Source organism: Pyrgilauda ruficollis, unplaced genomic scaffold, assembly GCF_017590135.1.
Source record: "Pyrgilauda ruficollis isolate IOZ18807 unplaced genomic scaffold, ASM1759013v1 scaffold183, whole genome shotgun sequence".
Classification (NCBI taxonomy): Eukaryota; Metazoa; Chordata; class Aves; order Passeriformes; family Passeridae; genus Pyrgilauda; species Pyrgilauda ruficollis.
The window spans coordinates 32,909-174,621 of record NW_024517318.1 but is presented as its reverse complement, the minus strand read 5'-3'; the positions used below and the strand labels follow the sequence as shown (position 1 = coordinate 174,621).

Sequence of the window (141,713 nt, the reverse complement as noted above, 5' to 3'; positions counted from 1 at the left end):
AAAATCAGGAGGTGATACAGAGCAGCTGGGAAGCACTGGGAAGGAAGTTGACTTTTTCCCAGCCAGCACCAGTACAGCTCAATCTTGCCCAAAACTGTAGCTCCGGGACTGACAAATTAATTCTGAAGTCCAAAAGGAAGTTCTTTGGCAGGTATTTATAACAGCTTTCTGTGATTTGTGATGGGAACAGCAATCAAAACTCAGGCCAGATCCAAACTGGATAAGTGAAACACAAGTTTCCGGTCAATTCTCTGCCTTTGTGTCATTCACTGACTGGGTAATATTCTCAAAGTTTGTATTTCTTCTCTCTTGTTATGAGTTGGGGTTTCTTTTATACATTCTTGTGTTGCATGAACTCTTAGATGTCTTAAACAGGAAAGAGAATTCCTACTGCACACTTGTCCTCTCTGGCAGAGTTGGGATGTAGCTCAGAACAAGGCAAGAACAAATCAGGATTCTCTGCCACACAGTATTTTAGTCTTAATATTGGACAGAGTAAAAAAAAAAAACCAGCTTTTTATGGTTCTAAAGGAAGCTTTCAAACAGATGTTGTACAGCTGTCCAGCCCTTTTCCTGGGATGGAGCACAGCTCATAACTCCTCCCATCATTAGAGGCAGTATTTTGGTTGACTAAAAGGTGCAAATGGCTCCAGAGGCCCTGGAGTGGAACCACAAGTCTAACACACAGTGTAATTTCATCCAGTTTCACCTGATCAGATATCAACAGCCTGTTGCACAGAGCTGTATTTTCCATCTAGTCATGTTTGAAGTCTTCATTTGAAAGGACAAGGAAGTCACTTGGGCTATTCCCTTCCTGGTAGTTAATTATTGTCAGTTATACTCTGTGTCTCACTGCTAATTTAGAAAAGAGATTTTTTCCAAATGGGAACAGTCATGAATCAACCTACCTTGTTTTTTCTATGCCTTTCTGGGAGGTGCTGAAATGTAAATGGCTTAAAAACCATCATTTGTCTTACCTGGATTTTCTGTGCACACTCTCATCCTAAGAGAAAGTATGACAAGATTTACAACATACAGTGCAGAAGACTCAATGGTTCCCAGTCTCTTTGGAATTTATTTCCACCATAACTCTTGCAACAAGCAGGGACAAAGAGGGAGGATGACTGTGGGTTTGGGCAGCAGAATGCCATGAGGAGTGGGCTGCTGGCTGCTGGCTGTCCAGCTCCAGGGGCTAAATGCCTGCTGCTTTCAGAGACGCCAGGTGTGATCAGGATCCTGCTGGGCTAACAGAGCACACAAACCAGGACTGGCACAGTTGGCCTGTGCACTGTCCATGACAGAATTACCCTGGGAATTGCTGCCTGGAGTGTGCCCAAAGAGACTGGAACATGTCCAAAGAAGGACAATGAAGCTGGTGAAGAGCACAAGTCCCATGAGAAGGAGGGAGTAGCCTTTTCTAGTCTGGAGAAAAGGAAGCTCAGGGCAACCTTGGTGCTCTCTGAACACTCATGAAAGGAGGTTGTAGCCAGGTGGGGATCAGTCTCTTCTCCCAGGTAGGAAGTGTCAGGACAAGAGGAAGTGGCCTCAATTTGCAGCAGGGGTGATTTAGATTACATAATAGGAATTTTTTTTTTTTTATGGAACAGGTTGTCAAGTACTAGAAGAGGAACAGGCTGCCAAAGGAGGTGGTGGAGTCAGCATCCCTGGAATGCTCAAAAAACATGTGGATGTGGCACCTGAGGACATGGTTACTGACAAACACGCTGGGTTGATGGTTGGACTTGATGATGTTAGAGGTCCTTTCCATGAATCTAGGAAACAGGCTGATTTTAGGCTAGCTCAGCTCCTCTCTGAGTTGACATGCTCATGGTTGTAATCTGCAGGTTTAACAGCCTTTTTTTTCTGACAAGTGTCTGAAATTGGGAAGGAACATCAAGTTGAATCCAACCAATTAACCCCTTCTGTCTGGTTATTAGATACTGTTTCCATTTATGAATCTACATTTATAGAATACACAAACTCATTTAAACACCAAGTCCAGTAGTTATTGCATGCATTCGAGTTTTTCCCGCAAAAGAGACACCCCAACAAACCCACCCTGTTCACCTCCTGGAGCTCTGGCAGCCTTGGGGCCGTGACCATTCCCTAGGGAGCCTGTTCAGTGCCCCAGCACCCTCAAGGGGAGGAACCTTTTCCTGATATCCACCCTAACCCTCCCCTGACACAGCTCCAGCCGTTCCCTCAGGTCCTATCCCTGGTCACTAGAGAGAAGAAATCAGTGCCAACTTCAGTAAAATAAATGGAGTTAAGATATTGGTGGGGTAACTGCCAGTGCAAGATCTTTCTGAGTGGGTGTTAAGTGCAAAATTTCCACCTAAATAAGAAATAAGAGAACAATCACCCCCAAACCAACCACTGCTCCACCTAGGTCAGTTTTTTGTTTTCATTAGCAATTCCAATTTTTTTCTGCAGCATATACAAGAAAATGTCTAAAGTTCACTGATGCAGAGTGGAGTGTCTTCCGTGTCACCACTAATGAATTATTATTTTCAGCCCTAAAAGTCTTGGGTAAGGCCTCCCACACCTTTGTAACTTTTAGATTATAATTAAGGAGTAATATCTTGTAGGCAACCACATCACAAATGTCATTATGTAACTTAGCTGAAATAATGATCCTTGTTTTACATTATTGAGAAATCAGGATCCAATCCAGATTAACAAGGCTAAAAACCTTTAAAGGCTGCTGGGCCAACATCCACATCAGCCTTTAAATTCATGGATCTACATTAGGACCTTCTAGATGCCATCCAGGTCCCCAGGATTAATATTTCACATTGGCTGTCTCTCTTTTTCCAGAGTTATCTTGCCATAATAAATTGTGTGATTAAGGTGTAATATGGGGTTATCTGTGATTTCTTTTCTTTATTATTCAACATGTTGACTCACTGGCTTTCATGCAGCCAGCTCCAGAAACTTCCATTCACAATAGAAACACCTTATTTACCTGTCTGAATGGATAATTTCTTCAGACACACAACCAGCAAACTTCTGCAAAATTCTCTCTTGCTGTCAGCTCAGTAACAACTTCATGAGTTTGGTGTTTGGGGGTTTATTTCTGAAGAAATGAAAATGCTTCTGAAGTCCAACAGGTTTAATGCAAAATTGAGCTAGTTAGTGCCAGCATTACAAATCTGGAATTCTGGCTGCTTTTCACAAAATTGTCCTCAATTTTCTGCATTTTCAGATCCTTATTTCTTATACTTGTACAATTCTGTTATCATTATTATACAGAGAGAAAGAAAACAGAGCTGGCTGAGGGATAAAAAGAAAAGTTAATGGAAGAGAAAGGACATGCAGTTCATTTCTGCATTTTGGATTGCAGTCAGATTCCTAAAATTATCCTTACAATACAATATAATTAAATACAGACATATCAAAATACATATCAACATATTAAATATTGATATATAAATATCAAAATACAGCCTCATATTTCTTTACAGTTTCAAGTGTATCCAGCATTTTCCCTCTAATCCTTACACCTAATCAAAAAAGGTTTCTTCCTTTCTTGCATAAATGTAACTCTAGGCTTGTTGTCATATTATTGCAAAAGTTCTACGTTGTTGTCTCCTTATCACAAAAGTTTCATACGCTCTTGGTGTGGTTTCATGGGCAGTTCTTCAGAGCACTGACTCAAGTTCCTCATAAAGTACTTATCTGACTCCAGTTCCCAGGCAATCAGCCAACCCACTCTTTTATAACACTCTTCTTCTCATTGCTTACAGCTGTGACCTGTTAAAGTCAGGCCTGTTCCTAATCTGTCATAATTGGCCCAGCTGCAACTCTTTAGGGGTGAGATTACTTTCTGCACTATCTTTATTTTCTTATATTCTATCCCCCCCACATAGGCTCAGTCCTGTGTTTTGTCCTTAGAAAATTGGAAATAATACTGAAATTATTTCGAGCAGTATGTTTAGTGTGGATGGCAGGATCTGGATTTTTCCTTGCTATGTCTGACTGATGGAAAAATAGGTGGGTTTTAGGATACTAATAAAAATATTAAATGTTACCAGTTGCAGTAATGTCACTTTGCAACAATAGTTGATGGCTGAATATAAAATGAAATAATTATGTGCAAGACATCTTTAAATGTATATGCAGAAGTCACACACATCTATGAAAGACATGACTTTAGAACGGGGAAATGAGTATATGAATACATGAAATGAAGCTCTGTAAATGTAATCTGGATTTTCTTTTATTCTGAAAATCAGAGAGATGGTCAAATAAATATTTATGATTTGTGAAAACATCTTACAGAGTTAGTAGGTCTATTTCCTTTACTTAAGCTTGTAAAGCTTAATTTATCCTGATGACAGTGAAGGATCTAGCAGAACAGGTCTGTCCTCATTATCTGGCAGCACAAGCAGTGGCTACATCAGTCTCATCTCATGAAGATGGATTCAAATCTCCAAGCTATTTTTCAATTCTTTTTGATGAAATGTGAAAGAGAAGTGCAGCAGAAAAATGGTGCAGCCAGCCATTATCATGCACCTTAATGCAAAATTAATGCTTATTAATTTTTGAGACATATATCTAGAGGTGTACCTTTTGTGCTGGGCATTTTGCCATCATTTGGCTTTAAGTGAGTAGATAAAACTTTGATTTGAATTAATTTCTAAATAGCCCCTAAGTTATATGTATGGTATTTATTTGCTTAGTGAACAGAGGCCAGTTCTATCATAAAGGCAGATTTCTGCTGACCAGCAACAAACAGTATAACAGACATTCCTTCTTTAATAAATGTATAAAATGTGGTGTGGCAAATATTAGGGTTGAATGCAATTCCTAATCTCTCTGTTTCGAGCTCTGGAATGTGATGGGTCTGGTTTTAGATAACAATAGAAATATCAAGTAATATGAATAAGAAAGTCAATTTAAATTCCTAAATATGTGTTTGTCTTCTGAATCTGAGGAAGTGAAGTTCTGCCTCTGACTGACACTTCTTGCTGCTGTAGAGGCAGAGCAGAGCCAGAGGGTTATTAGAGGATGTAAAATCAGGCACTTCATAGCTGCTACATCTCCTTCACTCAGCACCTCTGAAAGTCCTTGTGCTCTTTCTCATGTGAGGGAGGGAATGAGAGCTGCAAGCCCTAGGGATGTACAATTTGTCTCGAGGTCTTGGAGAAGTGTCCAAGGCCCCAAGGCTAAGTCCCTTTGTCTGTTTATAAATGAGCAGGTGCAGAGTCAGTGAGATCTCCGTGGACATCCACAGCACAAGCAGGCTGTGAGTTTCTCCAGAGAGCAGCTCATGTGCTGTGGGCAGTGAAAGTAGATTAGCCCATCCTATTGTTAGCCAGGAGAACTTCAGATTTCTGATCAGCAGAGAGAGGGAGAAGGATGGTTAAGCCATAGCCCTATTTTGGAAAGATCTTCCATTCCCTTTCCTACACCTGAGACCTTCCCCACCAGCGCATGCAGGATTCCCATTTCAGTAGCTTTCCCCTGTCACTCTCCTGTCCACATCAACCTCAGCCACACCTCTGCTCTTCTCCCTTCTCTTTCTGGTTAGCTGCAGTCCTCATAATCCTCAGCTCTTCTTTTTCCTGTACCCTGTCCAGTAAAAGTACACCGGTATGAATTTCATTATTTAAAAGCTACTTCAAGTTTTGCATAATTGAAGGCATCTGGACCTGACAGCATTTATGACCCTCTCAAACAATACTGACAGAGGCAGCCTGTGGCTTCCTTTATCTGGTTCCTACTTATCACCTCAGTGTTACCCATGTGCAATTTAGATTTGATAACACAACGTAGCCCTTTGGACTATTCAAATCATAGGAAAAAAAGCCTTACCAAAAGCACCTTAAAATGTCTTCCTGCACATATTCAGTGTGGGCATTTTGCACAGAATGTGTCCAGACAGCTTCAGTCTTTTTCAGTGTCACTGTGTTGGTACTGCCCTTAATGTGTAGTGTTAACTATGCAGCAAATGAGAAAATTGTGAATGTCTTAGATTTGAGGATCATTATTAAAACTCTAGAGAATGAGAAACATTGAGAAATGCTTTGTTTCATTTTTCAACCCAGAAAAAACCCTAATTTAAATGACACCATTTTTAGCTTTACTCTATAATCCATTATTATGCAAGCAAACTTCAAGAGAATGAAGGATTTAAAACACTTGGAATTTTTGTCATACACTGAAAATATAAATGATGGTGCTCTGTAGTATAGCTTTATAGGCAGGATGATTTTGTGCTTGAAAAGAACAAGAAGCTTTTAGGACCTAAGTCCTGTAAGATCTTCTGGACGATGATGCAGCTGCTAGCTAGAAGATCAATCACTTGACTTGTATTAGATTGACAGCTATGAATGCTTTTAAAAGCAGAGTCTGGTGGGCTTAGATTGGTATCCTTAAAAGTGAATCATCACACATCAATGTAAGCTTAGGATAATTGCACGAGTCAGAATTTACAGGGAACTAAGAGAAAAATGTTTCATACTGGGTAAGTGGGTTTATTTGAAAAATAAGAAAAAACCAAAGTTAAATACTGAAGAGTAGAAATACCAATATCAGAGTTACTACTTCTTTCATATTAGAGCAAAAGGTTCACCACCACGGTGAGATCAGACTCAGCAATCCAGATTCCTTGCTCTGGAGGGTTGTTTTGCTATTAATTTTTGTTTGTTTGTTTTCAGGGGGCTCCATGTGTTTTCTTGCTTGTCTGGAATGTAACAAAAGCTTTTTGAAAAGCTGACTGGTGACCTGCACTGGGCAGATCTCCAAAGCAGAAGCATCTTCCAAAGCTTACTGAAATAAAAAAATTAAAAAAAAAAAAAAAGAAAAAAAAAAAAAAAAAAAAAAAAAAAAAAAAAAAAAAAAAAAAAAAAAAAAAAAAGACCACCCAGCCCTCATGTTCATTTGATCCAATGGAAATATAGAGCTGTTCTTCCTTTATTTGGAGACCATCCCCTATAATTCACTGACTCAGGCTGACCAGTCCTTTAAGTGCTCGGTCCAAATAACCTTAATTCTCTTCCCACATAATCTGAATAGTGGTCTCCCTTCATCCATCCAGGGCAGGCCTCCAGAAAGAAAGTAAATTTCCTTTTCACTGACATCAGTTCAGGCACCAAGAGATGTCCAGCCAGCCACCAGGATAACTGAGAGAGCTGTCTGACAGATTATTGACATAACAAATATTTTAGTCATCACTTATCTTGAATGATTTCTACCTGAATGTCAAATTTCAGACATATCTTGTGCAAAGCTTCTTTCTGAACTAACTTGCATTGGGCTGATGGCATTGACTGATGCCATTACCAAATGAGCCAAATGAGCACCAGGCCAGTTGAATTATTCAGCCTGGCATCCAAAGGCATACACATGGATAAAACAGGCTGCTAGCTGCCCAGTGCTCTGCCTGGCATCATTGTTTCCCGAGGTACCTGTCTCTGAGAAGTGCTTCTCAGAAAGCACGAGCTCAGCTGAGGGGATTAGGTGAGAATGACAATCAGTTTTCTCCCACTTGAGCCCATTGGGAGAAATCATGGAGGCTGGGCCTTTGGAAACACTTTGTTTGCCATGGTTACTCCCTACACTAAAGCTTATAGATTTTCTGAGATATCTGCTTTACCCCTTAAAAATATTCCCTGGCTGCCCACACAGCAGATTGTGCTTTGAGGTATCCAATGAGCGCCAGAGAAGTCGAGGAAATTTCTATTTCCCATCTATCCATCTCCTGCAGAAACAAAGGTTTTAGCAGGAAAAGCACTCAGCATTTGAAGTATTAATTCAGATTCTCTCCTGTGTGAGCCTGAAGCATTTTGCAGCCTGTGGATTCTGCTGGACTCATGTTCAGGGCTCTCAGGTTCAGTCCTTAATTTGGGAGAAGCTGGATGTTTGTGACTTTTCCTCTGTTTGCACAGCAGAGGTGACACAGGGATATCAGCACAGAACTTCTCAGTCAAAAGATCTCTAGTCAGAAGGATCAGGTGTTACTTCAAAGCAGTGGCTCATGGCACCTTGCAATGGCCTTTCACAGACAAAGTTGAACCTGGGGAGTTAATTTGGCAGGTGGATGTTTATTTCCGTAACACTAGTCAGAGATCTTTGAAATCCTAGCTCTCTTCCCCTTTCCCTGCTCCTACTTGTAGAAGGCTGTGTGTATTTTAACTAGATGTAGTATTGATCTGGTAAGACACAGAATAGAACCCTAACAAAACAACCAAGTGGAGAGAAGAAAAAGGAAAAAAAGAAGTGTCCTGAAATTGCTTATAAGTGCTTGTCATATTTCTAATGCTTTACAGAGATCAGGCTTCAATAACCCAAAGAACAATTTTGTCCTTTGTTCTCTTGCATTTTTTTTCAATGTGCAGGAAAGGATGCGTGTATTTGGCATAAATCAGTTACCCAGATGTCATTTTTAGCTAAAGCCAGGCCAAGGTGAGAAGAAGCCAAAGCATTTCTAAAAAGCAAACAAGGCAGTTTGCAAACACTTCTTAAAACACAGGAACAAACAGCCAGACACACCAAGTTCATCTTGCCCAACTTCAGTGTCTAAGGAGACACTAAAGCTCACTCTGTGATAACTGGGAACAGCCTGCAAGGTGTGTACAGAGGAGATCCAGCAAGGGCACTCTCAGCTGGCTTTGCCCAGGAATGACAAAGGCTTTAAGGATACAGCTCACTTAATTTAGAAATCAACAACAGACTGAGATAAATTCTGCTCTAGAAATGCTAATTTCTTTTTGCTGACCACAACAGAAACTTGGGGAATAGTTCAGGTAAGTACTGGGTTTAGATTAGATACTTGCAAGAAATTATTCAGGTTAAAGAGTGCTGAGGCCCTGGCACAGGTTGCGCATAGAAGCCGTGGCTGCCTCATCCCTGGAAGTGTCCAAGACCAGGCTGGATGGGGCTCTGAGCATTCCCCACTCCATCTGCTCCACATCTTCAGTAAAACAGGGCATATCTATCCTAAAGACAGGTGAGTCCTGTCCTCCATGGTCTCTGATTCCCCATCTGACAACATATTTGTATACACAGATTTTCAGGACATCAGACTTCTTGCACATCCTTGTTCCCAGAAGGGATGGGACAACCTGTGTAGCTAAGGAGATAGATTATTTTAATCTATAGGTGTAAATACAGAGTCTGAAGTTTGTGCTGTCCAAGAGTCTCAGCTATTATTTGCCCAAAAACTCCAAGCCTTCCCCCTATGAAATCACTTAGGATGCCAGCTCTTCGCCTCCTACTCTTCCCCTGCAGAGGAGGGAGGGGTAAATTGGAATCTGCATCCATATAAGGGCATGGGAAAACCAATCTGGAGTCTGGTTTTAGATGTTACAAAAGTCCCAAACAGGGTAGTCACCTCAGACAAGAAAGTTGCTAATTTTCCTCTGTGCTTAGAAATCTCTGGGAGCAGTTTCCCTGAAGAAGCAAGATCAGCTTCCTGCTATCAGCAGAGGGAACCTTGACCACTGTATGAAACAACCACATCACAACCCAGATAGGCAAGATAGTGCATTTTCAGTCAATTCCTTTCCTTCAGGAGGTCCTTTTCTTTTTGTGTTGCACAGCTTGAAGAAACAGAATGAAGCTAAACCCTGCATCCTAAATAGGGGTGGACTTCAGAGGCATCAAAACTTTGCTGAAACTAGAAAGGGGGATCACAAATCTAGGGGTACTGTGCTGACCTGTGGGTGCTCTATAGTTATGAAAGCATTGTCCTTGCATTACCAGAGAAAGGGACTGTGCTTTTACCTGTTGCTATCTGACACATATAGCTCAACCATAAATAACTAGCTGATGCACCCATTGAACTTCTGTTTTCAGGTCGGAGTTTCTTTCTGTGCCCCCAAGAAAAGCAACATCAGCATCATTTCCCAGACTCATGGAAAAAGTTAAGCAACTGCACCCCATAGTTTTTCCCTGTATCTTTATTTCTTCATTTCACTAGGTGTGTGGCCCTCCTTCAAGTGTAAGTCTGAATTGCAGTAGAAAGCACAGGAGTGACACCACTGAAGCCGTAACATGAGCCTGGATATGTTCAGTATATTTTCCCCCTTGTGATGGCCCTCATGGATGAGCTCACAGTGAATTTGTTTCATCCTGAGCTCTGACTTTTAAGGATTCATGGAAACTGGCATATGCAGTCATTTCAAATTGGCTGGTGGGCTTAAAGCTCACTTCATTAGTCTCTAGCTATATAAAACTGCACTTTTTTTCATTATTTTGCACTAGCTGCTGTCTTGCTTTTTTGGGACTATGCCAGGCAACTCTAGTTCTTGCTTTCCTTTGTGTTATGTGGCTGAATCAAGGGAGTTAGCACAACATAGGGCACTGCTTCAGTCACTGAAGGGAAAAACTTGGTTTCTTCAGCAGCCTGTGTTCTCTGCAGCTTTTAGGAGGAGCATTTAAATACAGGGTTTGCCAAAGCCTTTCTGGTCTCACTTCACAGGATAATTTCATGCACCATTTGTCTACAAGGTTGGCTGGGGGGCAATTTTATTAAAAAGTTCAAGCTAAAGCAGTGGAGAAAGGGAAAGAAGGCAGAAAGCCAGGGACTGCCCTTATCCTGACATGTGGAAAAATCTAAAAGAAATTTGGTGAGGTTGGAGTGGAAGGAACTGTCCAGGGAGGTGGTGGAGTCACTGTCTCAGGACGGGTTTAAAGACTGGACATGGCACTTACTGCCATGGTCTGGTTGATAGGGTAGTGATCAGTCACAGGTTGGACTGGATGGTCTCAGAGGCCTTTTCCAACACAAATGATCCTGTGATCCTGTAACTGCTAAACCAGGGCTGACCCAAACAGCTGGAATTACACCAGGAACCATAAGTAGTACTCAAGACCCTAACTGAAAAGTGATGATTTATTAGTTAACCTCATTGGTTAGTACAGAAAAAAAAGATGGTGTAGAAAGCAGGTGGAGGAGGCACCTGCTCGTGGAGACTTAGAAGCAACTGTAGATCAAAATTTCCTTCAACAGACCCAAGGTGGGACCCTAATTCACCTGGGCTGGAGAGCATTTAGCAAGGTACCACAGGTGGGTATTATTTGGTGTAAAGCATGCTAGACTGAAAGCCATGAGCTGGTCAAAACTGTGTGAGGTAAAGCAGGACGGGACTGCGACTTTCATAGAATTGTGATAAATAGGTGTGATTCGTGCTGATAAAATTGAAACAGTAATCAATATGGATATAGTAATCAATATTTAGAGATAACAAAATGGTTAAAAAGGTAAAAAGCTAGGAAAGCGGAGGGGAAGGGTCCACCCCCCCCATTATCTTTTGCAGATGTTCGAGGCAGGAAAAGGAGTCAGATAAAGCTTGCTAAAATTAACTGAAAGAGGGAAAACTTGGGTGGAACTCAGAAATATGTTAATTTATAAGATTTATTATATTGGCTTATATAATTTTGGTTTGGCATATATGATATTAGCTTGGTGCGCATGTGTAACCCAAAAGGTGAAATAAAGGACACCTGAGGAAGAGGAGCGGCCTTCATCTAGACGACCCCCAAAGAGTGGTGCGACCCCCTAAAAGATAGTAGTGCATGCCTGGTGAAGATGAAGATGAAGGTAGAGACACCAGAGTGATGAATTGAAAATAGGAGGGGATGCTGATAATAGACAGTATAAAGGGGGGAATTTTGGGCTTGGCAAGCTTGTACGTGAGGTGGCAGGGGTCCCAAGGCCCTCGCACTCCGTACCCCACGGTAATTTTGCTTATACGTCATTACCCGAACCAAACTATATTTTATTATAACCAAATTATACTGCCAATTTATTAAATGTATTCAATTTTATATATTTTAAACTATATCATTTAAATTTCATTAAAATTATTATTACATTTAATTTTGTTTGGCCTTTTATTTGTGATTGGATAATTGGGCAAACATAACAGAATGATTGACGGTGACTGCCAGAAAATACACTAATCTGCATCCTGAGAATCTAGAGGAGGCTGTGCAGTTCGAAACTATCTTTATAGTTTTTATAAAGATAGAAATAGTTTCTATATATAGAAATATAGTTTCCTTATAGGACGGCCCCAGATATTAGAAGCAAACTCCAGAAAATGGAAGGACTGGAGTGCTGTGACTCAGGAAAGTTGTTAGGTGAAGCATATTAAAACAGGGATAGGTCGGGAAAAGGAAATGTGACAGTCTGGAAAGGAAAAGTAGAGTCACGAAAACCTACTTGGAACTCTAGAGGGTGCTAAGGGACCGCCCAACAGGGCAGGAGAAAGGTGAAGGAGAGGCCGAACAAGGGGAAGGGGAGGCGGGGGGCTCCCATCGTTTCCCGGACAACGATTAGAGGAAAACCAGAGCGCACTTGGTAAGGAAAAGGGGCCTTGGGAGCGGGAATGGCCGCAGACTGGGAAGCTGGGCCCTGCCGTATAGGCTGCTACACAAGAAGATGAAGATTGAAGGGAAACGGGGGATTCTACCCCAGCTGAACCCCTGAGGCTGGGGAAAGAAGTGGGATTTTTGGCAAGCACATGGCCAGCTTATTCTATATTGAATACACTGAATGCAAACTTAGTAAGGATGAGGTAAATATAAATTGGTAAATTATAAATTGCAAATTGCTAATAGTTAAGTGTAAATTGATACATGTGGTAAATATAACTGGTGCTACTGAGAAAAGTGAAACTTGGCCATTTTTACAGTCCATGAAATTTAAATTAGGAAAGAACTGCACTACTCATCAGTTTCTATATATGCTTTAATGCCCAGTCCCCTTGTTGGGGAGAGACTTATGGGGAAAATTGGATGCTCAGATAAGCTGAGGGGGCCTGGGGGTCCTGATGCAGAAGTTGGGAACCTGGAGGAGACCTGTGGGCTATTTCTCCAAACAGCTGGACAACATGAGCAGAGGATGCCTGGGATGCTTGCAAGCAATTGCTGCAACTGTTCTCCTGATCCAAGGGGCTAGGAAGCTCGGGTTGGGCAGCACATCACTGCTTTTGTCCCTCACATGGTGACATCCATATTAGAGCAAAAGGTGGAGCATTGGCTGTCCCAGCAGGATGCTCAGATACCAAGTTGTGCTCTTGGAACAGGATGACGTGGAGTTGAAGATGACAGCAGTCATGAATCCAGCAGTTTTCCTTGATCTAAAGGCAATGGGTGAGGGAGCCCTGACACAGGGTTGTCTCCAAACCATGGAACAGGTATATTCCAGCAGAACCCATGTGCAGGATGAACCAATAGGGAGTCCTGATTTAGAATTATTTACAGATGGCAGGAGTTTCATGAAAGTTGGGAAATGGATGGCAAGATAGGCATAGTGGTGACTGCCACTGAGGTATTAGAAGCTCAGTCTTTACCAATTAATACATCAGACAAAAAGCAGAGATAATAGCACTAAAATAAGCATTGAACTTGGCAGTGGGCAAAAGAGTGAATATCTGGATTGATCCTAGATATGCATTTGTTGTGATTCATGCCCATATAGAAGGGAAGAGGACTGCTGTTGGGTCAAGGGTCACCTATTCAACACAGAGAAGAAATTTTACAACTTCTGAAAGTTAAAAAACCAAAGGAGGTGGCAGTGATGCATTGTAAAGCACTTCAGTCTGGACAAACTAATGTTAGAGTGGGAAACCGACTGGCAGACAAAGCAGCTTGAGGTGCAGCTGAAAAAGGCATCCCAAACTTCTTTTTGTGTTAGTGCCACAAAAATAAATTGACATAATTGAAGGCTAATTCTGACATGAAGATCAATATTTAGAAAATATATTAAAAGCCACTAAGTTCCAAGAGCAATGGTGGGTAACAAACAGCCAACAGGTTATAGTTCCACTTCTTGTAAGGAGGAAAGTAATAGGAAAAGAACACAACAAATCCCTCAGGGGAATTGAGTCCCTGACATCTACTCTCCAAAACTCTGTACTTAGTGTGGAAATGACTGAAATAGAAAAATCTGTAAGAGTGCAATGTCCAATTTGTTAAAAAAACAATCCCATAGCAAGAAAAGGCCACCTCTTTTAAAGACAAGCTTCACAAGCCTTAAGGGGAGAATGTTGCCAGATAAAGAATTGTTTGCACCTGGTGGATCAAGACAATGATCATTCCTGAAAAACTACTGGCCTATGGAACTGCACCATGCCCATTCTGTAGGAAGAAGAACTGGAGAGGAGCCAGCCCAGTTGTGCCAACTTTTATCAGTTCACCAGGCAGTCAGGTTTGACTTTGGGATCACCAGCCACCAGGGACCACCAAAAAGACCTCCAGGACAGAAAAACACATCTGCAGAGAGAAGGGAAAATATGTTAATGATTTTGGGGAAATTATTATCAAATGTATGCTTATTCCAGGAAAATCAATGAATGTGTGTAAAATAAAGCCTTTAAATAGGAGCTTTTTCTGTACTCAGCATGCACAATATTCCAGAGGATATCCTCACATGCATTCAGCCAAATAAAGAATGACTGCTTCTTAATGCTACATTGGTGTTAAAGAGTTTGCATTTTTACCTATTTTTGGTGACACTGGAAGCAGAGTGTTAATAGCAATGCGATAGAAATTGAAAAAGATTAATCAATAAGTTTCAGTAAGAATTAATTATGATATCCTTTTGGAGGGGTCACTGTTTCATGTCACATGTAGCTTTTTCTTTAGGGAATTTTTTGTCACTTTTCCTGCTATTTCTGCATTCAGATCATCCTGGAATTTGAGATTATTGTATGACTGAATTTCAGATAAAATCAAATTATGATCTATTGTATTATCATACTGATAATAAAAAGCCCTGGAAACACTGGTGATTTGTACTTCTTTTTCACATTGAATCCCACCAGTTTCAAAAGCCATGCATACAAGAAAAGCTGTATTACAGTTCTGCTGTGACTTTTCTTCTAAGACTTCTATAATACACCAAAGAATTTAGGAGAAGGAGACCAAAAGACTGTTGCTCAATTCCTATAGAAATACAATGTCAGTAGGTCATGTTTCTTTCTTTTTTTGTTATTTGGACATCAGAAACCTCCTTCCAGCACACATGGATGGATGGATGGATGGATGGATGGATGGATGGATGGATAAACTACTGCTAAGGCATGTTTATACTGCACCACTACTTTTATAATTAGAGAATGGCAAATGGGTTTTAGCCTGCCTTGGGAGAAAACATGTTCATGAATCCATTGGTTCTGCTCTGCAACTCTAAAATGCACTACCAGGGCTAATGATTCACCAGTTTAATGTGAAAGGGCTGTGATTGCAACAAGGGGCAACAAGTCTCACTAGCTGCTATCCTGCCTTCAACAAACATTTATGCACCAGTCCCAGGTGGTTCCCAAACACAAACAGTTACACATTACTGCAGAGCATTTTTTCCTGTCCCAGGTATTCAAAAGAGAAAGATTAGGAGAACCCAATTACATGACTGTAATAACACTGTGCATAGCCATGAGCACTAACAGAAATTTTAAGCAATTCTACAAGACAGAGAAAATTAATGGGTCATTGAATGAAGCCTGTGAATATAACCAGCTGTAGGACTAACAGTATACAGGACAGGAGAATCAACCTGTAATCCCTCTGCTGCAAGGGGTTGAGGGGGATTTATCTGGCCTTGCAGGAAGTTTGGGAGTGGGACCTGTGAGTGAACAGACTCTCAGCTGCAGGAGTGACATAGCAGGACATGAACAGGTAAGAGGGATGATGGCAGAGCCTTAAAATGGGAGGTACAAGAGTTGCTGCATATGAATATATATATATATATATATATATATATATATATATATATGCATATGCATACATATATGTTGCATATATATACACACATATATGTTTACATATACATATAACAGTGTGTGTGTGTGTGTGTAAATATATATACACACACATACACATATATATTAAAAATGCCGGATATAGTTATTATATGGCAAATTCTTTCACTTCCAAGTCAGTAGATTGGATGGTCAGAGGTAGGACAATGTGAGTGCAGGAGCAGAAAAGGTACTGGAGGATGGAGAGGAATCTGAACTCCATTTAAACAGGTTAGTAACATGACTTTCAACCCACTCCCCTCAGGGTAGGGGCGGGGACAGAAATAATCGGGAATTAACAAACTCAGAGACCCTTTCTGCTCATAGAAGGGAAGGGTCAGGCCCGCAGAGATCTCATGATGCCCTTCACTGAACTAGTTAAACATCTAAAGTAAGAACCTGTAGCCACTGCTCTTCTCCTGATCTGACTGGAAGGTTTTAGAAATCCCTTCAAAAGAGGAAGAGAACTGGGCCAATAGAACAACAAAAAGAGAGGCAGAAAAAATCAGGAATTGCCAGTGATAAAAAGGAAAAGAGGGAAAGCAAAAACCTGAAGGGCAGAAAGAAGCAGAGTAGGAGGAAGAGATTGGATTCAATACACAGCACAGAAGCTGCTCCGTCTCCTGGCCACTGGACTGGTGAGGATGAACTAAAGTAGGTAGGACAAGAAGACTCCAAGCAGCTTGAAACACCAAGAGGCCACAGAACCACCTTACAGGGATGCATAACTCAGACGTGATCTGCTTTGTTGTAGGAAGTTTCTTATGGGTAAGTCATCTTTGACTTTCCTCTTCATGGAGTCTCTGCTTGGCTATGGAGTTACCTTGGAAAGATGAAAAGACATTAGGAATAAAAATTTCCTAGATGTTAGAAAGAGCTGGACATTTAAAAGGCATACACAGAGAAGACAATATTTACTGCTATTCCAGGGATGGTAACTCAGACATCAAGGTACCCAAGGAAAAGGAATGAAAGGATAGGAGTGCTGTAGGGACAGAGTAGTTTTCAAGCCAGGGTAGGTATAATAGGAAGAAGGATTTTTAAATGTTCTTAATATTTGAGCGTGGAGAAGGATCTACAGCTGGAGAATGACGTGGCTTGTAGTGGAGAAAGGGAAGGTTGTGGTGACGATGAAGTTCAGAACAGTACTAAATAAGATTTTAAGGACTAGAGGAAGTTAACATATAAAACAATGCTGTTGGTAAGAGTAACTTCAAATCTACAGCAAAATATACAATAGAAGCAATGGAAGATAGGTAACAGTATGTCCTGACCATAGGACATCCAGACTCATAATATGAAAGATATACAAGATGTATTTGACAAAGATTTAATTCACTCTAGCTGTGTCTCTGCTGCTTTTCTCCTTCTAGCTCCCCCATGTGAGAGGTGAGGAAGGCTGCCTTAACACTGAACTGTTAAGTATTTCTCAATCTTGCTCTTCTTTAAAGAAAACAATGAACAACAAAGGCAATACTGGACATGGATGTTATGACCTGATGGTTGACATTTTCCAGAAAATCTTATTTAGTTGTATTAAAAATTCATGTGAAATCACCATTACTTTCAATATTAACTCGATCAATTACTATTTTTATTGATCAAGGTACTGATTGTGTGGTACTGCTCCTGCTGCCTATTTGCATTACTGCAATAGTTAAGAGCTTTCTGCTGTAATTTCAACTGACAGGGATTATAATTTAGAATCAAGCTTTCCTTGAAAAAATTGTTTGAAATATACCACTTTGGTGAATATTACTGTCAGTGATACCATTTTTAAGAATAACCAAAATGATATCTTGACAAAAAAGAAAAAAACAAACATGAATGCAGAATTCTAAGGTTTGCAAAGGGAATTGGGCAAGGATAAATATCAGGAAAATAATCAAGATATAAAGCCAACAGAAGGGAAATTCACCTGACAGGGATATTGCTGAGGTTGGACAACTGTGTCCTTCACAAAGCACAATGAGTATTTCATCATTGTGGCATCTGGAATCTGGACAGTAAGTGAGGAGCATGAAGGGAGAGGGAGGAGGATACCATAGGGATCTTTGCCTTTGTTTGGTGTTCTGTGGATAACTATTTCTCGTACCCTCTTCTCTTCAGCTGTTCAGGTACAGAATGGGACCGTCTGTGGTATATCTGGTAAGATAACATGTTTAGTCTAAATATCTGCACCTCTAGACAATTCCAGTAGAAAAGGGTGGGATTAAATGTGACATTCTCAAGAGTGATGCCACCCCCTCCTTTTCCCTGGGATTCTCTAAAGCTCTACAAGAGCAAGGCAACCCCTTAGACATCTTATTGTCTAACAAAAGTTGACCCACCAGTCTCCTTTTTTATTCCACATATTTAGTTGTATGAACACTGTTAATAAAGCATTCATGGTACAATATGCCTCTTAAAAGACTGATTTTTAAAGTAAGTTCTGTCTGATTTCTTAGTTATGCCCCCCAGGATGAGATTAAGAAGGATGGTAGTTGTTGAACATCTGGAAGGCTGAATTGATAAGGGTATGCCAGAAGATTGCAAGATCCAATTTTTCCTCTCTGCTTGTCACTCATGACGAGATGTCTGGAATTCCTAGTTTTGGTCCCTAGTACAAAACAGATGTTGGCAAACTGAAGCCAGGTAAAGCAAATAAAAAGAAACAGGTTTCTTCAGCCTGGAGGAAGCTAAGGAGATAAAGTAATTGCAGTTTTCCACTACCCAGGGGGGATCTTGAGAGAAGATAAAGGCAGAGACTTTTCAGAGGTGCTCAGTAGAAGGACATAAGGTGGCTGACCAAACTGCAGACAGGAAAATTCTGATTAGACAGGAGAAAAAGTGCTTCCCCTGACAGTGGTGCAGCTCTTGAACAGGTGCCTGGAGGGAATGATGGATCTTTATCCCTGGATACTGTCCAAACTCAGCTGGACAAAGCCCCAGGTGACCTTGTTTAGCTTTGAGGTTAGCCATGCTGTAAGCAATCAAAGACATTAAGAGGCATCCTGTAAACAAAATCTTTCTGTCCTAATTCTGTGTGCCTTCCCATTGCAGGCTGGTGCTGGTGGTCGGGGGGCTCCTGCTCCTGTGTGGCCTGGTCTCTGTCTGTATGAGGTGCTGCTTCCAGTGCCATCAGACAGGGGACGAGGCAAGCCCCCAGCCCTACGAGGTCACCGTCATTGCGTTTGACCATGACAGCACCCTCCAGAGCACCATCACTTGTGAGTTGGCCTTGCCCCATCCTGTGGACTTCAACACCCTGTGAAGTGAGGGGCTGCACTGTAAAGCCCAGCTGGTGACACCCCGAGGCTGACAGAGGGAAGTTCATGGCAGGATGGAGGGAAAGTGACCTCTGTGTGTCCTACAAACTAAGGTGCTCAGCTGTGAGACATGTTTGGGTGGAATAAGGATTCAGTGGCATTTCAGGAGAGAGGAATTGTGGGATGCTGCTAGCGGGATTTTGCACACACACTCTTTTAGGGAAGTCTGAAGGAGCAGGAAAAGGAAAACCTTCTGGCTGTGCGAAGAGAAGAGCCTATGCCCTGTGGATATCCTTGCCCTCCTCTAACCACACGATGCTTTCAGGATGAGGCAAACAGCTTTGGTCTCCTTTCTTCCAGCTCTCCACTCAGTGTTTGGGCCTGCTGCCAGGAGGATATTAGCCGTGGCACACTCCCACAACGCTGCCCAAGGAACCCCTCCCCTCTCTGCATCAGACACCCCTCCAGTGTACGAAGAAGCTCTGCACATGAGCAGGTTCACCGTGGCCAAGGCGGGGCAGAAGGTGCCAGACCTGGATCCAGTGCCAGAGGAAAAGCCACAGGCACCCACCGAGGGCAAGGACGCCCAGCCAGACCTCCCAGGACACTGATGAATGTCTGGTTCTACTGATAGCAAAAAATACAGGATAGTTGCATGCAGAGACTAATTCAGGTGGGCATGGCTTTAAGAATTTCAGATTAACTTCCTTAGTCAATTGAGAAATCGGGGCGGGGCAGGGGAAGCAACTAAAATTCCAAATATTTTCAGATCTAGCAGAGTCTAATGGCTCTTTTTGACACCTCCTTCAAATAATTTGCATTCTCCAAGCCCATTCATTACATACACAACACTAGAATCACACTTTGCACAAATAAGCAGGCGGCAGGATCAAGGTGCTGAGCCATTTTGTAGGCTAGTGATCTGCAGGGTGCCTGCAGATGCAGTCTCATTCCTCTTGCCTTTAGCCTAAGTTTCCTCAGGATGGCAAGAGGTCTTCAAAGCAGGGGGAAAAAATAAAATAAAAAAAGAAAAACAAACAAACAAAAAAAGACATTTGCAAAGGTCTATTACAACCCAATATTAACACCAAACTTCTGGAAATTGCCAATCATTTATAGTAAATTTTAAAAAAAATGAAACAATCTGCATGTAGATGAAAGACAGCATACATATAGACAGTGTGTACACAGTGTACCCTTAATGCCCTGCAGGATACATAGAATGAACAGAGTCTGATTCTGAATGGGGTATATAACAATTCTGAAATGGTAGTCACAAGCTCTTATATTTGAATTAAAAAAATGTTATATATGTACCAACAGATCAAACAAGAGGAGGAGCAAGAACACTATCTCTGAAATAAAGCTCAATCATATATATTATCAATGCATTCATATAGTATCATTTATTAATTCCTAATGTTGCTGTCAAAACCAGATCAATTGAAGTAACACCATTTAAAACATGCAAGACATTTCTCAGATTGAATAATTTGTGAGTCTGTCCTGGTCAATACAAATATGCTGAACCATCCAGAAATATTAATGAAACTGGATGAACACAGGTATGGCCCATCTGTAAAACCTTGGACTAAGCTGTCAGGAGAAGGCGAGTGTTGAACCACATCAGTGTTGTCTCTACCCTGGATTCAACACCTGAAACCATTAAAGCAGCACAACATTAAATATCACATGATGATTCATTCAGCCATGAATAAATTGCATGTATATGTTCATGTTGATATGAAGGCACAGGTCACAGCTTTTTGAAATGTCTGCATGGCTCTTCCTGCTGAAGTACCCAAATTCCAGCTTTAGTTAATATGCTGTGAAATACAGAAAATACAGTTATTTTGTAGATAAGAAGGACAAGGACAATGTTGGACAAGGTCCAACTACTAGGACTAGGTCCCAAACATGTTTAGGAGCCTAACTGCTGTTGAGATCACAGCTACAGAAAATTTTAGAGAAGGTTGATAAAATAGCTTCAGGGATAGAATAAAGCTAAATTGAACAACCAAAACATCTTTGATGATGTCCCAGATGTTGACCAGCCACAGGAATTTTGTATTTAAAGGAATTTAATGAGGGTCTTGATTTTGAGGTCACAAACTTCTTCCTAAATTGTCTAGTCATTTTTAACTGTATCATTAGCAAGTGATAAAGTGGAATGGAATAAGTAAAGAAGAGACAGGTAAGTTTATGTCCCTTCTGCTATTTATACCTTTCTTCAGTCTTAGAATTGTAGAATGGTTTGAATTGCAGGGGACCTTAAAAATCATCGGGTTCCAACCTCCCTGCCATGGACAGGGACACTTTTGGCTAGACCAGGTTGCTCAGAGCCCTGTCCAGCCTGGCCTTGAAATAATAATAATTATAACTGCTTGTGGAACACCTGTTAAGAGTGATCTCTTTTATCAGCTGCTCTCTGAAGTGCTGTTCAGGCCTGGCTCCACCAAGCTGCAGAGCATTTGCTGGAAGGGTCTTTTACTCCACAGTAAAAGCCTGAAGCAAACAGAGACATTTGAGTCTGCTGAACATAAGTCAAGTACTGTCAAGCCCAGAAACTCCCTGGAAATCTTCACAGTGCTTTCCAGGGGGAACATCCAGCTCATCCTGCCTGCAGTCCTGGAGCTGTCATTTAACATGTGATGGTTACTCTGCTCTACAGGGCAGCAATTCTGCCTAGAAAGCCCAGTAGTCCCAGTGCAGGAGCAGTCATTAAAGCATCTTTCAGTTCCTGAAAGCCCTTCCTGCAGTCAGGCTCAACTCTGTCTTAGAAAGGGGCTCAGGATTGGACAGACAGCCTCTTTTCCTTCCTGGACCGAACTCCTTTGTCCTTGTGAAACAGTAAATATCCTAAAGCACAAGTCCAACTGCAAGGTGAAGCCTTTCCACATGATGTTCCCCGAGCAGCCCCAGTGCTGAGCTGCACCAGTTCCTTGGCTGCAGGACAAACTCATCCAGCTCATTGTGCCACAGGAGCCTGCAGCCACATGCTTGACACTGGGGATTCAGCCTGGACTGCAGCCAGAGCAGCATCTTTTGGGTGGTCTCCCATCCCTTCTCTTCTAATGCTAACACCATCAGATCTCTAGGCACATGCATACATTACTTCCACTAATCAGGATTATTCCACTAATCAAAAAATTAAATAATAAAAACAAACCAGCATATGGCTGGTGGTCCATTGCATTCCTTTTACAAAACAGCATTATTTGCAAAATGGTATTTGTAATTTGCAATCCCGTTAACTGGTCACTTTTCACAACCATTAAGTTTATGTATTGGCCACCAATGATTACAATATTCAACAAGTTGTTTTTGTGTCAGGGGTCACCCTCCCAAACCCCCAACTTTTTCCAGTTCCTCAGGACACAACCCAAAAGGGAACCCTTTGGGATCCCTTCTCATGGGAGCTATGAAAATAGCCCCACTCTCATATTTACCATCTTAGGAAAAAACCTTTTAACACCTTTAAAACCTTTTACAAGCTTTCTATAACTTCTTACAGTCTTTTACAACTTTTTACAACCTTTCCTAAAACCCAAGCCAGTTTGAAAAATCTCTGAGCCTCACAATGCAAACTTTCTATTAGGGCAACTTATGGGCAGGAAAAATACCTTCAAATAAAGTACCTTAAGCAATGGTAATATTCTTTTTTCCAGAAAGGGCAGAGTGATCTACTCATCAGAGTAGGAAATAGGAAGATCTCCCCGGAAATATCTTGGTGTGCACTGGAGTGCTGATGATTCCTCTGGTCCACTGAGTTGGCACCTCTTTGTCCCATCTGGGGTACCAGAAACTGGCACCAAAAGTTGGGACATAAACTATTTAACCAGTTTGTTAGGGTAGAAAGTCAACATAACTTTATTCAGTGTTAGGGTACATGGGGATAGCTCCACAGAACATGCCAGTTATCAAACCTTTAACTATTTATACATTTAAGCAAACAAAGAAATTAGTGTTCATTGACTTACAAGTTACATAGTTCTCTTCATTAAATAGTATTCTACCACCTATTGTTATTTATTTATTGTTTCTAATGCAAATTAATCCACATTTTTAGTATTTTTATCATTTATTTCTTTTTCCCAGATAAAGAGAATCTCAATAATTGTCTTGTTAGTTTCTCCTTCATCTCCAGTTTCTGTATATGTCATTGGTTATAAATTCTGCATTCTTTGTGTCCAGGTCTCAACAACAAATTTCTCTCTCTGGTCGAAGAGCACTGAAGCACGTCAGTCCCTAAATTTGTAGTTTGTTTTTCTAACACATGGGCATCACCCATAGCTTGCCTGTCATCTGTTACCCAATTCATGGATTAAATCTCCTTAAAGCAATTACCCTCTCCACACCGCTCCACGGGCTCCTTTTAAAAGAAACATTAACTTGTTTGGTAACAGTGCCGCCCTTAGGTTCCCCTAAAACAGAGTACTTGAGAAAAACCGGTTTTCAGAAACATCCCACTGGCTCCACTGTTGCTGTGACTTCTTTGTTTTCACAGGAACAATGATGCCCCTCTCCAACAGGCCACTCCCAATCACTGACTAGAACAAATGGATCTCAAACTCTGCTTTGCAAATCTGGGCTGTTGTCCTTTGCTGCTGCTTTTGATCATGCAGCAATTGTGATTGTGTTCCTTAATCTCCTCAGAGCATCATTTGCATGCCTTTAAGCAACTTTAGCTGAAGCTGGGCCATAAAAGAAGTATGGTAAGAAAGAGCAGCTTTTTTTTTGTAAAAAAAAAAAAAAATTAAGAAATTGTAGAAAATAGAGCAGCAGTACAGCAGCCCAGCATGGACAATAGAGAGTGCTTTCCTAGAGGAAAGGAAAACATTTACACAGTTAGACATTGTTTACTGGGAGTGACTAACCCTGTGCCCTCATCCAAGACCAATGTGCCCATACTGGCTCTGAAGGTGCTACAGATCCAGTGCCAAGAAAAACTGATGACCAGTCACGAGGGATATAGCAGAGACACCAGGAAAGGACTGTGCCATGGGTGGCAGTGAGCAGATCAGAAGCATGAGTGCCTTCAGGTATGCCATCTGTGGTTTAATCACCATTCAGACCACAAAGCACAAATTTTCTGACAAAAGAGACTTTAATATGCAGAGTCCACAATTAGGATTAAAAAATTAAATAAATAAAAAATCAAGTCTGTAGAGGCATAAATTACCCAGTGGGAGGTAATAATGAAAGAAATATGCTAGGGACTCCAGAGTTATAAGCAGGAGGACTGTATAGTACAGCACAGACTGCAAAACCTACCCCCAGGTTCTGTGCGAATATTTTTGTCTTCTGCTCCTATGGCTGCTTGGGAAATCCCTTGTAGAATGTACCCACATGACCTGCAGACACAGCAGTACAGTACGTGCTCAGAGCTGTTCTGACACTCTAGATTAAGAAGAAATATATTGTTTTGACAGTCCTTGAAGGAGCACTTTGTGCTGGCAGTCCAGGGTAGGAAAATTAGCCAACACCATTTCCAGTTCCTCCCTCTGGCAAACAAATCCAGAACATAGGGTTTGTCACGTGCCCATGGGCTGACATTTTAACAACCCTAAGTCAAATGTTTACGTGTTTGTCACTGCTTCTGCTCGTGTCATCTTCCTGCCTGTTTTGCCAGTGATGTTATTGTTATTATTGAAGCTGAAGGAGAGAGCTGGGAATTCAGTGCCTGACAAAGTGGGGAAGCAGGAGGAGTGAGTCTTGGGGCTGCACATCCAGGGTTGCACCATCAGGGCAGGGAGAGACTTCAGTCAGGGTAGTTGCTGAGAAGTCACCTAGCAATGTGCTCATAGGGTCATGTCTTTGCATCAGAACAGAGAAAAAACCTGGCACTTCTCTCTGATTTGTCATGAGAAATTAAAACCAGGTGTTACCTTAGCTGTCTTGGGAGCAGTCCTGGGAATAAAAACAGCAATTCACAGAATAAGAGGAGTTTGAGATCAGTCTGTTTAAATTGCCAGAATATGTTGGTGGCTTAAGTAAAACAGGCTAGAAAACTTCCTCTCTTTTGTGCTTGAGGAAAAGGCATCACTACAGACCTTCAGTACACCTCAGCACTGCCATGCTGCAGGCAGTTAGGAAGCAAGGAGGCCAAACACAGGCTTTATATAAAAGTTTAATGCCATGAAACCAGAATTTTCCTTGGGTCTAAACCCTGGGGTTCCTTCAATCTAAGCTATTTGCTATGGGACTGCAAAAAATAGTTCCTTCCTTCTGACTCACCCCTCTGAGCTCCTCTGACCTGGCAACCATGGGAGAATGTTTACATGTCCTAGGACAGACAGAAGCATGTTGATGCTGCTTCCTGTACAAACCTGATGCACACAAACTAGTAAAGGCTGGCACACACTGGCTGGTGACATTCCCACTGTGGGCTGCTTGATCCTTAGGAGATTTGGGCATGCACCTGCTGGAACTGACCATTAGCAGGAGGTCACACTACCCCATACTAATAAAAGTATTTGGTATAAAAAAAAGTACCAGTAATAAAAGTTTAGAAAGTAAAGGACCTGCCAGAGTTTTTTGCAGACACACTTCAGCTATCCAAAAGTAGGTGTCATGATTCATGATTCAGGTGAGAAAAATCACATCCCAACACACCTTTTCCTACCCCTGCTCATCCTCAGTCAAGATATGGGGTTGAATTAGGAAATCTGTGTCTTTTACCTCTGCCTTTGGTGTGGACATGGAGAATCACCTTATGCATCTGGCTGTTCCACTCACATTCTGCTACAGCTAAAACACCTCCACAGATAAAAGATCAGCCTTGGCAAAATTCTGCTTCCTCTAGGTAAAGTATGCAAAGAAAAAGTAATTTAACACAATCCAACTCATTGTCCCTAGGGTAGCAGCAATTGATTTTTATCCTGATTTGAGCGTGCTGAGCCATTCATTAATAGCTGCTCTTCTGCTGATCAGTGAATAATTGTGAGTTGATCTATTCCTAGGGGAAAACCCCCCAGATATTGTATGTGCCAGCTGAGTAACTGGGCCAAAATTGGCTCGCTGTTTTGGGTTGTTTGCAGACCTTTAGGTGTCTGCTGTTTGCAACATGCATCTGGCGTGACACATTATACGGCACGCTTTCTGCCACCGAGATGCTACTAACAAGGCAACAGCCCAGATCCAGCAGTCACGGGGACAGTCCGAGAACAAACAATTATTTTTGTGTGCGCATGTTACCTCTCGCAGCCACAGAGACCGCAGGTCACATTCATTTGGACCAGCGGGGGCATTCAGGCCTCACCCGGGGAGCCCCGAGCCATGTCCCTCCAGGGTGGGTGCGGTGCCCCAGTACGGCTGGGCTGGGGCCGTGTTTATAACCCTGAGTCACGCTGCGGAGGGCTGGCGGCGCTCTGCTGCCTTTCAGATTTAAAAAAAAAAAAAAAAAATTGCTTTTAAATATTTATTTGTTTGTTTGTTTATGTTCTGCCGGGCAATAAATCGGTGCACGAACAGGACGCGCCCTTCCTTGCCCCCTGACCTCTCCCCATCCCGAGCACCGCGGCGCCTCCCCGTGACTCCAGAGCGGGGCTCGGGGGTCAGCTCCCCGTGGCACCCTTCCGCGGGCTCGGGGCGGCGCCTGGCCGAGACGTCACGGCGGCGCTGTGCCGGGGCGGCTCCCCGTGAGGCGGGAGCGGCCGCAGCTCGGCGGGCGGAGCTGTTTGCGCAGCGCCGGCCGGCTCGGAGGCAGCCGCAGCAGCAGCAGCCGCAGCCGCGAGCGGCGGGACAGCCCGGCGCCATGAAGTTCCAGTACAAGGAAGACCACCCGTTCGAGTACAGGAAAAAAGAAGGGGAGAAGATCCGGAAGAAATACCCCGATAGAGTCCCCGTGAGTGCGCGCTGCCTGGGCGGCTATGTGCTGCGAGCCCGGGCTCGGCCGCCTTTGTTTTCCGTGCCGGCCGTCGGCTTCTCGCCTTATTTTGAAGGCGAAAGAAATCAGTTTAATATAGATGATCGTGATCTCGCTGCTCTGATTCAAATCCCTGGCTGCTTTCCTGCTTAGTGCGAAGCTGGGTCTATTTATGGTGCGCGAAGGGCTGCATTGTGGGTGGGGGGTGGAATACACCTTTTTCCCTGAGATCCGCAGTATCTCCACAGCGGGAACGCTGCTGATCTTTTTCTGGCATGCATGGGGGTGATTGGGGAAGGAGCTCACCGTTGTTTCTGTGAAAATGGAGATCAGTGAGTGGGTTAACCGGGTACTCTTCATACTAAACATGGTCTGCATCCGGGTCATCTCATACGTCCTTGTTATTTTTATGTTACTTCAGTTTGTTTTGTCTTTTCGATATAGCCTTTCTCTTTTCCTTTGCATGAGCAAAAAATGATACTTCTCAATCCTTTTGCTCTCCTGTTTAATCATCCTGTGGAGAAAATGTCACTTGGAATGCAAGGTCATCTAGCTAAATTTTGCTTCCTCATTCTTAGGCCCCTTTTGGAGTGCCTGTGGGAAACTTTTGACTTCATAATTCCGAATAATTATTGGGACAAAAAAAAAAAAAAAACCAAAAAGACAAATCTAATTAAGTATAGAATTTTTTTCCCTTTTAAATAAACATTTTGCAAGTATTCTTTTTTTCCATCCCCACTAGAGAGGTCTGCCCTAGATTTACTGCACAGGTGTACTGCTTTCAGAAAAAGTGGGACCCCCCCCTATAAAACTAATGACAAAGGGGGAACAGTTACACCCCATGTTTCCCTGCAGGCTAGCAGCATGTTTTGCAAGTCTCAAATAGACTTGAAAAAGTTTTTGGAAGTCAGTATTTGGGTGCCTGTTTTCTCTGTGTTTGGGAGGCCTGGCATAGCATAGGTTGAACATGCAGCAGGGCAGCTTGAAGTGTGTGAGGTTGGGTATTTATGATGAGGGCTCTGTAGGTCGGTGGAGAGAGAAGGTGTAAATTGAGGATTAACGTGGCAGATTGCACAGCAGGCCATGACAAATGTGTCAGGAAGAACCCTGTGGGGAGCCCAGGACAAGGCCCAGTCTGGCAGGACGCAAAGGAGGTCAAGATAGAGGGGCATCAGCAGAATTTTGTGAAGAAAACCAGGACCAGAATTACAGGGCGTGCTGAAGTTAAGGATTATTGGAATGATGTACCGCAATGCCCAGACTTGATGCAGCACTCCGTTCTTCACTTCACTTCTGTGTCTGCCCTTCCTGACAGCAGGATCCTTGGAGATGTCATCCTTTTGGCTGCCTACACTGCAGTGCCATGATACATTTCAGCATTTTGATGAGATTTCACTGCCCTGCATTATCACAGTCACCATTCAGCAACAGCTCAAATGTAGATAGGCTGTATTCTGCCCTTAGGATTTTCCTTGTATTTTTTATTTAGGTATGTGAAGAGTTTAGTGCTTCAGAAGAGATAACCTGCCTTATCCAGCAAACTGACTACAGTTGCCAGTCAGCTTAGCAGAGCACCTCAATTCTTTCTGTGCATCTTTGCAGGAGGGAGATGTTTCTTAACATCTCTTCAATCAGTGGTGATCTGATTTAAGCCTTTCCTAGGAGCTTATAAGCCCTAACACTCACCTCATTCTCATAGGCATGATTTCTTTTCCTTTGCTATCTAATGATCAATCTACAAGGCCTCTCCTTCTTCCTCCCCCGCCAGTTAGGGTAGTCACAGCAAGCAGTTTGACTTGTCAGTAGGTTTTTTTAATTGGAGGCAAGAACTAAAGGTTTCTCCCCATTGCCGTTAATTGTGTTAGATACTGCTTTGTTTGGCTGTGCTGGTAAAAAATGTGAGAAGTGCTGTTGCTGTTCAGTGAGATTGGGGTACTGTCCTTTCCTCACAGCATTTACCAGCTGCATCTTGTACAGAAATGTACTTCCTACCTCAAACTGCCTGAAGGAGCTTGAGTGCCTTGTGCTAACGTAGGTACTTGGAAATCTTGAAGTAGCTGAGGCAACCATGTTTCTATTTTAAAATCAAACCTGGAAATTTCAGGGGGTTTGGCTGTGCTGGCCACATTCAAATGGAGCACAGAGAAAAAGTGTCCTAGTTCAGACCTCTCTGGTGTGAGATATTTTGCAGACACTCACTTGGCTCTAGAAGGATTCAGGTTAGCACAGCACCATGTCCAGGATAAATACACAAGCTCATGATAACATTTTGTTCTGGTGTGGTGTCTTACTGGTGGGGCAACACTGTTTTGCATCCAAAGAATGCTTAGTCCACAGCAGTTCAATCTTTTCTCTTACACAACAGCTGTATTTGCTGATTTGGGTTGCCAGAGAGCAATAGGAGCATGGAATCCTTAGAAATTAGTCCCACAGTGTTTCAGGTGGAGTATTTACAATTATGGGGCCTAAGGAAATTTAAAAGTTTAGGAAGTTCAGAAAATCCAGAGATTTAGTTTGGGTGGTCAGAATGGCTTCTGCAGAACAGCAAGCCGCATAGATTGAAACATGATGTATCTTTTACCAGTTCAAAAATACATAAAACAAAAAAAAAATGCAGCTTTTTTCCTGCACAAATACAGTAGTTCCAAAGGTTTCAATGGAAAAGGAGATCAGGTCACTTTGGAATAATTCCTGTTTTTGAGGTAACTATTTTGCCTAACTCTGCTAACAAAAATTATCTTTTTTAGCAAAAGACCTCTTGGTCTGTTTGATCTTAAAGCTGCTGAGCTTTGTATTTTTCTGTGTTAGAATATAAGCAAATTACTATTTTTGTCAAGAGATCTCAATGGATCCGGTTGCCCAGATGGTAGGCTGGTTTTAATTATTGTATGTTTACTTGACTAAGGAAATGTCCATAGTTATCTGAACTATGGATAATAAACTTAAAGAATATGAATTTTAGAGTAGATAATAACTCCTGAAGAACTGGAGATTAAAAAAAAAAATTCCCCAGTGAGCTGTAGTTTCTCTTTAATTCTTTGCTTCCTTCTAGAGCACTTGGTGTTGGTGAAAGTAGAAATTAGGATGTGGGACTACTGGGAGTAGGGCTGATTTTGTGCAGGGCAGTTTGGAACTGTAACCTGGAAACCGTTTTACTTGCTTGTCTTCTCACAAAATTAACCTGAACTGGGAACATCAAGGTGTCCTATTTTTTATTTTTTTTTTTTCTCAGCCATTATGGTTTATTTTTATGTCTGTTCTGGACTCTTTTTTTTTTCACTCCCCATGCTTACTGCTGCAGGACTGGGCTCCCTGCACAGCTATTGGGAGTGATTTTAGGTTGTCTTCTGTTCTTCAAGTCATCTCACTTGTGTATTCTTTAATGTTGTGTATTTGTTACAGATTATATACCTAAAGGCCTGGTAGCACCACCAAAGGGTAATATCCTTATCCACTGATGCTTTTTGGATCATTTTGGTTTATGATACTCATCATCTGTTTCTTGCTTTCTCTCTCTCTTTACAGGTAATCGTGGAAAAAGCACCCAAAGCCAGAGTACCTGACTTGGACAAAAGAAAGTATCTCGTGCCTTCCGACCTCACAGGTAACAATGTCTACCTCCTTTCTTCCTGATTTTCAGTGAGAGGATCTCAGAAGTGCTTTTTACTCTGTGATCAGCACAAAGAAAATACCCAGACAGGCTCAACATCTTGTTTATCTGCTGTCCTTGTTATATTTATACCTTATAGCCTGGATTACAAAGACAGAATAGTCTGAGATCTTTTGAGGTATCTCACTGGCTTAGCTAGTGTGTCACAGCTGAGTTCTAACCATGACAACAGTGACTAACTAAATTGTGTATTATGGACACTGTCGTGGCCAGTCAATGATGACTTAGCTGCAGAGTTGCCAGAGGCTGTACTCTTGTTTCAGGAAGAGACAAGTTCTTGCAATAGTCCCATCCTTTTTCCACCCCTGTGGCTGTAGTCATAGTTACAAAGTTCTTTTTCTGAATGGTCATGGTGGTCTTGAGTGTGCTTTTACATCTGTTTTTATTTAAGAACATGAATGAGTTAAAGGAACAGCATTTCTTCTTCTTCTTGCAGTATTTAATGGACTGTGAAAAACTTTCTTGTGCAATGTAGTTCAAGTAAATAATAAGGATTTTTTTTTGTCAGGAATTATATAACTATTTACACCAAGGCTAAATTCTCTAAGGTGTTTTTGATCTGTAGGATTTAAAGGTTAAGCTAGTTAAAGATCTTCCCATCAATTCCCCTCAGTAGAGCATTTCATACCATAGTAGGTGGAGTGTGGATTTAGAGGGGACATGGCATGGGATGTGTATATGACAAACTGCCAGCTCTGACTGGATTGGCTACTCATGTGGTAACAGTCATGAAGTTACTGCTTTCTTCTCCTGCTTTTTTTCCTTGTTCATTTCCCCCTACTTTTTATATACAGTATGTGACTTCCACCACCAAAAGAAAACAGCCAGGGTTAGGGTTGATACCCTAATAAATACAGAAATAAACAGCAACAAGAACAAAAAAAAACCCTCCAACATTCTTTCTGCATCTTAAGGCACTCTTTGTTCCTCTTCAGTTGGTCAATTCTACTTCTTAATCCGAAAGCGGATCCACCTGAGGCCAGAAGATGCTTTGTTCTTCTTCGTCAATAACACCATCCCTCCCACCAGTGCTACCATGGGCCAGCTGTATGAGGTAAGCCTGGCCCTTTTCTCTTACCTTTCACTGACAAGAGCAATGTCCAGAAGTGTGAGTGGTTTCAGCTTGGTCACAGACGCCTGAACATGGGCACCCTCTTGCCTGAGCTGTATCCCATCACCTGGTATGGGGAGTTCCATCCCCCAGTCAGGAGCCTGGGGAGCCTTATCAATTCAACTGGTTGTTTGCTAGTTGAAAGGGTTGTGGCAAATACTTGCCCCAGCAATGATATATTGCTCCTACTACTTTAACAAAGTGTTGAAATAAACCACTTCCTTTTCAGAGATTGGGGCTGGGGAGGGTGGTGAACATAGGTTTTGTTGTGTATACAAAAGAAATTTCCTTTTAGCCAGTAAAAGTAAGTAAAAAGCTAATAAAAGGGCCAGTGTCACTGGGCATCCATCTGTCTATAAATACTTTCTTAGGGAACACTTATTCTTTGTCTAGAATTACTTTTTCATCACTTGTACTGTGTAAGTGAGGATTACGTAGGATGCTGTGAGCATTGCTGCCCACTATTTCTACTCAGCAGTGTTATTTGAACAACCTTAAAGACATATTGGATGCCCATATTTCTCAGTTCCATAGCCATTATATCATGGGTGATTTGCGGCCTGAATTGATTTCTCCTTTATTCCTCCTTCTGCTGGGTGTTTTAATAAAAGAGCTCTGGCATGGTGCTGTGAGCCTTGTTTGGCCTGTCACTTTTTGGCAGTAACTGGACACTTCATCAGTCTGTATACTAAAGAAGATAATAAAAGAAGACACAGGCAGGATGCTTTCCAAATCTGAACACGTTGAAGGAAAGTGTCTGATGTCCAGAGCTGAGGTCAGATCTCTGTTGCTGGCACTCCACGGAATTGTTGTGTCATTGTAATCACTTAACATATCAGCTCTACTGCTCGTATGTAAAACAGGACTTAGAAATACAGCCACTTGTCAAAGTGTTGTGAAAAAAATACCATCTAGAGGTGATTTTTGACTTGTTAAATCCTTCCAAGTCTCTCTCTCAATCTTAAGACCATACCACTGCTGAGATACTAGTGAACAGTCAGAGCTGTTTCTGTTGCATGCTTGCAACACAGCCTGGCTGTGGCTCTTCAAGTAAATTCCCTGTGTACAGAAGTGTGTCCTGCCTGTGTGTAGAAGCAGCACTGTGGCCAGAGTTGTCTTTGGTCTTGGGAAGCGAAGCCTTCGATGTAAACAGAGAGGAGCAGTGAAAAAGAAGTTACCTGCTGGTGTTACAGTGATCTCTGGGTTGAGCTTTCTCACATGCAGTGAGTTTCCAGCTTTGGCTCCTCACTTTGTCCCTTTGTCCCCTGGCAGGATAACCATGAGGAGGATTATTTTCTCTACGTGGCCTACAGCGATGAGAGCGTCTATGGCAAGTGAGCAGCAGCCCCCCAGGCATGCAGGCTGGATGGACTGATGGAATGGATTGGCGGGGATGAGGGTTGCTGGAGAGGCAGGAGGAGGATGCATGAGAAGAGAAAAAGAGAACTGGAAGTGAACCACATGCACAATGTCACCAGCTTCCACACATTAATTATCACCATTATTTTTAAATTGAGGGGAGTCAGGGTAGGGGGACAGGGTGAGCTTGAAGATTAAGGAGAGGTTCCACACTGGGGGGGGTTGGGGAAACTCCACTGTTCACAATTCTTCTCTTGCCACAGATGGAAGTAGTTAGTGCTGGAGGCTGCTAGACAAGCCAGTACAAAGAAGCTCCGGGAGAGTGACTGGGCAGGATGGCCATTTTCATGTAATCCTTTCATTGGATGAAGAAGGCATGCCATGTATTGTACACTGACCTTGTCCTGTCTTGTCCATGGCTCCCATTCAGTGAGCTGTGAAATACTTCACTCTGCCCACACAAGGCTGTCCTGTGCTGACAGTCCTCACTCCAGCTACTACCTGTGAATTGTTCTGAAGGTATTGTGTTTCCCATAATTTCCATCAGTATTAGAAGGGCTGGTAGCTCTGTCCATCAGCATTAGAAGGGCTTACTCTGAGGGCTGGGAACTCCTCAGCTGTAAGACATGAAGGTTGGGGAAAGGAAGGAAGAATTCGGCAATTTTTTTTCCTTTGTTGCTTTAATTGCAACTGCTGGACAGAAAAATTACCCTTTTGTTCTTTTCAGTGTAGTCAACTGATAAACTTGTAAGCGCAGGGCTAGAAAGGACCTCAAGAGCCCACACCAGCTCTGAGACAGGACTGAGTATCCCAAACATGTCCACCATGGCTGCTCATCAAACTTGTTCTCTACTGAACTTCACTGAGGAAGATCCTGGAGGCTGCTGAGATTGTCTGTTCAGTTCCTAGCTAGCCTACAAGTGAGATTGCTTTTCCTGATACCTAACTTTAGTCATCCTAGCTGTGCATTAAGGCAACTAACTACTAGTGGTCTTGTTTTTGGTGAACACAGAAAATTATCTATCACTGTTGTCCTTGTACCAGTCTTCTGCAGATTTGAGGATGGCAGAGTTCCTGTGGGTTTAGCCTTCCCTTCCATGTCTCATCCCTGTACAGCCCTTGCACCACATGCACAAGCGTAGGAAATCAGTCACTGCCGCATGTGTTTTGCTGGCTTTTTGTGATTGGGTAACAGTACCTCTCTATGCCACAAGAGAGGTTCTTTTAGACTTGAAGGGAAAAGGGAATAGATTATCTGTAGATTTTTTTCTTACTTTTTTTTGAGCCAGTTTTGTTCTTAGAAGGGTGTCAGATGCTGTGCAAGCCTTATGTTGTCATGCCAAAGCAGTGTCTTCTCAGTGGCACGAACAGCACATTTTCCCATTACTGCCATAACTATGATGGAATAGGTCTTGGAGAGTGAGCTGACTTTCAGGAAAATTCTGGGGTCTTATGTAAAAATCAGGCCTGAATTACTGTAAACATTCCTACATTTAAAAGAGGGACCAAGAGGGAGGAAAAGAGAAGAGGGATGGAGAATACAGGTAAATTCCAAATCAAGTTGAAGGAGTTTGCTCAATTTACTTATAAAGTTAGATCACCATTCCCTGTGCTGCTCAGGAATGAGAAATCAAGATGAGTGCTCTTCTGAGTGTGGGGAACAGGAAATCAGGTCTCAGCTTTCTCTTACTGTTGTTACATGGAGGTGCATGAAGTAGGAGTGCTGATGGGAGTGTCAAGTGGGAGTTACTGGCAGAACTGTGTGAAGGTCAGGGAGGTGGGGTGGGGTGGGGTGGGAGAGTTACTGCCTTTGTGGGTGGGAAGTACTGGAAGAATGGGAAAGAAGGGAAGAACCACAAAGGATGCAGACAGAGTAGTCAGAATGGGCAGACAGAAAATGAGGGCACAGATGATGTAGTGGTTGGCATAAAATCCCCAGTATTACATCCCGAACTTCAGGTTTGCTGTTCCATCCTGTGTTCATCTGGAATAAATGTGTTTGGATGCGTTGTACCTACTGCCAACTTTGGATAACTTCAGTTTCTGCCTGCACTGCTCAGTCCTCTCTTTTAGACTCACTCTCCTTCAACTACCAGGCTTTCTTCAAATCCTTTGGGTGCAAATCTGCATCAATCTCTTGTTTTAGGAAGCTCTGAATATTCTGAAGCAGAGGACAGACCCAGGTGGCTTTCTAGAATAAAAGAGAAGACACAGGCAGATGGTGTGCATCTCTCTGCTGCTGTCCCACTTGTTCATGCCAAGCTCGTGGTTAAGCACACTCAGGGGAGAAAGAGTTGGCACCTGGGGTGCTTGGTTTTGTGTTCAGTCCTCCCCTCCCGCTGCTGGGTTTAAATGACACGTGGGACTAATCACAACTGTTTGTTACGTGTAGAGTTTGCGATTTAGTTTAGTTCTTTTACAGTTCTTTCAACTGAATTGTGGCATTTCTGTTTTTATGCTAGTATTGTACAAGGTAATGATGCTAATTTTTTTGTGCTGATTAGCTGCAGGTTCTTGTAAAATAAAGTTAAGACTAGAGCTTAATCAACTTATCAATAAAGATTTGAAAATCACAGATTGGTCCAAAATGGGTGACTAGCATTTCTTCCCACTATGGGCTTGTAAATAAAGGGACAGCTTTGCCAAAACATTTGCTGCTACTTTTTCCCACAATCCCAGGTTTACTCTCTCCTGTCTACCAGGACAAGTCCCATCGCTCCTATTTTTGGTGGTACTGTCACATACACACCTAGCTGTGTCTTGCTATGCCACTAGTGGCATCTTTAATTAGGCTTGGATGATGTAAGAAAGTCTTAAGATGCATAACGAATACACTGATGCATTTTCTGCCATTTTAAGGCCTTGAACAGTAATGGGGTGTTGGGCATCACCAGCCCTGCCTGTCCCTGCCAGGCACCTGGGGCCACTTGTCCCGATGCCCATGGCCCAGGACTGTTCACATCTGTCCTGGCACTTTCCCTGTCAGCCCCTCAGGACTGTGGTGCTGCTGCAGCAGGGCTGGCCTGCAGCTGTCCTCAGCCCTGCACAGCCATGAGCCCACTGAGGCCCTGCCCTCAGCCCTGCGTTTGCCAGGCCCTGGCAGGCTGGCAGGATTCCTGCTTTGTCACCTATGGATGGGGCTGGTCACCACCTGTGGCTATGCCCCACTGCCTCGGGTGGGTGCAGTAGGACAAGTCCCATGTGCTGTGCCAGCCAAGTCCCACACAGAGCCACGCATCCGTCCTGTGTCACCACAGCCCAGCCTGAGGTGGAACTTGCCATGGGAAGAAGTGAGAGAGGCCCAGGGTGCCTGCCATGCCACAAGGTCCTTTAAAGGTAGGAGAGCAAAGATAAGGAAATCTGGGATTCCTTGAAAAAGAAGCCTGCAGTAGTGACAAATGAGACTGCTTTTCCTTGTGGATATTTGTGCACTGAGGGGGAAGGAGTCCTGCTGGGAGCCGGCAAAACCAGCGGGTACCATTTGTTCAGCACCATGACTCCAAGCCAGGCTCTAGCAGTGTGTGAAGAGGAAAGGGATGCATGCTGTCACCTGGAGAAGCAGTGACAGACATGCCACTTCTTGCCCCCCCCTCCCTCCATGTCACCTGTGGTTTGTGTGGGTCCCTCTGGCTGAGGGGGCAGGAATGGGCCATGGCAATGCTTCAGTGGGACCAATGGCTCCAACCCTGTGCACTGAGTGAGGGAGTTGCTTGGAGTGATAAAGTCAAGATTACAACACTGAAATCCACAGGCATAAAACTTGCTATGCTTAATAGGACTTTCTCTTCCCGCTGCATACAGAGGGGAGCCACTGTGAGAGCTTCTGTTGCTGCTGCTGAGGGGGAGAGTAATTCATCCTGCATTGGAGCCTGCCCATAGCAGCCATTTCTGAGCTCATATCTACCACTGTGACTGAAACAAGCTGTCCCTGTGTGGCAGAAGGGTGCTGTGACTACAGCCAGATGGGCACAGATGCAGCATACACTATTAGCTGAAATAATTTGAATTTCAGTTTCAAATGCACTAAATATTTTTCTGTGTGGACTGTGGTATCGTCTGCTGGCTCAGGTAGAAAAGTGGTATAAAGTAAATCTAAGTAGTCATCTCCCACTCCTCCTCTCATCCCCCCTCTCACCCCTTTCCTAGGAAAATGGTGCCACAGAGATGTTTGTACCTGCCATGCTGCTTTGCATGTTTGTATCAGTTCCACTGCTGAGAGGCACTAACACAAAATGTGCAGGCCAGTACATTGCTGAATGTAATTTACCTGGTCCAAATGTTGAATATTAGCTTGTGCTCCAAGGCTGTTTTATTTATAACCTTTGTTTTGTGGGTTATAGAAATGGTATTAAAGCAAGGCCCAGGGGAAATGATGAGCTCAGCTGGTTTAGAGAGGTTAAATAATTAATACTCTCCCTTGGTCACTATCGCTGCACCTGGAATCCTTTCTCCAGTCATCCTGATGCTTTCCTTTGAAGAAAATATTTTCCTGGAGCAGAGACTACCCAAGTTAAGAGACCACTTATTTTGGGGCCTTACAACATCACTGTGAAGGACATATCTGGACTAATATAAAAAGTCCCAAGTCATGCTAAACACTGATGTTTTCACTTCCATAAAACAGTCATGTCTGAGATGAAAGAAACACTGATTAAAACAGAAATAAGACTGCCGAAGGGAGAAAGTCCAGCTCATTATTGTCACTCAGATGAATGCTTCCCCAGGGTGAGGCACAGAGAGTGACTGGAGAGCTCATTGCTGGCATGGCACTTGCAGGACTGACCCAAGCAGAGCACAGCTGACCATGAACAACAGCTGCCCCAGCTCTTGTTGCCAGTCTTTAGGAGGTGTTTGTGTTCCTGGAAGCTTGCAGGCATCCCAAAGCACAGCCCAGGCCTGGATATAGATGTGTTACAGGAATTAGTTAATATTCTATTGAAAAAGCTGGATCTTGCAGCACCTTTCCCTAAAGGAAGGGTCTGATTCTCCCTGATTTTGCACTCTGGCCAATGCTATCTGCATGTTGTACTGTTTTTTGGGAATTAAAAGATTGTTAATGAATGCTAAAAACAGTGCTACATGGAAGCAGGGGGAGAACATAAAGGTCCTAACTTTCAAGGGAGGACATTGCTAGAACTGCAATAAGGTTGAATATACTGAATTATCAGCTGAAGGAAAAACTGATCTGATTCATTTCCTGACCACTCTTTATTCCCTCCATATCTGGGAGGAGTCTTTGTCAGAGCTCAGGACCCTGTTTTGGCTTTTTATCATAACCCTCTCTTTATCACTTGAGCTGCCTCCTGCAGTGTCCACACACCATCCAGAAACCTAGAGAGCTTTCAGGAGGTAGCAGTGTTTGTGCCTCACCATCCTTGAGCCAACTGATATAACCTTTTCAGGCTGATAAAACCTTGGGTTTGCTAGCTTGCTACTTAACCCTAACCCTAACCCCTTTACCATTTTCCATGTAGCAGCAGACCTTGAGTTCAGTGAATGTAAATCCCTACATTAATAAATCCCTACTGTTTGCAGAGGATTTAACTCTCTGCTGTTTACTAGGGCAAAAACATTCCCACTCACTGTTGCCAGCACATGTGGCAAGTGTCACAGCTGCCACCAAATCTGCAGACTGTTTCCTTGCTGCTGAAAATCTGGCTTTGCTCTCCCAAATAGGATCCTTTCTGCTAGTGCTCGGCAGATTATGGATGCTGCTGCCAAGGGACTGATGGAGCACAGGGGGTGACAAGAGGATGGCAACTGCCTGCAAAACTTGAGAGTGTTTCCTAATGTGTCAGGGAAACCAGGAGTTCATGGTGTATACACTTGTACAAAGAGAGTTCTCCATAGTGTAAACCCTTTAACTTTTCTTTGCCTCCTGTGTCCTCTGGTATCCTGCTATTACTCCACTTGCACCTGCCCTTTTCCCAGCAAGATTAGCAGGAACAGAAAGCTTTCCCCACCCTCTGGTGACCCTCCAGCCACCTTCTCTCTCAGAGATGACAGAAGGCTGAGATGTTCTCTCACGCAGCAGCCATCCTCTATCTCCGTGACCTGGGGTTCAAAGACATTTTGCAGCAATTGAGCAGGGCTGAAAATGCCTCACATCCCACATCATTCCCACAGTGAATACACACCTGTGAACACACCGCCTTGCCCACACACCCAGAAGTGTGGCTACTTCCTGTACCTTATTTCCTGTACACCACACCATGCTCATCCCAAACACACCTGGAACACAAACACATCCACATTTTCTGCCGCACCTCCCACCACAGAGTGGAAATGAACAGTGAAATACAGGGTGGAAAAAATGCATGGAGTAATACACAGTCATTAAGGTGCTTGGATGGAGTATGTAGGTAGTCAGAATGCAGGTGTTTTAGTTGGAGGCAATTAGCCCATCTGAATATTTCCACAATGTTGTAGAAGTTTTTCAAAACACTGCTAATCAAGTATCTAGGCATGAGGATGACTATTCTCTGAAATAAACGTAATAAAAGCAAAGACACAGCTCATGTCCTTTATCCAACTAATTCACATATGGAAACACAAAAAAGAATGGTGTCCATAACTACTGTAGATTATTTAACAGAGGGATCAATGTATCTTTTAAAGGTATGAAGTAATTTTTTTAATCTCTAAAACTCTAAGCCCAGGCAAGCAAAAATAAGTAAGTAGAAGTCCATATTAATCTCGCTTTTGTAGACCTGAATTCTTCATACCTGTTGATGCCTAAATGGACCAAAACCCTTAATTGTGCAAATCTCTATCAGGTAAAGTAGTGAGCCAGAGAAAGTTTACAGGAGGAGAGCCAGGAATCTGGTCTTCTAATCTGGGCATTCCCTGGCTCTGTAGTCTTTTTATGTAGTTCAGGTAATTACAGAAAAACTTGTAAGTGCAAAAGGAGGGAAAAAAGAATCTGTAGCCCTCAGAAAAGTCTACAGCTACTAAATTGCCTTTCATCTATGGAGTGCAAGGATGCCAAGAAAGCACTGCGTTACAGGAAACCCTGAAAGAAGGAAGTCCACTACACACAGCCATATTTCAGAGGTGAAGAACTATGAAATCCCCCTCCTTCCCTTTCAACTGAAGGTTGAAAATTGGAGTCTGAAAAAGCAGGACCCTTCTGACTAGGAGTGGATTGTGTTGGGATAAAAAGAGGGAGGCAAAGCTGGTGTATTTTCAGTTTGTGGAGTGCAGATGGAGGTAGTAGCATGGAGGAACAAGGTGTGGGAGGGGAGTGAGGACAGATGAGTGAGGAGACTGCAGGATATAGATTAACCTGGCAGAATTGCATGAGAAGCCCAGCACTGAAGTAACATATTGATTTTCAAGGCAGGAATGAAAAGGACTTAAACTAATGCCAAAGGTACTACAGAAAAAGCTCCTCTGCATTAGGTGGGTGGTTGCTCCTACAGACATTCAGGCTGCAGGTACAGGACATCCTAAATGCTTTTGCCTGTTGTCACATAGAAAACTCGTGGCAGGGCAAGGGAGCGAACAGCTCACACAGGGAAGACCCTTCTTTTTCTTTAGAGATGTTCTGAGCCCAAGAGCAAAATGAGCATATGATTGAAGAACTGGTATCATTATGCAGATATGCTGGCAGTCTAATAAAGTATTTAGGAAAGAAAAAGTAGAAACAATGGGTAAAACAAGCCATTTAGAATGGGAGCCAATAAAAGGCAGGCGTAAAGCTGCAATTCACTATGCAAAAATTTATAGAATAATGATGGAGAAGGTGGTAATGCAAATTAGAATCTGAAATAAGTATTGCTCCACTTTCCAGTGGTTGTTCAGATGTAACACTGAAATATTTCAGATCTCACTCACTCAGTGCATCTTTTCCAAGGAGAATACAACAGAACATGAGCAGTGACAGGTCTGATCATATTTCATTAGTTTGCATGCTATTACTTCATGCTTATATACAAAGTTCCATATGCCAGTCTCAGTTCTTTCAGAAGTGATCTATTCAGATTCTCAGTGGCCCCATGGCGTAGCTCTTACTGTCTCCAGCCTGCTGCTGGGGAAATGGAGGTGCAGACTTGTGGACGGGCTTGCCTCAAGGCCATACAATGAAAAAGAGTCAGAAAAAAAAAGCCTTATCTCCCTGATCTCTAGAACTTCTAATAACAAGCTTCTGCTCTTTACACAGCATAATTTGAAATGCGGATTCTGTACATTCATAGATCTTTCGTTAATGAAAGAACCCCCTCATTAGCTCTAGGAACACAGTGTTGTAACATTTTGATGTCCGCCATCTGTGGACTGGAAAAGCTCTGATTTCTTTGCCAGAAGCAGCAACTATAAGGTAGTTCCTCCTCTTGACGTACTGCCAAGGAAACGCTGCTGAATTGTCTTTGAGCAACAGCTCTCTGCAAAGCTCATTGATACATTTATCTGTGACTTCTTTCTCTGGAACAAAATAGAAATCACAGTGCAGGCCTGGAAGAAAAAAAAAGTCTCATTTTTTTCTTGTCATTTAAATTTTGTTGCATTTTTGGCAACTTAAAAGGATTTGGTATCTGGTCTTCTATTTTACTGTGAACATGTTTCATAAACTTTGCAAATTTTGACTGTTCCAGAAAGCAGAATGAAGTGGGTATTTGGGCCAATTTCTGAGCTCTTGAAAAATCACAAAGTTTCTGAGGCAGGTCATATTTCAGTATCTTCTTTTGTTGTAATAATCTCATATTTTTCCAGAAAGCAGGAAACACACACAAGTAGGACATCCCCATGTAGAAGGAGCTGTAATTTGACATGGTGCACTCACACTTGACTCAGCTGTTGTAGGCCAGTTGCTCACATAGCTTGGACATTTTCTCTGCTTTCTGCAGTTGGTGTTGGGTTGTCCAAACTACAAAATTACAAAAATCTCCTTTGCAAAGAATTCTAGGTCAGAGCCTGCTCCCCAGGGAGGATCTAAACATGCCACCTGGTCTAGCAGCATATGCTTGAACAAGATAATGAAGAAACAATTCTAAAAGGAAAGTAAGCTGTGCTGGGCAATTAAGATTGAGGTAGCAACAAGAAAAGAACACCACTCAGTGACTTAAAATCGAAGCTTTGCTTGCTGAAGGGGATGATTTAGTGGGCGGCTGGCAATTTCTAGCTGTGGAACACAAACACACACACACACAAATAACCCAACTGAAAACTCCATTTGTGTCTGCGAGGGGTATCAGGGACAACAAGTCTGTATTGAGCAGGGTTTCTGTAGCAAGGCTGCCAGGCTGCTATGTGCAGGAGCCACCTCACAGCTGCTTCCAGGTAACTTTGATATGGATGTGAACAGCCCAGGATGCTTCAGAAACCTCAGCCTGTCAAAGCCAGTCAGAAAATACCCAACAGAGAGTGTGACACCCCTGCTCAAACAGATTTAAGAAAGAGCAACACCCAGAGCAGGTACACACCCGAGAGACTGTGGTTTGTGGAAAACCCATATCAGAGCAGAAGAAAATGAGCCAAATGCATGGATTGGCAGAGAGAAACCACTGCATTCCAGCCTCAGCCTCCTGCACTGCCCACCACATTGAAGGGACTGGGAGAGATTGAGTGTAATGCATGGGAAAAACAAGGTAAGTTGGGACCAAGAAGGTCTCAACCTTCTTGGGAGTGGTGTTGGACTGAAATTGAGTTAGAAGGAAGAGGAAAAAAGAGGTGTTTACCTAAATATTTGTTTAATTGTTTAGTTTTACTTTTTTTTCTCAAAGGCCAAGTCAGTAATCAAAAATTTACTCTAGTTGGTGATAAATTAAATTAAATTCTCCAAGTCAAGACTATTTTGGCCATGACACATGCCCTTACTCCACCTGGTAAAAACTGCTCAAGAGCAAACTGTTGGCACAGCTTGTTCATGTACCAGTTCCAACTCAAGATTAGCCTTTTGTGTGATGGCGTTCCTGTCCTCAGCAACAATTGTTTTACTGCTTAATGTAGGTGGCCAGAAAGTCACCAATTTCATCATTTTCAGGCAAGGCTGCTTTAGATTTCTCCACATGTTAATTAATGGTCATTTCTGGTGTCACTAATATGTTACATGATGTAAGGTTGTTACCAGTTCCTCTGTGTTTCTTTCTGGTCTGTACCTGAATTATTTGGAACAGCAAGGGTGTAGTTCAGAGCCTTAGCTGAGCTTTCCCCCCACAGCTGTTTGTGCTTTCCTTGTTTTCCCCAGGACTTACCAGATTCACATCTCATTTTGTCTGAGTGGTAGTTCTGGGCAAGTTGCATCACATGTCAAGCCTAACTTCCATTGCCAAAGGATCTCAAAGCAATCTACAGAGATTGATACTAAAATGATCGTCCTGGTTATGGAAAGGCAGCTGTTCTTCAAGCTGCAGAAAACAATCACAGATCAGCTACCTACAGGGTAGAAAAACCATTAAAACCTCAGGGCTCTGAAGCAGGAGAGGGGAAATACTGTCTGCTGAAACTGGATCAATACTTGGAGAAATACTGAAGATAATTCACTCCTGAGCATAGTTTGAAAATAATATTCTGTTTCCACATGGCATGGTTTTGATTGGAAAAATGAAAGATGTAAGCCATGCATAATGTGGGAGTTTTGAAAGCTGGAAAAATCAAAGACTAACTTACATAAGGAAATAGCATAGAAAGAATATATAGGGTGGCTACAATTTGGTGATTGTGTGTTTTCTGTGGAGTTTTGTACTGCCTCTTAAAAAGTACAGAAAAAGGTATGGGTTGAACTAGTCTAACCCAGTGTGAGACAGATAAATCCCAGTTATTCTCATTTTCCACTTTCACCAACTATCATAAGCTTTTTCTATTAAGAACTCATGCCTTAGTCAAAGGACTCAAAGAACCACTGCTTACGTAAGATATTTATTTTTCTGCCTGGTGGGGTGTAGGAGATCACCTAGGGGTGTAGGATGTAGTGAATCTCCAAAGTGTGGAGCACAGATTAAAAAGTCATCAGATGGGACAGATTCAATAATGTTAGTGCAGGACCCAAGACCACAACATTAAGTAGGATTCACTGCTATGAAATTTAGACAAAAGCTTGTCAATCCTGTCAATTCTGTGAAAGTATTTACAGTGTAAAGGAGAATAACCATATCCTTCCACTGGATAACAATGACAAAGTAACTAATACACTTCTCTGGAGCAAGAAATACCAAGAGCCTTTAAAGGTTAGGAAAGAGCATCAAAGGAGCCTTAAGAATTTACACTAAAAGAAAAATATTAGCTGCTTGTTTCTGCTTTCACTGGCAGTACAGAACAGCTTCAGTTTGGTTTTTATCAGAGCATGCTCTGAATCTAAAATTTGAGGCAAGATTCTGCTCTAGGCTACATTCCTGGCACTGAGATTGGCAGAGTTGCACAGTAACATTTTGCCTACTCTATAAGCAACAGCTTAAAATCTCTCTCCTTCCCTGGCATCAAAACAAGTAATTTGATAAGATCAGTTTTCCTTCAAGCAATTTTTTTTTCCTGACAAATGTAACACTAATCAAACACATTTCATCAAAATACTTGGGAATTTGAAAGAAAAAAACAAACAACAAACAGAACAACAAAATTCATTAGCAGGTCTGACTCACCTACATGCTTTATTTGATGTCAACTGGTAAGACTCCAGTCCAGAAGTAATGAAAGAAAAATTTAAAAGGAATTTAAATTAATTGAAAATATTAAAATGCATGTCTGCAGAAACATTACATATAATTGGAAGTTTATTTCAAACATATTACTTGCTGCTAGTTAATTACTGTTGAAAAGCATATTTTAAAGGTTCAAAGTGCTAAGAACTGCCAGATCTGGCAGCATCTGCTCCTGTAGGAAGTTGGTAAGACAGGGGTTTTTTTACACACATGATATTTTTTCTGCTTTCCAAACTAACAGCATGAAATAGGACCTATTCTTAGAAGTTCTCAGCTGAAAATCAGCTGAAAGTTCCACCCCAAACCACAATAGTGGAATTAATGGATATTTCACCCCTCTAATACCCAAAATGCTGGCAATACAAAAGAAGTCAGATCACAGTGAAAAATTCCCTTATTCCTCTGTAATTAATATTACTAAACAAAATAGACTAGAGATACAAATTCTTTAAAAATGCTGATTATCTAAACTTGGTTTTTCTCCATTTTTGTTTTATCTGACACTGTGTACATAGCAGAACTGCTTTCAAATTGTATAAAATGCCATAAGAAAAAGCTTAGTCATTTAACACCCTGAAAGCAGCACAGAACAGAAAGCTAACAGGGTTTTCACCAAGACAAAAAGCAAGGCAGATATATTTAATGTTCTCCCTCGGTTTTTCTGATGAGCAGCTCAGCAGTGTACAGCGCCTTTAAAAGAAAGCTGCATTATAGTATTTTTTTTCCTTAAAATGTGTACACACTGGTTTCATTCCATAGCCCACATAATTTCCCACACCTCCAGTGCTGTCAGTATAGTTTATAAATCTAATATTGATTATGTAAAAGTCACAAACTTGCAGAAGTAACACAATCCTATTTCTTTCATGCCTCAGACTCTATAGGGACCGGGACAAAAATTCAATGTGCAGAGAAAAGACTTGTATGTTCATGAGGAGCTATCATACATATTAAACAGGACAGTGCTCCTCAGAGGCTGAAACAATACCCCAGGTGAGAGGAATTTAAAAGCCAAGGATCCTGCCTGGTTTACTTTACATTTTGCTAGGAAGAAATACAGAAAACAACAGAATTTATTGAAGTATTTGGAGCACCTCTCCTGTTTTTCTCACATGCTCTGTTGGGTTTTGTAATTCAAAGTGAATAGCTCTTATAGAAAACTAAAGAACATAGAGAAGTAACTTTTCAAATTGCTTCTGAACAGGTAACAATTTTAAAATAACTAATGTATTATGAGAATTAAACATTCTTTAATAATTCTTTTGAAGAATGCAGGAAAATAATAAGCTACTATTGCACAACTTTAATTAACCTTACTCTTTTTTTAATACTAAAGGAGTACTAAAAATGAGATTTTCAGAAATATTCTTTAGGCAACAACTGTTTTGTCATCTCAAACCTTCTGGGTGTTACACTACCATCTCAATTTTCTTGGTAAAAAACAGCTTTATTTCTGTAACAAACATACTTCCAGCTAATTCTAGTGATTTATTTTGTTACTGCTTAGGGCAATGAACCTAACAACATAATCATCGGTATTTTAAGAAATACTGCCATAACAGACCACCAGACTGTCCCTAAAAAGTCATCACAGTCATCCTGTCTTGTAGTCTAGATGCTGTTGCACAGCACAGGACATTTTGTGATTATGGCCTACTTGTCTCAAAAATTGAAACTATTTTTATCTGTCTGCTGTGTCCCATGGGAAGAAGTGCTGGATGAGTCTGACAGGACTTCTTCAGGAAGAGATCTGTTCTGGAGGAAACTCTGAGCAGAGGGCAAACAGACACCTCAGGGGTGGTGCAGGGCACTTGAACCATGGCCAAGGTGGGCCTTTGGACAAAGGGACTGGAAGATGAAGGGCTGCACTCATTTGGCTATAGAAAAAAGTAAATTTGTCAGTCTTTAATCCCTTGGGGTAGAAAACTGTTCAGTGGCTGTGGCTGTACTTCTGCTGCAGTGTTATTGGAAAGTATTTTACCCCCTGCTCTCCTGACTCTGTTCCTGCCACCAGCTTCATTTTGCCTTTTTATAAATCAACTAATGCACTAAGCAATAATACTGGGGAGGAAAACAGAAAAAGTGATTACTGAAGAAATTGTTAGAAGCAATTCACATTTATTTTCAGCTTAGCAGGGTAGTGGGTTCACTCCTTGGCAGCTATTTACACAGCAACGTAACACTAGGAGTCGTGCTCCAGTTTTCTCCGGGTACAAACATAAACCACAGAAGAATTTAGGTTAGAAAGGTCCTGTGGACATCATCTGATCACTTGCAAAAATAGGCCAGCTTCAAACTTCAGGCTAGCTTTCAGCTTTGGTGCATGTCACCAGTGTCACAAAAGAGGGAAATAAACTCAGACCTTGTGTGAGCTCACAGATTAGAAGCTCACCTCTCCTTAGGACTTCAAAACAGCAGTGACAGTGCTCAAGTACCTCTGAAAATGACTGAGAGACTCAGAGAAATCTCTCCTCCCCCTTCTCTACCACTTTGAAGACTGTCTGTCACTAAGGGAGGGCTATGAATGTGAACATCACCAGAGTGATCCTGAACGGAGCCAGGAGCTCAGACCTCCTGTGGCAGCTGCATTCATTCCTTGCAGTGGGGCAGGGGGCACAGGTGCAAGGAGCACAGCTCTTCTCAAAGAAACCTCACAGGAATCAGGCCTTGGCACAGCTCTCCAAAGAATACTTCCTCAAACAAGGTCCACGGAGGTCACTGAGCAGATTTCTCTCAGACCCTTGCTTATCTCTCTGTAAGCCTATAGGTCACTTTCCCTTAACCCTTACTATTGGACAATTTCTAAAACCCCTGTACCCTATATAAACCCCTACTTCTGCCCAGTTCAGCAGAAGAGCTGTCATTGAGAACCTTAGTAGAAGACCCCAATAAAGAATTTCTTTGGAACCTCACACAGCCTTCTCTCTCTCCCTGTGTCTTGCCCGGCACCTAGCAAGCTAAAGAGCTGAAATCACAAATGAGCTGATAATCACTAAGAGCTGATATCACTTGAGCTTGCTAAGGTTGCCTGCGGCTAGCAGCTGCTTGGGAGCTCGGACAGGCTGTGCTGAACAGGACTGCGCTATCTGGACCATTGCAGCCCACCGGGCATACCCTGGCTGGAAGCAGCCATTATAGCAGAGTCAACCACAGCTATGTGTTGGAAGAACAAGAGCAAACTAACAGAATGTAGCAATTTCAATAAAGACGTGAATCACAATACAAATGTGATTCTCACTGGCAGAATTTATGATATGTTCACCATTGCAATGCTGGCTAGCACCAGGAAGAAATATGTATCAGGCTATATATATCAGTATATATATATATATATAATATATATATATATATATATATATATACACTGTCCCCATGCTGGTCTGGTTAACTTAGAAAGACATTCATGCTCTTTTGATCAACTCATGAAAATAAATTTACACAGCCAGCTGATATAATCAGCTGATCCACCCAACTGATAAAAATGTTAATCAAAAAAATTCAGTCATTGCAGACTTCATCAGTACCTTGCACTTTCCTGTGAGAGTCCCTCCCTTAAGACTCACCCCATTATAGGGGCTTATTGATTAGTCACAACTTAGCTTTCTATCTGAAGGGAAGTCCAAATACCATGAGTGTTTTGATACAGCACTAACAGAAGTTCTTAGATCACTCTGTCGGAGCTGCAAATCTGCAACTTTAACCTACCTTGAACTGCCAATCCTGCCCAATCTCAAACAGCAGGACAGAAAGGACAACTTTTAGCATACAAATGCATATCTCTAATTCAGACATGAAATCTGCTAGACAGCTTATTTACTAATGCATGTATCTTTTCCATTATTAACAGACTTTATTCTTGATGTCCGTGTTCCCCTCTGTTCTTTGTCTTCGCTGTTCTTGGCAGTTCTGTGTTTCACATTCAGAGAGAAGTGCTCCTTTTTATCCCTGTCACATGCTTTTAAGTGTTGCTTTTTTAAACTTTGCTTTACTTGGAATTTAGAAGTCCTATCTGCCACAAAGCCTGGATGTGGATCTGGATTTCCCTAAGGGTCAATTGAGCTTTCCTCACAACACTTTGGAATCATTTCTAATGACAGAACATATTATTAGCAGAAAAGTAATATACATAAGGAATGATGTCATACATCAGCTTTTTGGAATACAAAATAGTTTAAGCAATGACAATAGCTCACAAAGAGGTCAATCTTTCATGTTAAACTGCTGCTCTGATGTATGCTCCATAAATCATTGAAGGAAACTTGCTTTGACAGGGGAGTGAAGTCATCTAGCATTCTTCACATCACATAAATAAGCAATTTAGGTTTGACCAAGATGAAAAAGGTGAGGAATTTAATTTCCTCATTTAGCAAACAGGCAATTCTAGTGGGATAATTTATAGATTACATTTCTCTTTTACTGCAAGCACTGTCAATGAAAGCAATGCAGGTGTGTTTGATCCACATCAACATCCTTAATTATATACATTTATTTATTTATATTAACAACACAGCAAAACACAAGAGTGTGAGAATTGGGACAAGAAAATTGAAGGGAGCCTCCGCTGAGACTATCCTGGCCTCGGCAGTCCACCGGGCGCAGCCCGGCTGGAACCTACCGGGATAGGGGGTTACCTTAACTCCACAGTATGAAGCTGAAATGTAACAGTAGAACAGGTGGTGCCTGTGTCCTATTCTCCATATGTGACTCTGCGGGCTGGCAAAGCAACCATTCTGACTGAAACGGGGCAACTACAAGATGAGAAATAATTACTGTGGTGACCCACACAGGAAACTTGAATTCTTCCACTCCAGAACAAAGCTCTACCGTTTCAGACTTGCAGTGACAACCATGGCAACCTGTTCCTGCCATGGCTGCACCAAACTCTGAGCTATTTCTAATGTCATGTTCATGGAGCAAGAGAATATATTGAAAAAGTTCAATCTGTGGAATCCATTACTAAAATCATATGCTTGTACTGCCAGCCCTTTTCCACAGCAACAATTTCATTGACCTGTCCAACAGTATCAGTCTTTCCACTCAGCCTTTGATTTGTGTAGAAAAAAAAGTTGCTCACATTTGCTTAAGGCTAGGTCAGGACTTCAGACAGAAAACAGAAACTATAGTATCTTCAGAACAGGGGACTTCACAAATCATTAATTTTGCTAATTCTGAGAATTATTAAAATCTGAAAATGTAATTATCTTAAAATTTGTGTGATTACTTTTACTTTACAGGCTACCAGGAACATATATGCTTAATTTTCAAACATAAATATTTTCTACTCCTTTCCTTAATTTCCTTTCCCTCCTTTTTCTTCTTATAGTCCATTTATTTTTAAGAACACAAAGAAGAACTGGTCAGGGACATAAAGGCAGGCAGTAATCATGAGATGCTGGAGCTCCTGAAAAGAAGGGGAAAATACAAAACCAAAATCACAATCAAGCCTGGACTTTAAAAGAACAGACTTTGGTCTGCTCAGGAGTCTGTGTTCACAGGAGAAATCCCGTGGCAGAGAGCCCTGTAGAGAAAAGAGGCTCAGGATGGGACTGGTTTTCAAGGATGAGCTCCACTGAACTCAATAATGGTTTGTCCCAAAAAAGTATGATACAAAACAAAGGTGGCAGCAAATGTCTTCAAGACAGGGAAATACAAGACAGTCAGGCTGACATGAGGAACTGACATTTTAAAATAAATCTTTACAATAAACCTTTGGCTACTGAAAGGAACTCCTTGGGCTTGGACAGGTTGCTCTGTCTTGTGCTGTGTGGCCCAATAAGGTCTAAAGGAGATTTTTCACAGCCTCCACATCCAAAGATCTCCTCCTCCTCCCTCACTCCACTTTGAGTGGTGTGTGGTTTAAGGGGTTGGCAGGTCCATACCAGCTTCAGGGACAGTCCTGTAGGAGTGAGCTGTAGGATGCTGTTGACCCATTTTCATAGGATAATTCTGTGGCTTTTGATATTTCAAACTCATCGAGACAAGAGTAGTGATTCAGGGGGCAAAACAAGCTAGTACAGCTCCTCCTAGAATCAATTGTGCACACAGCAGAAATCATGCAAGGCATGAACACTGACTGAACACAGAACTTTAGCCCTGTTTTACAAGTTTTTGGCTCGTTGTAGGCAGATTTTTGACATAAACATCAGACTTCTCCCACTTGCCAGAAAGCTGGATCTAAATTCTGCCCCTACATCCCTGATTTCTTCACTGCTGCAGCTGACTGCATATTCTATTGCAAAACATTTAAATATAGAATGCAGGATTTAATTCAGTAAGATCAATAAAATCAATAATTCAGTGTAAGCGATTAAGTAATGACACTTATTAAATGTAACTCATCAAACTAAATGCTCTTCTCCAGCTTGGAGCTGGAGTACATTTGTTCCAAACATACACATTCAAAAAAAAAAAAAAAAAACCAAAAAAAACCAAAAAAACCCAAAAAACTTTGATCACAGACAATTCAACTTGTATCTAGCTCATCTTTTTTCTCACAAATGGTAAACCACAGTAAATCTACCCTTTGAAAAGATAACACTAGCTCACAGGAAATGCTTTTTCTGAAAACATTCATTTAAACCAGGCAGGAAATGTCAGCTTGTCTTGAAGGCAGGCTGAGATCAAGAGCTGAGAGCCACAGCTCAGCTGTGGACATGCTATTGGTGTAAAGAAAAAAGTAACAACTGACCACGACCAGGCTGAGGCATAAATACCTAATAGCTCTCATTCTTGTTGCAATGGTTCAGGCAGAAAGTAAAGATTTCTCCAGTGGCAACAGCTCTGCTATAGCCTTTCCACATCAAAAGAGTCCCTTCTTACCCACCCAAACATCGTCCTTCACCTCCATGTACTGAATTTTGAAGAACTAATCATAGGAAGCTGATCAAATAAAAAAATATTTCTGCAAGGCCATATGGGAGTTGAGCACATCCACCTCATTACAGTCACCCAATCAAGGTCCATTTAAATACATAAGATTATAATAAGCTACAGAGACAGAAACCTGGTGCACATAACAGAAGGAGCATTTTACCCATAATATCAGAGGATGGATGTGAAATTCTGCACTGTTTTATTTCTGAAAATGCTCAGAAATGAAATGTTTTATTTCATGAAAAGGTGAGCAAAATGAAATGAAAAATCAAGACAGGCAATTTGTCTTTCATGCCTTCATTATTTATCTTGGGTTAAACATCAGCATGAAGAACAATTCCTCTCAGTGATCCTCATGGATCCCTTCCAACTCAGGGCATTCTATGACTCCATGATTCTATGAAGTAAAATGCCCCTTGCAGAAGCGGGGGCTGTTTAAAAACAAGGCAAGAGGAAAACACTAGCTCACCTCCTGCTTTTATCATAGATAGAAAGACCTGTTAAACCTCCCAAAAATATGAGAGTAACATGAAACTTAGGTGAAAAAAGTAGCCTCTTTAAGTGTCTTGGAGAGTTGGGGGGATGTTTGTGGATTATTGCTATTTCTTGATGGTGCAGCACCTGCTACAAATAGACCCACAAGCTGCAGGAGGTAGCACATAAACCAGTGCACTCTCACATTCTCATGACCACCAAAGCCCTCACCAAAAATGCAATTCTGTGAATGCAGAAGAGTACTGCAGTACTTCTCTTCCATGTGGCTGAACGAGAGTCCTTTGCAACATGCCCACTGTAGCACAAAGAAGATTTTGCAGTTCAATGACTTTCAAAGTTCATATTGCTCATGTGTGGTTTAAAAAAGTTCCAAGCATGGTGAAGCCAAATCATATCAGGAAAATTTAATATCTGTGCCTCCTGTCTGTTGTCACTTTTTGGACCACTTTTTTCACTCTCTGCCTGCTCTGGATAGGATTTCCTCATCCTTAGGAGATCCATTGGATCTAATTCAGTCTCTCACTGAAAAGGTGGTCAGATGCCTGAAGAAGACATGTAGAAGAGATAAGGCTTTGAATGAAAGATAAGCTACATTTAAGAAGAACAGAGAAACAATCCATCAGAAACAAATTATGCAGATGGCCCTGTCATCTTTGAGAAAATTAAATATAATAATAAAAAGGCAACATTTTTGATGGGAACAAAACATTATAATTAAACAACTAAAACCAAGTCTATCACTAAAAACTGAAAAGCCATGATTCTCCACAAAACACCTGAAAAATTTCCACCAAGTACTCAGTGGGTCCACTAAGGAGAAACTGATGCACGAGTCTACATTGATCCTAAAATGGAGACTGCTATGTGGAAAAGATTTAAAGTATAGGCTACTTTAAAAAGCAGGGAGGGCAGTTAAACTAGGGTAACTCCACATGTACAATTACATTATGCCAGTATAAAATTTATTATCATCTAGATTCAGTTACTTCCAAACCAACAAATTAACCAGGGGAAGACAAATCAGAGTAAGAATGCTTACATTCTTAGAATGAATAAGGACACATTACTGAAGGGAAATTAAATCACATCTTGTCATACAGTAAGAAAATGTCTTTCTGTGGGCAAATTCATAAGCAGGGTCTTGGCACAGATTTGTTGCAGGGGAAACCAAAGTAGATCTTTTGCTGGAGGCTGTGAGGTGCTCAGCATCTGAATTCCCATGGACTTCCTTGATCCGAGCTTTCACAACAGAAATAAAATATGAGCATTTGTAAATCAGAGCATTGCTTTCTGTGCTCTGAGAAGAGTGCTGCATTTGTTATCTTTAGCTCTCTGTTTAACAAGGCACCCTGTGCATTATTTGTCAGGTCTGCAGGAGCACTGGGGATGCTTTCACAGCTCTGGGATTGTATTATCTGCCACATACCCACATTTCACAGGCAAGACCTTTCTGAATACCTACTTTTCAGTGGGAGGTTTGAACCAATCAAATGCTTTTTAAAATAAATTGTTTATTCACCAAAGATAACTGTGAATTTGACCTAATTTACGAGGTAGCTTTGAAACTGTTTCCAAGTGAGGGAGAGAGAAAAGGATGTTATTATTCTACCATTTGGAAAAGAAGGTATCTCAATTCTCCAGGTCAGATTTACACCAACTGGTTTATGAAGATCCAGGTGGCAATTAGCAAACACCATGGGAAAAGTCAGAAAGCTGACTGCTTCCTCTTGAATGGACTTTGCAATGTCCCAGTGTATAGTGGTGACACATGGACTGTATGAACTCACATTTATTTATGGAAGCAAACATCATTTCCTACAAAGCCTAAGTGACATAGAAAGAACAACTATTTAATTCATGTCATTTGGCATTAAAAATAGAAAACTTCTTACCATTGTCTTTGGAAGAAGACCAACAAGTTTTCATGGAAACCAGAATGGAAAGAGTCATGCTAAGTAGGGAGATGCTGAGTGAACACTGAATCCACTCTTCACACAGAATGGTAAAATTATTCCTTTAATGTGTATTTAGTCTTTTTTCACAAGGACCTTTAGTGCTCACAGTTTCAAAATAGTAAGAGAAAAAAAAAAAAAAACCCTAAGATACTATCAACTTTAAAAACAGAAGTGAGAAAATCTGTTTCACAGACTGATTCTGCTTCTTTTTAAATGAAAGTAAAATAGCCACAACTTCCAGTGCAAAAATTTTTATGATGTCTGCATGTCCATTAAAATCAATGATAAAAAAATTTCATATAAGCTTTGAAGTACTCCCCTGACCTGCAGAGAAAGCACACTCTCCACTGAAGATGTACGACATTTGTGTAACAGCTTCTGCATCCACAGACATGAAGGGTTTTGTTTGGTTTTGTTGTTGTTGGGCAAGGAGGCGTGGGGATTGGTTTTTTGTGTGTTTGAATACAGTGCACAGGCTCCCAAGGGAAGCTAAAGCATAAAGCACTGGAGAAATCCCAGAGAATTATTGAATACCACCCCAGTATGTTTCCCAGGACCTCTCCTCTTTCAAATACCCAACTGATGCATTTTCCTGGGACAGAAAAGATGGGGAAAAATTTTCAGACACCTCATGGTAGGTTGACTCTGGCTGAATGGCAGGTACCCATCCAGCCACTCTGTAATTTCCTCTTCTTAACTGGACAGGGGAGAGAAAATAGAACAAAAGTCTCCCAGGTCAAGATCAGGACAGCAAGAGATCATTCACCAATTACTGTTATGGGCAAAACAGACTCAACTTGAGAAAAAATAGTTTTGTGCTAATCAAATTAGGAAGTATAATGAGAAATAAAACCAAGTCTTGCAGCACCTTCCTCCACCCTTCCCTTCTTCCCAGGCTCAGTTTCACTCCCAATTTCTCTACCTTTTCTCATCCAGCAGGGAGAATGGGGGTTGTGGTGAGTTCATCTCACATTGTCTCTGCTGCTCCTTCCTCCGCAGGGGGAGGACTCCTCACACGCTTTCCCTGCTCCAGTGTGGCATCCCTCCAAAGGAAAGTAGGTCCTTCAAGAATTTCTCCAACATAAGTTCTTCGCAAGGGTTGTTTTTCATGAAGTGCTCCAGCATGAGTCATATGAGGTGCAGTCCTTCTCCAATGAGGGCTCCCCTCTCCACAGATTCTGCCAGGACAGACTCTGCTCCAGCACAGGCTTCCCTTGGAGTCACAGCCTCCTCCAGACATCCCCCTGCTCTGGGGTGGGCTCCTTCAGGGGCTGCACGTGGATCTCTGCACCCACCCCTGCCCTCCAGGGGCTGCAGGGGCTCAGCCACCTCTCTGTGGGCTGCACCACAGAATCTCAGGGAAATCTCAGCTCTGGAACAGCTCCTACCCCTCCTTCTGCCCTGCCCTGGGTGTTTGCATAGCTGTTCCTCTCACATTCACACTCCTCTCTTTCACCTGCTGCTGTGCAGTATCTTTTACACTTTCTTAAATATGTAATCACAGAGGTGCTGCCAGTGTTGCTGAAGGGCTCAGCCTTGACCAGCAGCAGGTCCCATCGTGGAGCTGAGGGAAGTTTCTGGCATCTTCTCACAGAAGTCACCTCTGCAGTCCACCCCATCACCAAAACCTTGCCACACAAACCTAACACTGCTTTAAGTTAAGTTTCTCATTACATTTTCTACAGCTTCCTAACACACTTTACTTCCAAATGGCGGGCAGAATGATACCAACAAGTTGATTTAACAATGATGATAACAGTTTCTTGTGTCTGGCCTGAAGATTATATAGATGTTTGAAGAACAAAGGGATCCCTTCCAATATATGCACCTTGTTCTGATCTTGCAAAATATTTAGAAAGGGAAAACTCTGAGACTTCTTTCTCCTTACCAAAATATGAAAGGACCCTTCAGAGGACTGTGTATTCCCTCACCAGGCTATGCACATCAACACCAGCAACATCAGCATAGAGTTCAGGCACCACTGGCTCAGGTAGCTGCAGCACTGTGTGCCCATTGCTGGTCTTCATAGCTGTTTTCAGGGAGCACAAGAGCTGTGCTGGGGAAGGCCGGTGAGCTGCACTCCACTGCCAGCAGGATTTCATGATGCAGTACCTGTAAATTATTAAATTATGAAATTATGCCTTCATACAATGAAATGTACCTTAGATCTTCCCTTTGGATACTTTGTTCACTTCAGAGTATATCCTATAACTTAGAGGAGAAAAATCATTCCCCAGCAGTGCTGCACCTTGCAAGGAAGCAGTGGAGCAGCAAAATGCAAGGGCACTTAAGCAAACAGAAACAAGTGTCATTTTCAACAGGACAGAAAGGTTTTGGCCACAGAGGTTTCATGCAGCAGAACTCAGTAAGGAGATGTGGCAGACACAAACCTCCTCAGCTGGCAGATTACTCTCAGTATAGTCTAGACTTAGAAATCTTGTGTAAAATCTCATTTTGCATGTCTCATTTCCATTTAGCTTTGCCAACCTCATGTTCAATTGTCCATAAAACAAGTGGCTTACATGGCTTGCTGACAGCTCAAGGGCTGCTTCATAATATTCTGTTTCTGCAGGTATGATAAGATGTCAGAAGGTGGCACCTCAGGATATGGTGGAGCACCTGGAAGAGCAAAAGGAGCAATGGTAGAAAACTCTATGGCAGTGGTTGCAGAGAGCAGCTTCTGTGCAAGACTGCCTTCCTTCCCTACCAAAATCTGGTTTTTTTCCTACCACAATTTACAATAACAGAAGGTCTAAAAGGAATTGATGAGACTTTGCAAATTGGAAAAAACCAGAGTGCTCATTTAAATGGCCCAACTTTACATTCTAAAATTTGAGATTTTGGATCTTGTTAATTTGCTGCTTCCTTATGTTTTTTTGGTTTTGGTTTTTTTTTTATTAGCATTAAATCTTCTTACCTAATGTAATCATTTCATACAGTAGAATTCCAAAAGACCATCTGCAAGAAAAGAAAACAAAGTGATGCTGTTTGCTGGCTTAAATACATAAAAACAACTAGGCATGGCCTGCAGACAGGAGAAAGAATGAGCTGTAAAAGTGGAGTGTTATGCTGAAACTACATCTGCCTTCCTGTGAATTTCAGGGCATGAAATTATAGATAAAGGAGTGAAAGAGACAGGTGAACTTCTAGTCCCAAAATGAAGCCATACATGTCTGCCTTGATGGTAGGGGGTTTACTCAGGAGCCTCTCTGGTGCCTGCCACTTGACGGGCACTTTCCGTATGACTGAGCTGGCACCATGTGTGTGAGTTTCATAGGCCAGGCCCAAACCACAGAGCTTAGCAGTGAAGTTGTGATGGAGAAGGACATTCTTGGCAGCAATGTCACCATGGAACAAGTTCTTTTCTTCGAGATAAACCTGGGAAATTCAAAAAGAAAGAAGACCGGATGATTTTTAAAAGCAAATTTAACTGATAAAAATTTTCACTGAGTTTATGCTTACCTTCAACATTGTGGAGTTACATGTGCCCACCGACATAACGGAAGCATATTTTAACAAAGCCTTTATTCTCAGTGCTTAGGCCAAGAAGACTTAAGCCACCACACAAACTTGTGTTACAGTCAAGCAAGAAGGAAAAAATGCAGCCAACCTGAGCAGACTTACCAGAGCTGCTGCAACCTGCTGTCCAACCTCATATACCTGCCTCTCAGTGAGGTCATAGGGGATACCATCCATTGCCATTACATCCTAGACACAAAGTAAGAGACCTTGGTTCAAGCAAATGCCACAGCATTTGCCACAGTAGGATTGTGGGGAATGTTTCCTTCTAATCTATCTAATCTTATGCTCCTCCTTCTCACAATTGCTCATAAATTGACTGAAATGTAGGAGGATGTGGATGGGTGATGTTGAGGGTGTGTTGAGTAAGACAAGTATATTACAGACATCTGGTGGGCAAATTGACATGTGGGGAAAAATTAATGTTAGAAATTGTCAGAATGACAGTGAAGAATGACAATCCACACAGGTGAATAAAAGATATATTATAAATTAGAATGATGGGTAGAAAAGCACATTCCTAACACTTGAATTGGGCACTTGGTATGAGACTAACAGTCCATCTCTCCTACCACCCTGCCTGTAACAGTAAGAGAGAGAGAGATGAGAGAGAGAATAAGGTAAGCACACAATGTTCTTCCTGTGCCATTTTACAGCCCACAGATACATTCTACTTAAAAACTTCTTTAGATGGTTATGGTTTCAACATGTTCAGTAACCTTTGAAAGATTGCCTTCCATAACTGACCTCATATGAACTGTCACTATCCACAGCAGTCAGTGGCAAGACATTCCATTAGTCAAATCCTCAGATCATGAAGAATCAGCTCCATTTGTATGTTTTGAATGTGACATGTACTAGCCTTATTTCCTACCACCTGGACCTTCTGATGAACAGGACAGGAATCAATCCTCTATTTAGAGTTTCAGATGTAGGAGAGTGATGGAATTACATGGTAACAGCAGAGTTTTGTTTCCATGCCTTTTGTAACAATGAGTCATAGAATCAGAATATGCTGAAGTGGAAGTGACCCAAAAGGACCATTGAGTCCAACTCCTGGCCCTGCATAGGACATTCCAACAACCCCACTCTGTCCCTGACAGTGTTGTCCAAACAATCATGGAGCTCAGACAGTCTTGCAGCTGTGACCATACCCTGGAGCACATGTTCAGTGCCCCATCACCCTCTGGGGGAAGAATATCTTCCTGCTATCCAATATAAACCTCCCCTGATATTTAGGCTCTTTTTTTAGCTTGAGTCCATTTTCAATGGACTGCATATTTTCATACTATCAGACCTCATCAGCAATGGGCAGACACGAAGCCATTGTTCACATATATGAAACTTCTTCCTGTGCATTATTTCATTTTTAACTATGCTGAATTTCATCTGTTCTTTTTATTGACAAGTCTCTCAAGCTTGGAAGATCCTTCTGCAATTCCTTTGGGTCTGCCCTTGGCTTTACTGGCTGGAATCATCACCAAATATCCTCACGTCACTGTCATCCCATTTTTAGGTTATTAATACATAGAATGAACAGCACCATGCCCTAGATAGCTGACCTCCCTTCAGTGCAAGTACCAGCCTTTCATTCTTATATTCTACTTCCTGTATTTTACCAACTAGTTATCATCCCATGACCTTCCCCTGTGTTGTAACTGCTCTGCTTTCTTAAAAGCATTTGGAGTGAGACATGATTGAAAACTTTAGAAATTCAGGTGGCTGTATGAATTCATTCTAATTCCAGTGCCTGCAATGCCCTTCAATGGTCTGCCAAGTAGGACCTGTGTAGAACTTCTTTGGAGCATGGAAATAGTTTTGATTTATACAGAGGGATGCATGGAGAGATAAAAAAATAATTTATGACTTAGGGATAGATATGTACCTAAGGAACTCAAGAAGCTATTCTGTCATCACTTCTTTTGACTCACCTTCCGACATGTCCACAGAAATGTCAGCAGGTCACCAAGAGACACATCTTCCATGATCATATAAAGTGGGAGCTGGTCTACACAACATCCAACCAATTCAACCAGGTTCTCATGATGGCCAAGATTTTGATGAAATTTAATCCTTCCCAAGAAATCCTCTACTTTCTCGGGACTAGCTGGATCTAAGAGAACAAAAGAAAACAAATTAAAAAAACCCAAACCAACAACAAATGAAAGCAGCAAACAGCAGGCTGACAGCTAAAACCAACATGATCATCAGTCTTTAATACTACCAAGACATTCCTACAGGAACATCTCAGATTTACTGTACTGAACATAGCTTGTTCTTGCCCAGTATTGATGGCAACGCTCTGCCCAGCACCATGTCTGGGATACAGACTGTACCAAAATGGATCCTGACCAGGGACCACACCTTGCAAGGCTTTCAATACCACAGTCTTAGTCTTCCCAGAGCTCCCAGTTTCCAACTGTGCTCTGTAGATGCTCCCATAGCTCCCAAGTTTTATCAGCTGCAAGGTGTCTGGTAAGAGTTTCTCTCGCGGTATCTCTAATTCTTTCAGAGTCAAGGATGCAGAATTTAGCAGGCTCTCCACAGATCTCTCACTCAGCTGGATGTAGCGGTTCTCTGTTGCACAGGGTTCCTGCTGATTCTTTCTTGTCACTGACAAAAGCAAATACATATGAGGCATAAAAGCAGACAGATGAACTCTTGTAATAGATGGCAATGCTCATCCTTCCATGCTCTTTAATTTTTGCTCCACAGTGTTTCAGAAATCAGGGCAAAGTAAGGAACTGTTATTGTATCCTACTTATCCTGGCCCCTGAAGAGGACAAAGAATTTATCTCCCACTCTATTTGATGAAAAGACAGAACCAGTCTAGAAATTTCTCCCACATTAAACTACATAACCTTAATAGATAAGACACATTTGGACTTCATTCCCACGTGCTCAAGCAATGAACATTTTCTTTTATTACCAGTTCTCAATTATTTCTCTTAATATAGGCTCAAGATCTGTTTCCCTCGACATATGCAAAATTAGTTCAGAACTGTATTTTCATTTCCACAGCCACACGCATACCAACAAGCCTTTCCCTACCCCCTCACCAGTTCTACTTCACCCTGTTCTACTACCTACTACTCCCTCACCCTGTTCTACTTCATGTTGTCTCCAAAGGAAGAGGGTGACAGCAGCTTGAAATTAAATTTCTTAAATGGCAGTATACAAAATGGATTAACTAGGTGTAATCTACATCAAAATTACTACCATTCATAATTACCCCAGTAAAACTCTCCTTGCAGCAGCCTTTAGGTGCTGTTACATAAATACACTTCACAACTCTTGTGATGTTACCACAGCATGTTAAACAGCCTACATGGCATGATGCTTTAGATTTTCTCAGATCCATCTAGACTACAGCTTTCACTACTGCTCCTGCAATGTAGGAATGTGCCCCCTGTTGATGGAGTGACAAAACTATCCATTGTCCCTTAAAAAGGAAAGAAGCCCAGAAGTTTCTCTCCTTGATTAGGTGAGAAGGCATCTCATAGGCCTAGGGGACTTCACCTCAAACTTAAGGATAGCTAACTGGACAGAAGCCAAAAAGTCCCACCTGAGCAATTTACTAGAAAAAGAAGTGAACAAAGAAACTAATCACTTTTGTGAGGTGTTTTACCAGGAGCAAGAACCTCCTGCACCTGGCTTGGTTTTTCTCTATTTGTTATTTTGCCTTTTATTAAACCTTTTTGTTTCCAACACTGCAACAGAAGCCATCCTGCTGACTTTTTGCCTCCAAAGGTAGCTGAGCTATCTTGGGTGTGTAATAGACCTCCAAGAGCTTATGAGACCTGGCTCAAGGAGGCTACTATAACACTGCAAAATGAAGTAAATCAGTGTTCACAATTTTTCTAATGTTTACTGGATTGATGAATACCACTCAGGATCCTCATAAATGGTTTTGCCTAACAGCTCAAGTGATGGGGAAATGGAATTGGCTTCTGGCTGTGAAACCAATACTCTTTCCTCTGGTTGAAAAGCATTTTTTTACCTTGGGATCCGGTTGGTGCTGATTGCTCCTGCTTTGCTCGCAGGCTGCGGCAGTGGAGCCAAAGGATCACAGTGAGCACAGTGACAAAAACTCCCACCAGGAGAACTGGGACAATGATCACTTCTGTTTGATATTCACGCACAACTGCCAGAAGAGAAAGAAAATGGAAAACCAGGGAGTAAGCAGCACACTTGGTTCTGTATAACCATGTAGCAACAATCCATTTCAGTAACTTTCAACCCCAGAAGTGTGTGGTCCATCCTCTGGAATAGCTGAACACTGTTAGTGCTGCCACCTTATTTTTCAAAGGTGCTGAGTACCTAAACTGCATGAAATCACTAAGACTCCCACACCTAAGGTCACTTATTTAGATGCTTTAATACGCAGGCCAGGAATTGTAGCCATTTGAAGTCACATCCACTAGTGAAACAGAAGCAGCACTGGAAGCAGGACAACAGGGAGATGGGACGGGCTGGATATTGCTATGTCATCACATGCAATTACAGCTCCAGCTCCTTCCAGTAAAATTACACAGAGCATTTTAAAGGAAACTAGGTGTGGTCACCTTTGGAATTTGACTGGAAGACATTGCAATTAGCAAGGCTTGTGAAGGTAACTATCTTTCTCATGTCCCCAGATTTGGAGGTGGTCAAGACCATTTTTTCCATTCCAAAAGATGGCAAAAAGTCATGAAATCAAAATCCCACAAAACTGGTCCTTTGGGAAGCAGCAGGGAATCTTTAATGACTGCTGTACACCTCATTTGAAGTAGGAATTCTCTAAAATGGCTGAAATCATGTGAGATTAATCCAGCCACAGAGGCTTCATCCCCATAAACATTTCTTCCCTGAAACACAACGCAGAGAAAGCTCCATCAAATCTTTCTGTGTGGGCTGGGATGCAGTGGAAGAAGAGAAAAGGCTTGGCACACTTTTTAGTGAACCTGGCCTTCCTGCAAGCATGTGAAATCTTATTAAAGGAATGTGTGAATCTTACCACATAGCTTGTCATTGCTATTGCACTCCAGAAGCATCCGTGAGAATCTTTTCACATCCCCTGCCATGTTCAGTTACAAGCAAGTAAGCCTCCAACCCCCACTTCCTGCACAGATGTAAAGAATAATAACAAAGTTTCTTAGGAGAAAGGACGATGATGAAGCAACAAGTGAAGTGAATAGGGAGCTTTTTACCCCTTACAATCAGTGGCTGCATGAAGCAGCACTGGGATTTAAAGGCTTACAGAATGACACAGGATATGCACTAGCACGTCCTATGGATGATGCACTGCATGACCAGAGAGAATTTAGGGTTAAGCTTGTTCTACAGTGCTCCACAAGCAAATGAGGACCCCTAGTTCTAAAGGCTGGTATATGTACAAAAATCCATAGATATGAACCTCATTATATTTAAAGAACATCTAATATCCTCCTAGCTAACACATTTTTAAGATGCCAGAATGGCTCAGCATTTTATCTTCTGGTCCATTACAAGTGAACAGATCAGCAGCATGCAGAGAAAATGTCGTTTTTGACTACAGTCCTTGCCACAACTCCTCCTGTTGCTGTACAAAGACAAGGAGAAAAAAGAGGTGTCATTAGGGCTCTCTGGTACCAACTTCTGAGCACTGCCAAGTCTGTAGGTATTCTGAAACACAACATCTGCAACTCTTCTGCATTTGTAGCTTTTTGAAAATCCACAGCCTGTACAAGCATGCACCTTGTTTAGTCACTGCTTCTTATAAACATTGCCAAAATGTAACATCTTCGCAAACAGTATTACCTAGAACATTTTATAGGAATCATGACTTATATCCTGTAAGCGCCTACTTTGTTTTCAGCTATGCGTTTTAGGCAATTAACCTCAATGGCAAATATAGGGCATTGATTTTATGGAATTTGATGATGAAAAATTCAACAGTTTGTTCTCATGCTTAAAATTAATGAGTGAAATTATTCTTTACCAGTTGCACATCAGAGACAGCAGAGAGAGGAAAATGGAATATACCTGTGCTTTAAGGTATCACAAAAAGTCTGTTTCCTTTTTTTACTTAATTTCATTCTTAATGTGCTAGCAGATTGACCTAGTTCCAAGGCTGGCTACACCAGGAATCCAGTCAAAGGAGTAATAACACAGCAATAATACCAAGCTTTTCACGTACACTCTGAAAGCAAGCACACTGAAACAACCCACCTCAGCTCTAACACACACACACACACACTTACACACAAATACACAGGACCAGGCCTGGCTTCCTTCATTCTCAGGTACACACAGACTTCAGGACCACTAGCCAGTAATCATATTGTATAAGTCATGACCAGTCCAAGCTCCATCTTAAAACTGCCAATGGCTTTGTACAGGTGCTTACTAGAAATGCACACTGACATTTACACACCATGCAAGCACAGGCACTAAAAAGCACACATATCCCAATTTGTGCTTACAGAGAGAGCAGCAAAGATCCATGGAAAAAGCTCTGACACAGCAGCCATGTCTACACTGGTCCCTGTCTGTAGAGAAGATTCCTCCCTACTCTTTATGCACCTCCCAGCCGTGATGCCAGTGGGTGGCACTCATGTTTTCCAACCATACTCAGGGCAGAACCATGGGATCTAGGAATGAAAACAATGGCAGTCATTGGCACTTCATTTGCCCTGGCACTCCCATGTGCTGTGGTTGCTTATGGAGGTGTAAGCAATGGAAAAGATTGATTACAGAAGCGCACTTACACTCTACCTCTCTATCCTCTCACAATACTCAGCAAGCAGAAAAAGAAGTTTTGCTCAGTAAGGTAATTCTGAAGTGTCTTTCAGTGCTACTTTTCAGGTCAAGACTAAATAAATTCCTGGACTAGGCTGTTTCTGCAGCTTACTTGTCTAACAGTAACATCACTGCAGTTCTTACATTCCTATCCTCACAAGGAGAATGGTAACTCAGAAATCCACAGAACTCACGTTATACATTTAATATTTTTTGCAATGGGAGACATGAAAGTTATGTGGAACTAACATGTTCATGTGCGTACTCAACACAGAGCAGGACTACTGACAGTGCTCAACTAATTTTATTAGATTAAGACATTTTTCAAGACAGAATAAAGGAAACAAAAATATCTTAAAAGGTTCAAAATCTGTGCCTTACTGGCATTCTGATTTTCCTTGCCTGTGGGTTAACACTGTACCAAGATCAGTGCTGTCTAGATCATGTGCACACATACACTGTGTTACTTCAATTTAGAATTTGCATTAGAGAATTTGTGCAATTTTTACTAAATATCAGCTTGTTTATTCCACTGGATTTTTGAAATTTTCCTTTACACAGACTGAATTCCATTCACTGGAATTCATAGAGTTGTAAAGGTTGGAAAAGATCATGAAAACCATCAAATCACACAGTCAGTCCAGCATCACCACCATGTTCACCACTAAACCATGCCCTCATGTGCCACATCCACAGGCTTTTTGTACATTTCCAGGCATGGTAACTCCACCAACTTCACTGGGCAGCCCATCCCAATGTTTAATGACTCTTAGCAAAGAAATTTTTCCTGATCTAATATAAACATCCCCTGGCACAGCTTGAGGCCATTTCCTCTCATCCCGTCCCTTGTTCCCTGGGAGCAGAGCCCAATCCCCCCCAGCTGTCCCCTCCTGTCAGGGAGTTGTGCAGAGCCAGAAGGTCCCCCCTGAGCCTCCTTTTCTCCAGGCTGAGCCCCCCCAGCTCCCTCAGCCCCTCCTGGTGTTCCAGCCCCTTCCCCAGCTCCGTTCCCTTCTCTGGACACGCTCCAGCCCCTCAATGTGTTTCCTGTCCTGAGGTTCCCAGAAGTGCCCCAGGATCTGAGGTGTGGCCCCAGCAGTGCCAGCCCAGGGGACAGTCACTGCCCTGGCCCTGCTGCCACACCAGGGCTGGCACAGCCCAGGTGCCATTGGCCTCCTGCCCCCCTGGGCACCCCTGGGCTCCTGTCCAGTGCTGTCCCCAGCACCCCCAGGGCCTTTCCCAGCTTTCCAGCCCCTCTGCCCCAGCCTGGAGCTGCAGGGGGCTGGTGTGACCCAAGGCAGGACCGGGCCCTTGGCCTTGTGGAATCTCAGAGCACTGGCCTGGGCCCATGGATCCAGCCTGTCCAGATCCCTCTGCAGAGCCTTCTGACCCTCAACCTGAACCCAAATCCTGATGTCAAAGCTAAATATACAATGAAGACCACAGTAGCTAAAAATAGCACAAGCAGCTGCTCTTAGACAATGGGAAATACAGGGCAAAACCTTAGCAGAAATTAAATTACAGTCACCTGCACTTGCAAAGAGCTCCTAGCAGACTACTTGGTGCACTACATGTGGCACAGCAGTTCCATAGCTTGGCAGCAGTGACAGGTTAATTAGCTCTCATCCTACACCAACACTGTTCCTCTGTGCACACTTGCCAACAGGATGAACAGCTGGGCAACACAGGGACAGGAACAAGCAGCTAGAAGGTGGCATCTGTGGGAGCTGCTTAAACCAGTTCAGGAAACCCAAATACTGAATGTGAATGTAGCTGAGCTGAATTAAGTGTTCACCAATGCCAAAAGAAGGAATTATCTCCTGTCTTTGCTGTCTTCTCATTGCTTGTTTTGCTCTCAGTTGTGCAACTGATCACATGGTAAATTGATTCAAACCACTAACCTAGCAGGAAAAATCCACTGCTCTTTTGCCATGGTGATTTCCTGCCATTTTAGTGGCTGGTATTAGTCAGGGGTGAATGGCTAATTCACCTAAAGCTGCAGTGTGAAACCACTCCCTGTGTCAGCACAGATCCACAAGCACTGTGTGCCAGCAGAAGCCTTACTGTGATTTTTCCAGTCCCCTGTCACTCATTCTCACATGGAACCATTCCCTTAGCAATAGCAGAAACATTCACATAATTGTAAAGCCCTAAAATAATCAATGCTCTCTGACGTCTTATGGCCTTGAAGTTCTCATTAAGTTCAAATTATGTTATTTAAAGTGCCAGGACTAATACTTAAGAAGCCTGAGTGACAAACTTCGTGATGAAGACTGAAAAGAAATATCAAGACTTAAGACGCCCATGGAATATATGGGAACAGACAGCTTGAATACTGCCCACATAGAAGCTGCCTGCTGCTTGCTCCTGCCATGTTCAGGATAGTAACTTGTCCATATTCACAGCAAATATACAGTTTTGCCCCTGAATATGTCTAATTTGCAAGCTACGAGCAGTTCTCATCATCAGTGCAAACATGTAAATCCTTGTGTAATGATTAGCTAAAGGTCTAAAGAAACAGCTGATTAATTAAATATGACAAAAATAAAGGCTAAGATTCATCTAGATCTTCATTAGACCATTTAAAAAGTGCTATGAGCTGACATGGATTTAATGCAATTATTTCTCCAGACATCCTCTCCCATGTTAACTGCACACCACTTTATTATAAAAATATTCTTACACTTGTTTTTCATGCACCAATTGTGAGGACCAGCTGTAATGTGACTACAGGCACATAAAGTAGAGCTGAGTAATTCAGTAACTGCAGTCCAGCACACCGCCTGACTGATAAAAGACAAATCTTTAAACATTATGTCTTCTACTCAATTTCTTGCAGTGGCAAAACCTTGCTCTCCAGCTTTTCCCGTTACCATTTCACTGCTGCTTTTATTATTTCCCTCCTATCTGACCTTTGAACATGGTCAACGGTCAAGGCTTTGGCAACTGCTCTGCACAAGCGCACTGTGTTGGCTGTGCAGCAGGAAGGGAGAGGAGCTACCAGGGAATTACGGGAACCAAAACAGCAGGAAACCACAGGAGTGGGCAGTTGTGGACATTGAATGTAAGAGAAGAGGGAGGAATAAAGCACCATTGCAAAGCAAACAAAGAGATTTTTTCTTCCTCTGCTTTGTCCATCGTTTACTAAAAGCAGCATCCAAAACAAATAAAAAAACAAGCCCGACAGGTTTCAGTCATGCATTTGTTAGACTGCATATTCTGTCTCTTCTGCCTGCACAAGACCTTATTGACTATTTCCAACAGCCTGGCAGACCATGTCATTTTTGCAAGGTTTCCCTGGCCCATGGAGTCACCTAATCTCTCACTGCAAGGCACCTGTGGGTCACCAAGCAGCATCTTCACCTGTGCTGAATGGAAAATTCTGAGCAGCCACACCAGCGTCCCTTCTGTCCTTGTGAACAAGGACTAAAAATAATATCCTGTGGCTTGCTGTAGCACTGTCTCAGCTATCAAGATTTAGTATTACAACTCACTTTTGAAATAGCTGGTACCTGTAATACCCTGTAAGAAAACAAAGCGTTTCAAAAATCAGATACAGAAACACAAGATTTTCTTTTGGTGGTCCAAAATTAGAAGCAATACTTGCATATTAAACCTAGGCTAGCTGCTAGAGAAGGAAATTAAGGGAGTGGAAGAAAATTAGGCTGACCACTTTTGAAGAGCTAGACCATAGAGAAAACAGCAAATAATGAGGCCCATGCTGCTGTTTCAGCAGGTGGTTGCTTAGAGGAAACTTGGCTCCTTTTCAATATAGCAGAAAAAACAGGCAAAGTTAACAGTTACTACTGCACTGAAAAATTAGTCAGGAGGACTCAGTGTTGCTGTGCTTTTATGCTAAAAATTTTAGCTCTAACTGGCACCATTTCAGTGGAGATATGCAAGTTCTTACGGTGCTAGGTTTTGCTTAGATCATCTACAAAAAATAATTTATTTGTGCTGCATAAGGAAATCTAAGTACAGAAGTGTGAAATGGTACAGAACCTGAATGAGGATTAAGACATTTTTTCTAATGCAGACATGGACTACTATAGTTTCTAAAAAATTAACATATATCTTGAACATTCCCAATTAATTAAGGCCACCCAAAGTAATTCCTCACAGGTAATCTGAAGAATGAGTTAAAATAATAAAAAAACCCAAGGAATACATTAAGCTGAAGGCCTTAATGAGCATGCTATTAAAAGTCTAGAGGCCAAACTTTCAACAGTACACTATCACCTATGGCTTCCTTTTATGAAAGCAAAATCATATACTACTTTTGAAAATGTCTCCCTGCTGACTGAGCTTAGATTTTGCTGGTAGCTGTCTGTAATAAGCATGTATCAAACCCCAGCACAAATACAGAAATTCTGAAAAACTGTGACAGCAAAAGCTATGACAGAACATGAGAAGAATGAAGGATTTTTGTTTCAAAGAACCACACATACATATACCTCTTGTGGAAAACCTACTGTGTCATAAAAACACTGTATGACATCACATTGCTGCTTAATGGTTTCAGAAATCAATCTGCTTTCATAAATTCACAGCCACCTGAAGCTGTGTAGACAACTTTAGTTTTAGTTTCCCAAATCTTGGATGTTTCTTGGTGGATTTAACAAAGGTTTTGTTTGTAACTTAATCAGTAGCTCATGCACACACAGGTAAACACAGGAAAAACTAGAGATCTAAAACTAGATATCTGCACCACTTTGGGTTAGAGATCACTGCATTACAATCAAGCAACAGCGATGGGAGTAAAATAATAATTAGTTCTGAATTCAGCCCTAGGCATGTATTACTTAAGTAAAGACTGGACATATTTATACACACATTCATAGCATCACCCTGTTTCAGTGAAATGCGACTAATTTTATACAAAACTTAATTATTTTGTTAATTTCTTCCTCTTTAAAAAATGCCCGTGAGAGATTTCATTCAAATCAGACAGTGTGTAGAGGACATCCCTCTTTTATTTTTCTCCTCAAACCCCAAAACCATTATGATCACAGAAATGGCTGTAAGTAGCTTCACTACCAGCAGTAAGCACACGCACGTACGTACATGTACACACACAGACATACAGACTTTACAGTACAGCCACCTTCTAATTCAGGTCACATTTATGTTAATAAAAGTCTTTTAAGAAATAAATAGTCATGGGCTGATCTTCCAGATGTGATTTCTCTCACTTACCTGAATGACACCACTTCCCTTACTCTGTGCTTGTCTTTTCCTGATGCTCTCCTGCTGCCGGTTCCCAGCTTGTGAGGCCACTCCCAGTAACTCCTATGATTACCTTGGCAGGGTTGTAATTCTTATGATTAAGTTCCTCACTGATTTTTCTAATCCAGTCCCGCCCAGCTTCATCTCTTTGCTGGTCTAGGTCTCCTCAGCTGTCTCCCCAGGGATATCCAACACACAGCTGACAGGAAGGCACACACTTGCAGAACAGGTCTGCCTAGCTTCCACACACCAGCTGCTCATGGGCTGACTACAGACAGGCACAACAAAGAGCCCTCAGCAGGCACCTGCAGTGGGGTTTGAAAGGCACACCAATACAGAGGGACAGTTTATGTAATAAACAGAATTCATATGCTTCTGGCTACAGGTTCACGTTTACAAAGAATGGGCTCCTGGGACAGAAAATCTGCACAAAACCCCCAGGACTCCAGAGGCTGAAAAAGCATTCCATCGGGAACACAGCCTGCAAATGAAGAAAGAGATAAAAGACTAACGATATCAAAACATGCTACAGCAGACAGTAGAAACACAGAGTTTTTCACATTCTGCCTTGTTCCCTGGTGACCCTCCTGCTCAGGCTGTTCATGCATTCTGCCAAAATTCTGGAAAGTCTGGCTTTCCCCTGCCCTTTCCTTACATCACTCTGAGCTCCCCAAACACACCAGACAATATTCCTGAACTTCCCTGTGACCTTTTCCTGCCATGATGGCCTGGGGGTCTCCATTGTGCTTCGCTGGTGTCCTCAGCAGCCGTGGGGTCTAATCTTCATCACACCTCTGCATTTTAGTTCTGGGGACTTTCTTCACAACCAATCCATGTATGCAAGCCCCAGCTGTTGGTCTGCCCTCCCCTATCACTGATAAATCTTGTGTTAAGAGTTTCAGATTTCTGAGTCCTGCTTATGTGAGTCTATACAAGATTATCTGCTTACCTACTTCATAGGAGTGAGAGGCAGCGCATTTCAAGAGTAAACAACATGAGACCTACTTCTTGTTGAGAGCCAAACTTCATTTCACACTCAGAAACTCGATGCAGGTGGCTTGGGGAAGATGCAGCAGATGATGTGAACTCTGCCAACTGTTTTGGCCAAACTCACCTACTCCTATTAACATTTTGTTGCTGCATATAATTATGTTCTTGTGGGGAAAATTTTAGTTGTGGCACAATCAATATTTTTAGGTATCAAAAGACAATAGTTAATTTAAGAGAGACTTCTCCTTAGTATTATTCCTCCAGCTGGCATTAACCCATGTGTGCAAAATGGTGAAAACAGGAATGACTTTTTCATTACTTGATCTCTCTACAGACACTGGCAGGAGTGGGCAAAGTAGTATCAGCAAAATAGTCCTGTGATATGGATTTTTATCCCCTGAGAAACCAGGAGAGACATCTTCTAGATTGAAAATTTTCTTGAAATAGAAAGATCACTACTGCTGCAGAATGTAGGTTTAGACTCTTGATTTCACCTTTCCTCTCATTCTGGTACTAATTTGCATTGACTGTCTGTAGTGTTTTCTCCATGAAGGAGCACGGGATCTGTCTTATACCTCATTCTCCATTAAACAGTAAGTAAAATGCAAATAACAGTTCCTCATTTAAATGAGTTTCTTACTGAAATGAGTTACATTCCACAGGCACCCTCCTCAAGGGCACCTGGAGGAAAACCTTTTCAGATTCCTGTTTAAAAATATGACAACTGAAAATCTTCCTCCTTTCAGTTTCTACACCTCCCTACTGTGGAAGAAAGTGTCAACGGCAAAGGGTTAAATATTCAGGGTAAGCATATGCAAAAGCAGCAATGGCTGCAGCTTTTAATTTCCCCCACCAGTGTCTCTGTTGTGCTCCCAGTCTGACTGGTTGGATATTTTATTGGTTCAGAGTTCAGGCTTCAGCCTATATAATCCTCCTCATTCATCAACATGCCTTTTTCCCTGCTTAGTGAAGTGGCAGAAGTAATTTATTGTCCTGTGAAAAACAGACTTTTCCTGCTAAGTCTTGTATTGTATGTGCATCCACAAAGAAAACATTACTTGTTTAACATCCTCTATTCTTCTGTTTTTTCCTTATGATTAACCACACTGAAGGCAGCAGACTGGCAGTTTTATTAACATAACCATCCTCTTTATCTCCAAGACAGCTGTAGCACACGTACAAACTATCTTAACTGCACACAGCTGCTGCACCATAGCCTCAAGGTGGGTTCTGGGACTAAGCAGTGAACTTCTTGAGTTATTTTCACCTTCTAATATGACTTAAAACTGTGGCTTATAGCTGATAAATTGTGACTGATCTTTTGGTCAACTTAAGCCCACAGAGGTGTAGAAACTCAGAAGATAAGGGGCTAATGTGTAAGTCTCAAACAACAACAGCCAGACAGCTGCAGAGCCAACCACGGATCGCTGGTAACAGCACGCTGTGAGAAAGAACAAGATGTGGCTGGGGAAGGGGCCATGCAGAGGAAGGGCAGCACTTTTATGGGACACACACCCTTGATGTAGTTTCTGCAGATAAGCACAACAGGGCACAGCACAAGAACAATCTTGAAGTGAAAGAAAACCTCCCATCATTATCTCAAGTGTCTGCTCTGCCTCATGAGCTTTGCCTCTGAAAGTAGCATGTTTTCTTAATCAAGAAAAATAACAAGCCTATTTTTTAAATGGCAATTCTGTTGTGATTTTCTGTTCAGCCCTGCAGTATTTGTTATTAGAAATTTCCAAAGGTTGCACCATATGAAAAGAAATAAAGTAGAAAACTGAAATGACCTAATGATTAGGCATCAATCTTCATCAGCCAGCTAAAGGTCCAGTAATTTGCTAGCACTCCCTCTATTCAGGGATTTTACTCAGCTGCTTTTGAACCCCTGCAAAACTTTAGCAACACAATGCTCTGTGATAAAGTTGCATTCATGCAACCTAGGTGAATAAATACTTAATTCTATTTCGAAGATAGAGTCTCATCTTCAAACCAGCTACTCAGTTGGCAGTGAAATGAGTGGTGATTGCAAGAGATGAGTAAGTCTGCTGCATAATAAGAATACTAATATACCAAATAATTTAAAAACAGGACTAAGTTTGTGTTTGTGAGGATGAAAAAGGGTAACAAGAGACAGCCCAAACCATTCAAGGTTTGGATATTGATCTGGAATGGGACATGACTTGGACCACGGACAATTCAGAAATGGGACTCTGCTATAAACCAGGTAATTCCTATCTATTACTCTTGACAAACCTTGAGTCTTGTTGCTCTTTCTGCAGAAAAATTCTAACCTGATTTTGCCTAGTCCTGCAAACACCTTCTCTGGCTTTTTTTGTTTTAATGATACAAAAATCATAGAATCACAGAACAGTTTGGAAGAGACCTTCATAGACCATGCAGTTCCAATCCCCCCACCATGGGCAGAGACACTTTCCAATAGTCCATACAGCCTGACCCTGATCCAGGGATGGGCATCCACAACTTTCTCAAGGCAACCTGTTCCAACTTCTCACCACCCTCACTGGCAAGTATTTTTTCCTTATATCCAATATAAACCTACTCTCCTTAGCCGTGAACCTGCTGCTCGTTGTGCCGTCATTGCCGGCCCTGGTCCGACGTCTCACTCCACCCCGCAGGTAGGGAGAGACTCCCTGAGAAAAGCAGCAGAATCTCCATCCAGCTTTAAATTCAGGGGTTAAGATGTACCTTCTGGGTTACTGTCAGTAAAGTCCCTGACACCACAGCCCATCTGGCGCGGCCGCCCCCGCCACGACTGCGGTTCCGGCGGCTCGCCGTGCCCGGGGGCGGTGCGGGCAGGGCGGGCGGAGGAGGGCGGTCCGTGCTGCGGCGGAGATGAGGGCACGGAGGGTGGGACTCCTCTGCTCCGGGCACGGGGCAGAGGGGTGCTGCGCTGCCTAGCACGGCCGGCCCGGTTCTGTTTGACATCCTCTGTCTTTTTCTTTGTGTCTTATGTCCTTCTCTGTGTTTTTTCTTTATGGTTAAGCACACTGAAAGGCAGCAGACTGGCAGTTCTATTAACATAACCATCCTCTATCTGCGGGACAGCTATAGCACATGTAGAAACCACCCAAACCACACACACTGCTCGGTTGGATGGATGGGCAGAACCCAATAAGATGATGTATAATAAGTCCCAGTGCCGAGTCCTACATTTTAGCCACAATAATCCCCTACAACGCTATAGGTTGGGGGCAGTGTGGATGGACAGTGCCCAGGCAGAAAGGGACCCGGCGGTATTGATTGACAGCCAGCTGAACATGAGCCAGCAGTGTGCTCTGGTGGCCAAGAAGGCCAATGGCATCCTGGCCTGTATCAGGAATAGTGTGGCCAGCAGGAGCAGGGAGGTCATTCTTCCCCTGTACTTGGCACTGGTGAGGCCTCACCTTGAGTGCTGTGTCCAGTTCTGGGCCCTCAGTTTGGGAAGGACGCTGAGATGCTTGAGCAAGTCCAGAGGAGGGCAACGAGGCAGATGAGGGGCTTGGAACACAAGCCCTGTGAGGAACGACTGAGGGAGCTGGGGGTGTTTAGCCTGAAGAAAAAGGAGACTCAGAGGTGACCTTATCAATCTCTACAGCCACCTGAAAGGTGGGTGTAGTCAGGTGGGGGTCGGTCTCTTTCTCCAGGCAGCAACTGACAGAACCAGAGGACAGTCTCAAGCTGCATCAAGGGAAATATAGGCTGGATATTAGGAAAAGGTTTTTTATGGAAAGAGTAATAAAGTACTGGAATTGTCTGCCCAGGGAGGTGGTGGAGTCACCATTCCTGGATGTGTTTAAAAAAAGACTGGATGTGGCACTCGGTGTCATGGTTTACTTGAGGTGTTAGGGCATGGATTGGACTCGATGACCTTGAAGGTCTTTTCCAACCTAGTGATTCTGTCTGTGATGGCGCCCAGAGCCGGCCGAGGCGGCGCTGGAAGCGAGGAGCAGACGGGACACGGTGCCAGGGCACAGCCACAGCCCGGCGCTGCGGAGCGCCAACCGCGCCGCTCCCCCGGCCGCCGAACTCTCACAAGCGATTGTGTTCGTGAAACACAGAATCAAACGAGCTCGCGAGCCCGGGCAATGAGGGGGCAGGAAGGGTGGGCACGGCGGCCGGGCAGTGTTTGGTGTCCCGTTACCGCCCGCGCTGTCCGTGAGGGCGGGCGGCCGTGGCGGCGGCCGAAAGGTGCCCGTGGTGTAGGACAGCACCGCGGCTTGGGCTCTCTAAGGGCTCCGGGGCAAGGGGGATGCCCGGCTAACCTCAGTTTTACCTCGATGTATGAAGAGACACTGGGAACACCTAGCTTCCGAGGTTTGGCACCGGTTTAAAATGCTGTAAAGCCATTACAAACCACCGGTCGCGTTCCTTCTGCACATATCGGCAATAAATCCCGGAAAACAGATACCTACTGAGTCTGAAAAATCATAGGATAAAAACTCTGCAGTGTGATGTATAAAGTCACTACACTGAAGCTCTTCCGTCTCTTTCTTCACAGTGCCGTCCCAGCCATAGATGGTTTTCAGAAAAGGAAATTAAAGGCAAGACTTTGTGTCACGTTTTCGGTGAACAATAAGGTTCTAAAACTCTATCCTTGCCCCAAGCATTTTTACATCCTAGAATTTCATTCCCTACAACTAAGCAGAGGTTAGGGAATCATTCACTTATCTGCCTCTATGGTGACAGAACTCAGTGTTTGTACTTAACTGGCTAGAGACTGCAATTGTGAAATAAATAGTTACAAATGGGGATTTTACAACTAACTTTGAAAATAAGGAGTTGCCCTGGGTCAGAGTATTTGGGAGAGAAGCTGGAAAACAACTGTAACAGGGTAATGAAGTTTGCTAGTGAAGGGTTTGACACAATGATCTTTATTACTGATACCAAAAATATTTATTTTGCACAGGCACAGCGTATTTTAGCTAATTCTTTCTACTAATTTCAAAATGAGTCACAAGTAATATGCAGCATACAGATCACCAGTAACCTTAAGGTCAGATTCTTACTGAATTCACATGTAAACCTAAAAAGTATATGCTTATATTTTTTATTGCAATGTTACTTTGTCTCAACTATGAAAATCAACTCACTTTAGAGTAAAATAAAGCAGGAGATTCCTGGTTTCCTTATAGATGGCTGAATCAGAATCTCAGGAAGGAAGCTATTATAACAGGGGAAAGATGGTGGAGAACTTTAAAACAGATATGGAGGAACTTCTGGAGGAAATGGAAAAACTAGCAGGTATAGGTCTTTGTTAGGAATTATATGGATTTTTGTACTAAAGACACTGAAGATTTATTTTTATATTTATTCTGTAAACTTCTGTGTGATAGAAATGTAATTAAAACAATCACCATCAACTAATGCCGTCGTGTTCTTAATTGTGAAAAAGCATGCAAATAATTCAGGTGGTTCAGATGGACAGAATTAAAAATCAATAGGTGATGCATGCTTAGTTGAGAGTGTTGGTTAAAACCAGAAATATTACTAAGGTGTTTAATGTACAATTATTGAAATATAGTCTGGAAAACAAGACTTAATTCTAAAAAATGGATACATATCACCTCTCAGGTCAGTGTACTATAGTGAATGCTTGGTAAAATAAAAGGGAAAGTATGTAAGCATACATTAGTACATAAGTGCTAAAACTATTTGCTCAGCTTTGTCAGATACTTGTTATTTCAAAGTCAATTCCATTATTTAAGGTACTGATTGTTTCAAGATCAATTTCATTACTTAAGTTGTCCTTAAAATATTTCATCTCTGTTGCAATGTCCTCGATCTTATTCTTCCTCACCTAACACAAGCTGTAACCAGTCTGGAGGGACGATTCCTTATATAATATTCATGTATTTTTAAACACTCTCTTGACCCTTTCCATTTGATTACCTGTTTTGCTGTCATTTTTAGATGAAGTGTCCATCCTTGTTTTGCAATTTACATCCAGGTACTTTCATTATTAACTATTTTGAGACATTTATAAAGAAGTAATACTGAACAGTCTATTTAATCTAGTATTAATGGAGGCAGTTTCTATTTTTTTTTTCATCCTTCTCTGAGGTCTGAACTGATAATAATTCATTTTATTAATTGAATTTGCTTATTGAATTTGTTTATTGAATCAGTCATTGCTTTTTCCTGTCTAGAAAATAGTAATACCTGTTGTGTTTGCAGTGCGTGCAACCTGGATGGCCTACGACTGCGTGGCCATCCAGACCAACCCAGACCTGTCCAATGCCATGCAGCACTTGGAAGATGTCTTCCTGATGTGCAAAGAGCAGATGGAGAAGAAATGGCAAGAGGTGCTACTGGAATCTAGAGGTGAAGAACAAAAAAAAGAAATAAATTGAACTCGGTCATGCTGCCAGAATGACATCCCTTGGAAAATCACTTAGGTCCTTTTTTTCTCCCAGCTGTGGAGGTTTCACAGGCACTGTGGGAAATGGGCTTTCCTCTTGCTAAGAACTACTTATTTGTGAATGTCTGCGGAATTATTTTAATGACATTACACACATAGCTTCATATAGTTGAGAGTAAAATGCAGCAGTGTGTGTATTTGCATGCTGCCCATCAGTAATACCTGTAGAGTTTGCACACAAAATTGACACACCCTCTGACCTTTTCCCCAGAAGATCATACTCACCCCATGGTCAGTATAACTGGAATTCTTAGAAACCTGAACAAACTGGGTGGATGGGGAGCAGGGGTGCTGTAGAGGACCAGCCTAGTCGCATTGTACTAGCCCATGCCTTTCAAAGAGAACTGAAGAATTGCTTATTTTCCCAAATGAAACACAGGTTAAATTCTAGATCTGCAGATAGATTTAGATGGTTTTATTTAGTATTATCATCTAGGTGTTCAATTACATAGTTTTATTATTTAGGTAGATCATCTACAGTTGTTGCATCTTCTTTCATTAGATTTTTAACCATTTTTTTGAACTGATTTCCCCAGAAAGATTGTTCCTCTCAAACCCTATGAAGGTGGCATGAAATAAAATTTTTTTTATAATTATAGACTGCAGTGAGTGTGGTGACATTGCTGCAGAAACCAAACTAACCATGTTATAAAATATGCTTCTCTCCATATGTTCTTACTGTGAAATACTATAAAAGGACAAAAAATTTCTTCTTTAGTCAGGATGTCGATTAAGAGCAGCACCTCATGGTTTGTGGTTTTGCATAATGAGTAATTTATCAGAGATGGAATTCAGTGCAATAAGTTTTAAGGATTTTCTCTTTTATTAAAATCAGTCTCTTTTAACTAGAAAGTAACCGCCATGCAGCAAGTGAGAGCACCTCCATCTCCTCTGAAGAGGTAATGATTTAAATCACATCTAAATAATCCCTGAAAGTTTGCCAATGTTTAGGTTGTGTATTTCTTTGAGAGTGGTTGATCTAAATTCAGACAAAATGTTTATCCACTGAAGTAAAAAATATATAGTCAATTTAACTTTGGGTTTGTTTGTTTTTTAACACCAAGTATTTCTAGAGGTACAAATGGTAAGAACAAACTTTGAATCTACACTTGACTTTCCCATGGGTAGGTCTTCACTTCTCCCCAAGATTTTCTTTGCAGTTATGTGACGATTATGAGAGGAAAGTTAGGGATAGGCAGCAGTGCTTATTCCTAGAAAAACTATACAGCAAGATATTTGTATTTTAACTTAACAATTTTTTTCCTTTATTTATTTATTGGGTTATTACTTACCATCTACCCTATTTCAGCCTCCCTAGAGCCTGCAGGAGAACCCAGATAGCCCACATTGCAACACCTTTATTTCCTGTCACAGGGGTGCATCCATAAATTTCCAGAAAAAAATAAGTGGAGTAACAGCCCCATCTAGTGCTCACAAACTGTGCTAGTAAAGTGGATTGCTGACATCTCTTAACTCCCCAGCACCCATTTTCTGTGATGAGAAGTGTCAGCAGTAGCATGGTGTTTAACACTGCAATGCTTTTACCATCCATGGCACAGCAAAATTTACTGATCTTAGTTATGCACTGCACCTGTTGGCAAGTCAAGAGGCTGATGCCCAAGAGTAACCTATCCAAGAGCCACCAAGTGGAGCCATAAGTATTCTCAATATTCTGTTTTAGAGTTTCCATTATCAGTTTCTTACCAAGAAACACATGAGACTTATACAAAGCCTCCTGTATAATTCCAATGGAAATGTGCCCTTCTTTCCAGTCTAAAACAACTGAAAGGGGGCTGAAATGAGAACATTTCACACTCAGGCATCTTGACCATGTCAGAACATGTCCTAGAGCTCTGTTTAGAATATTTATTTCATTTACTACTACTGCCCTCCAGTTCTTCATTATAGCCCCAATTACATCAGAAAGGCTCAAGAATCCATATGAGCTGTTCTACCTTTCAGTATATTTTCAAAATTTCAGTCCAGATTCTTGCAGCAATTTTTCCTGAAACTGAATCTAACACCTCTATTTGCACATACTACTAAAATAATTATATTTTTTTCTGAACAAGAACTGTATCACATAGGCACTACTGGCATGAAAGCGGCAGTGTGTAATTGATTAATTTTAAGGACCTTTGTGGTCCTCTTCAAGTCACCATTTACAAGTCAAAAGTTACAGCCAAACATTGAAGAATAATGTATTTTGACACGAGTCAGAAAATATAATGAAGCTCTGAGTCTTTTCTATCACATTTTAAAACCTTAAGATATTAATAACTCATCTCATCAGCTGGTGGTACTAAGTCATCAAGATCCATTTTTTGCTCAGTGCATCATTGTCCTGCTCTAGGACTAAAAATTCAATCACAGCAGCCTTGCTCCATTATTGCAAACAGCACAAAATAGAAAGTTTAAGCTACCACTTATCTGACACGGCCTCCAAAATCTTCTCATCCCCTTTACACCTGCGAAAGGATCCCACTGCCACTTGGCTCACGCAGATGATTTTCCCTATAGCTCTGAGGAGTTCAGAGCATGGACTTTCTCTCTACAAAATCACAGTGGTACTGAAGGCTCATTGGTTCTCCAAAAAGCCAAACCAGCAGAAAGCAGAATGATGTCTAAAGCCATGGCTTTGAACTCGGCATCTGCAAAGAGACTGTAAAAAATCCACAGCAAGTAAGTCAGACATCCACAGCTGTTGTCACACGCCTTACAGCAAACTATGTAGCACAGGCTTTATTTCCAGAGCTTTTTTCCAACAGAAAGTGTTTCACTTCCAAGGCACTTGTAGCATCTGTGTAGCTCTCCCATGGCAGCAGCACTGTCTGAGACAGAAGCTTACAGTACACCTATCTCTCCAGACTGAATGCCTTGTATTGCAATTATGTTCAAATGAAACAATGCACAAAGGAAGGCCTACAGAACTGTCTTCTTCCTTTCCTTATCCTCCTCAAAAGTTCACAAGCCACAGAGAATGTTTTTGCAGCACATCAGCTACTCTGCAAATTCAAAATCCGTGGAGCAAAATGTCTTTGTAAGAAATCAAACCAACACAACACAAACTAAGCGCTCATCTGAAATTCTGCTTGAGGCAAATAACCCTAGCCTTCTTTACAGCACAAGCACCAGCTGCCAAGAGAAATTACCCTCATTATTGAGCACCAGGTTTATTTTTTTTTTCTGGCAAATTCAGCTAACAAGAGCATAAGAGGCCTAGTAAAGGAACAATTTATGTACAAGCCCAAGACATCTAAGATGTAATTTTAGTAAGTGCTTTAAACTTCACTAGAGTTAAGCTTACATTTTCATAATCAGGGAACTGAGGGAAGTAGGTTATGTCAGTCACTGGCTTCTGCTTTATGCAAACATTCTTCTTACTAGAGGCAGGACAGAAATAACAATGACAAATATCCAACGCTAGGACATTACTTGCATCTCTCCCTCACTTTCTCCATTCATATAAAAAAAAAAAAAAAAGATGGCTAGTTAGGTACTTTTGTTAACCTGATTCAATCTGACCTACATTTTTGCAGAGATTAACAAAATTCTCTTTAGCCTGTCAGATCTCTCAAGCAAAAACACCGAATGAAGGCAGTTCAAGTAGTTTTTATGACATGTCCTGCAGTACTATTTCAGTATTTATGAATATCTTGTATCCGCTTGTTATGGTGAAATTATCAACCTCTCCCCAGTATGCCTGCACATTTAGTTTGGAGCAAAATTTAAGCCTAAAAAACTTTATCTGCTTAAGAATTTTTCTAAGGTACCATTACTTATATTTTCCTCACCTTATTGCATTTTATTTTGTGTCAAAACAGACATATTTCTTCATCTTCCAAGTGAAGATTTCTTCCTCAACCAAGCCTATGGCTTTCACTTCACAACTCATTAAGAGGTTCCTAATCCCTTGCAATTCAGTCAGCTGTAATCAATGCAGCTCAGGCAACACTCAGCCATTTCCTACCCTCCTTGTCCCCAAGGCAAAGGCAATAGGCTGTAAGGGCCCTTCCTCACCTTCCCAGAAGCTGGAAGCAAAAACCTTTTGAGTGCAATTATGCCCTGCACTGTCTGCTCAATTTCTGAAGAATAACAGGACTGTCTGAGAAACAAATACGCTTATCTAGGATTTGGGTAACAACAACTGCAAGACAGTGAGAAATTCTGGACTAGACAATGAAGGACACAAGAAATGCACCCATATTCAACAGCTGGAAGCAGACTGATAACACCTGGAAGACAGCCAATTCTTAGGGAGGAACATTAAAAAAACATTGATATTATAAGATAGCTCAGTACTTTGCTCATTAACACAAGATGGCAGAGGTACAGAGATTTTACTGGTTTGAAATAAAAAGTGGAGATGCCAGTCAAACATTATTCAAAACAGAAGCTTAGATAAAATGGTAGTTACTATGCCAGTGTCCTTCCTGAGCAATCTCAAACTTGGATTCTACTGTTTACACAACACAAAAGCCTAGCAAAACAGATGAGGATAAAAAACATTCCAGGAACTCACTCCACATCCCCCAAACACCTGCCACAGAACAGTAACAGGAAAACCCAACTATTAAACATCATTAGAGCCAAAGGAACAGAGGGAACACTGTTAATTTATAGCAGTTTCGTGATTTCTTTGCAGAAGTTTTGTATTAAAGTATATCCACCTAGCCATGCTCAGGTATCATCCAGCAAGACACACCAAAGAGGCAGCTCTCCTTCACATATAAACACTGAAGGAACAAGATTAAAATAATGAATTATTTTAAAAGCAAACATGAAAAAACACTCTAAACCAGATTTTTTTCTTCGGTAGTTGAAATCACTTTTATTTGCGAGGAACGTCACCCATACTGCACAGTTTCAAAAAGATCTTAACAAGGAAAGCAGAAGTTTGTCCTCCCCATGTCCTGCAGTGAACAGGACAGGCACAGAAAAAAAACCTCACACTTGGGAGGTTTAGCACCAGCATCCAATAAAAAAAGCATTTTATTTCAATTTTAGTTCTTTGGTTGGCTTTTTTTCCCTTTTCAGTTTGATACCAAAAGAAAAATTGAAAAAAATCAATACTAGCAAAACAGTTAAATTCTAGGGAAAAAAAAACTCAAAAAGCTCCATAGTTGCTATTGAAACTAGGGAGGGTGTTCTTTCTGAATCTCGCTCTCTTTCTCTCTTCATGCATCTATCTTCTAGGTGTTCCCTGGATCTCAGCTGCTGGTAAGTTTTCTTTTACATTTTGGTATTTCAAATCTTTCCTTTCGTCATCACTGTTGACAATTTATTGCTTGTGTGTTTCTTTGGTGTTACTTTTGAGTTGTACTTTAGGACACCTGTTGAAGAGCCACATGTAAAAAAAAAATGCAGTTTAAGTTTCTTGTCTCAATAAACAGAATGAGATGTCAAATGAAAAGAGTTATAACAGGTAGGATAAGCACAACTGGCTTATCCTGTCCATAATCAGGATCTTCCTAAAATAAAATAACTCATCAGTAGATACTATTACTATACAGACCAGAGAACTTCCTGGAAAAAAAATAAATCAATTATAAAGTAAAACTTACTTTGTGACAAATACAGAGGCAGAAGGAAGAATGAAGAGAAAAGCAGTATCTTGGTTTGCCTCTACAGCACCCTCAGAACTTATCACAAATATCAAGCCATATGTAAGGGTATGTGGCCAGAATATCCTAGAAGAATACACATTCTGCTTTCATTGGGAAACAGAACTGTCCATATTCCTTACCTGAGCGATGGTAAAGGTGCCTGGGGAGCCGGACATTACTCAGCGCCACTCTGCTCTGTCACTGGAGCAGAATTTTCAGCAGGTGTTTCAGTTGCCTTTGTCTGAGACACAACAAACTCTTATTATAGGCAAAGGCTGACCTCCACACCCTTCCTCTCTTCAGCAGTACAGCCAGCAGGTTTTAAAACAATCAAGAAAAATGCATCTCCAGAAGACATTAAATTTTAGTCTATTTCTTGCAATTATTACACAGCATATTCTGTCAAAGGAACACCTGAAGTCGACACTGAATGAGAGAATCTTTCCTCATTAAAGTAGAATCTGTGTTTGAAAACAGTTTCCTGAAATTATCTGGCTCAAACAGTTCAGGAAATGGATCTAGAGCTTTCATATCCATCACACATGCTACATACAGAGTTAAGGTTCGTAGAAGCAGGAAAACACAACTGCTTCCACGTCAAAAATACTTGTTACAGTTTGGCCCCAATTAAGAACTATCTAGAAGCAATCCCTATCCCACTGCCAGTTCCTTTTAAGATAAGGTGCTTATTCTCAAAGAGAGTCAAAAGAAGCAGGCAAGGAAATCAGCATGTCAGATTTGGTCATCAGACTTATCCAACACATGAATACATTTATTAAAAACGCCCACAGGGCAGAAGGTTTTGGGCATTCACCCCATTAAAACCTCTGCTACATACAATCATAAAATCGTTTGGGTTGGAAGGAGACCTTGAAGATCACCTCATTCCAACCATCTGCCATGGGCAGGGACACCTTCTGCTCCAGGCTGCTCAGAGCCCCATCCAACCTGGCCTTGAACTCTTCCAGAGACTGGGCAGCCACAGCTTACCTGGGCAACCTGTGCCAGGGCCTCAGCATCCTCACAGGGAAAAATTTTTTCCCCTCATATCAAATCTAAACCTACTCTCTTTCAATTTTAACTCATTGCCCCTTGTCCTGTCACTCCAGGCCCTTGCAACTGTCTTGGCTCATCTTTCCCTTCAGGCCCTGGAAGGCCACACTGAGGCCACCCCAAAGCCTTCTCTTCCCCAGGCTGAACCACCCCAATTCCCGCAGCCTTCCCTCGCAGGAGAGGTGCTCATGCCTCTCAGCAGCTCACTAGCCATACCTCTTTGCCCTCCTGTGCCAGAGCACTGGCTGGGCGCGGCCGGCGCCGGTAGTTGTAGGGGCGCCGGTAGCTGCGGCGCAGCGGCTGCTGGCTCATGGCATTGGCCTCATGATGGTTCTCCTTGTTTTCAGCCTCTCCAGTCACTGGGGCAGGGCGTGGGCGAGGGGGCCCTCTGAGAGGGGCAGAAAGAGGTGTTAAGAACAAAACCAAGAAAGGTTAAACTACAGTAATTTTAGCCCAGCAAAATCTCCCAAAACCAAGTATCATCCTCAACAGTTTTGAGTGCTAGCAAACCATCCCTTCAGGGTTTGGCTGGAATATGGTTGGAAAGGAAGGACAAGGAAAGTGGGTGTCTCTTCACTGCTGAAGTTACATCGCCATATTCTGCTGTCTATCCTGCAATGAAGATGCAGTTAGCACCTTTGAATTGCTGGCGAGAAGAAGAAACATGCCAGTAGTGGCCACACAGGCTTATTGTGCTAAGTTAGCTTTGGCATGGCTACATACCAGCCTTGTCCTATTCCTAATTAATGATGGAGTCCTTGCAATCCTCCTCACTTCTACCTGAAAACCATTCCTGGATCTTGGCTCTTTGCCTCATGTCACCTCTCTTAACCAATTAGGAAAAACACCTATCACAGGTGAGCTGGACCTGATTAACACTAAGCTATCAAGTATACAAGTATATATATCTTGATGTATACAAGAGCATTTCACTTATTTCTAGTATAAACAATGTTTATAAACTTTTCAAACACAGCCAAAATCCAGTTCCCATTAGCTAATTCACAGCTACCTAGTCCCAAAAAACAATTTAGCTTTTCCAAAGGAACCTAACAAAAGTGCCAGTGTCACTGGATTGAGTGCCTGCAAACAAAAGCAATACCTGTGAACTCAAACAGAAGCGTTGTGCACTGATAGGCTGTATCATTCCTCTCATAGGAAAATTGCATCAGAAAATCACAAGTTTCCATTAGTCATGGACAAGTTACTCAGCCTGTGATTCAACCACATGACATGCAAAAGTCTCACTGAACTTGCTATGGTGCTATCTCTGACTGCCCAAAACTAACGAAGACTATCAGGAATTAAATTTGGATTAAATTAAGCTTGGATGCTAACAAGCAGCAAGCATCAGTAGCATCCCATTTCCCACAGTCCCAGATAAAAGAGCCAAATTGAACATGAATATGCACAAACAGAAAAGCCCAAACTAGAGGTGGAAGGCTTGTTGTTTTAGACCCAGATTCCAAAAGGATGGATCCATTGTGCATGGAACAGGCAAGTCATTACAATTAAGAACAATCTTGTTATCCCTACCAAATTCAGCATGTTGCTGCTCTTGCACTGTTATTCACCTCTTTTTGTTTTTGAACAGACATGCACATGAAAAAATGGGGATTACATAATTTTCATAGTTCATCTCTAAATTCTGTATTGGAATTTGACTTCATAAGCTACTTGATAAACAAGGACAATATGATGATGGGCAACTGAGTGAATGGCAGACAAACGAGCTCCCTGAGGACCTTTAAAGGCCATTTGTCCAACTCCTTTCAACAAGACCAGGTTGCTCAGAGCCCTCTCCAACCTGACCTTGTAAGAGGCATCTACCACCTCTCTGGGCAACCTTTTCAGTAGAACACTGTTACAGTGTTCTATTACACTAATAGTAAAAAAATTCTTCCTTTCATTTATACTGAATCTATTTTAGTTTAAAACATTACCTCTCATGCTAACAAACAGGCCCTGCTAATAAGTTAATCTCCATCTTTATTATAAGCCCCATTCATGTACTGGGGAGTCAACTCCCTCAGCCTGCTGGTCATGCTGCTCCTGCTGCAGCCCAGGATACGGGCATCTTTCTGGGCTGCAACTCCACATTTACCAGCTTACACACAAGTTTCCACCCACCAGCACCCCCAGCAGGGTCCCAGATAAAGTATTTGGGTTATTACTTATCCAGAAAAGTACGAGTGTTCAGCTGGGAGGACATGGACACTGCAGCTCACTTCAATATGTTGCTCAGTTGTGAGAAGTAATGAGATGCTAAGAATTCCTTGCCCTTTCTGGGCCATTATGATTCTGAACATATAAGCACATGAAAAAAAATTTTCCAAGTAATTAAAATGCTTCTCACTGTGCCTACCATTTGTGTAAGTGTTCCCACACTTGGAAGCCTCTACAGAACACAAAAGCATCTGAGTAACTGAGCAGAGGAACTGTACAGACCTACAGACCTGCGATAGCGGGGACGGTAGGTAGGATTCCTGTGCACTTGCTGAAGTTGTCCTCCTTCTGTGACCCCATCCTTGACTTCTCCCTCACCACCCTGCTACCAAAAGAAAACAAGTGTTGTATTTGACAGGCAGTATATTAACCAAAACCCTGAATGCAAGCCCAAAGCAAATAGATCAGTACAGAAATCCCAGCATATTGGGTAAAAAGAAGCAGCAGATTCTCAAAAGGCTTAAATTTGGGCAAAGTTAAGATGAGGACAAAACAGGAGCCATCAGTGCTGCTCCTGCTCCTCACAGACTAAGAAGCTGTTCTTAGAACATTCTCTCTGATACATATTAACTGCATTTCACTACATGAAATGCACTGTAAGGGATACATGTTATGGCGAGGCAGCTACTGATCAGGACAATTATTTATTTGAAAAACTAAAGACATCACACAGAAATTTGCCACTGACCACTTCACATTCTACACTAAGCCCCATTCCACAGGGACCGCCCCAAAAAAACATCAAGAAGTTTTAAGATAGATAAACTGCATTACCTCACATCAAACACTCTTTCTACACAGTCCTTTCAATCTTTCAGAGATGCAGTGGTTATCTTTCCCCTTTAGTTGTTAATTGATAAAGCTGCATGTTGGTTTGGGTGATTTTTCTGGTTTGATTTTGGTTGTGGTTTGTGTTTAAATGCTAGCCATCAGTAATGTCTGTTTTTATAAAGTTACATGTATTATTCTTCCCCTTAAAAGAAGGAATTTAACAAGATATCTAGAAACAGAAGTGCATCTTCTGCATCTGATCCAGTAGGAAGATAAAACTGTAGCCTCCTAACAGCTCTTAGTAGTCTACCTTAAGTTTGACAGGTATCCTTCCCATTCTGCACAGCCATTTTAACCACCATGACCATACACAATTAAAAACCCTGCAATCATCTGTGATGTTCTCTCATGTATTAAACTTCAGGATAAATAAATATCCAAAGGAACTAGGATAGATAGTAGGCACAGATAGTATCCAACAGTAGTTGAGATATAATTGAGAGACTCAGAACTCAAAAAAATAACATTTCTCAGTTCACAACAGCTTTATAGTGCTTATCCACTTTGCAATACCAAACTGTTCTGGTTTTCTCAAGATACCTTGTACACCGTAACTTGAAAGTTTATTAGACATATGTTGCATGATCAGAAGTGCCTCAGACAGTCAAGTGAGAAATAGCCCTGCCAGTATTGTGTGTGGCAGTAGCAATGCAGGGAAAGTGAACTCACACTCCGAGGTGGGCCCCGGCGTCGGCCAAAGTAGCCCCGTCGATAGCGGCGCCGGTCTGCAGCGTAGCGGCTGCCTTCCACAGGGACTCCATCTGGACCAGTGACATTAGCTGCTTCTGCACCCTATAAGGGCAAAAGAAAGGTAGCCAGGGTGGTATGAGAAAAGAACAACCAGCTACAGGGAGAATTTGAAAAAGAAAAGAGCCTTTTTTGCTCAAGTTCCAAGCTACAGTGATTCCTTTCTCATGCACAAGGCAAATGGAGGTTTGTTATTTCCAGCCCCTTAACCAAGAGAATTATCATGAGTTAAGATACTGAAATCCTATCCAACGGCCTGAGTTTAGAGGAGGAAGCAAGAAGGAACTGACAGACAAAAATAAACCTCAAAAAATATCCAGGAAAGTAAAAGCATAAGGAAATTGAAAGTTCTTACAGTTAGGCTACCAGACTCTAAGACAAATTGTTCAAGGCAATATAGGCCTCAGTTAATTACAATTACTGGGCAGGCTGTAGGCTTCACATGTTCTCTCAAGTAACAATTGCAGATTCCAGAAGCACTAGGATGCAGTTTCCTAGTAGTTTTGATACGTATCTAGAAATATGCCTTAATGACACCTGACAGATTTCCCCCAGAAAAGCTGTATGAATGCCACCAACTCAGTGGTTAACACATCAGACAGAGACATCAAAGACACAAAGCTAAAGTTGCGTGATGTTATCTCTGTTGCACAGCACCCTGAGACTCCAAGATCTCTCACCTTCTCTCCCTCAACCACATCAAATTCTACAGTCTCTCCATCGCCAACGCTGCGCAGGTACTTCCGTGGATTGTTTTTCTTTATCGCCGTCTTGAAAGGAAGATGCATAAAAAATATATTATGTTACTTATCTTACACATTCTTAGCCCCACAGATGAGGGAAGGGCAGTATTTCTCTGCTACAATTCCAACTCTACACACTAGAGCAGTCACCACACTAAGCTATTTCAAATAGACGGATGCCTCTAATTTCACAGGCCCACCAATACTCAGTTCAAGGTCTCCTCTTCTCTCACTATTTATGAGTTCATAAATCAGCTGCTTCCCCAGTATCTGCTCTGTCCAGCACACCGGATATGGAAATTATTGCAAATCTCTGCATGAACAGAGTGCATACTCAGTGCCTGATTTCCTCCAAGCTGAACCAAGGCAGTACTAGCAGCAAGTGTGATTCCTGCCTTCAGTCATTAGGAGGGCTGTAGACCATCTAAAGAGAACTCAAGACCCAGAGCATTTCTGTAGAAGCATTAACTATATGGTATCATGGCAAGTCATAGCAACTAGAAAAGAATTACTGTAACTCTGGTGTAACAAATTAGCATTTTATTGAAGCACTGTAAATGAGACCCCAAATATTAGGTGAGTCTATGATAACACAGACTAGTACCAGAACAGACAGATGGAATCTTAGCCATCCCCTGGACAGAAAAGTACTACAATAATAGCTATTAATAATAATACTATTATTGTTACATAAAAATAACAACATGGGTTTGGATCAAAGCCAGTTGTACACCTCCTCAGACTCATAGGAAACACTCAAACCTCCTGGAGCGATTTTCAGTCTGTCAGCTACAAACACCTTGCTTGTACTCTGTGGAGTATTTCTAAGACTCCACAAAAGGCTTTTTATCAAGACAAGCCTATGGTCTGTTCATTAGGCAAGGCTTTGCAAACTGGAAGACACCAGGGAGAAAAGACCAAGACATGCATTGTACAAGCTAACCCAGTAGCTATTTTCTTACTGAAAGATTATTATCTTGCACTAGATTATTAAAGACCAATTCACATTTTGTTTCCTGATGTGGGAACCTTTAGTTAGCATGAAGGAGGGAGGTGCAGAGCCAGCAAAGAGAAACACACATGGAAACACAGGGCATAAATCCGGCTTAAGAAATCGGATGTAGGGCAGACACAGGAGAGCCAGTTGTCCTATCTGTCTGCAGTTCAAGAAAAACTGCAGAATGACTATCAGTGGAGCTGTTACCTTTGCATAGCAACAATATTTATTCAAAAACAGCCCCAAAACATTTCCAACTGAAGGAAAAATTTATTCAGTTTAAAGCTCATCTTGACCAGTCTAGGAAACCTACTTTCCTTGCTGCTCAATACAGTCTCCTTTGTGTTTCAGGCCACAGACCAGCATGTCCTTCTAGCCATACCTTTCCCTATATCCTGCAGCATCCCTGAACAGCCTAAGGAAGGATGCAAGAGTGTACATACTATAATTGTCAAAGCAAAAACATTCCAAGAGTTTTGAGTTTTTTAATACAGAAACAGAATGATCTGTTCAAGTCAATTCCTATGGGAATTACTTTAGCAAGCAGACTCCACAATTATCTCAAACAACTTTGTTTGCTTTCTGCTGACCTTTTAGTGTAACTGTCCCATTTCTAAAAATCAGATCAAAGTGTTTGCTTTTCCATAAATTTTATATACTAGTACTAAAACCCTTAATCCACACCAAAGTTAATGATTTAGTACTATTTGTACTGAAACAACTGACTAAAACTTTTTAATACTTGTGCTTTGCATGTGACAGATGTCAATAAGCTGTATTTCAAACTCCTTCCCCTTCCCTGTAAGTGCAGAAGAAGAAAGGACTAAGAAATTTATTTTCAGCAGAGTGTACATGTAAGATAGATAAAGCTCCTCAAATATCCTTCAAAAAGCTTAATGAAAGACAAAAGCAACAGTATTCCACATGTTCTGTTCCCAGCTTTATGGGCAGAAACTTCAAGAATCCAGATCTGCAACTGCCAACAGAAGGTGAGAGGCTGCAGTAGGCTGGAGCTTGTTTTATAAAGGCAATCAGGACAACTTTGAGTAAATCCCAGAAATCCAAACAGAAACCCTAAAGCTTTACTACTTCAGCTGCAGATAAACATCACTGAAATAAGCCTCTAACAAGCCTAAGCTCTAAGCTTGATGAAGAGACTTTTACTCTGTGTATCCAGAGGGAAGAGAGCACTATTCTCCCTGTTACTGTTTAGCAGCATCCTGTAGGCTCCAGCTTCTCTGATTCAGAAGACACGTTTCATATTAACAGACAACACTCAACAACAAAGCCTTTCCTTTCCCAGGGGGAACACTGATGAACAGGCAACCAGAAAAGCCTCCAGAGCTAGTTCAGGTTCTTGTTTGAAAGAGTTCTTTCCATATGCTTATACCACCACATCATCAGCACATCCAGCATTGTCCCAGTAACAGCCAAAATTTATTACACTGATTCCTGGTGCAGGTACTTCAGGCTGTGCATGATCAACACAGTCCAGTGAAGTGAAGAGAAAGAGATTAACTCCTCCTCACAGCTCGTTGATTTAAACTCTACCTAATTAAATGTAACTGCTCTGGCTACTGACACTTTTCCAGTTGTTAAATTGTGAGACACACTGCAGCCCACGAGGCAGATGGACCCCTTCTGCTCACAGCACCTGTAGTTGACTGACACAGTGGCCCTGGACAGCACCTTGCACCAACCAACCAGACAGGGATGCTAAGTGAAGAACTGCCCTTCCCAAAAACACTGCCTGGGGCCCCTGGAAGACAAAGGGTTAACTCAAAGCAAGCCATGCATGCCCTAAAAAGAAAAGCATTTTAATCTGCGCTAGTTATAAATAGCAACCAATAGCCAGACACCGAGCACTAACCCTCATTCCAATCATGAGATCGGGCCCATTCCCTCCCCGTGCAGATGCATGCAGGGGAGGCAGGGAGAAGCTGTATCTATTCAACTAGGTCAGCCTTATTCTGAAGGGATTAGGAGTGTAATCCAGCTCCTCCCAGGCACAAGGGAGGGGCAGAGCAGGCACTATCAGTGCAGAGAGAGCTTGAAGCAGGATGTTTGCTCACAGCATGGATTTGCCCTCCTCCTCAGACAGCCTCATCAGGAGCTCTGGCCAGAATGTCTCAGGCTCTGGGACCGAGCACATCCATGTACAGGATGAGGAACATCTGCCTGCTGCCAAACCAGAGCAGCACTAGAAGCCTCTACTCTGCCATGCTCAGCCTGCCAACAGGGTTAATCTAATGCAGGTCTGCACATGATGTGGTATTTCTGAAACAAAGCCAGTTTTGCTCACATCATAAGGACTTCAGCCACAGTAGATGGGAAGTGCCCACCCCTCTCCACACACACCCACCAGTTTACATTTAGGGGAATAATCTCCTCTACAGGTGAAGGAGACAAAATAGAACAGATAACACTACCTTTCTGTTTGGGTCTCAGCTGGCAGCCCTCTCAAGCAGAATAACACTGATCCATGTTATCTGTCATCAGCACAACAGCCATTTTCCAGTAGATTGTCTCACAAGTATCAAGGAAACCTCATTTGTCTTTAAGGCAGTGCTGCCTATCCAGAACATGGTTTTCTTCCAGAATTGTTCCCACCCTCCTCTGGACACAATCCCACCAGACCACAGATGTGTCAGCATGTCCACAGCACAGGCTGCTAAGGAAGGAAAATTACCATCAAAAATCAGTACATGCATTGACAGGTCTTGCTCTCAAGCCCACCAGCTGAACCAAGAACATGTACTGTGCACACTTCCCAACATAATTTTCTCTCATAACAGGCACTAGATTTATCCCCTTTCAGCTCCAGCCAGGTTCAGATAATGGATGTACACCCTATAACCCAGAGAACAGCTACCACTGTTACCACTATTTAGTCATCAAGACACAAGAACTAAACTAACTCTCAGTGTTGACTCACCAGCTAAGGATATACACACAAATTCTCATTCTCAGTGACCAGCTCTGGGAACAAACTTTCTGGTTACATTTGATAGAAATACTGTCACACCACAGAGAAAGCTCATGCTTTCAAAGATCACATGAGCCTGCAGACATTTTATATGGGACAAACTCTAGGGGCAAGATTGCACTTTCTGTTGAATTATGCAAAACCAGATCTAAGCCAACTAATCATTTGACATCAGCATGGAGACAGCATCCCCTGTCTTGCCATTATTTGCCTGCAACCTGAGAGTCACAGTATAAACTTAGAACAGCCTCCTGACAACTCAAGGAAAGTTAGCCAATAACAAGCTGCTGGGCAAGCTCTCTCTGCTTGGGCATACTTGGCACACACCCTTCCTCTTCTTCTGCCTAAGAGCAGCTGCTTTGTGCAAAAACAGCTGATGGCAACCCAGGCTGGTCAAGAGCCAGACTAGATCACTTTCTCTCCAATACCAGGGAGGGCAGACAGAACAGACCCGCAAGTGAAGAGGGTAGGAAGAAACAAAAGGCACGAGCATGAGGAAACGGGGGAAGGACGGACAACAACAGCAAGGTATTCACAGAGGAGTCATCTCACCAAGGGGAGCTGACCAAACAAAACCCACACCAAAAAATACCTTTAGTGTTCAAATTAGAGCAGGCAAAAAGGGTTAAGAAGGGGTAAAATACCTAGCCCTTCACAGAGAAGGAAAACAACCTAACATTTCTCCCTGAAAATTTCATATATAAAACATATACAGCCACTCAAGTTATCTGCAGAAAATATTCTAAGGAGAAGCCAGGACAAGGTTGTGTAGCTGTTGCATGAAGCTGCATTAGAAACCAACCACAGCACACATGTCTAAGCACAACTCCTGCTATCTTACCTGATGAACAAACACATCTTCTTTGGTATCATTTCTGTGAAAAGAAAGTGAGAAGTCATAAGAGTTTAGACTAAAGAGACTTTAATAGAAATTCCTGGCTTCTTAAGTGAAACCCTCCTTCTCCCAGCCTGAAGCACATGCCCTGAATTCCATACATTCTGTCTAAGCCTATGCTACCAAAACCCTGCTCTGAACTTCTACGGTCATTTGCTTGAGAACAGAAAGGGTTCCCGGGCCTTCAAAAGCATGAGAGGACGGAGGAGATTGTCTAATCTTCTGGCAAATATGCAGTGTTTTCTTTTTACGCAGGGCAGAGTTGATGACTGGACTGCTTGTTTTTCACTACTCTAACGCCCCAAAAACACTTCCGGAGGGACTGCAACCTGAGCTGTTACCCCAGAGGTCAAACGACTATCAACAGGACTGGCCACAGCTGTTAACAGAGATCTCCTTTCAGTGAAATTCAAAGCAAAGTGGCACAAGAGGTGTTGGGAAAGTCCACAGGAGGAGGACCCAGACACGAATGTGATGTTTTCTGGATTAAGCCAGACACTTCAGGCTTCCACATAGAAAACACAGAGATAAGTCTGAGACCTTGAATCTGTGTTCCTCCCCATACAATAAAAAAGAGCCTAAGCCCTGCCATCTGTTCACTCAATTCCTTCTCAGCAAACAGAACAGGTGGGTCAAAGAGTTTGTGAAAATAAAGCATAATCCCAAATTTGTTGTCCTGGATTGAAGCAATAGTAGACTTCATGTTAGGAAGAAAGCGAACAAGTTATTACACCACAACCAGGTGAAGGCTCTTACATCAACTGCTATTACAGATTTTAATAGGACTTCCTAATTAAAACTCTTCTTCTAAGCTTATGTAACACTGGATAATAACCTCCAGAGACTGAGATTAATACCACGGCTGGCTTCAGATCCATGAACATGGGGTCTTCTACCCCTTTCTGTACTGTCCAACTCACCCAAATCTGCCTGATGTGTAAAAGCTCAAAGACTTGCAGAGTGAAATAACTTGCCAGGTATGTTTTTTTTAAGACAAATGTTCAGCATGCAACAGTTTCATTCCTCAAAAAAGCACACAAAACATTTAAGCCACTCAACCACAAAGATATTTCAGCCTTAAAAGCCAGAGTTTCCTCCAGTAAATTGGAAGCATGGGTCTTCTGCACCTAAGGTTACAGATGACCAATCTCGCCTACAACTGTTTGTATTCTCAATGCTATTCAGAGATTTGTTTGTGCCCAGAGAAGAGGGAAAAAAACCAAAAGATACAAAGAGAAAATTTCTATGAAACCCAGGCCCGGCATATTTTCAGTGAGATACTATCAGAGAATCTCAATAAGTATCCACAGGAGGTATTCTGACCAAGCAGTTAACACTTGAAGTTTACCCAAAAGTATTTCCCCTCATCCTCCTACCTTTCTCAGGCCTTTGAAAAAAGCCAGGCAGTCACTAAAGAACATGCAGCTCATTAAGAGTGTAGTTAGTAGAAGTAAACATGAGAAACAGGTAACAGACCAAATTTGTAGAATTTGACTCAGTTTTCTCCCCAAACACATAACCTTTGATTGGGGGCTGAGGTGCTTAAGAAACTTTGCTGAGTGCCTGGCCTAAGGTGACTATCAACTGCATGAACTTGTAGTCAGGTCCTGAGGTCTCTGTTGCAATCAGTAACACATGGCCTATCTTGTGTACTACAAGTCTTCGTACAGCACAAACACAACTATCAGAATTTAAACATACCTGTTGATAAAACCATATCCATTTCTGACATTGAACCACTTGACTGTGCCAAGAACTTTGGTGGCTGGAAAGAAAATTAAAGAAGTTAATCTAAAATATAAGAAAGTACAATAATGTTACATAAATACTTCTATAACCGCATATGAAGTTGCAACCAGACTTATTCTGTTCCCTTAACACTCAAAGCGTGCCTTCACCTCATTCTAATGCAGTAACAAGATACAGTGCTTTAACGCACTATTCTTCAGTCAAGGGTTTACCATACAGCACAAAACCTAGCTCTAATTCCAGAATAGACCATCCATCCCTTTTTTTTTATTTCCTATCCTAGAAATGGGCAGCACAGCTGAAAACCCCACTGCAGTTCATCAGTCCTCTTCAGGTTAGTAGCTAGACATGGAAACGTAGCTGAAGGAATCTATGTTTTACAATTCCTCTCTTTTACTTAGCTACCCTTCGTTCTTCCTTGGAAACCAGAACTGCCCAAAGAAGTAGTATCAAGTACTGTGCAACCCTCTCAAGTGGAAAGGCAGCACATCCTTATTCTGGAAAAGCTCCTTCTTGCATTGTCAGCATCACACTAACCAAGTAAGACCCCACTTTTTTTTTTTTTTTTTAATACTCCTACTGCTAAGATGATGTGTGATTGTGATGCCTTAAGTTTTAGCTTCCATATTTTTCAGATTCTGTACTGTCTCAGTAACTCTAAACTTCATATAAAGTGTTAGCAAGTCCTCTTCACAGCTGAATTAGACAAAACAATCCTTTTCCAGCCTGAGAACCAAGGGCACTGTTACAGCTTCTGGCCCAAAAAGTAAAAACAACAGCAAATTGACGAGAGCCATGGGGGAGGATGGGACTTTATAACCTGAAGCTGTAATTGGACAATTAATCCCAATATGTAAATAGACCAAAACTTATTAAAGTGTGAAAACTCATGACCGGTCATACACCTTGAGTAGAGCCACAGCCAGGCTCTTGTACTGTCCAAAGTGTATCCTTCAAAGGCCTTTTAATAAATACCTACTTTATTCCTTTAACACTGTTTAGCCTCTGCCCCAGGTTAGCCTCTCTAGGCATCAATTGTTTAGCTACAAAGTACCAACTTCATGTCCCATGACTTTCAGTATCAAGGCAAGCTCCTGTCTCAACAGGAAAGCAGCATCTACTTAGAAGCCACACTGCAGTGTCTTATAGGACCTGGCAAAACCTGTTTCTCCAACTTGTAGGAATGTGTAGGAGGAACTCGACAGCGATGGGGCAGTTCAACCTCTCCTTACCTCACAGCAACTGGACGGACACCACCAACCTGTACTTTTCAAACTCCTAGTTAAAGGAGAGTTCTAGCCTCTATAACTTAAGAGCTGTTACTTGTTAACACAGCTTGATTACAACTACTTAAGCAACCTGAGTACTTACTTGAAAAGGGTCTAGTCACCTACAGACAGCTGCTTGCTAAAAACCTCACATACATGTTTTGGGAGTGGCAGGAACTCAAGAGGAAATATAAAGGAAAACAGACTAGAGAATCTCCAGTTTAGAAGTCCACACCACTCTGCTAGAGGCAGAACACACTGTAAATTGTTACCATCATCTACTCTACACCTGTATTCTTTTCTAAATATTCACAAGGAGACAATGGAGCCAGCCAGACCTTCGGGCTCATGGAGTCTTGCTATTCTCATACACCCCTAAAGTAAGAACATCTGACAAATGCAGTGCATTGTAGCACTGCTGCTGTTATTACTGTCAATAGCAGGCCTTTCCCGTTAGCCTTTTAGAAGTGAAGTTTTTTGTCTTCTTTAATACACTTTTTAGTAGAAAATGTTCTTATTCAAAAGCAGTGAAGTCTTAACATGACTGAGATATCACCTAGAAAAAAGGACTCTGCCTAGCACAACATGCATTCCCAAGAATTCTTGTTTACTGAAACAGAAAAACATACCTTCAGTGCCAAACACTTGTTCAGTAAACAGTGTTCAGCACCAGTATTTATAGCTGTGCTTTTAGGTTTAGTTTCATAGGGACATCACCACATACAGACACTTCCTGCTACCACAATGGCATTGGCTACAAGAGCTCTCTACACTCAACAGGAGGGGATGGGGGAACACAGAAATAACGCCAACAGTACCTGTAGATTTCAGCCTGCTTTGAGAAACAATGCCAGTACCACTGCTTCCCTCAACATCATCCCTTCTCTCCCCTCCAAAATAGCTTTGGAATCTGTTAGCCTACTTGAACAAGATTAGGAAGAAGCCCAGGAAGCATGACAAAAACCCTCAAAGGGGTCAAGAGGCTGGGGAAGGAGAGGCAGTCAAAACTCACTCTGTGGCCAGCTGGCTGCAGCTAAGTGGAGAAGTATTTACACAGTTTAAAAACAACATTGTTCCATGGAGGTGACTCCAATACATTCCCCCTAAAACAGTGTGCTAGCAAAAAATATTCCCTGCAGACATTTACAGTCTCCCTAAGTATCACTGTGGGCCAAAAGAACCTCAGACAAAAGCATGACACTGAACATCCATGGCCCAGTCACTGGTAAGCCTGAGCATGGAGGGCTGGCAAGGAGGAGGACAGCCCAGAGGAAAACACAGTAACCAACTAAACTGATGAGTCACAGAAGGTAGTTGATGTGCTGACGTCCTTCCCACCAGCAAGTGGAAGCCCACATATTTCTACAAGATGCTGTCCTCTGACACTATCAGAGGAAACAATCACCAGCCACTCCTACCCACGACAAAACAGCCTTTTAACAAGGAGAGCCAAAGCTTCCTGTGACCAGGCAAAAAGAGAAAGCTGAGTAACCTTTACCCATACTCCCAGAAGTCAGACATTTGGATGCTTTGCCTCAAGCAAGCATAAGATTTTGCTTCTAACAGAGTCTTTGTAAAAGAAGGCTTAAAGGAACATAACTACACAGGTGACCATTAACAGGGACATTTAAGGTGGACTTTAATGTAAGTAAGTCCATTTTCAACTAGTATTTACAGTGATCCTTTTCCTCATCATTCCTAATAAAAAGCTTGCCTAGCAATAAGGCCATTTTGCAAAACTATCACCACGGTGGTTTTCATTTTCCTGCTAGTTCAGGAAAGACACTTACACGTTCACTTCTCCCCACCCCTTCTCTCCAAGCATTAGGAATACGTGAACAAGGTAAAAGCATTACCAGGAATGAAACAAGCCACATTAAGGCAAGAAGCAGCCAGATATACCAGCAGATATGAATGTACTGATTCCTGTGTACTAATTACTGACAAATGAGGTAATGGGAAAAAAAAAGGAATTGCACAAGCTGTGCCTCCGGTCTCTGCTTTGCTGGAATTCTTCCTAACTCCACTCCAGAGAAATCCTTTACCTGGCTTCTCTTTCTTACAGCAAGAACTCAGTTCTCCCCTTCAGAAGAGAAGGTCCTGTGTATCCTTAAGGAAATTTGGGACTCTACACTGTAAGTCAGCTTCAACTTTGCCTTCACCAAACCCTCAGAAGTTACACAGTTAGAAAGAGGACACAGATTGAAGTCCTGTCCTTTTCAACAGGTTGATCCTATTTAACCGCAGTGAAAACGAGTCACACTTGCTACACATCGGGCTTGAGCAGAGACGGCAACATGACATTTCGTTGCCTTCTTACTGATAGTAAAGTAGAAGCCGAACCCCGCTCCTCCAAAAAAACCCTCAAAACAAACAAATCCCACTAAACCTGGAAGCATTACCAAAGCAAGATGCTTTACGGATAGAAAACTTGCGCCAGGACCTTAACATTAAGGAGAGGCACATATGGTTTCCAACAGCCCTTCCCAGGGGAAACACCGCCGGCAGGTGCTGGGAAGGTGCTGAGCCCAGCTGGGGAAGGTGCTGAGCCCAGCCGTGCCCCGCTCGCTGGCCCGCACACTCCGGGCCGATGAGGCACACACGGGCCCAGCTCCCGAGCGCGTCACGGCCGGCGCCGCGCGGCTCCCCCGGCCCGCGGGGAGGAGGAGGCGGCCCGGCCTGACTCACCGCGGAGGAGGGGCGAGCGCACCGGCCCGGGCAGCGGGCGGCGGCCGCCGGCGGACCCCGTGCCCCGCCGCAGGTACGCCGCGAAGTGGCGAGCACGGCCCATACTCACCCAGCACTTTCTTCGCCGACTCGACCACCGCGGTTGTGGTTGTGGCTGCTGCGGCGGCGCCGGGGGCAGCCTCAGCAACAGCCGCACCCGGCGCGGCGGCGCTGGCGGGGCTCTTGGGAGCGGCGTCCGGGACGGCGGGCGCGGGCGGCGCGGCAGCCGCAGTCGGGACGGGCGGCGCGGCGGGCGCGGGGCTGGCGGTACTGGTCTCCGGCGCCTCGCTCATGGTGCCGGGCAGAGGTGTTGGGTGCTCAGCCACGCTCGGTCTTACTGCCCCCAAAATGGCCCCGCCGAAGTTTTAACACAGTCAGCGGGAGGCCGGCGCTGCACGCGCGCCGCCTCATTAGCATTTAAAGGGGCCGCGCCCGCATCCAGCGGGTGGTGTTGGGCGTGCGTCCCGTGCCGGCGCGGCACTGCAGGGCGCGAGGAGGGAATCTACAACTCATCGCATGCAATCTACAACTTCTTCGTGATGGGAAGCGGAGGGGCAGGCCCTAATCTCCGCTCTCTGGTGACCAGGGACAGGACCTGAGGGAACGGCTGGAGCTGTGTCAGGGGAAGTTTAGGTTGGATATCACGGAAAGGTTCTTCCCCAGAGGGTGCTGGGCACTGAACAGGCTCCCCAGGGAATGGTCACGGCCCCAAGGCTGCCAGAGCTCCAGAAGCGTTTGGAGAGCGCTCTCGGGGATGCACAGGGTGGGATTGTTGGGAACGGTCTCGCGCAGAGCCGGGAACTGGACTTGATAATCCTTGTGGGTCTCTTCCAGCGCAGGGCGTATTCCACGATTCGGGGACATAGCATTGCACGGCGTGGGTGGGCGCTCTCCGGCCGCTTGTCCGTGCCTGTCCGTGGCCACACGTGCACATAGGTGAGTGTGTCCGGGTGTCTGTGTGTCCGAGCGCCCGTGCCTGTGTGCGCGGTCCCGGAGACCGTCCCGCTCGGAGCGCTGCGCGGGGGCGCGCAGGCGGGCGGGTCCGCCTGAGGGGTTTGGGGTGCGGGTGTTCCGTGCGAGCTAGGAGCCTGCTGCTGAGGGGCTGCGAGGTGTCTGCATTGGCGCGGTCACTCCTATTTCTTCCCACTTTTCTCCCGTCGGCACTTTCATTCCCGCAGGTGTCCTCCAGTTCCCACCCTCCTAGGGCATTTAGTTTTCACCGCTGCTGTCCCGCTGCTGCCTCATTTCACTGCCACTGCCTACATCTCTCTCTCGGCTTCTTGCCTGTGTCTTCTTCCTTTTCCCCGTCCTTCTCCCAGTTTTTGTACAACCTCCACGAGTGTAGCTTTGGTGCTGTTTGTACTCGCTTTTGCAGTTTGCACTCACCAGCACCCCATCCTTATTCCACGTTCTCCCCATATCACTTTCTGCTCGTGTCCATCATTTTCTCCCAGATGGATGCCTGAACTGGAGCATCAGGGACATGGCCTTCTCCACATCCTCCACAGGCAAGGAAATAGTGTTTCTATACACACAGTTTTTCCTTACTTCTCTGTCCTGTTTTTTCCTTTATCTGCCCTCCTGATCTCCACTTCTCAACAATTCCTTGACGGTTCTTGCAGCTAAAGAGAAGGTCTTTGGAGAGTATCCTTTGCTGAACATGGCTGAGACAGCAAAGCCAGCTGCTATTACAGTTCTCACTGCATCCCTCTGTACACATAAGAGACAAAAAATATTTTTTTATCCCATAGCTTTTAATCCTCAATGTTGTGTTCATTACATGACTTTAAGAATATGTCACTCTGTTTCCTTTCTCATTTTTCAGGATAGATGAAAATTTCTAAGAAGGTGCTCATTGGAATAAATTTCAAGAGGATAGTTTAATTGTGTTATGGAAAATGTATAATCAAGACATGATGTGTACTTCATACATCAAATTTTCAGTGAAGTTGTTAGTTGATTTTTTTTCTTCCTCAAGTTAATTTTAGAGTTTACCAAAAAACCCATTCAACAAAAAAACTACAGTATAGAAGCTGTGAAATATACTGTGACAGAAAATTGGCAATGTTTCCCCCTGGGTTTTTTATTTTAATATGAAAAAAAACTATAGAGTAATCTTATTTTTCCTTTTCTAGCTGCCAATTTATAATACATTTCCTCTGCTTCAATATTTAAAGTCGTTTGAATTATATTGGAAGAAATCAATCCACCAACTTAGGTAACAAAAACTTTTGCATGGGCTAAGTAATTTCTGCCTCTCCACATTCTCTGAATATTTCCCATCAACTTGTTGTAAATTACTATTTTATAGAACTTAGAGCAATACAGAACCACAGATTGGTTGAGATTGGCTTGTCCTTCGTGTGTCTGAAAATCCAGGATTAGTTGCTCCATACCTTTCCCATGGATCTAGGTGAGGCCGACTTCCTTCCTAAGTAAACTGGAAGCTCAGACCCCTTAAGTGTAGGGGTAATTACATATTTCTTAATTAGATGATCACAAATTTCTCCTCTCACAGGATGCTGCCTTTTTTTCCAGCAAATGAGCTGGTTTGCAATAGTCCCTTTGATCCTCTTCACTTGATGTGCAATTATTCAACATATCATGTAGCCCTCAGACTGGATGCAGAATTATTCATTCCCTTCTTTCCCCAGGATCTGTGAGGATTAAACCAACACCAGTGACTCTGGAGTGCTGAGAACGGGCAAAAGCATCCCATAAGATTTCTGGATCCCATAGGTACAGTTTATTTGGTGATTTATGGATATGAATATCTTTTTCAATTTATAAGGTGTCTTTTCATGGACCTCAGGCTCTGCTGAGAAATCTGAGGGGAAAAACAGGATTGGGAAGGTTTTACATGGCAGAGGATATGCAAGGTGCCTGCAGGTCTGGAGCAGGACACACTGATCCCATAAGGTAGTGCAAAGACAGATTGAACTACCAGATTTTACAATTACTAAATGTGGTGTTGAGCAAAACATAAACATTTTGCAGGTACAAATCAATTTCTGTAATTGTATTTATTGGGGAAAAACAAACAAAAAACCCTTTTCAATAAAGAAGAAAGGTTCTGTTTCAACAATTGTAAAAACCAACATTTTAACACAGCATTTCCAAATAATTTCATGTACGGATTTTTTTTCAAATAATATACAAATATTTGTATATATATAATATATAATGTATATATAATATACTAATACAAACATAATGCTGAATTCTTTTTCTTTTCCTTTACAGTAAACAGTAAAGTGTGTAATATATATTACATTTTATATTGTCAGGAGCTGCTTCTCAAAGAACATCTTTAATATTGGAATGGAGGGAGTTTTACAAAATCTACTGAGTTGTTTAAAGGTTGGTTGTTGAAGACTTTCATTAAGGGGGAAAACCCCAAACCTGACACCGACTTTAATGGGAAGTATTGTGAATTCTTTAATCTAAAAGGAATCAAAGTAGTTTCTAGATTGAGTATCTGCAGGGTCCAGCAGTCAAATGCAAAATGCTGCTCCACCAAGTAGAATGCTTCAGAGTAAGACATAAGGGGCAGGTAAAGGATAAAAAATATTTCCTATGAAAGCCATGGGAGGTGATGTGGGACAAGGTAACAAAGTTACTGGCAGAGGAACTGACAGTTACTGTCACTGTTCCTTGATTTCTGTGGTGTTCTGCAAGCACCTCCCACCCCTCTCTGAGAAACACCAAGGTGAGCCTGGGGAAAAAACCTCCAGTGGACAATTTATTAGAGAAGTCTCTGAACTGAGATCACACTTGTCAAGAATTTTAAGCTAAATAAATTAACAAAATACTTCAAAACTTGTCAAAGGATTCATTTGGATATGTTATGTGGGTGTATGGTGGTCTACATACATCTGCTCCATTGTGGGAAATGAAAAACACTTCCTCCCAAAATAACCAAGAGTTTGGCATTGACTTGGGAACTGTTGGATTGAATTCACTCTACGTTCAGACTTGAGGTACCCAAGAATTATTGTTCATAAGCAAATTTGGATCCTTCCAGATATGCCGCTTCTCTTTCCCCGGCTAGCTGATGTTAAGAGTGAGAGGCGGCAGTTTTTCCCCCTGGAGCTCCATTGAATCCCAGCTGTCAGTTGTTTCGGCGCAGCATAAAACACAGGCAGCGCACAGGGGTCCCAGGGAAACTTTATTTGATGGTGTTTCTTCCCCTCTTTCTTCCTGGGCCCCCATTAAGGGGCCAACAAAGACTTATATCTCAGGGGAAAGGCAGGGGCAGACCCAACTTCCAACAAATCAGGAGAGTTGGGAGTAAAAACCTAGGCGGGGAATAACAGTAATGAACCAATAAACTTCCAAGGAAGAAAAACAGTTTTAGGAAATGGGTAAAGTTTGGAGAAATAGAAACTAGAAACTAGCTGATGACATCTCTGGGAAAAGGGTGGAGACAAAAGAAAAAACAGCACCAAGGAAAAACACTAAATCACAAATCAAACCATAGACCCACTGATAAAACAAAAAGCACGATACAACACAGATGGAAGGATTTAAAGGACTGCCACAAGGATTTGTGTGTTGCAAAACACGAAAAACTTCTGAGCGAATTAATGATGAGTACCTGGCTGGCTGTGATATATGAAAAACCTGATTCCAGGCTAGAGCTGAAAGACATGAAATTGGGAAAAAAGGTGATGATGATGATGATCCTGTTCCCTGCCTGCTGCTTTGTGTCCCTGCCCCAATGCTCCTGGTGTCATCTGAGGGGTTAAGGCAAGTGCACAGGAGGTGGTGTTGCTCTAGCAGAGTGTAAGGTGTAGCTGGAAGGACCTGATGAAGACAATTAGCTTTCCAGAGCCCTGAAATGCTTGGTGAGAGGCACACTGGCTTGCTCCCCTGACTTGCTCCCCGGACCTTTGATTATTTACCATTTTAAAGAGACTGGATGCCAGCCAGCTGCAGGCTCTGTGAGGAGGCAAAGGAACGGGATGAGTGTCTTTGCAAAGGGCTTTGCAAGTGGTGATTTAGAGGATAGTCACAAACAAGTGTAGTAGCCAAATTTCCCCTCAGAAATCCCTTCCGCAGCCACTCACGCTGACCACAAACCACATCTTTACCAACGACTCGAATGGCACAGAGACCACACACAGCTGCACTGAACGTGTGTGTGCCTGCACTGTGAAATAGATGGGCAGGAGATCTTTCTCCTTTTTAATGCCTTTATTAAAAAGAATCAGCTCAGGTGGGGAGAAATCGATGGGTCGCATCCACACTGCCATTGCTCCTGGAGTGGCACGGAGGAGGAGGAGGATGATGATGCAGCTTTGTCCGCTGGTCTGCAGGCAGAGCTGGGGATTCCGTTCTCATGAGAGATTAGGAGATTCCGTCTTTTCGGTCCAACACCTCGGGTCCTCTCTCTAGTCAACATCTTTTGAGAATAGGGTGAGAAGCAAAAGGGATCCAAGCGGGCACTGGACGACGTGCCCATCCGTAGACATCACCTAGGTCCCCTAATTCTATGTTGGCTCGTTGTTTTTGGGGGTTTTCCTGGAAAACTGTAAAATTTGGTGCAATGCATTTCTCATCTGCATACTAGCTCTGATGCCACTCCCCTGCCTTGCTGCTTGCAGGGTCCCAGTGTCACTCCCTGGCAAGCATCAGGGGGACAATGGTTAATCACCAACCATTAACAGGCAATTGAAGAAGAACTCTTAACAATGAAGCTAACTTAATAGCAACTGGTCCAGCTTGTTTTAACTCTGCAACCTGAAACAAAAATAGATAACTTTTTATTCATAACACACTGCAGAAGGAAGACGGAGACTGGCAGAGCCCCCGCCACCTCCCTGCTTGGTCAGGGCAGACACGGGCGAGCTGCAGCAGCACCGGCGATCTACGGGGACCCTCGGTCCGAGCTGGGCAGCTGCAGATCGGAGCCCAGGCAGAGGCTCGGCGTGAGCGCTTCAGCTCAGAGCCGCACACGCTGCCTTCGCCCCTCCAACACCTCTCTTGGACATGGCCTTTCCCTTCAATTTAATAGTTCTTTCTGAAGCCATTGCCGGGCTGTGCAATCCTTTCCACAGTGACGATCCGCGCGTCACTACGGAAGGCACGATGGCGGGAAGGGGCGGCGCCAGGTCGGCATCAGGCAGCCGAGGAGACACCTTTGTAAGGAGCGAGGGCCTTCGTGGTACCACACCAAAGATGGCGACCCAGCAGAAAGCTGCTTCTGCCAGCACCCAAGATGGTGACGAAGTGAGGCGGTGACGTGATGCCACACCAACGATGGCGTCTCACTCGGGAGTTACTTCCGCCAGTACCAAAGATGGCAAAATAGCCCGGTGATCACGTGATGCCACACTAAAGATGGTGTCTCATCCGACAGTGACCTCTGCCAGTCGCCAATGTGCAGGAAGTCACGTGGTGCCACACCGAAGATGGCGGGTCGGCACTAGACTTATTCGACCTTCCAAAGATGGCGGTACTTTGCGCATGCGCCTTGGGTAGGGGAGGAAGTAGCATCCCGGAAGGAGCCCGCCCTTCTCAAAGATGTCTATTGGATTGCCTGAACCCGAGTGTGACGCCGATCACGCGCTTCTTGCGCGATTTTCCACGGCGTTTCCCGGTGTGGGGACACGGCGCCGCGAGCAGGCAGCAGGATGCAGCTCCTCTTTCGCAGGAGCTGCGAGGTGGTGCTGGAGGCAAGGTTTGCGAGGCAGGGCCAGCAGGGAGAATTCCCGCTGCCAGCAGCTCCCTGGGAGAGCTGGGTGCACTCGGGCTGGGGAGGTCGGAGGTGTGCGGGGTGTTCACGTCCCCGGGAGCTGCTGAAATGGCAGCTGGCAGCAGCCTCGTGTGTCTGTGTGGTAGCAGCCACAGCGCTGGCAGCCAGGGGAGAGCTGGGAGGTGAACATCAGCAGCCTGGAAACAAGGCAGAGAGATGGGTTAACATGGCATGGACTTCTCCCAGGCATCTTGTGAAAAACGCCAATCACGTGTTTTAAAATTTTAAAAGTTTAATAATAATAATAATAATAAAATGGTTATAAAAATAGTAATGAATAATAGAGCAATAAGAATTTGGACAATCAGAGTTAGGACAATAAAGGACAATAAAAAAGCAAAGGATTACAGACATCTGAGTGCTCTGCTCTGTTCCGGAACACGTTTTGCTAACAAAGGATTAACTCTTAAAAGCAATAGCCCGTATTCATATATCTCATACATGATGCAAAAATTCCTTTCAGACAAAGGGTGTTTTCTTGGTTATTGTCAACTCCCCCCCTCATCTTGTAAATCAGTCGTCTTGGTCCCTCGAAGTCTGGGCTATCCCCATAAGGAGGCAATAATTCTTCTCTTGGGATCCTGGTGTCTTGTTGTTGTTATCTCTGTGCAAAGAATTTCTTGATTATCTTACCCATTCCTTGAGCTAGTTACAAAAAGTATCTCACATCACATAGTTTCTATTTTATATTATGCCATAGCCTAAAAACTATATTTACCACACTACTTAAAAGAGATTAATACAGCATAACTTTCCAACATAACTTACATAGTATTAATTTTAATATTTGCAAAGAGCCAATCATATAAACTGCATTTTTCACAATCTAAAAATAAAAACCATGTTTGGTTTTGCTTTAGGAAGTCAACATTGGAGTGACTCCCGAGGTGTTGGCATTTGTTTTAATGTAGTTTTGGTGAGGTACTGCCTCCGCATCTTTCTCACAGCTGCTGTTACCTCAGCAGGTGCCCCTGATCTCCCTGTGAGCTGCTGGTCTGTTCTTCCAGCCCAGTGGTACATTGAAGACAGCTCATGCTGTTCCCGAGGGGGTTTTCTGCCTGCAGGGACAGTTCTGGTGCCATTGGAGCCGTGGTGAGAAGGGAGGGCTGGCAGTGACAGGTTTGGGATGTTCTTCCTGTGGCACGCACATTCCTCCCTCCCAGGCAGGCTCTGAGCTTGGATTCCTCAGCTGGCACTTGCCAAGCACTGGAAGGGCCTTGGCTGTGCAGGGAACAGAACATTTAAGGGGAAAGCAAAGCTGGAGATGTTCTGGCTTCGGAAAGATCCTTTTGGAAGGGACTGAACTTTTCCAGCTGTGCCAAAACGAGCCAGTGAAGGTGTGGGAAAGTCTGGAAGGTTCCTTGTGCCCAAAGGATCATGGCAAGCGCAGCACTAAAAAAGTCTGAAGTAAATCTTGGAGTGCCTTTTGGTGGCCTGTTGAGCTTGGTAGAGATGCTGAGTGTGAAATTGCAGCGAAGCTGCCTTTGCTGCAGTGGTTGGAGGGAGAAGCAGTGGCAGCTGTTTGCTGGCTGCTTCTTGCCCACCTTCCCCTCAGTCCCCTGGAGCTCCAGGTAACCATACCACCTTTGCTTTTCCAAGGGTTTTTTTTTTTTTTTTGCTGAAGAGTTTCTAAATGTGGCCATGGGCTTTGCTGCAGCTGGATTTTATTTCTGCTTGAGGAAGTGTCTCATTGTAGGGTCTCTGGTTTACCAGTTCCCATGCCACGTTCACTGCAGTAGAAGCAGGCACGTAAAAGCCCAGGGCCTGGACTGGGATGCTCCACACTTCTGTCAAGCACAGGTGTCGTTGCTTGGTGTTGTTTCTCCAGTCCTGTCTGCTCAGGCCTTGTTCTGACCTGCTTAGCCATAAATGCCATTGCAGGAGGAGCAGAACATCCCATGGCTCCTGTGGATCACTTGTTGCACTGACTTTGTGTTGCAGCCTGAGCTGTGGGGCCTGAATGTTAGGTTTGAATTAATGCAAATTTTCCAGGATTGTGTGTTTGGAGTTGCTGGTTTAGGAATGGCAAGGTCTGGGTTTGGATTTGTGGGCACCGAGCGTTCCTTGTGTCAGCTTTAGGTGTGGATTGGTGGGAATTGTTGGAGGAAGAAAATGGAATTGAAATGCACAGATCCATTCCTGGAGACGTGATCAGGATGGGAGAAAAGAGGATGTGGAACTGCTGGGGAGCTCCTGGAGAGAGGAAAGGATCCAAGGATTAGAATTAAAAGCTGTGGAACAAAGCCTGAAACGGGGCAGGGGAAGGAGAGAAAGAATCCCTGCTCCAAGAATCCAGCAGGGGCTGGGAGAGCATAATTTTCCATCCACCAGCTCTTGGTGAAATCCTAATAATGAAGGTCAGAGGAAATTACTTGTTTGCTATTAGGTTTGGAATGAAAGGTGCTATTCCAGAGGGGAATATTCACCTGTTAAAATTCTGTTGGATAAAGGAAAAGAGGGAGGAAGCAGCTGGGGAATGAACTGGTGGATACAGCTGGGGATTTTTGGTGGATATAGGGGGAGATGTGGGAAGGAGCTCTTAGGTAAAATACACCTCACGCGTGAAACACACCTCACACCAGGAAAAGCCCCAGCTGCCCTTCTTTCCAAGCTCTAACATTCCAGAGGGGTAACCAGTGGTTTCTATATTCCCTTTCTATATTCCTTGGATGCCCAGTGCTTTGTTGGGAAGAGATAATATTAGGAAATTAACAAATCTGGGTATGTAGCTCCTGCTAAAAAAGCTCTGGAGGCCCAGGTTTTGATATTCACAGTAAAGATTTATTGATTGGGTGGAAAGATTCAGATTTGCTGGGGTTCCTGTGTTCACTTCAAGCTGCTTCTCCTCATGAGACCTGGGAATAAGATTTCCCAGTTCCTCTGGCCCAAATAGGAAATGCACCAACTCCAAAGAGTGGGGATTCTGGATATGCTTCCTTAGTTTGGCCTGGAAAAAGGAAGGAAACACAGTTTAACCCTACCTTGAGTGTGCCTTCTCTTTTCAGTCACACGGGGGGAGACGAGAACGTGGTGTAGGGCATAGGAATAGTTCCTTTTTATTTTGTGTCCATTTCTAATTCTGGATGAATTTCAGGAGGGGTGGAACCCCTCTCTGTTAAATCAGTGCCTTTGAAGGTGATTTGAATGGACACACAAACCTTGCCTTCTTTTGGAAGTCCTAGTGAGGAGAGGCCAGGGTTAAGGTTGCTTCTGCCTCTTGCAGCATTGAGAATCCCACTGGTTCCACAAATGAAAACAACAGGATTGGTGTTTTGAGGGTCCCTTGGCAAATTGCTGACAAGGAAAAGTTCCCACCAAGGTCTCGTCTGTGGCACGTGGAGCTGCTCTGGCCACTGAAAGGCTCCAGATCCACTGGTATTTGAAGTGAGCTGTGGCGGAACAGAGGAGCAAGCACTTGGGATTGATTTACTGCAAGGACTGGGTTTCGGCAGCAGTGATCAGCGGAGCTGTGGTGAGAAACCTCTCCAGTTTGTGCTTCCATGCAGCTCCTCCTCCTGCCCTGGGCCGATGGCACTGCTGCCATGGGAGACAGGCTCCCCACACCTACTGAAATGCAAAGCATTGGAAATGCCAGAGATGAAACATTAGTGTAGAGTGGGAAGTGGGAAACAAGTGCTGGCAGCAGGGTGACCCACTGAACGGCACTTGCCAGGGACTCGGCAGCCACATGGGGAGGAACGTGGCAGGGCTCCACCATGGAGTCCCAGCTCTGCTCCACCCTCAACCCTGGGCCCTTGCCAGATCAGCTGCTCCTTCTGATCCTGAGTGGGCACAAATTATCCCTATTTGCTTCCCAAGGAAAAGGCTGAGCTTGGTGTCCTGCATTAAGGTTGTTTATAACCTCTGGAGTTTCCTTATTAATGACTGCCCAGGAAGGAGCTTGGAGGATGTGTTCGCTGGGCAAGTTTGGTCACAACTGACAGAATTCCTGCTGGCTCCTTCCCTTCCTGGTCTCTCCTGTTTCACTGAGCAGAGCTGGCAGCACTGGGAATATCTTTGTGCTCCTGCTTTTCATCCCCTCCACAATCCAGAGGGTCTGGCAATGGAGAAAGAAAGGAGCCAGGAATACCGGGGCAATGAGGGACATAAGCTCCTGTCAAGCCGAGACTTCCCAAGCCTAGATCTGAAAGGATCCAGGCATTGCAAGCCTCTGATGCTCTGTCCCATCCTGGACTGGATATTTCTAGTTTTGGTTTAACAGCTTGTCCCAGGAAACCTGCACAAACCTGACACAGTGTTTGTCCTGGGTTCTGAAGAACCTGGAATTCACACCTTTGTCCCTTGGCAGTGTTTTCTGTTCTAATTTCCCTCTGAACACTCACTGCTGGGATACACTGGGAAAAGCCCTGTCCCTGCATGGGATGGAAACTCCTCCATGTCTCACCAAGAGGTTCAAAGCCTGTTTGGTTTTCTGGAAGCAGTTGATGAACTCGGTCTCGCTCGGGGGCTTGCTCAGAGGGTCAGCGTTCCCTCTGCCAGGAGAAGGGGCAGAGAAGGACACGTTGGTGAGAACATCCCCTTTGGGAAGGTTCCACCTCCCTGCTGTCCAGAAGGCACAGCAGAAATGGGTGTTGAGACCAGAACTACTGAAAATGAAGGGCTCAGGGAAAGGCAAACTCTCTGTGTGCCAGAGGCTCCGTGTGCTTTGCCAGAGGTGCCCCAGAGTAGAGGCACCTCCCAAGCTGCTGGGCCTGGATCTGTGGCTGTGCTGCGTCATTGATCTGGCCCTGCTGTGCTGGGGGCTGAGGTGTCCCCCCGCCTTCATCCATGCCCCTCTGTGCTCCCCGTTTGTTCCAGCTGCTGCACTGCTCCTGCTGGCCCTTTCTTCTGGCTCTGCCTCCCTTTTCTGGGCTGTGGGAATGCCTCTGTTGCCTTCTGGAGCTGGGTGAGGAGCACTCGGATGTCACCCGGGGTGCAGATCAGGATTTGCTGTGAGGACAGAAACCCAAGGGACCGAGGTGAAAGCAAACCCGGGCTGGGCGTGGCTGGGAACCCGAATCCCAGGGCCTGCTGCATTTCCCAGGAGGATGCACAGGAGGCATGAAACAGAGCTGGATGCATCCCTCTGCAAGCACAGAACTGCTGGGCCTGGCTGTGGGCTGTCCTTACCAAGGGGACAAGTGACCCCTGCTCATGGATGGCTACAAATAACCCAGGTGGGATGGGGAAGAGCAGAGCTGGAATCAGCAGAGCTGCCTCAGGTCAGAGGACATTGGCACTGACTCGGTGATGGAGATTTGCTTTTGGCCACCTTATCTTTGTTTTGTGCACAGCAGGTATCACTTGGAAAAATGACCAGAGGATGCATTAAATGCCTGCTCAGGGAGGAGCCCCTTGCTCCCTGCCTCTCTACTCCCTCTGCTCCTGCCTGTGGACTGTGCAGTGTCCTTGTTCCAATCATTCCCTTTGCCAACTCCCGTGCTGCTGCGCTGCTGTCAGGATTCCTCTACTCCCCCCGGCTAGGGGAGGAGATCGCACCGGCTGAGCTGAGGCACAGCAGCGGGGCGGGGGCACTTCCCAGATGCACCAGGGCCATCCGGGGAGCGCCTTGACAAGAGGCAGCGGTGATCAGCGAGGAAGGTGAAGGAATGAAGAAAAGAGAGACTCCTCTTGGGGGCGAAATCCAGAAATCTATTATCTCCAGGGGAGCCATTCGAGAGGAGACCCAGAACAAGGGGATACAACAGTATATAAAGGGGGTGGAACAACTGGGTGGGGACAACACAACAACCAATGAGGGAGAACTTAGAAGGGAGCACTAGCAAATAAGGGATGTATTAGGGAGGGGCTCTATTTCCTGGTCCAATCACCCACTGAAAGGAGGAAAAGGAATTTTTGAATTTCTGGAATAAGAGGAGGAGTCAGTGGGTGATGGACAGGAGCTCAGGGAGTGGTTAACAGAAAAATCCATGGCAACAGGGGAGGAGACAACAAACAGACAGCTCTTATACATGGGGAGGGGATAACCGGGGAGGGAGGAGGATCCCAAGACCGAACCACTTTAATAATTGGGGGAAACGAACATACCAACTCCAACAAAACCAAACAACACACTACAACGCTGTGCTAGCTTGGCTCCAGACTCCTTGTGCTCGCCAGAGCCAGAGCTTCGTTGTTCAGGGTCTGCAAATGAGGGACAGAAAAATACATTTGCTCTCAGAGGTGGGAAATGGGCTCTCCCAAAGGCAGGGATCCATGGGATGGTAGCTCCCAGCTTGGGTGTTAGCTCTGGGTTGTGAGGTCACCTCGGGACACCCCAAGGAGCAGGAGGCAACTGGAGTTGCTGATTAAATCCTGTCGGGGCACAGCACCTGCCTGCCAGCACACCGTGTCCATCCCCTGCCTGCTCTCAGCTGCAGACAGGGCTGAACCACGAGGAGCAACCAGCAGAGTCCTGCCAGCCCCAGCTCCTGCTCCGGGTCCCCAGCTCCTGGGCCTTTGAGGAATCTATGTGGAGGAGCTGAAGAACCAGAGGTCAAGTGGGATTTGATGAACTCTGCTCTCCCTGCAATCCTCCAGCTCTCTGTGGGAGCCTTCCATCTCCCAGAGGTTCCAGTTTAACTGAATGGTAGTGGAGAAAGAAGGAAGAAGGCCTGGAATTCTTCAGGATGGGTGTTTAGGCAGCCCTGGGCACAAATCAGCATTTTTGTACAAATGCGTGCAGTCCCTCAAGCGCTTGCAATAGGTGCTAAATCCCAATCACCCTTCCAAAAACCCAACCCCGAGGCATCTCCCAGCTTCCAGCAGCCACACACTGAGAGTGGGGGGGATATTCTAGTGGGAGTGATCGCTGGGGTGGCCCCTGGTGCAAAGCAAAGGGTGTCAGTTCAGGGCAGGGGCTCAGAAAGGGCCGGCACAGCCCCAGGGATCTGTCGAGGGGGAGAGCTGGAGAGGTAGCTTTGGCGAAGGATCGTGACAGGTCCGCTGCCGTGAGGGGCACGGAACAAAGGGCTGGAATTGGGCACCGGGAGGGGACCCCGGGCGGGGAATGTGGGGAGCTTCAGACTGTGGGCTGGGGGACCCAGGAGGTGCTGCTGGCTCCGGCAGGGCCCCACCAGAACTGGAGCCGTGGGATGCTGGAATGGTTTGGGGTGGAAGGAACCTTAAAAGCTCATCCTGCTCCACCCACTGCAACAGGCAAGGACACCTGCCACTATCCCAGCTTGCTCCAAGCCCTGTCCACCCTGACCTTGGACACTGCCAGGGATCCAGGGGCAGCCCCAGCCCCAGCTTCTCTGGCACCCTTTGGCAGGGCCTCAGCACTCTCACAGGGAAGAATTCCCCATAATAGCCAACCTAAACTTTTTCCTTCAAAACATGGTGAGTCTGCAAACTTCTTTACTAAATTCTTACTTGTGTTCTGTCAAAACAAACCCTAAAACAATTCAAAATACCAACATGTGTTGTTTTTCCCCGCTCCCTTCCCAGCAATGTGGCACAAATTCCAGTGATGCGAAGAAGCTGGAAGCTGGATTTCAGACAGTGGAGGCGATGGCTTATGCACCAGAGAAGGAGCTACTGAACATTAAAGGCATCAGTGAAACCAAAGCTGACAAAATCCTGGTAAGGATGGTCTGGAACTTTAACCCAAGATATTCCACAGGTTTATTTCTGCTGGCTGAAAGCATTGTGGTGAATATGGAAGGTCTCCAAAGGACAGTAAAGATGATTGGAGGTGTCATATGACTTGTGAAAAGGCAAAATGCACCAGCACAGGACTGAGCTGAAGGGAAGGATACTTCCATAAAACACACAAAAGGGATGCTGGAGCTTTTTCTTGGAGCAGAATTTCAGTTCTGTTCAGAGGCATCAACTCATGCAAGGTCTATGAAATGTGCAGGGAACGACACAGGCACCTCTTCACAAGGCAGGAAATACTAATTACAGGGTTAATGAATGGCATGAGCTCTCCTGGCACTGCTTAGTTGGGTTTTCCCTCAGGCTGAGGTAGCCAAACTGATTTCCAGGGTTTCACTACAGCCACAGAATTCCACGAGCAGTGGTCAGACATCATCCAGATCACCACTGACTCCAAAGAGCTGTAAAAGCTGCTTCAGTCAGCATTTTATTATTTCTCTTTCCTGCATAAGCTCAGTTATTGGGGTGGGGTTTTCCCATTAGCTTGATCTTTTCATGGAACTACGTAGGACAAGTCTTGGTTGGATGAAAAACCTCTAGGACTGCTCTTGAATAATTGCTTTTATTTTAAAAGCTGCAGAAATACTTTTTAACCCTTTTAGTCATGATGCAAGACTCAGAGCTGTCAATTTTTGGATGTTTCTGGTTTATTTAAGTCCATGATATGTTTAGGGAAAACAAAACCAGACATCACCATGTCCCCATTCCCCTGGTAATCCAAAAATGAAAAAATGTAATTTCATTTTTTAAGCATCTACAGAAACACAGCTGGACTTCTTATCTCAGGGTGAAAAGCAGTTTTCCCTCTTAGTTTTGAAACTTTCAGCCAAGTTCAGTGTTTAACTGAGTCTCTATACACGTAATATTTTGTATGTGGGATAGATACATACATACTTGTTTGTAACATGTGACCTTTTAATTTTCATTGATAATTATTATTGTCATTTTCCCTTCAGGAGAAATAGAAACAGGATTCATAACAGATTTATTTGGGGAATTCCATACTGAGAAGACACAGCAGTGTCCCAGCCTAGCAGTCACTGGTCAGGTGAGGGGTTTAGCCTTGGGCTATTTGCTATTTTGAGCATCTCCCTTGACTTTCTAAGTGTTTATTACTGTCTAGATGTTGCCATTCCCTGAAATATTAGCGGCTTGGACTTAATTTGATAATTTAGTTGACTCCCTAAACTTCCCAGCTCAAAGCTGAGCACCGGTCCTCTTGTGTAGAACCATGGAATCCTGGAATGGTTTGGTGGGAAGGGACCTTAAAGCCCATCCAGTTCCATGGGCAGGGACACCTTCCACTATCCCAGGTTTTTCCCAGCCCTGTCCAGCCTGACCTTGGACACTGCCAGGGATCCACTGCCAGGGATCCAGGGGGCAGCCACAGCTTCTCTGTGCCAGGGTCTCAGCCCCCTCACAGGAAAGAATTTCTTCCCAAGATGCCATCTGTCCCTGCCCTGTGTCAGTGGGAACCCATTCCCCATTGTTCTGGCACTCCAGGGTGACAGGTACTGCAAAGGGAACGTGTCGGAGATGGGGACCAGGAATGTTTCCTCTTGCTTTTCCCAGCTAAAAGGGAATTTAATCACAATAGCTTGGGATATTATTTGTCATATGACCTCAGTGAGGGCATGTGGCCATATCTGCTGTACTTATGGATACTTTATTCCCAGTTCAATCCTTTTCTTCTCCTTTAGCTCCCCATAGACCATGGTGACAATGAGGAAAAGCCACATCCATGGACACAGAGGGGACCTTCCATCCAGAGCAACTCCTGGCTGTGGCTGAAAGGTCAGTGAGTGGAAGACAGGAGTAGATGGACCCACAGCTCAGCTGGAAAATGTTTTCCACAGGTCCTGGAGACTGATCTGGCAGGTGTTCCCTTTGCAAAGCTCTGAGGTGTTGCTCCTCTCCCATCTCTGCCACTCTCTCCCCACAGCTCTCGTGTCATTGTCTCTTGGCACGAGGTGATTTCCCTCTCTTGCTGCTGGAAGGGACTGGGAGCTTCCCAAGCCCCCTCCCCTCGCCACTCCTCACTGGTATCCCATTGGCTGTGGACTCTCCCTCTGTCCCCATCCCAGGGGGTATAAAGCTCCCTGCTGCCAGGGAACGCCCTCTTTTCTCCCATGGGTCTGTCCGCCTGATGTGTGTCTTGGAATAAAGGACAACATTTCCCACGTGGAGGAGAGCGCTTCTCTAATCTTTTACCTTCGTCTATGAAGTATCGTGTGGGCAAGGGTCTGTAGCTAGCCAGAATGGACCCCAACAGCCCAGGAAACTCAATTCTTCACCCTGCTGCCAGGGAATGTTTGGCAGCCAAGTGAAGAAGAGGAAAGGAAATGATGCTTGCAGCAGGCACAGGTGTGTCTGTGCTGGCTGTGTATAGGGTGTCCTTGGAATCACGGAATCCTTCAGGTTGGAGGAGCCCTCTGAGATCACGGTGCCCAACTGTTCCCTGGTGCTGCTGAGGCCACCACTGTCCCATGTCCCCAAGTGCCATATCCACACAGCTTTAAATCCCTCCAGGGATGGGGCCTCCACCACTGCCCTGAGCAGCTGTGCCAGGGCTGGACAGCCTTTCCACTGTGAGACTTCCCAATATCCTGCCTAAACCTCCCCTGGGATCACATCAGGCCATTTCCTCTTATCCATTTCAAATGGTTCCAATCATTCCCTTCTATTTTCATCACCATAGGTTGCATTTTTCCCCTCTGATTTTATCTCTTCCAGGGACGTGAGTTTTTCTTCCAGTCTTTTGGCAAAGCTCCTGGCTAACTCCAGGAGCTCCAAGGTTTTTCCTTTTTTTCCCCCTGATTTTGCAGGAATGGCCTCTGGCAGTGGTGCCCTGGACAAGGTGGCCTCTGCCGGGGCTTTACCAGCGACCGCCAGGGGCAGCTGCTGGATCAGGCTGAAGACTGAAAACTCCTTTTCTCCCCCTGAATGCCCAGTCCATGTCCCTGAGAGGCTCCTTTCCTGCTGGCACCTCAGGGACACTCCCTAAGGCAGCGGGCGAAGGGAGCTGTGGGTGTCAGCGTGGGAAGCGTCGGGACACACCGAGCTCAGCTGCAGCTGTGGGAAAAGATCTCCCTCTGGGCTGCAGGTACAGGGCAGGGCCAGGAGCTTCCTGGGCACCGTTCCCATGGGAATTCCCTGCGTGTCTCGCTGGATCCTGCCGTGGACACAGTGCAGAGAATTTCGGTGGCCACAGTTGGGAACTCGGTGAATTGGAAGCAAAACTGAAGGGTTTGTCCACTGAGAGAAGTGGTGATTTACAGAGCAAAGCAGAGTGGTATCCCACATGGGGAACTGGGGATTTGGGATGGTCCCAGTCCATAATCTTTCTGTTCATTTTCTTTTGGATGCTGCAGCCTGCTGTCCTGAGGGAGCTGCTCCTTTTCGTTTCCATTTAATTTTCTGTATTTCGTTAATTATCTGTGGAAATCTGCTTTTAATGAAAAGGCCCAGGAGGATATTGATGACATCCTGCAGGTGCGTGCTCAGACCAAGGATTGTTCTGGCTGGCAGAAGCTGCACCAATCTCCCAGGAATCTCAGTCTGGATTTTCTTTTCTCCCGGTTCTCCCAATTCTCACTTTGGGAGTGCAGTGCAGCCCTACCCTGTGTATCTCCTAGAAGAGTTTGGGGTTAAAAATGTTCTTTTATATTCTGCAATATTTCTCTAGAACTCTATTAAAAAGAACAAAACCATATCAATGTGGTTTGGACTGGTTCATTTGCATTGGTTAATTAAAGCAAATCATTGAGAAGGGGTTTGAGCAGCCCTTGGTTGGAGCTGGCAGCTCTTCTTTATTGTCTCTTCATTCTCTGAATTTCTTTGAATTATTTCATGAGCAGTTACTGCAATCAAGATACATAGTGAGGAGAAACAGCATTGCTGCCCTGCTGGATTGGGAAATTCAAGTCCAGTTCCTCAGAGGGATGGAGGGGACAGGGAGCTGAGCCTCAGGCTGGGATTTGGCAGTGGGAATTCGGTGAGGAGGGGAGAGGGGAGATCCCCCAAAACTGGTTAAAGCCAATTCTGCTGGGTTTGGGTGCCCCCACCCCCCAAAAAAACGATCCTGGTTAAAGGGAACTTGAGGAAGCAGCGGGATGTGCTGGGGGGGCTGTGCTGGAACCTCCAAACCCTGGGCAGGGATGGTGAGCTAGAGACACAGGAACACTATGGAAGTGGGGGCTGTCACCTCCAAATTCCAGCCAGGAATGCAGGGCAGTGCCAGGTCCAGAGGAACACTATGGAAGGGCTCTGCTGGGATCCCCAAATTCCAGCCAGAAATGCTGGGGACTGCCATCTCTTTGGGACACTGCCTGATCCCGAGTGTTTTCCCATTTTTTTCTGTCGTGCTCAGTACCTGACATTTCATTAGAGTCCCACAGGCCAAAAATCCCATGGGGGCAGCTGGAATCACAGCCGATCACACAGAGGCTGGTCCAGGACTGGAAATGAGCTATTCCACAGATTTATTTTTCCCAATGGGTTTTTTATTTAAAGCAGAACACCGACCGTGCCCCGACCCCATCCCCTTTATTTTTGGGGCTTCTCCATGAGAATTATCTGCTGGATAAAAAATTCCCCCGGCTCTGCAGGGCCCGGCGGGGCCTTGGAGGTCCCCGAGCCCTGGCGGGGCCGCAGCCGGAGCAGGAGCGGCAGCGCCGGGCCCGGCCCCAGCGCCCGTCCCGGAGCGGCTCCTCCCGCCCGCGGCGAGCCCGGTCCCCATCTCAACGCCAATCCCGCCTCGGTCCTCCAGCCCCAGGACTCCCAGCGCACACGGGCAGGACCCGGAGTCCCGGTCCCAGAGCGGGTCCCAGCCCCGCTTCGGCCCAGATGTAAGGGCGCGGAGCCGCGAGCGACGGCCCCTCCCGGGGTGGAGCCGGGGCTCCGTGAGGCGGGGCCGGGGTGGAGCCGGGGCTTCCGCCTCGGGGGCGGGGTCGGGCCGGCTCAGATGCGTGGGGCCCCAGTGCGGCTGCGCGGGGCGGGACCGAGGTCATTTATTTCCCGGAAATCGCTTCGCTCGTCATTTGCGCTCTCAGAGCACGGGAGGGGTCGGATCTTCTTGTGCGGGCTCCGCAGGTGAAGCGCGGGGGCTTCGGCCTCCCCTCTACTCCTCCTTCCTTCTCCCCGTATTCCTTTTCTTTCTCCTCCTTCCCTCTCACCCCGAAACCCTTTCCTCCTCTCCCGCCAAACGCGACCCCCCCCCCACTCCTTCCTCTCCTGTCCCTGCCCCGCTATCCCCTTCTATTCCCTTCTTCCCCTCTGTCCACCCTCCCTCTTCCCCCTGTGAAAAACGCCATTCACTTGTGTTAAAATTTTAGAAGTTTAATAGTAATAAAAATCAGGACAATAAGAGTTTGAACAATCAAAGTTAGGACAATAAAAAGCAAAGAATTACGGACGCCCGAGTGCTTTGCTCTGCCCCAAAGCACGTTTTGCTAAGAAAGGATTAACCCTTAAAAGCAGTAGCCTATTGCGTATTCATATATCTCATACATGATTCAAACATTCAAACTAAGGGTGTTTCTGCTTAATGTCAGTTTCCCCCCCTCATCTTGTAAATCAGTCGTCTTGGTCCCTCGAAGTCTGGGCTATCCCCATAAGGAGGCAATAATTCTTCTCTTGGGATCTTGGTATCTTGCTACTGTTATCTCTATGTGAAGAATTTCTTGATTATCTTATCCATTCCTTGAGCTAGTTACAAAAAGTATCTTACATCACATAGTTTCTGTTTCAATATTATGCTATAGCATAAAAACTATATTTACCACCCTACTTAAAAGACACTAATACTGCATAACTTTCCAACATAACATATATAGTATTCATTTTAATATTTGCGAAGAGGCAGTCATATAATATTCATATTTCATACCCCCAGCTGGCCTTTCCCTTTCCCCCCTGCTTCCCTCCTCACCCTCCCCACTTCTCCTCTCCCCGTCCTTTCCTCTCCCTCGGGGTGCGGGAGAATAAAGCCCATCGGGTCGGAGCCCGGCGCCCGCTGAAGTCCCCACACGGGGCCGGACGCGCTCTGCGGATCTGCAGTACTGTTCGCGCACAGCGCCGGCACTCCGGCTTCCACACATCACACTGTGGAGGCAGGGAGGGCCCCCTCCTCCTCCTCCTCCTCCGGAGGGGGCCCTCTCCAACCCCCCCACCCCTCCAGGACCCCTCCTAAGGAGGGGGCCCTTCCTAATCCACCCTCATCCCCTCCGGAGGAGAGGGTTCCCCCTAACCTATCCATACCCCCTCCCCCCTTTCCGGAGGAGGGGGCTCTCCCTGACCCCCAGCCCAGTGTGATGGCCTTTCCCCCCAGTGTGATGCTGGGAAAGCCACAACCCCGGCGGTGTCGGGCGGTGTATTAGACCGGTGTGGGCGGACCCGCCGAGCGGGTCCGGCCCCGTTGCGGGGTGGGGGGGGAAACCAGCGAGGGCAGCGGGCGCCGGGCTCCGGCCCTCTGGGCTTTATTCTCCGGCACCCCGAGCTCCGCGGCTGCGGACAAAAGAGAGAGAGCGGGAGGTGGAGAACGGGAATAGGGGGGCAGAGGTGGTTGTCAAGGGGAGGGTGACAATGACAGAGGGCAGGTGAAGGGAGGTCGGGGTGTGCAGGGCACCAGGGGAGGGGGCTACCGGGAAGGCAGGATGGAAGAAAGAAGGAGAGGATTGAAGGCAGATGGGGGAGACGGGGGTGGGAAAGGGAGTGGGGGCAGGGGCGAGCTGGGGTTGGGGGGAAGGAAGGGTGGAAGGAGAGGATGGAGGGGTGCGTAGGGTTGGGGTACGTACATGGATAGGAGGGAGGGGAGAAAGGAGAGGTATCGAGAAAAAGAAGTACGGAAAAAATACCAAGAAAGAGAGATACAGAGCCTCGCAGCAGGCGCCGAGGGGCAAATAAGCGCGCAGGGTCCTCCCCGCGGTTTAAATCCACGCACCTGTGCCGGCACCGCCCCGCCCATAAATCCCGGCGGATCCGCGGCCGCTCCCCTCGGTGCGGTGGATGCCCGCTCCGGGGTGCGGCGGCACCGTCGCTTGGAGCGCTGCGCGGGGCTTGAGGCGCTGAGGTGGGCACGGCACCGGGATCCGGGCCCGGACATCTGGGTCCGGGTCCTGCTGGTGTCTGCTGTGGGTCCCGGGCGGAGCCGCTTTTCCTTCGGCGGGCAGGGTGCGGGATTTGGTCTGGGGTGAGGACCGGGATCGCCGCGGGCGGGAAGAGCCGCTGGGGAACGGGCGCTGGGACCGAGCCTGGCGCTGCCGCTTTGCTCCTGCTTGGCTGGCGTCTCGCCGCGACTCCGGGTACGGTCCTGGTGCGACCGCGGGGAGCCGGGGCCGTGCCCAGGTGCCGGGCCCGGGAGGAAGGCGGCCGTTGCCCAGAGCAGGCGCTGGATCGCTGCTGGAAGCGGGCCGGGCGCGGGCACCGCCCGTGCCGACCCCGGGACCCTCCCGATGCCGCCGCTCCCTCAGCGCCGCCCGCGGAGCCAGCCCGTGGGGCGCCGCCTGGCGGACACGAAGCGGCGGCGCGAGCGCAGCGCCCCCCGCCGGGCGGCAGCGCGCCCCGGTGCGGTCCCGCCCTGTAGCGGCCCAGGGCTGCGGAGCTTCCCCGCCCCGGAGCCCCGAGGCCACCGCGCCCTGCGCCCCCTCTCCCGCACCCGAACCCCGGGGGCTCACCCCCGCCGCGCCCCCGCGGAACGAGCGGGGCTGGATCGCCGCGGGCGGGAGGAGCCGCTCCGGGGCGGACGCTGGGGACGAGTCCGGACTGCGCCCGGTGTGGGATCGAGGCCCCGCCGGGACTCGGTCCTGCTCCAGCCGCTCCTCCGACACCTGCCGAGTGAGACTTGATGCTCTTCTTCTTCTCCCCCGCTTTCTCTGTGGCTCGCACTCCCCAATGGAAAAACCATGTGTTTAAAAAGCCAGTGAAAACGGTTTGCTCTTTATTTCCAGAGCACAGGAGGTTCTGATTTGGAAAGAGTGATGAGGATCATCAAGTCAAACAAGTAAGTGACTGGCCCACACTGAATTCAGAATCTTGGCCTTGTCAGCACCCTGCTCCAAGCACCTGAGCCAGTCTCAGGCTCATGGGGAAGGTCCTGCCTGGGATGGGAATGGCCGCTGCCAGCAAGGGAATTCCTATACAAATGTAGCTCCTTTCCTGCTAGTGCTGCTTTACACACCAGCCCCTAGACTGGCTCTAGAGCAGAACTGGCTGGTACCTGACATGACAGCACAAAACTCTTGCAATAGCCCTGGTTTTCTGCCCTTTCCAGGATTTATCCAACAGCTGTAAAGGTGCTCATTCCATGTCCCTTTCCAGGGAGAAATGAGCAGGACAGGTCCTGAGGGATCACTTGGTCCATGGCCAAAGTTCTTCTGGAGAGTGTCAGGGCTGGTCCCCACCTGCAGAGGGGTGTTTCCTGCAGGTGAGTGTTCACAGCCCAAAATCACTGCAGGTGCTGAGGCTGGGGCCACTTTCCTGGCCCAGAGCTGCGTGGAGGCCTTGGTGACTCCCACTCCCTGCCACGAACATTCCTTGGTGCTCCTCAGTGTGTCCCAGCTGGCTGGGAATGCAGGGCAGGAGGAGTCTGGGAGCCCCAGGAAGGGAAGCAGCACCTCTTGTCCTCGGTATTTGCAGGGGAGAAGCTGTACTTCAGTGCTCTGCCCGTGGCAGGCTGCATGCCACACACACATCCTGGGGATGGGCACTGGGATGCCTGGGCAGCGCTGGGATGGATGTGGATAAAGAGCTGCCCACGGCTCCTTGGCTGCTCTGAACAGGCACCCGGAGATGCTTCAGCCCAGACAGACCCCACTGACACCCCAAAATTACCCTGAGAAACTGCTGGTGTTGCCTGGGAATGTTAGCACGGTGTATTTGAGGAGAGGTTCAGACAGCAATTCCTGGTGCTGAGCTCCTGCACACCCCAGGTGTGTCCCAGCCCCCCAAACCCCTTCCCTTCCAGCCTGGGGACATAATCCATCAGCAGTGTTAAAGTCAAGGGACTCTTCCCTCACAGAAATGAAACCCCAAGCAATGCCCTCAGAGATGCCTTAAAATCAAGGGTTCAAGTGGGATGAAGTTTTGTTTGGATGAAGTTTGGAGTTTTTCAGGGAGCCAGCTGGAACCACAGAACTGATGGAAAGCTTTCCCAGTGAAGATGTGCTGAAAGCAGGGATGTACATCCCTTTCCTGAGGGAAAAGATCTTGCAGAGGCACTGCTGAGGCTCTGAAATGGACTCAGCTTCTGCAGGGAGGTATGTCCTGCCCTGGGCACAGGAGCTGCCTCAGCACGGGCCGGGAGCACATCTGGCAACTGCCTTCTCCTACCTTAAAATATCAACTGGACCCAAGCTTGGGGGGGATGAAATCAGCTGAATTTCAGGGAACTCTGTCAAATGTCCCCCAGGGACATCAGTGGGGCTGGGGGATGAGGGTTATAAATAGCAAATTCTATGGAATATAAACCTGTCCTTTTCCTGATCCCACTGAGCTTCCCTGGAACCTCTGCTGGTTCCTGCCACAGCTGGTGTTAAAGTGGCAGCTCTGCATGGGAATGTCCACACTCCACGAGGCACTGTCAGGTTATGTTGGAACCCAGGACATTCCTCTGACTGCCTTGGAGGACTTGAGGTCCTGGCAGGGGACTCAGAGACCTTGGCATGGAGTCAAAGACACCTGTGCCTTTGATTTTAACCCATGGAAAAGATTACCAGCTTTGTATGAAGATAGACAAGACACAAGAGTTTAAGCAGAATGATAATTAACTTGTCACAGGGTGAAAAAAGTAAAATTTTGGGTTTTTAGAATGGGGGTTCAGGAGGCAAGGTGGAGGGATTTGGGCATGCCCTGTCCTTCCTCCTTCTCCTTCTTAGCCTCCATTTTCTATGTGATGGTGGCACTTTTAGATTGGTTTAGAGTAGAGACAGACTGTCTAACATAGGTGATAGGTATTGGAAAATTATTGTAAATAAAGTACACATATTTTAGTATAAAAAGATAACACCGCCCAAGGGCGGTCAGTGTGCCACGAACCGACCTGCCAGACAGACCTCCACAGGTCAAAAAAAGAATGTGATAAAGAAAAATAAACAACCTTGAAAAGCAGAACCAGCGCATCTCGGCTTCTTCTTCAGTCGTGGGGCTGGGAAAAAAGATACTTTAATACCGCGGGAGCCATTTCAGCAACGCTAAACCCGAGAAGGTTATTCCAGCAGGAATTCAGCAGGGAATTTGAGGCTCTGCGTATAATTCATCTGAAGTAGCAAAGCTGATCCCCAAATCTGGGCACCGCACAGAGAAAAATCCTTGTGCTGCCCTGTCAGCTAAAGCCCCTGGGCTGGGAAATTTCAGCAGCCAAATGTACGGAATTATGTAAATTCCAGCATCCTCCAGAGGGACAATCCAAGTGCCAGGGTGGGAGCTCGTGTCCTTCCCTTGCTGCTGGCAGGACAAATTCCCCTGGGCACAGTTGGCCCGGATGGGCAGGGGCTGGGAGCAGGAGGGGCGGGAGAGCGGATCGGCTGCCTGGGAAGCGCTGGGACACGAGGCTGCTGGAATCTCATCTGAATCACTGAAAACATTCTTGCCCTGCAGAAGCCAAAGCAGATCCCTCCTGGCCAGGCTGGTGGGCAGCAGCTCTAGGGGAAAACACTGTGGCCCTGCCAGGAGCTCTAACTCTGCTTTTCCTCCCAGCTCCTGAGCAGTGTCAGGGCCACTGTGAGAGAGTTCAAATCCAAATAAACCTCTCATCCCATGGAGTGAATGATCCCAACAGAGAAATGTAGTGTTGTCATAAAAATCTTAAAGATCGGTTAAAAAGGCCATGACAACACTGTAATGCGATTCCCAGGAACCTTCTGGTTTGCTCTTGGAATGCTCCTGGTTCTGTTTTTATGTATTTTTAGTCCCTCCATGGGCAGCTTGTAGAATTTATTCTGAGGCTTTGAGGTTGAGCAGGGTTGGCTTTGGATTGACCTTCACCTCTGGTCCCACTTTGTGCAAACTCAACTTGGGCCAAGCTGGGTGAACTCATCACCTCAGCTTTCCCCTCCAAAAGATCCCCTAGTTATTTCCCTGCAGATGAGTTCAGATTTTGCCCCAAACTGTCCACTCCTCACCTCCACTTGCCCTCAGAGTGTCCCTTCTGCTCCCCACAGGTGCCCTGGTGACACCAGGGAGGTCCTTTTGCCTTTCTCCTGCCCCTCTCCAGCCCAAGGCCGCTCCTCTGCTTGCTCTCTCTACCCTTGTTCCACACAGCGGGGCACAAAAGGGGAAAGGTTTCAGAAAACTTTTCCACAATTAATTAATAATTATTTTCAATTCCCCAGTGAGAAGAACACGAGCTCACAGCCATCAAGGCCTGACAGTTCCCTGCAGTGAGAGCTCAGCATCTGTCCACAGAGGCAAGTCCAGCACCAGAAAAAGAGAAAGGAAAGGGGAAAGGGTTAAAGGGGAAAGGGGGAAGGGAAGGGAAGGGTGATTTATTCTGTTTCAAAGTTATTTCAAGTTCTCAAACCCAAACCACCCTTTGCTCTTGATTTTGGCTGGGTGAATCCTGAGCAGTGGGCACAGGTCATGCCATTCATGATTATGTGAGTGATGTTTTCTGCGATTTCCAAAGTTTACTTCCTGCCCCATGCCTGACCTGCACAGGAGAAAACCCCTTTTATGAAGGGATTTTGCTCCATCTAATCCCATCTGCCCAGGCTGTTCCATGAGGATATTGCTAGGCTGTGGCAGCACAGGCAGATGCAGCTCTCAGCACCCTGCTCCAAACACAGCTCTGGGCTCCTTTGCAAATCCCCTCTGTCATAAGGGTTTCTGCAGGAGAAATCAAGGAACTGTACATGGCAGGGTGGAGATGAAGTTGTCACCAAGGGAAGTAAAGGATAAATATTCCTGTAAGAGCCCTTGGTATCTACTGGGCCGAACTGGGAAGGGGACATTCATTCCCTGCATTGCAAATACACAACGACCTCACACACCAAGCACAGACTGTCAGGTGGGGTCTGAAAGCACCACTCTGACAAACCTCCTTGTCCTTCTTCCTTTCAGTGACTTCTGCCTTCAAACTCTGAAGCTGACAAGCCCAAAAGCTCTGTCTGGCCACTCTGGAACAAAAGGATCCTCCCTTTTGTTGTTGCCTCAAAGGGATGAGGCACGTTCCCAGCAAACGCTCCCACACAGCACAGAGGCACCTCTGGAGCTCATGTTGCGACGGCTGCCAGGAGGACACGGCCTCCAGCTGGCGTGGCAGTGACAGCAGCAAATTCCCATGGTCTGGTGGCACAACAGAGAGACGAAGGCCAACAACGCCCACAGGAAGTGCAGGTTTAATTCTGCTCCCTGTGCTGCCACATCCCAGCAGGAAATCTCCAGTGGGGATAGAAACTCCCAGGATGCACAAAATGCAGCATCTGTCACCCCAATCCTGGTGAAACTCAGCGTATGGGGCCGAATCCTTCCAGATAAACACTGACCTGAGCTGGCTCAGTCTCAGACACTGCCCCAGTTCTCACCTCCCACCTGCTCCCGGGACTGCCACCACATTCCTGACAAGGAGCCAAAGGCCCATTTGGACAGGGCTTGCTCTGTGTTCCAGACATTGGGGACTGCAGGGACCAGGGCAAGGACAGCCTGAAATCAGGGCAGATTCCTCTGGATTTGGGACACTCTGGGGACAAACAGGAACTCACCCTACACAACGGACAGGACCTGGGGCTCTCCAGTGCAGGCCAGCAGTTCTGGAGCCTGTTTGGTTTGGCTGCTCAAACACCAAAGCTCTTGGCAAAGATGGAATGAGTTAAGTGGTTTTTTCCTGCCCTGAAAGAGAAGAGAAAGTGGAAATTAAGTCCACTGAGAAAAGCAAAGACTCCTGGCTTTCCCACTTCTGTTCAAATTGCTCACTATAGAGTTTTATCCATAAAAAATGAGAGGTGGCACCAAATAAAAGTTCCCTTTTTCAATGTTTTTTCCCCTACATTTCTTTCCATACATAAAAAGGATGCCCATTTTTTCTTATTGCATTCTTTGCCTAATTTTAACAGAACCATTTTTTCCTATTGCATTCTTTGCCTGATTTTAACAGAACCAACAGAACGTTTCATTCCAGGCCCCGCTTGTGAGTTATCCCATGCTTTGCCATTGGACTTTGGACAAAGGAAGGGAAGGATCTGTTTCACATGGGTGTCATCCAACTCTCAGCTCAGCTCCAGTGCTTTCCTTGGGAAAGGATGTGCTGGAAGAAAAAACATAATCCTGGCCCATATGGTACCTACCCATGGGTGGTCACTACTCTGTTCCTGGCAGAAGGAGACCTACTGACAGCTAAGTGGTTCAATACTTGGCTGTGTTGCAGCAACATGGAAGGGCTGGACTTGGAGCCTTCTCTCCTTTCCAGTTCTGAGAGCAGGCAGCACTGGTGTATTCAGGTGGGTTTGCCCAGAAGCTGTGTGTAAGAGGAGAGAAGAGGACATTCGTCAGGGCTCAACCGTGATAAAGATCCTTCTCATATCAACAGCAAAATCAAAGTTTTTGATGAATGATTTGATTTTTGAATGAATGAACGAATGATTTTTGCCTGACTCAATACCATCTGATCCTTTACAGGACACTGATAGTTATAATATTACCTGCAGTTTCCTGGAGCCATGAAACAGCCAATGCCTGCAGGGTGTTATTCCCTTACAGCACATTTGAAGAGAAACAAACTGCAGGATACTCTTGTCCAAGCAAGCAGTTGCTTTCCTTCCCCTGAGAGAGCATTGAAGTGCTTCTTGGAGTCATTTTGCTAATCCTGGCTGCAGGTAAGGCCACAAAAATGTAATTGACTCTCAAGCTGCATTTTGGCTCCTTCTATATAGATCTGTTTAAAATGAAACATTGGGAGGGTTCTGGGGGTCTGTTTTCCAAATAAAAGCTTTCCTTCAAAATAAATACACAAACAAAGAACCCCAAAATTACTTGTTTTCAAAATGCTGAAATGCAATACTTAAGGGCTGACTTTTCAGAATTGTCTTCTCATTTCTTTATCCATTATTTCTTCCCAGTTATGGTCTGAGCTTACCATTCCACAAGTGTTATGTTTTTCAATTAATTATGTTTCTCAGTTAATACATCCCCAAAGCCCTCTCTGAGGGTCCCTTGTCAAAACATGTAGCTCCTAAGTGAATAGAGTACACCAAAGGTATTTACTGCAGGGCCAACGAAGAAGCCATTCAGTCAGAGCCAGTAGATGGCAGTAAAAGATAGGGAATAAGGAAAAAAAAGCTAACCTGTAATTGGGAAACAGCCGGTGGGTTCTCGTTTCACTGCAGAGACTTCCCCAAGCTGGTGTCATGCCCCGTTTCCATGCTCAAAGGAATGGTTTCTTGGAGACCCCTTTTTGTTTTGTCTCATGCCTATTTCCCTGGGTGCTTTGAGCATACAGGAAACACCAGCATTTCTGCCCAGTAAATTAATATTTTCACGATTTAACCCCACAAAGATTTCCTAAAGAGGAGTTGCAAGCACAGCACCCAATCCACCGCAATCCTGAGGCAGGATCACACGCGAGCTGCTGGAGGTCAGCTCCTCAGCAGGAACTGTTGGGGGTGATCCAGAAGCTGCACAATGGCTGATGGAGAAAGGGAAGAGTGGAATGTGCACAACCAGCTAAGGAACTGAGCACCTACTCATCCCCAGTAATGTCTGGGCAGCATTTTGATTAATAAATTGAATTTTACTGAGAAAATCATCCTGGGACCTTGAGCCAGTGTGGTGGTCAAAGCCCAAACTGTGCACTTTGATACAAAGCCAAATCTAGGGGGGCAGAACTCTCTGGTTCACCTTATACCTCATAGGGCAGAACTCTCTGGTTCACCTTATACCTCATAAATGCCCTCTGATTATCACATGCAGTATCATGCTCCAGCTATGGCATAGATCATAGTTTTATAAAGTGCAAGGAAAATTATCACAATTATTATATAATAAATAGAGAATCAATATAGTTACTGCAATTAAAATATGGTCTAAATATATCCTGTTGATCCTTTTCCTCTCCTTTTTACAACCATCACCACTTGAGAGCCTCAGAAAAATTTGCAGGGGAAAGTCAACAAGTCCCACTACCTGCTTAGAGCTGAGCTAATTTCAAACTTGAATAAAATCACTCAGATTTTCTTGTAGGGCTGAGAATTCTGATAAAACCCTGTAACTGGGGCAACCAAAAAGCTCTTGAATGGCAAGCAAAGTCTCAGTCATGGCAGCTCTTTAAGCCATTCACTGACAACTATCACTCACATAGTTCTGTGCCCATCACAGGCTCAGTAAAAATCTAATATCTTCTGCCCATGTGATGTCTGACCTGCACTTTGCATTGTGCCTGTTTAAAACATAAATTGCAATGTGTAAAGCCGGAATGCACTGGCATACCCAGACAGGTATTTAATACCAGCAGTGTCTTCTCTCCTGTCACCGGGTTCTGTTTGCTCTCTGCTGGGGAGGTGGCTTTGTTTGCCAGGTGCTTTCTGAAGTTTGGGGATCAGCAAGGCTCTGGAGGAGTGTTAAAAGTGAATACCAGGCTAAGGTGTGGATTACAAGAGAGCCTTGTGGGGCTGGGCTATGAAGTTTGCATTTGAACTGGATCTGCCTGAGGTTAACTGACAGTGCTGGAACAAGGGCTGTGGCTGCATGGCAAATCCTACCCTTAAGGTTGTGTAAGTTCCTGGACAGCTGCAGGGAAATATCAAATCCATTGGGTTTTGGTCTCCGTTTATGTACATTTACGTTTGTGTCATGTACAAACAGAGCCATTCAAGCCTTCTCTGCAACCAAAGTCGGTTTTGTGGTCCCACCATAAAGTGCAAGGGCCTTATTGACTCGTTCCTAACTTGGGAAGTGGAATGAGGAGGGCAAGAAGCAGAGATGGAATGGAAAGGTGGAAGAGAGAGCCCAGCAGGTCTGTGTTCCCTCATCTTGCTGTCCCTGAGGAGGATGGCATGTGCTTCTCACTGGCACAATCCTCCAGGAGGTGGCTCCCAAGCTCTCCCTCAAGTACAGAGCAGCAAACCTGGACTTCCCATGCTACAGCAGGGGCAGAGGCCTTGGCTGTTGCTGCTCAGGTGCACACAGGAAATGTCTTGTTAGCATCTGAATATTGTAAATGCTTCATTTTCTTATGCACTTTAGTGAATAATGAGAATAAAAAAGCACATTTCCTTATAAGCACTTTAGCGTTTATCTACTCTAAAGGATGTTGCTGGTGAGGTGGAAAGGAAAAGAAAAAAACCAAAACAAACCCAAATCCACCTGAAAACAAAGCACTCTCAGTCAGTGGAAAGCGTTTTCAGAATTGTACCTGTGTACCTGTGTGTTCTGGTCCTGTAACCAATTTTCCCACCTCATCTCAGAGCCCAAAAACCTCAGCTACAGTTAAAGCAGAGTTGTGCCCGATGGCAGCAGCTTGGAGCAGTGCCCACTCTTGGGGTGGGTGGGGTGGGGTGTGTGGGTGGCACTGCCCCAGGGCCGCAGATCACTCTTAGCACTGTGCAGGACAGGACTGTAACCTGCTCTCCAAGATTACTCTGAGACAAATAATCTCTCAAGGCTTTTCCTACTACATGCCAAAGATAAACAACCAAAAATTATGAACTCTGTCAAAAAGGTTACATGCTCATCATTCAGGAATGAACACAATCATTAAGTTAGGCAAGGAATTTTTTAACATGTCAAAGGAGAGGGGACAGTTGGTACTAAATCTAACTAGCAGAATAATTTCATTCAGCAATTTAGATACCACATAACCACTTAAGCTTGCAGTATGTAACTAAAATGTATCTTTACTAAAATTTTAAAATAATAAATAGACAATCCATATAAAAATTTGGATTGGATGTGTAACTGAGGCAAGATAATCTCAGTTCTTCAAAGTGTCATTTGGGGAACTTACCACCAACTTAATTTCACATGGTGTATTGTATTTACTTAGATGTGTCTTACCTTTAAAGATGCTTAACAAGTCAAAAGAAATATTCTCTGAAGTTGGTGATGTGAGCTATATTGTCCATAACATGAATAATACAGAATAAATTAATTAATGGGAGAGTTGTGAGATCAAAGCTGCTGATGTTTCTGACTCTCCTTCCTCTCTGTCTTTGCAGGCCAACAAGGCTTCCCTGCAGTGTGATGGAGTTCTGTGTGCCTGAGCTGATTTTGTCCCACTGACCCCCTGAGAGTGGCAGCACACAATGTGCTGATGTGGCTTTGTCGATATCAACACTAAATTCCTGTGTGGCATCTGCTGTGACTATAAGGAGAGACAGATCTTCTTGAGTAACCACAGGTGCCACCTCACCTTGGAGAGTCTTGCATGGGGGTGAGTTCAGTACAGGGGAACTGTCTGAGGCACTCCATCCTCAGGCTTTCCCCCCTCACCAGGTATGGGAGGCACTTTCTAATTATTTTCTGGTACCAATACAGAAAAAGCATCACAATAGCCTTACAGAACTACCTGGTCTCTTCAGTGCCACTGAATTTCAGGAGCTTGCAAAATTATCTTCTCTGTGATAATCTCTGTGGTCCTTTCCTTGATACACCTTCTACCCCATTGCAAGCACAAGTTTTGGGCTCCCCTTTCCTCCACAGACTGGGCCATCCAGCTATCTAAGGAATCAGTTCCAAAGCTTTGCCCCCCAGCCTCCACTCTGCACCACCTTCCATGCCTTAAATCAGCAGACTCCTGGTCTCCCCCAGCAGCTCAGAAGCCCCAGTTCTTACTGGTCTCCAGGGAAGTTGTTTGGGGTGCTGACACCTGTCACTGCCAGTCCTGGCCACGCTGCTCAGGGCAGCCACAGAGGGGCACTGGGACAGTCCCCAGCACTGGGACAGGGATCTCTGCTGGAACATGTGCCACGTGCTGTCCCCACACTGGACACTCAGCATGGCAACCCAGAGGTGTGCCCTGACCCTGCAGCTCCTCATTTATCCACAGGAGTCAGGCACTAGTTACCCTGACAAGAATTTAAAAAAATTAACAAAAACTAAAACCAAGACCAACCAACCAACCAAAAAAAAAAAAAAAAACCACAAAAGAAAAAAAAAAAAGGAGTGGTATAATCTTGCCATTTAACTTTTAACATCAAAAAACCAAGGTACTGCCACTGCAGCATCCTGAGACCGCAAAATGCATCTCTGGGAGTCACATACAAGCAGCACCACAGGGGGGCTGTTCCTCTGTCTTTGCTGATCTGTCTCAGGCAGTGGTACCTCTCTGTCCCAAGCTGGGATGTCAAAAAGCTGCTGCTGTTCAAAGCCACGTTGTGCAGGCAGCCCACAGGTCCCTGTGCAGGCAGCCAGAGGGGAATGAACCTATGGCAGGGCTCAGAAACACACAGCACTTCTGCCCTAAGGCCACACTTTGCAGTTCACTCTGTGGCAGATTCCTGCTACAGACTGCAAGCTCAGCTGATTGCCAGGAGATGAGTTCTGGACAAGATGGAATAAAAGCATCTGTCTGTGAACTGGAAGGAGGTCAGCAGGTCCTGCAATCACAGAGCAGCCTCCACGTTGTGGAAGACAGGTAATATAGAGAATGGAGAACATGAAAGAAAGTAGATGAGCTGGTCCATCTCCAGCAAGGAGAAGGCAGTACTTATAATTCACTGGCTGCTCTCCAGTGAGTAAATAGAAAAAAAGCCCAAAATAAATCCAAACAACCAAACCACAAAAAACTTCCAAACCAGACAACTTACCTTCAAGGGTGGCTGTGGATTAGGCACTGAGTGTTCTCCAACTTGGTGAGCAATGCAGGTTCTTAGACCCAGCAGCAGCACTGTGAGCATCACTGGCTCCCCTGGCCTGATACTGTTTATGTCCTAAACTCTCAGCAGAGTTTCATCTTGACAAAAACAATCCAAGGCCCACAGATTCCTTCCCTGGCACCACTGTCTATGGTATGTTGTGCTGTCATTTCCTTTGCCATGGGAATGAACACTAATTTGTTGAAGAAATTTTGGAAATACTCCATATCCTATTCTCCCCCTAATGGTGATTGTCCAGGCCCAGGGGAGAAGCAAACTGGTCTAAATAAAGGAAGCCAACAGAATAAACCCTGAAAAGTGATGAATTTTTCTAGGGAATAGAGGTGGGTCTCTCATTCTTCAGCAAGTTTGTGATTTGAGTGGAGTGCAGAAAGAGGTGTTATAGGTAAAAATTGATCCAGCCAATTAAATAAAAAATAAAATTTATTCACGACAGATGTACAGTCCCGACTGCCAACAATCAAAAAGCAGCCCTGACCCTGGGATCGGAGTGGGTGAACTATGATCCAGCCTCTATCGCACTGAATCCCCCTGTTCACCAATGACGCCTGGCAGTTTGGTTTTTATACTCTTTTTCTTGCCTGCGGTGGAGTCCCTTTGTCCCCTCTTGGAGTTTTTCATATTCAAGTTGTGTCTATTCTATGTCTTGCACTGGACAAAGCCATGTCCAGGAATTGATGTGGAACTGTCCCCAGTTCCTGGAATCCTTCATTCAGATGTATGTCCTTGATGGTCCTGTCTGTCTGAGGTGGACATCTACATGGGCCATCATCGCTGGGCGTTTTCTTGTTCATGCCACCGGGGAGTGCCCATCTCCTGTGCGGGCTAGGTTTTCTTCGTATGTTAATGATGCACCTCCTCCTTTCGTCATCCTGTGTGGCAATCTCCCTCTTGCAGGAGCAGCTGGGTGTCAGGACGGTCGGGACAAACGCAGACTAGAGATCTCTGAAGCCAGGTCTTGGGACTTGTGGTTTATTGCAGAGGGCGTGGGTGCAGGGCCCTGCTTAGAGCTGCCAGCCGCAGCTCGGAGCAAGGCCCCAAAGAGAGAGGTAAAGAGAGTGGTAGAGAGAGAGAGCGAGGAATAGTAAAGAGAATGAATGCAAGAGTGTGGTAAAGAAAGAAGAGAATGAACTAATGGTTCCCGTTACAAAACAATAAATCTTCTTCTGTGTTGAATATGCTAATTCTTACTAACCAATCTAATACAAGATACAAATCCTATAGCATTTACATACAGCCTATAAGAATCATTACATTACCATACTGTGTTACATTTTAAACCCTAAAAACTATTCTTTGGCCCTCTTCTGCTACCTGTCTGCAAGTAGAGGGTATTGTTTCATCAAATGGGGATTACCTTCAGCCGGCCATACTATTGTTTTCCAGTTGTTCAGTAACTAAGGTATCTCAAAGCTTGCTTTCATTTCAATCTCGCTTATAGTTTCCATATTCTCAAAATCTTTTGCCAGACAATCATTTTTATAAGGCTTTCCTGCATTATCTTCCCCAACACCCTCTCTCCTTTGCTGGCATGATCTTAAGACTTTATTTTATATTACTTATTAATCTTACATTTCCAGCACAAATTACCACCTTATTCATAACAATCCCCCTTCTCTTTTTATAAATCTATTAATTAGTGCTGTTCTTCTAAAAATATTTATACATACTTATTTTTAGCCCTCTTCCCCCCTTTTTTTAATTTATTTTCCATGTGCGTGATCCTACCTGTTTGGTGCTCAAACAAAGAAGGCATAAGCATAAACATTATTCAGTCCCACTTTCGTTTTCCCGTTCCTCCCTGGGTATCTCCTGATACATTTTATACTCAATCTCGTTTCCTTTTACTTGTTTTTCAAATTTGGCCAAGGCGTCTGCTGCCCATTTGTGTGGATTTCCTTCCTCTAGTTTCATTATTTTAGAGACTGGCTTTGTTCTCCCTGTAGCACATTTGGGGTCCATGGGCATGGCTGCTATTTGCATGCCTTGTACTACTGAATGTATTAATCTGATGAAACATGGTATCAGGCAGGGTAAGAATATGATTCTTGCTACTGAACAGAAGATGAAGAATATTAGTTTCTTCCACCATGTCCATCAAACAGATTATCCCACCAAGAGGCATTTAAGATAGAATTCCATTTTTGGACTGGGACATGAGCCACCCTCTTTATTTCCACTGCCAAACCCCTAATGGTCTCCCCGTAGTCATCTATTTCAATACAACATTCCGATTCGTTAAATTTCCCGCAGACTCCCCCTTTCTCTGCTAATAAGTAGTCTAGGGCTATCCTGTTTTGTACACAAATGCCCTCATTTGAGAGTGCTGTTTATGTAGTAATTCCAGGGCATCTGAAGTATGATTTGAAACTATTTCCACTATTGCTTGGAGTCTTATTAACCGGTTTAGTAGGTATATCAGGGTTCTGTAACTCCAACTTCCATCTTGGGCCCAGGTTGCTGGTCCATAATATTCTATAATTTGTTCCACGGGCCACTCTTCCCCTCCCCAAGTTTGGCTTCCCTCAAAAATAGGAAATTTCTTCTTTACCTCCCTCTTTTGTCTGTTCAGAGTTTCATACAAAGGAGCTCCTAGCAAGCTGCTTTCTGACCGAGGTAAAATAAAGAGCACAGGTCTTATTATTCCTAAGGTACAGGAGCCTTTCCATTTCTGAGGCAATTCGCTATAAGCCTTTTTTCCACAGATCCAGTATAAACCGTTAGGGACCTTCCATTTACTGGCAGTGCTCCCTGGTTTGTTCCAATAACCTTTCAATCCTTCCAGAGATTGGTAAGTGTTAGCTCCAGAGACTTTATTCCAGCACAGTCCAATTTTATCACTCCATTCACAATTGTTTCCCTTTTCCCTGCTCCAATACCCCGCTGGGGGCTCTTGTTGCCAGGTTTTACTTTTAGCATTTGAATTTACCGCTAGAGTGGAGATACATGGGGTATATCCAACTACTTCGGTATACTCCCTCCCTTCCCGGCTAATACCAATCGTTCCAATTACTCGTTGGTCCAAAACCCAACCCTCCAGCCATTGTATAAGTCTGGATATTTCAGTGTTATTCCATTAAAGAAGCTGCTCTGGAGATAAACTCTCACCTTTCCAAGGCCATTTCTCTGCTGATTTCAGTCCTCCACAAATCCAAAAATTAGACAATCTTAATTCCGTCGTGATCTCCTGCATCAAGTCTATAAAAAGATTTTTGTCCGAAGCAGGCAACCCCAGATCGTTATACTGTTTCTCCAATTGATCATATTGCTCACTTAAGGTCCTCAACCTTTCTTGTTACACCCTCTTTTTCCTCATTTCTGCCTCCTGTCTTTTTAGCTCTTGGGCCACTTGTTATATTTTACTCTCTGGGTCCATTCCCTCTTTGTTCCGAGAGAAACAAAAAGTCATGTCATACTGTAAACATGTTCGGTCATCATGATCTTCGAGAAGGTCAGTGATAACTGGCTCCTTTTTGAGTGGCAACTTATTCCCGTATTTTAAGTTCTTTCCCACCCAGTATGTTTTTCCTCCCATTATACATATTTCCAGTAAGTTATCATCATAATAGAGTTTGTTCACCTGGAAGTATCTGACAAACACCGATTCCATCCTACCCCCGGTCCATACAGTACGATTACATCTGTTACAAATTGGGATGGGTGCTTGTCTCACCTCTCTTTTGCGTCGGACGTGCTCTGACTCTCCAATCTTAGATGCTGCCTCTTTCAAGTAGCAAATCTCCTTTCCATTTATTTTGCATAACCCATATCGGGTGCCGTTGAAGAAACAGTACGTGCCTCTTCTACCTTCTTCGCAATTTCCCAAGGCTGGGTGGGTTGAAGCCTCCACTTCGCCCCGTCCGTCCAGGATGGTTCACATGCACGGTCCACACTCGTTACTGAAGACCCGTTCTCTCAAGCTGAGTGGGTGCATGCTAATCCTGGAGGCATACAACTAGACTCAGACTCGTCAGGACTTCCCCTAGTTTCATTCCTCTGCCTCTGCCTACGCCCACTGGGGTGCCTCCAGCGACGGGGAAAACCATCTTCTTGGCAGCAGGAATATCCTTCACCGGTATCGTACTTGGCTCGAGTATCTCCTTTTAAAATGCCCCACCTTGATAGCTTGACTGCTATGGTGCTGCAAGGTACTTTGTTTTGTCTCTGGCACTCGACTGCTAAGATTTTTGCTCTGGATCTCAGTTTTCCCCTTATCCCATTTTGAAATAACCGAAACCACACTAATGAAGCTGTTTCGATTTCACCCAACTCTGTGAGGAGCATTAAGATTAGGTTAGTCAGACACACTTCTCTGTCCAAGCACTTATCGCACAGATCCCTTGGCCGCGCCCCTCTTTCACAGTGCACCACTCACACCTTGTTACAATATTCACACTTGAATTGCACGAACGGGTACCAATTACAGCCTGGCTCTGAGCATCTTACTCGGTCGTTCTCGGTCATTTACTTGGCCAACGCAGAGTTAATTTCAGGTTCCCAGGAGGAGAAGTGACTTTCCACTCAGGCTCTTCTTCTCGTGGTTTGACCCTCTTTACTCGCAAAGCATGGGTCCAGCCTTTTTCTGCTGTTCGCTCTGCTGTATCTGTGGTTAGAAGAACAAGAAATGGCCCTTCCCAGTGTGGGGAGAGGGGAGCGTCTCTCCAGGTCTTTATGAGTACCTTATCCCTGAATGGAATTTGGTGCACCGTGAACCCTAGAGGAGTGTTTTGCATTAAAATTCCCTGCTTCCTCTGCTCCTGTAAGTTTTTACCTGTGGTTATCAGGTAAGGTCATATTTGACCATCTTGTACTCTCGGGTGTCCTATAGGCATCCCATGTTTGTAGGGCATCCCCTGCAGCATTTCGAAAGGTGATAATCCCATTTCAGAATGAGGCTGTGTCCTGATATTTAATAGGGCCAAGGGAAGGCACTTTATCCAGGACATCTTGGTTTCCTAAATTAATTTGGATATTTGAGATTTCAAAGTCTGGTTCATTCTTTCAACCTGCCCTGAACTCTGGGCATGCCATGGGGTGTGGTATTCCCAGCGGATTCCTAACACCTCAGCTAATTGTTTGATGATTCTTGAGGTAAAGTGTGTGCCCTGGTCTGAGTCTACATACTTTATCAAACCGTAACAAGGTATAATTTCTTCTAGTAGGCGCCTTGACACTACTTGTGCTGTGGCCCTGGAGCTTGGGAAAGCTTCCACCCAGTGCTTATCTACCATTACTAGAAGGCATCTGTATCTCCCTATCTTTGGCATATCAGTGAAATCCACCTGGATCCTCTCAAAGGGTCAGTATGCCACCGAGCAGCTACCCGATGCCACTTGTCTCACCCTTGCCTGATTAACCGTTTGACATATCATGCATCCTTGTACTTCTTGTTTACCTAGCTCGTAAATTCCTTTGCATCCAAAAAACTTTAAAAACTGCTCAGCTAGTGCTTGTGCTCTCCAGTGGGTTTGCGAGTGAAGCTTCTTTAAAATTTTTCTAGTATACTCTTTAGATAGTAATTCCCTCCCGTCAGGTAATTTCCACTTACCTTCCTCTAGTTTTCCCCCGATCTTCTCGTATCCCTCAATTTCTTTCAGAGAGGGTCGTGGGGGAAATGCTTGTACCTCCCCCATTTCGACTTCTGGGGGGCTTACTTGCAGCAATGCCGCATTTCTAGCCTCCTTATCAGCTAAGTTGTTTCCTTGGATCCGAAACTGTACTCCCACCTGGTGTCCTTTTACATGAACAACTGCAATTGCTTCGGATTCCCTTATAGCCTCCAAAATTTGTTTTATTATCCCTTCATGCATCAACCCTCGCCCTCTGGTATTAATCAGCCCCCTTTCTTCCCATATCTTCCTGAAAGTGTGAACTACCCCAAAGGCGTATTTCCAGTCTGTGAAAATTGTCCCCTTTTTCCCTTTTAGCATCTGCAAAGCCCTCAGTACTGCATATAGTTCACAGGCCTGGGCTGACCAACTGGCGTTCAAGGGCCCCGACTCCATGGTTTCCCCCATTTTTCCATCTACCACTGCATATCCCGATGTCCTTTTTCCCTCTATGATTCTGGCTGACCCATCTACAGACCATTTTTCTCCTTCTTCCAGTTTCTCCTCTTCTAGGTCTGGTCTTACTTTGGTTTGTAATTCCACTATCTCAGTGCAGTCATGGGAAGGTTCCCCTGGAATTACCCCAAACAGGAACTGTGCTGGATTTTGTGCTGTGGTCATTTTTAGTTCTAAATCGTGTGAGTGGATCAAGATAGCTTCATATTTAAGAAGCCGGGCATCCGTGAGCCACTTTTCAGCTTTTTGTTGCAAAATGCTCCTCACATTTTGAGGAGAAAAAACAACCAAGGGCGCTCCAAAGGTTAGCCTCTTCTACCAAAACAGCCACCCCCACAATGGCTTGCAAACATGTAGGCCACCCTCGGCTAACAGGATCTAATACTTTTGATACATACCCCACAGCGTCTTTGACCCGGCCCACTCCTGAGTCAATACTCGGTGGGCCGTATGGTTACTCACGTCCACAAATAGCTGAAATGGTCTTTTCACATCCAGGAGACTCAACACTGGAGCTGTCATAAGCATTTCTTTCAGCTCTTTGAATCTCTCATCTTGCCTGGTCCACTTTGGTTTATCCATGGGGAGCTTTTCATAAAGAAGTTTTACCTTTTCACTATATCCCTCAATCCACTGTCTACAAAACCCCAAAAGCCCAGTACCTGCCTTACTTCCCTCTTTGATTTGGGAGGGGATAAGGCAATTATTCCAGCTACTCTATCTGGGTCTAATTTTTTCTTACCTTTTGTGAGCCAGTGCCCCAGCTACTTGTCTTCAGGTTCAGTGAATTGTAATTTAGATTTTGAGACTTTCAAACCCTTGTCTCCAAAAAGTGTGGGAGGGTTATAGTGCTTACCCTTACCAGTTCTTCTTGGGGACTTGCCACTAGCAAATCATCGACATATTGTAGTAGTTTGGTCCCTTTAACGGGGACAAACCCACTCAATACCTGCTCAAGAGCCTGGCTGAAGAGGTTTGGTGAATCTACAAACCCCTGAGGCAGGGAAGTCCACCTTAGCTGTTGTTTACAATTTGTGTCAGATTGAAATGCAAAATAATCCCGACTTTCCCTTGCCAGTGGGCAAGTCCAAAAGGCATCTTTTAGGTCTATTACGCTATACCAAGTATCCTCTGGAGAGACGTAATTTAATAGCGTATAAGGGTTTGCAACTGTGGGAAATAGAGTTTTAGTCCTTTGATTAACTGCCCTTAAATCTTGTACTAACCTGTAACTTCCATCTGGTTTTCGTCCTGCTAGGATAGGGGCGTTGTGTTGTGCCTGGACATACAAGGTTCCAGTGTGCCTCTTTTAATTAAATCCTCGATTATTGGTTTCAGCCCTTTCCTTCCTTCCATTGGTATGGGGTATTGTTTGATCTGAATGGGATCTTTGGGTCTCTCAATTTCAATATGGATTGGTTCCATTTCTAGTTTTCCTGCTTCTCCCTTTGAATGCCAGACCTTAGGATTGATTTTCCCCTCATCCTCAGTGGTTAATTGGTACAAATTTACCATAAGCTGTGAATCCTGAGCTATCAGGCTAATCCCTAGATCCACCACCAAATCCTGTCCCAGCAAATTATAATCTGCTTCTTCCACTAATAGGATATTTCCCAAACAGAACTTAGTTTCTGATTCTCTTTCCAGCTTTATAACTGGTACCGTAAAGGGTTCTCCTTTTGCTCCAATGACCATCATGGAATCTTTGCTTTTAAAACATCCACTAGGTAATTGTTGCACCATGCTCCACTCGGCTCCCAAATCCACCAAGAATACCAATTTTTGCTTATGGGGTCCTATTTTTTACGCTATACCAAGTATCCTCTGGAGAGACGTAATTTAATAGCGTATAAGGGTTTGCAACTGTGGGAAATAGAGTTTTAGTCCTTTGATTAACTGCCCTTAAATCTTGTACTAACCTGTAACTTCCATCTGGTTTTCGTCCTGCTAGGATAGGGGCGTTGTGTTGTGCCTGGACATACAAGGTTCCAGTGTGCCTCTTTTAATTAAATCCTCGATTATTGGTTTCAGCCCTTTCCTTCCTTCCATTGGTATGGGGTATTGTTTGATCTGAATGGGATCTTTGGGTCTCTCAATTTCAATATGGATTGGTTCCATTTCTAGTTTTCCTGCTTCTCCCTTTGAATGCCAGACCTTAGGATTGATTTTCCCCTCATCCTCAGTGGTTAATTGGTACAAATTTACCATAAGCTGTGAATCCTGAGCTATCAGGCTAATCCCTAGATCCACCACCAAATCCTGTCCCAGCAAATTATAATCTGCTTCTTCCACTAATAGGATATTTCCCAAACAGAACTTAGTTTCTGATTCTCTTTCCAGCTTTATAACTGGTACCGTAAAGGGTTCTCCTTTTGCTCCAATGACCATCATGGAATCTTTGCTTTTAAAACATCCACTAGGTAATTGTTGCACCATGCTCCACTCGGCTCCCAAATCCACCAAGAATACCAATTTTTGCTTATGGGGTCCTATTTTTAATTTTATCAAGGGCTCTCTGGGTGTTATGGACCCCAAATTAAAAAGCCCCTGACACCTCTAGTCTTCCTGAAAGATCCTCTCATCCCACAGCCTTTTCTTACATTCCCTCTTAAAATGACCTCTTTGCTTGCAGTAATAGCACTCCAGTCCCTCCCCCCGCCTGTTCATGGGTTTCCTTTGGGGTTGCTTAGGTTTCCTTTGAGGCTTGTGTGCCTGACTAGGCTTACCTGCGTTTGCGTCCTTCTCTTGCTTCTGGGCTTCCCTTACTGCCACCATCAAGACCTTTGCCTTTTGCTTTTCATCCTCCCTTCTCATATAAACCCTCTGGGCTTCCCTTAGTAATTCCTGCAGTGTTCTTTCCTGCCAATTTTCCATCTTTTCTGGCTTCCGCCGTATATACTGCCATGATTTGGCTACAAACTGAGTTTTTAGCAAGATTGCCCCTACTGGGGAGTCCGGATCTGTCCCAGAGTACATCTGGAGGCTTTTCCTTAATCTCTCCAGCCACTCGGTGAGTTTCATCCCTCCCTTGGCATTCTCCTAATGTCTTGCTCAGATTTTGTCCCTTTGGAACCGCCCCCCTGATACCTTGTATGACCATATTTCTTAATTCTATCATTTTACGTCTTATCTTCCTCCGTCTGTGCATTTCATGAAGGTCTTTGGTTAGGTCATTTATCTTCCCCACTCCCTCCTTGAGGGTTTCTATGCTCCCAGTTCTTTATTGCAGCTGACCTAATCATCTCCCTTTCTTCGCATTGAACAATGACCTTAGGATGGCACTGATATCATCGTAGGAGTATATGCTGTTCCCCAGGAATTCATCCAGCCTCTCTGCCACCCCCAGTGGATCATCCATTATCTTCCCCATTTCCTTCTTGAATGCCCATACATCCCCAGGGTTTATCGGCACGTTAACATATCCGATGACTCCCGGAGCTCTTGGAACCTCCCTTAGCGGAAAAAGACCTTGTTGACCATCCTTGTCCTCACTATCATCAAAGGTTACCTTCCGAGTCCGCTGTCTTGTCCTACTAGCAGGCGGAGATCCGTTCCCACCCGTGGAAACAGCGCACCTTGTGTTTTCTACTTGTTATGAGGGAGGAGGGGGCGGGGACGGCTCTTGTGAATGTTGCACCACTGAAGCCGATCCTTGTACAGCCGATCCTTCTCTTGGCGGTGCTTGGGGTAATACGGGTTGGTGCGCAGGATTTACTGGCACGGGGAGAG

The 141,713-nt window shown here is 44.2% G+C and overlaps 6 protein-coding genes and 1 long non-coding RNA gene across 16 annotated transcripts; 5 read left to right on the top strand and 2 right to left on the bottom strand.

Annotated features, from left to right (window-relative positions):
* The first annotated feature begins 16,472 nt into the window (after positions 1–16,472).
* TMEM52B (transmembrane protein 52B) lies at positions 16,473–19,611 on the top strand. The gene is made up of 5 exons (XM_041464786.1): positions 16,473–16,520; positions 17,126–17,169; positions 17,862–17,900; positions 18,795–18,961; positions 19,361–19,611. Exons 1-5 carry the CDS (start codon positions 16,473–16,475, stop codon positions 19,609–19,611), a joined length of 549 nt encoding a protein of 182 aa, XP_041320720.1.
* A 6,839-nt stretch (positions 19,612–26,450) lies between these two features.
* GABARAPL1 (GABA type A receptor associated protein like 1) lies at positions 26,451–35,580 on the top strand. The gene is made up of 4 exons (XM_041464746.1): positions 26,451–26,846; positions 30,393–30,471; positions 31,473–31,591; positions 32,921–35,580. Exons 1-4 carry the CDS (start codon positions 26,757–26,759, stop codon positions 32,984–32,986), a joined length of 354 nt encoding a protein of 117 aa, XP_041320680.1. The 5' UTR covers positions 26,451–26,756; the 3' UTR covers positions 32,987–35,580.
* Positions 35,581–52,948: 17,368 nt separating this feature from the next.
* Positions 52,949–76,754, bottom strand: STYK1 (serine/threonine/tyrosine kinase 1). 4 transcript variants are annotated; one of them, XM_041464734.1, is made up of 11 exons: positions 76,617–76,754; positions 63,926–64,093; positions 62,479–62,583; positions 61,483–61,626; positions 59,847–60,095; positions 59,414–59,595; positions 57,588–57,671; positions 57,133–57,341; positions 56,881–56,921; positions 56,486–56,582; positions 52,949–56,075 (listed from the first exon to the last, which is right to left on the bottom strand). In XM_041464734.1, exons 3-11 carry the CDS (start codon positions 62,543–62,545, stop codon positions 55,871–55,873), a joined length of 1,278 nt encoding a protein of 425 aa, XP_041320668.1. In that variant the 5' UTR covers positions 62,546–62,583; positions 63,926–64,093; positions 76,617–76,754; the 3' UTR covers positions 52,949–55,870. The 4 variants fall into 4 exon arrangements, with proteins under 4 accessions (XP_041320668.1, XP_041320671.1, XP_041320670.1 ...); XM_041464737.1 differs by lacking the exons at positions 63,926–64,093; positions 76,617–76,754 and adding exons at positions 69,435–69,537; positions 73,018–73,718; XM_041464736.1 differs by lacking the exon at positions 76,617–76,754 and adding an exon at positions 69,435–69,945.
* YBX3 (Y-box binding protein 3) lies at positions 75,308–99,056 on the bottom strand. Of its 3 annotated transcripts, none has more exons than XM_041464740.1 (9): positions 98,774–99,056; positions 94,661–94,724; positions 92,906–92,939; positions 88,019–88,108; positions 87,261–87,383; positions 85,991–86,085; positions 83,751–83,922; positions 82,622–82,722; positions 75,308–79,537 (listed from the first exon to the last, which is right to left on the bottom strand). In XM_041464740.1, exons 1-8 carry the CDS (start codon positions 98,994–98,996, stop codon positions 82,657–82,659), a joined length of 867 nt encoding a protein of 288 aa, XP_041320674.1. In that variant the 5' UTR covers positions 98,997–99,056; the 3' UTR covers positions 75,308–79,537; positions 82,622–82,656. The 3 variants fall into 3 exon arrangements, with proteins under 3 accessions (XP_041320674.1, XP_041320673.1, XP_041320675.1); XM_041464739.1 differs by lacking the exon at positions 75,308–79,537 and adding an exon at positions 81,679–82,208 and having other exon boundaries at positions 98,774–99,054; XM_041464741.1 differs by lacking the exon at positions 75,308–79,537 and adding an exon at positions 81,679–82,208 and having other exon boundaries at positions 85,991–86,082; positions 98,774–99,051.
* SYCE3 (synaptonemal complex central element protein 3) lies at positions 75,590–76,807 on the top strand. The gene is made up of 2 exons (XM_041464742.1): positions 75,590–75,698; positions 76,632–76,807. The coding sequence occupies exons 1-2, from the start codon at positions 75,590–75,592 to the stop codon at positions 76,805–76,807; spliced, it is 285 nt and encodes a 94-aa protein (XP_041320676.1).
* LOC121352099 lies at positions 98,044–104,998 on the top strand. 3 transcript variants are annotated; one of them, XR_005954885.1, is made up of 4 exons: positions 98,044–98,737; positions 99,538–99,639; positions 101,358–101,442; positions 101,991–104,998. It is a non-coding gene; the product is annotated as an uncharacterized LOC121352099 (long non-coding RNA). The 3 variants fall into 3 exon arrangements; XR_005954886.1 differs by having other exon boundaries at positions 101,358–104,998; XR_005954887.1 differs by lacking the exon at positions 98,044–98,737 and adding an exon at positions 99,038–99,336 and having other exon boundaries at positions 101,358–104,998.
* A 6,194-nt stretch (positions 104,999–111,192) lies between these two features.
* Positions 111,193–115,136, top strand: LOC121352114 (DNA repair protein RAD51 homolog 1-like). Of its 3 annotated transcripts, none has more exons than XR_005954889.1 (4): positions 111,193–113,044; positions 114,076–114,167; positions 114,820–114,913; positions 115,062–115,136. XR_005954889.1 is itself a non-coding variant. In XM_041464787.1 (4 exons), the coding sequence occupies exons 1-4, from the start codon at positions 112,799–112,801 to the stop codon at positions 115,091–115,093; spliced, it is 264 nt and encodes an 87-aa protein (XP_041320721.1). In that variant the 5' UTR covers positions 111,193–112,798; the 3' UTR covers positions 115,094–115,136. The 3 variants fall into 3 exon arrangements, 1 of the variants encoding a protein (XP_041320721.1); XM_041464787.1 differs by lacking the exon at positions 114,076–114,167 and having other exon boundaries at positions 111,193–112,801; positions 112,910–113,044; XR_005954890.1 differs by having other exon boundaries at positions 114,820–115,130.
* The last annotated feature ends 26,577 nt before the right edge of the window (positions 115,137–141,713 follow it).

Bases quoted from the DNA above. Each gene is read 5' to 3' on its own strand.
- YBX3 (XM_041464740.1), bottom strand. From the start codon at position 98,996: ATGAGCGAGGCGCCGGAGACCAGTACCGCCAGCCCCGCGCCCGCCGCG. The intron at 92,940-94,660 runs GTATGTTTAAAT...TTCTTTTCACAG, and splicing joins GGATATGGTTTTATCAACAG to AAATGATACCAAAGAAGATG. The intron at 86,086-87,260 runs GTGAGTTCACTT...TTCTTTTGGTAG, and splicing joins GCCGGGGCCCACCTCGGAGT to CAGGGTGGTGAGGGAGAAGT.
- TMEM52B (XM_041464786.1), top strand. From the start codon at position 16,473: ATGCATAACTCAGACGTGATCTGCTTTGTTGTAGGAAGTTTCTTATGG. The intron at 16,521-17,125 runs GTAAGTCATCTT...TTCTCCTTCTAG, and splicing joins TTGTAGGAAGTTTCTTATGG to CTCCCCCATGTGAGAGGTGA. The intron at 18,962-19,360 runs GTGAGTTGGCCT...CCTTTCTTCCAG, and splicing joins CCTCCAGAGCACCATCACTT to CTCTCCACTCAGTGTTTGGG.
- LOC121352114 (XM_041464787.1), top strand. The intron at 113,045-114,819 runs GTAAGGATGGTC...CTTCTCCTTTAG, and splicing joins CCAAAGCTGACAAAATCCTG to CTCCCCATAGACCATGGTGA. The intron at 114,914-115,061 runs GTCAGTGAGTGG...CTCTCCCCACAG, and splicing joins CTCCTGGCTGTGGCTGAAAG to CTCTCGTGTCATTGTCTCTT.
- STYK1 (XM_041464734.1), bottom strand. From the start codon at position 62,545: ATGGCAGGGGATGTGAAAAGATTCTCACGGATGCTTCTGGAGTGCAAT. The intron at 61,627-62,478 runs GTAAGATTCACA...CTCTTCTGGCAG, and splicing joins TAGCAATGACAAGCTATGTG to TTGTGCGTGAATATCAAACA. The intron at 56,922-57,132 runs GTATGGCTTCAT...CTTTTCTTGCAG, and splicing joins CCTACCATCAAGGCAGACAT to ATGGTCTTTTGGAATTCTAC.
- GABARAPL1 (XM_041464746.1), top strand. From the start codon at position 26,757: ATGAAGTTCCAGTACAAGGAAGACCACCCGTTCGAGTACAGGAAAAAA. The intron at 26,847-30,392 runs GTGAGTGCGCGC...CTCTCTTTACAG, and splicing joins AATACCCCGATAGAGTCCCC to GTAATCGTGGAAAAAGCACC. The intron at 30,472-31,472 runs GTAACAATGTCT...GTTCCTCTTCAG, and splicing joins CGTGCCTTCCGACCTCACAG to TTGGTCAATTCTACTTCTTA.
- SYCE3 (XM_041464742.1), top strand. From the start codon at position 75,590: ATGGCTGAATCAGAATCTCAGGAAGGAAGCTATTATAACAGGGGAAAG. The intron at 75,699-76,631 runs GTATAGGTCTTT...TTGTGTTTGCAG, and splicing joins GGAAATGGAAAAACTAGCAG to TGCGTGCAACCTGGATGGCC.